We start from the raw sequence: 123750 nt of genomic DNA, 5'->3' as shown, positions 1-123750 counted from the left end.
GAAACTTTCTGCCCCGCCCCATTCATAAAAAATTGCGGGAAAACCTGTTAGGTTCGATTGTACTACATCGTTCTGCTTGAACCTGAAAAGATATAAAACAGCGCTGCTGTCGTGCCACTGCTTATTACCGCTTCGGACGGCGTGGCACTTGGTCCTGAAGCAAGCAGGACCAAGTCAGCGGATAAAAAGGTGGATCACGACGTGACCACCAAATTGGAAATTATGTATGTACCCCCTCCTCCCGAACATCTCCCCCCCCCCCCCTCCTTAACAACAACCACCCGGAAAAGACATGGTATTTATTTATTTTGTCGTCAATCAGATGTAGACCATTTTTTACAAGTTACAAGTCATGTATTAAAATTACGAATAGAATTAAAGTACTGCTTTAATCTGGTTTTCGTCATTGTTAAATCAATGGAGGGACTTCGGATGTATTTTTGTGCAAAATATGTAAAAAAGGAGGGACGTCGGATGTTAACCTAAATGCATATATGGTGCAAAATAGATAGAGAAGCTGGTTCTACGTCATACTGCGGTCGTGTCTAGGACACGACATTGACATTGTAAATGTTAAATAAATAGTGTTTATTTTTTTATTTGAGACACTTTACTACTAAAAAGTGCATTCGTATCTATAGTGTATCTTTCTAACCATTGCACAGTGGGGAAAAAAAATCGACATAAAAGGAGTAAATGCTTATGCAAATGTTTATGGAAATTTTAAATGATTATTTTCTATGATTTTCAGAAAAAAATGCTATTATGTAACTTCAAAACAGAAATTTCTCCTACCCGATGGTGTTGTTGGATTCCGTGGGCGGTTCGCACGTTAAGGGCCTAAAAATGTTGTTAACAAAAGTGTACAGGCCCTTTTATAATGTTACGCGAGCTATACACATAGAGTAAAATGATACTATTTTGACAAAATTCCACAACATTCTGAGACCCTTCGGTTCATTTTGTTCGATAGTTAAAAATAATCCCCGACATTCATTCCTGGTATACATTTAAAACCTTCATCCAATGAATTTAACCTCGAGCTCTTTTTTGACATTATGACATGCAGTAGCATAAAGCGTAAGAAATCCAATGCAATTAGCATGTTTCCCCATTTATGTGCGCTTAATGCGGTCTTGTGTATACTGTGTGACATCGGATCATATTTTACGATGTCAAACGCGACACACTTCGTTATGCGAGCGTACAGTAGCGCAGGCATGGGACCATTGAAACCAAGACAAAAAATCGACCGAGAATGGATCGTGCACATTATAAACGAAATTAACATGACATATTGCTATTTTTTATGTGTCGCTTTTCGTTGCAAAAACTGTCACTTAATATAAATGATACTCTACTGCTGACATTTTTTCCTTTTCCCATTCTCGCATGACAACTTTCTCCTCCTCTATGACACCTCGGTACATGCCTGTCAGCATCGGCGATGGCGCTGGCCTTCAACACCGGAGATGGGGTCTCCAACGATGGGTTGAGTACTCAAACCCCATCCCACCTGTGCTCTCACGGTACCCTATCACTCAGCAGCTGCCAGCTTGGAGCGAGAGGGAAAACCTGGCAAGATAACGCGTGGTGTCAGAACGTTAAGCTAGCCGGTGACATGAGTTTTCCCCTATCCTGTCACTGTTATGTGTTTTTCATTTTTGGTGTTAACGTGCATATTGGCCGAAAAATGACAAAATTGATTTAATCTTGGGCCCACCATGTAGACGTCGCAGACAGCTTTTGACTTAATTAAAAAAAAAATCGTATTTCGAGTATTGGTAAATTTACTCAACCCATTACAAAAGAATGTATGATTTTTCCGAATCCTACAACCCTCGTTTATAAAAGTAACTTGCAAACAACGAAAACAATAGACAAGCATCAAAGGGCAACCACCACTTAACCTCCTGGCCTGGCACGCTTGTAAAAATGTACAATTCCCACACCACTACCGTCCGCCTAGTGATGCTTGTTTGTGTGAATGAAACGAGGTGTAAAACCGCCAACAACAAAGAGATCCGAAGCAGCGAGCGGCCATAATAAATTTGACGTCACATACATCAACACGTTGCAATCATGGCGAACCGTGAAAGCGCATGTTCCAATCGAAACTTACCAGCTGTGAAATGATCTTCTTCTGCGAGTGGGTTTCGCTCTTTTGCTCTCCGATGGTCGTAAACAGCCCAGTGTTGAAGTTCTCTTCAGAGTGCGCCATGTGCTTCGTGGAGCGAGATCATCATAGTGCTCGGGTAGTGGAGTGGGGTTGCTACGATACCACTACATTGCCACAGCCAACTGTTTTCCTCGTGATAGCATGGAGTTCTGAGGAAGGGGGTCGTTTTTGGGTGGCTCCAGACTGTTTATGTCTCACACCCCATTTGAACGCCTTTTTCATGGAGCTCTATACCGACCAAAAGAGCAACGCGGATACCCCTCGAAAGCAAGTGTATTTGTAATATCTCGCTGGTTTTTCTCGCGGAGGCAGTGAATTCTCCGATGGCGAGAGTAAGCTTGGCGAGAGATTCCCTAAACGGCTGAGAGCGAGCGGAAAAACTAGTAGTCGAATGTTTTTGTTAGTCGCTGTCAGTTATTGTGATCGTTTAGAGGCGCACAAATGTTATTAATCACTTTTGCATGAAGCTCGCCACACCGGTCGTGGTACGTGTTTTGAACTTAATTCGCCAAACCCGTTCCGTCTGTTGAGTCGAGTTTTGACGGTTCGTTGCGAGTTCAAAGTTTGCGCGCGGACATTCGCTGTCTCTATCTCCCATTGGTCAGGTTCGCGTGACCATCGCCACCGTTGTACCCACTGGATGGTGTGAAATGAACACATGCGACGGTTGAGTGTAATCCTCGGCGGTACCACTATGGGCAATGAAGCCCTTATGATTGCTGGATTGTCTCTTGGACTATTGTTCGCACTCAAGTGTGAATGTAATGTGTAACATAGGCTCTTATGGGCTCATTTGTTGAATTTATGAGCGCACTTCCCCCTTCGAGGCAATTGGTGATGATTTGAGCTGATAGCTTTTATTGTCATCGACGGATAGCAGTTTATGGTCGCATTCATATCGCCGACTCGACGATCTGTGGAAAATTGAAACGAGTATAGTTATGAATGAATTAAGTATAAGTTATTATTGTTCGGAATCAGGCAAAGTATAGCGGCGAAAATTGTCCGGTGGAAAGAATTCAGACAAAATAAAATAATGGATAAATTTACATAACTTCAACTAAATGTGGATTTATTGCATCTAAATGGATATAAATCTAGCTCAGGGGATTATAATTCAGTGATTTATGCAGTTTTTATTCGGTGTGTTCCACTTTATTTTCGGCTACCTTACTCTCGCTCTTGCTGGATACCGACCTTTATACAATGAGAAAAAAAACCGACATCCAGTGGAAAATATTGCTCTCTGCAGTGTGAATAAAATTATGGCCGTGATTACTGCTACTTATAAATTTATGCATTTTTCCTCGGGCCAGAGAGCACCGTGATTTAATGTTTTTTTTTGTTACTGCTGCATAGCTGTGTGAAAATATTGGGCCATAAATTGGATGCGCTTCATTATAGTTGTTGTGTTCAGCAATTGATGCACTCATCATGAAGTACGAAGTCATAAAAAGCGAAGTGAAAGCAAAAGTGACAAATAAACATCAACAGAAAGGAAAGCAAATCAACGTTATTGCAGTGTGATTTATGAAAATTACTACGACTATACGAGTTGGGTGTTGTTTACGCTTGGAGTCTCTGATAAGCGGATTAATTATAATTTCTTGTCAAACAACTGTCTACAGAAAGCAAGCGATACTAATACCAAGTGAGCCGACAGATAGTGAGAAAGATCCGGTGTGTAAACCAGATCATCGTCGTAACCAAAGAAGAAAAGAAGCAGAGCAAAATCCGATCCTAAAAGTTGACTGCTAGCGCTGGCAGTTGCTCGCTGATAAACGTGGTGCTGCAACACAGAAACTACCACAATGTTGACCTCAAGTAACCAGTATATTCGGCCGGAATATCTTTCTCCGATTCCCACCACGGTGAGTAGATAAAAGTCAATGTTTGTTTCAGTGAGTGTGATTTTTAATTCACGAGAAATCGGCAACTTATTGTTTTTAAAAGCAGTTGCGCCCTAATCTCAAATAGCTCCGGAAATGCATATGCTATTTGCATTATAATTTAAATTTAGTAGTAAAATTACGTTTATTTTCCATTGATGATGATATTACATTGTTCATACATTCCGATTGATTAACGTGAAGGGCACTTCATCTTTGATTAATTACGTGTTTACGTTTTTCAACTAGTTTACAAGATACCCCTTTGGGGTGTGTTTTGCTTGAATTAAAAAATTATTTGATAACCTACCTAGCTACTAATCACTTAACCTAATTATCACGATTCCATATGATCTCGTGATTTGATCTCAGGTAGGCGTTTCCGAACCTTTCGAAGATGAGCGTACTCCGCTCCTCCAGTATCTGAAGACCAGCCAGGCGGTGGATCTCAGAATTTCGAGTTCGCGGGGACTCTTGAGGATCATCCTAAGGATCTTGTTCTGAATCCTTTGGAGTTTGAGTTGATGGCACTTAGGGGCTGTTCATTAACTACGCAGACAGTTTTTTTTTGGATTCTTGACCTCCCCTCCCCCTGCGTAGACAATACAGTCAATACATTTTTTTTTTAATTTGTATGAGGCGTGGATAATTGCCACCCCCTCCCCTCCCTAAACTGTCTACGTAGTTTATGAACAGCGCCTTAGCACAGGTCTCCCATATTAGCGTTCCGCACTCAATGGCGGGGCGGATGATTTGCTTGTGGACGGCAAGCTTGTTTTTAATGGAAAGGGTGGACTTTCTGTTGATAAGTGGATAGAACGATCTAATCAAGATGTTGCACTTGGTGGATGATTTGTCCACATGGTATCGGAACAGCAACTTGCTATCAAAGGTGAGACCAAGGTACATGACTTCACTTGTCCATTCAATGGGAGTACACTGGAGTCGCTTTTTACGCGGTTTTTTACACGGTCTTTTACGTGGTTTTTTTTTACACGGATTTTGGAATTAACGCGGATTTCGGAATTTACACGTTTTTTACGCGGATTTTGACATTCACGCGATTTATCGTTATACACTAGAGTCACTTTTTACGCGGTTTTTTTACACGTTTTTTACGCGGTTTTTTACGCAAATTTCGGAATTTACGCGGTTTTTTTTTACGCGGCACGTATCCCCGCGTAAAAAGCGACTCCAGTGTATTATCAAGGTGGACTTTTAAGTTACAAGGCGGGACAAGCCGAAGTGAATTGTAGTACGGAAATTGTATGATCTGTGTTTTAGCTGCATTGATACAAATCTTCCAGCTTTTGAAATAGTCGGACAGAACATCCAGGCCTGATTGGCGTTTTCTCGTCAGAGCACGGATCACTCGACCCTTAAAGATGATATCAGCGTCACCCGCAAACAAAATACCACGATCCGGAAGGGAAGGAACATCTGACGTGAAGATGTTGAAGAGGATAGGATCGAGGAGGCTACCCTGGGGAACTCCAGCATCAACGTTGAACGTATCAGAAGGTGAATTGTTTAAGAGGACTTGAAATGATCTGCCCGACAAGGAAGATCGGGTAGTTGTATGGATGTAGCTTGTACACGAGGCCATCATGCCAGACATTGTCGAACGCCTTTTCGACGTCCATCAATGCCATGGCAGATGTATTGGAAACGAACTTGTGATAATGTTAGTAGCCCTTGCGAGTTCGTGGATGGTAGAATGGCCTTTCCTAAACCCGAATTTCTTTTTGAGAAAGATGTTATTGTCATTTGAAAACACCAGCAGACGGCTGAGTATCAACTTTTCCAATAGCTTCGAGATGGAGGACAAGAGGCTGATGGGGCGATAGCTTTTGGCACTGGTAGGGTCTTTTCCAGGCTTGTGGATTGGAATGACTTTGGCTAACTTCCAGCATGCCGGGAAGTAACCAAGCACCAAACACTTATTGAAGACCGCTGTAAGGTGCTCGAAGAAGTCAACACTCAAGTTTTTCAACTCGAGGTTTACCACTCCATCGGCACCAGCGGCCTTCATGTTCTTGGTTGATTTATTCGCTGCTGTCATCAGCCGATATTCTACTTCCGTCCGGGACAACTACGGGGGTGACAACGACTCTAGACAATACTGCAGGCTCATAGGGACTCACCATGGCTTGGCCAAGGTTATGTGAATTCACAAAGTGTTGACCAAGAGCATTGGCCTTTTAAACTAGGGTTATGAGTAAGGATGGATCGAATTCTGATGAGGAGAGGAAAGGGGAGGGATGGGCCTTGGCTTATTTTTAAAAATCTTTGCCGTTTTCCAGAATGGCTAAGCACAATCTGGGAGACAGCGGATCTTGTTTGCAAAATCGATGAAACTTTGGCCTCAAGCAGGGTAGATCATTTTCAATAACACCTTATATTTCTCGCGTAACATTTGAAAAGGGCCTATCCTCATTGATCGATTCTCTTCATCGACATTCTCTTTAGTTTACCATGGCTACTTAAATTAATTTCTCGTTAAGCTCGCAGCATAGTTCGACAGAAAATGATGTTAGCTTGCGCCTGAAACAACACATTCAAAGAAAAATTCATTTGCAGTCAGGTTATTCGCGAAAGAGAAAATCGATGAAGCGAATCGATCAACAATGATAGGCTTTTTTCTCGTGTTGCGCGAGATTTCTTTGATTTTTATTTGGTATTCTTTGAATCAAGTTGCAAATTGAGATATTAAGATCCTAAATAGAGGTTTACATGTTTTTTTTCAGTCAAAGACTGTCTATGATACTGTAAAAAAGTCTCAGTATTTAATCTCAGTATGATACAGTAAAAATCTCAGTATGGTAATGATAAACTTATGTCTTCGAAAACATCCAATATGGTGGTCAAATTCAATATGGCCGCCAAAAATTCTGAACATACGTTTCCCGTTCGAATGGTAACCATTTTGCTTTTTCTGAAGCATATTAATAGATGTATTGATTTAAATCATCCAAGAATTGAAGAACCTAGAAACATTAGTGGGCGAGTTTCAGCGAGAACTTTTTCTATGATAGGTAGAAGATGATCCAAGCTTTTAAGCACTGCTTTAAAGTTTGTACTAGGAATGGCATGAACCAGGTTTTGAATCATATTTACTCACTTTCCTTGGAGCGTGCTGGACATGTTTTGACAGTTTTTATTTTCCTCGAATTATTCGATTGCAAAGAGTTTGAGGTTGGTATTGATAGTTTACAAAGTGGTCAACGGGATTACTATTGATGGAATGGTTATTAGTGCAATTTTGTTTTTGGTTTTTAGAAAATACAGAACATAAATACACTCAGTAGCTAATGGATATATGTCAACATAACGGATGCTTATTCAGTGAAGTTTTGGTGGTAAGTACTTCAAGATTTGTTAATATTTGAACTGTTCTCCATTTCTTGGTTTTCAGTGGGTTGAAAGACTGAATTACGAACAATGTATTTGTTTTGACCTGACAAATGTGGATTTGGCAGCAAAAACATGAACAAAATTGGGTCTTGAAACTCTTCTGGATACACAGTATCACCGTACGCTGTTTCATGTGACGTGGGTGCATCGGCAGCCATCTCCCCGGTCTTCACAGGTTGCATATTTCCTGCAATGAATTTTTTTTATCCTTGGTTCGTTTTCCGTCGATCTGGTTTTCCGTACTAAGTACCAATGCTACTGACGCCAGGGACGCAGCTAACACACCTGGATACTACTTATCGACTCATCAACACATGGACCGGGGAGCAATCGCTTTAATTCCCTTCCCACATCCGAAGGAAAGTGCGATCAGAGATTTTATGCCTCAGAAAATCCCGACGGCACCGAGTGCGATTGAACATCTTTGGAGTGAGAGGCAGTCACGCTTACCGCTACACCACCGCTTACCGCTGCACTGGATGTTGCTTGGGCATTCGATTGTTAGTTGACAGCATTATACATTTCCGGCCATGCTTTGGATTATCTACACCATACGGAGTGCTGTGAGGGCAGCCGAGCAGAGCGGTCGCATGTTCTCACGTGTGATAATTTGATTAAATTAGTTTTTCGCATATTTCGCCCCACAATTATGGATCACCCACAATTATGGATCACTTTCCATTTGATTAACACGCTAGACTGACTGATCCATAATTGTTTTTAGTAGGGTCAGTGTACGTTTTTATCTCGATTGAGTTTTTTGGTTTTGATATTGTGAACCGGTGATCGGATTTTATTAGTTCCGGGCTCAGTTCGCTGTAGTTTAATTCAGTCTAATTGATTTAGTTTTTGTTTTTTTTTTTCACATTTTTCATAATACATTCTTTCATATTAATTTAACAATAATAAATGATTAAATATCCAACGAATAAATTTTATTCTTATACAAATTGTCAATCCCTTTCTTATATTTTAAAACAGTAGTAAATAAGACGAGCTATTTCAACACATAAAATGCTTTCCACATCTCATCACTAGGTACCTACCGCTAGCAAAAATCGAACAAAACAACAATCCATCAGCTCATGGGAACGATGTCAAAGCACTTTTCTGGAGTGAATATATTATTCCATTCATTCTAATTAGCAGAAATGTAATCTATCCCCGTCCGAATGGTAGCGCAATTTTTTAATGACATATTGCGTTGCTCTTATAGTTATTATTATCATTTTTACCGCTCGTAGGTACTTGCCTCCTTTTCCCAGCGCACGAGGAGAAACGGTTGAAGAGTCGTCGACGAGAACGCGCGGTGCAACTGTCTGTCAGATGGCAGTCAGAGTGATTTATGGGATCGCTACAGCACATTTACTCCCGAGATCGTTTGTTATCATCCATCACAACGACAGGAGAATGGCGTGCAGAGTGGGCCATCGGTTTCACTTTTTCGTTTCGGGTGGGCACTAAAAGCATGGGGAAGGCAATTTTTGCTTCAGGAAATGCTGATTAAAATGTTTATTCTTATTAACAACCGCTCGCTAGTATTTGCCAAGCTTTTCGTCAATCAAGCTGGCAATGGTTTAGAATGCTTTAACTATCTCACGCCAAATATAGCAGAAACATTTAATCTTGCCCGTTGACGTTTGTTTTGAAATATTAATCAATTTGTTCCAGCAAAGTTTTTATTGTCAACGGCGACAGGCATTGCTTTGACTGCCATTGAGAAACATTCAAATAGCCTACGCAGTGAAAACACGCTAAAAACAACATTATCAAAATAAACCCTGATAAGTTTTGTTCTGAACTGTTCTGTTCGGTTGAGACCAAAAAACAAAGAAAAATAATACATATAGGTTTTGTTTTCTTTCTCCAACCAAAATTTCCAAATGTAAAGAATTTTTAAACTGTCAGTAAAGACTATACTATACTTATAACTTCAAGCTGGTTTCAGATAATGCTTAACTATAATACACTGGAGTCGCTTTTCACGCGGTTTATTTTACGCGGATTTCGGAATTTTCACGGTTTTTTTACGTGGATTTCGGAATTTACGCGTTTTTTTTTAAGCAGCACGTATCCCCCGCGTAAAAAGCGACTCCAGTGTATTCTGATCAAAGTTGAATTCCAGAATGTTTAATTCGTTTGAATAAATGTACCGATGCCGCTAATCTTTACATCATCGCTAAGATCCCATACCTGGCAGTAAACGATATTTCAATCGAGTTTGTCACTTTCTGCGTTGGTAGATGATGATTATAATTGCTCGTGTTCATTTACCGGTTGTCCAGAGCGGTACCGTACCAAAAACGGCACTCGTAGTCTTTTTCTACATTCTTCAGCGTGCCACAGATGACGCGTGGGTCGGACAGTGCTGTTAATTTCGTGGGGTATCGATTGATATAATGCAACCGCACACACAAGAAGAAGTATAGAGCAAAACGGAAAATCAATTGCGGTAACTAACATGTTAAACTAAATAGAGCCCAGCCAGTGCTGCAATTGCTTAACCGTAATGCCTGCAAATAGTTTCAGTACAATGCTATTCGCCGCACCGATTACTTGGACAACATTTATGGGGGTAGATACAATATTTTACAATGTTTCCCGAACGGATCGTTTGGAATTGTGTTCGCTCATACATGTGATAAATGCTGACATTTGTCACATTAACATATTAACATTTTAAGAGGCAAATCAACCTATAGCCTTACAACGGCTGATAAGAAATGTTGTGACAAAGCTAAATCAATTGTATACATCGCGTCAATATCTTACTACAAAGTATATTAATAAGTTATAAGAACCCATCACATTTACTATATCAACATACCCATCGTAAATCATCGAATCATCTTCATCTCATCTTATCCGTAAACAGCATTGTCATAAGGCAAGGGACTCAAAGCACCTTCATTATGTTTTCTGGTACAAAATGTTATTGGCACAAATTAGCAGTTTCAAGCCCGCCGGTTTCGGTCCGATCCCAGAAAGGGAGATCAAATCTGGCCGCCACTAAATTATGGCCCATTAGAAACGTCTTTATAGGCACTAAGAGGATTAAATAAATTTTATATTCATAATCAGCGCGCATATATACGACCCATAAATTGCTAGATTTTCTATCGACCGTTTGCCGTGCTTCAGAACTCAGATTGGTCTGCTTCAGACTCGGGATCAAAGAAATGTACGACGTATTAAAAGTAGAATACTTCTACAGTCAGTGTGAGGACATGAATCCTACTTGGTTTCCAAAGTAGAAGTGATTCTCAATACTTTAGGAGTTTAAATCTGCCGTGGAAAAGCACTAGCCTGCATGTGGATTCGCGTGTAATTAATGACTTGAGCCGACTCAGTGTCTTTTCTGCTTATTTTCCTCATTCTCCTATAGTAACTATACAGAGTGTTGTGCTCGATTAAGTCTTTGGCTTCAGTCCGACTCGAAGCGCGGATTAATTGACGTGTTGATGATGTCGGAGTCGAAGAATTAACGTCCAATCGAACACTAATCGCTGACAGTATTCGGTCACGAGCAATAAATCATGAGAAGCCGAGATATTGTGGGGTCGCCGTGGTACGCCACCTTGACTCCGTTTGTCAGACCAATTAAGTGAGTTGACATTCAACGTGCTACAGCACTGAGTCCATATAAGGGAGCGGCTCAATAATTCAATCATATTTCCCGGTGCAACTAGCGCTGCTCAAAATGTGAGAAACCGTTTCTCAATTGACTTTAAAAGTGATGATATCTTTGTTTGGATTGCGCACAACGATCATGCCGAAAGGAAGACATTCATTAAATGCTGAAAATGACATGGAACGTGCAATTTCGAGCCACGATCGGAGAAGCAACATACCATAAATAACGCAAATAAAATTAATAAATAAATAAATTCTACAAACGAGTCTCGCTCTCGACGGCGGCAGTGTTCAGTTTTTACAAGGCGCAACTAAAGGCACGAACATAATAAAGAAAAAAAAAACGGACCGAGTTTCGTCCACCGCAGGCACCAATCCTCTGTGCAATCATCAAGGTTGACTTTAAAAGAGACCATAAATTAGCAGATTACGGGGTAAAATATGTGAAAGCGTGTTTATAAATTATAATCACAATACCGAGCAGGCACAAAATGAACTCACACGACAGTCCCGTCCGGTTTGGTTGCGGCCAGAAGAAAGCGAAATGAGCTCTTGCAGGAGTGCGCACATGTAAAGGGAGAGCCAAGGGGACCAAAAATGAGCAGAACCCCATCGTGGACGCAAGCATGACAGTAGTTGCAACTTTGCTTGCTATCCGGTTGTTCTCGCGTGACGACAGGGTTCAACTCATAGGTATAATTAATAGTGCTATGATTGTTTGTTGCGGACTGCCCTAATAAAATTGGTATGGTTATTTTGCCTAACAACGTGTTCAGGGTATCATCCAAACCATTTTTGGAATTGTTCCATCATTTGTGTTAACGTTCGGTTATGGTATTTTTTTAGGATATGCTTCTTAAGCTGTGTATTCGCCATAATTAAATATAAGTATACGAGTATATATATCCTCGATCTTACGGTACATTTTAAAAAGGATTTTTTTTCTGTTATTGTGCCCGGAAAAAATATCCAATAAAAGTACAAGGATTTTCATTGTCATTGTAACCATGATATTAACTGTCAAAACATTTGTCGGTGGTTATTGTGGAGAATGATTCGGGGCCCATATGGTTTATGCAGAATGTATACATTTTGTATATTTTTGACGAGTTCCAGGTTGTTTTCTCCCATTTCTGAAACAATTGAATGAAAAGATGGTGCAATTTGAATAAATTGATGTATAGAATCCACACCATTCGGCATCGATCATGGAAAGGTTTAGTGAGTTTGTTCGAGTTGAATAACATTCTTATAAATTTATTATAATTGTTCTTGATCTCCATTTGCTCTCCTCCGGGGTAACCTCGTTTCCTCTTAATCTATTGTTCGGGTTTTTTTTTTATAGCTAAGTATGACGAGTTTAAGATTTGCTCATTAAAATAAGTACTTCGGAATTCCGGAAAGCAGTGGAGAAAGCACAGGTCTGATAATCGCAACGATCGTGGATCGAGTCCAGTCGACAACATTTTTCCTATTTTATTTCGACATAATTGATTTCTCTCACTAATACACTCAACATTTTTCAGTCTCCAATTTTCTTGCATTGGACCGCAACTAGGTATATCGCATCCTCGGTTCATGCGGTCTCCACTAAGATCCTCTGATGATGAATCCCACATAATTGTAACCAAATCTTACATCCCCCGGTGGGTGTAGTTCTAATGCAGGTTTAACTGGAGTAATTTTAACTCTTTGTGTTTTAATCCGTATCATTAGACTTATTAAAAGCAACCAACTGAATTATGCACTCAAACCATAATTTTATTAAATTATATGTTAGTTGCAATTCCTACACGCAAACAAGAGTTTTATTACAATGAATGTTAGATCCATTTCTCATCATGTTCATAAACATCGCAGCAAATGTTGGAAGTTGACCTTGCAGGCGATGTAATGGTTTTTGTCTTTTTTATTTCGTATTCTATCTATGCTTTCGACTATGCCAGTAAGCTTTTTCTTTATAACATTGTAGAACGACGCACACACATGCCTCGAATCTCTCCAGCAGAAAAAGCATACATCCCACGGTTGTGCATTGATTTAATGTGTTGTATGATGGGTTTTGTCCCTTGACAGAAACTGAAAACTACAAACGGCGGACCTGGAACATGACCAGATTTTTTTTTCCTTGATTTGTTTTCCGTCGATCTTGATTTCCGTGCTGAGCACCAATGCTACCGACGCCAGGAAGGCAGCTCCCACACCTGGACCCTACCTATCGACCCATCAACTCATGAACAGGGACCAACGGCTTTACGCCCGAAGGAAGGCGTGATCAGAGATGTTATGCCTCAGAACATCCCGGCGGCGCCGACTGGGATTGAACCCAGGCCTGCTGGGGTGAGAGGTAACCACGCTTACCACTACACCACCGGCTCCGTTAGCGAATGAAATTAGAACACCACATTACTTGACTTGTGTTTCATAGAATTTATTTTATTTAAAAGGAATAAATGATTTCAATTCAATGCATAGACACATGGAACGTGCACCAACACTAGCAGAATTTAAAAGAAATTGCATTTCACACGTTAAATCGGTCTTTTGAACAGTTATTCAGTGGTTTTTTTTATGGATTGGCAAATTTTGTATCTTGACGATGATATCTAACGGATTATTTTGCACTGTAAACATTTTTTGATTTTGCCACTACGGCGATGATGGATTTTTATATTTATATTTTATATAGTTGAACAAAAATTTGTTTTTGACGTAGGACTACGTTTTTCGGGAAGATGGGGGTACACTTTATGAAAACCGATAAATTTTTTTTTTTTTTTTTATTAATTAGTTTATTTGTACAGGCTCAATCGAATAAACTTTACAGAGCCGAGTTATCATTTTTGTTATACATTATTGATTTCTTATATTTAAAGTTAAAGGAGCTGAACCGGATACTCGCGGTTGTCTCGAGGTTAGTGGGGATTTACAAATTTTTTTTTGATGGGAAAAGGGAGAGGGAGGTTTGAAATGTGGTTTACGATACAAATATTTAATTAATCCTAAAACATGAACTAATTTCTATTCATCTTGAAAACAAACATAAAAAACCCACACGTACAAAATACAAACTAAACACAAGGTTAATAAAACTTACAATCTAATGTTAATATTCTTAAAGTAAACATATATGAGTTTCATAAACTCCAGATCGCGTCTAGCCAAAATATCCCGAACTGGAACATTAGGTTGTCTACCTCGAGCCCGAAGGGAATCGTACAGTTCAGATCTGACTCCGCGATGCTCAGCACAAGACCAAATAATGTGATCTGCGTCCTGGTAACCTTGTCCACATTCACAGAGACTGCTGTCCCTCAGCCCAACACGGAACAAGTGAGAGTTTAACGAATAGTGATTGGACATGAGGCGAGACATCATACGAATGAAGTCTCGACCCACATCCAACCCCTTGAACCAAGGACTCTTCGACACCTTAGGGATGATCGAATATAGCCATCGTCCCAAACTCCCTTCACTCCACTTATTCTGCCAGCTGACGAGTGACTGTTGACGATAAATGAAGAAAAATTCATCGTAGGCGATTTGTCGATCGTAAATATCGCCTTCCATAGCGCCCACCTTAGCAAGTGAGTCAGCCATCTCATTGCCCGGAATCGAGCAATGAGATGGGACCCATGCAAAGGTGATGACAAAAGATCTTAAAGATAAAGCACTTAAAAGCTCTCGTATTTTCATGAGAAAATACGAGGAGTGCTTTACCGGCCTCATAGAGCGAATAGCCTCGACAGAACTGAGACTATCCGTAAAAATAAAATAATGATCTGGTGCAAGTGAGGCGATCGTTTCTAGCGTATAATGTATTGCCGCCAGCTCAGCAACATATACGGAACAAGGAGCTTGAAGCATTCGAGAGGCGCTATGAAATTCGTTAAAAATACCAAAACCAGCGGACGACTCTATTAGTGATCCATCTGTGAAGAACGATCTTGCGGAATTAACTTGGCCAAACTTTGCAGCGTAAATTGACGGAACAATCATGGAACGATGATGTTCTGGGATCCCACGAATCTCCCGCGTCATAGATAAATCAAAACTAACTGAATTGCCGAAGTCGGAGAAGCATACACGATGAGGATTATGCTGTGAAGGGCTGACATCCTGTGTTATGTACACGTAGTACAATGACATAAAACGAGTTTGAGGGTTCAGCTCAAGAAGCTTTTCAAAGTTTTCGATTACCAGTGGGTTCATAACTTCGCAACGGGTGAGGAGCCTGAGGGACAATTCCAAGAACCGATCCGATAGTGGCAACATGCCCGCCAACACTTCTAGACTCATCGTATGAGTCGAGTGCATGCATCCTAACGCGATACGAAGACAACGATACTGGATACGTTCCAGTTTGATGATGTGAGTTTTAGCCGCCGACTGGAAACAAAAACTACCGTATTCTAAAACCGATAAAATCGTTGTCCGGTACAACGTTAGAAGATCTTGCGGATGGGCTCCCCACCACGTTCCGGTAATTGTTCGGAGAAAATTGATCCTTTGTTGGCATTTTCGTCTCAGATACTCAATGTGGGATCTCCAGGTGCATTTTGAATCGAACCAGACCCCAAGATATTTAAAAGACATGGAATGAGTGATCGGTTTACCCAAAAGTTGAAGCTTCGGTTGTGCTGGGCTATGCCTCCTAGAAAAAACGACCAACTCAGTTTTCTCCGTGGAGAATTCGATACCTAGCTGAATAGCCCAAGTAGACAAATTGTCTAAGGTATCCTGTAAGGGTCCTTGCAGGTCGACCCCTTTGGGCCCTGTCATAGACACTACGCCGTCATCTGCAAGTTGTCTCAACGTGCAGTTGTCACTTAGACAATTGTCAATTTCTCTGACATAGAAATTATACAAAAGGGGGCTTAAACATGAGCCCTGGGGGAGACCCATGTAACTAAATCGAGAAGCTGTAGAGTTTCCATGAGAAAAGCTCATATGTTTCTCTGACAGCAAATTGTACAAAAAGTTATTTATTAATGGAGAAAGGCCACAAGCGTGGAGTTTGTCTGAAAGGACTTCAACGGATACTGAATCAAAAGCCCCCTTGATATCCAAGAATACAGAAGCCATTTGCTCTTTTTTAGCAAAAGCCAACTGAATTTCTGTGGAAAGCAACGCGAGACAGTCGTTCGTTCCCTTGCCCCTACGGAATCCAAATTGAGTATCTGAGAGTAGGTGGTTCGTCTCAACCCATTTGTCCAAGCGAAAAAGGATCATTTTCTCCAACAATTTTCGAATGCACGATAACATCGCGATGGGACGATACGAGTTATGATCTGAAGCGGGTTTTCCAGGCTTTTTAATGGCTATAACTCTCACTTGCCTCCAATCATCCGGAACAATATTGAGCTCCAGGAACTGACAAAACAAGTTCAACATGCGCCTCTTAGCGACGTCTGGGAGGTTCTTCAACAAGTTGAACTTGATTCTATCAGCCCCCGGAGCCGAATTGCCACACGAAAGGAGCGCGAGTGAGAGCTCCAGCATTGAAAAAGGCTGGCTGATCTCGTCTACAGAATTCGTCGTTTCGCGAGGAATCATCTGTGCCGGCACGGAATCAGGACATACTTTTCGCGCGAACTTGAGAATCCAACGATCTGAGTACTCCTCGCTCTCGTTGTTCGAAGACCGGTTACGCATCCTTCGCGCCGCGTTCCAAAGCGTATTCATCGACGTTTCGCGCGATAATCCGTCCACGAATTGCCGCCAGTATCCGCGTTTCTTGGCTTTGATGAGGCTCTTGAGTTCGCGTTCAAGAGCCGAGTACGCTTCGAAATGTACGGGTGTTCCACGTTTCCGGAAAAGCTTAAACGCGTCGGACTTTTTACGATAAACCTCAGTGCATTGCTGGTCCCACCAAGGGGAAGGAGGTTTCCTACGGAAAGACGTTCCAGGAACCGGCCGAGTTTGAGCTCGAAGCGCGCTGTCCAAGATCAGATTGGAGAGGAAGTTATATTCCTCCAACGGTGGAAGCCCTTCTACCGACGACACGGCTTCCTCTATCGCGGTCTTGAACGTTGTCCAATCGATATTACGGGTGAGGTCGTACGCGACGTTAACGGATTCCGACGGATTGAACCCACTGGCAATCGAAATTTTGATCGGCAAGTGATCACTACCGTGGGGATCCTGGATCACATTCCACGTGCAATCCAACGATAATGAGTTAGAGCAAAGTGTGAGGTCTAATTTACTTCCATTCAAAGATGGTCCAGCCAAACGTGTTACTTCTCCATTGTTAAGAATTGTCATATTGAAGTTATCACAGAGGTCATATATAAAAGTAGAACGGTTGTCATCATACAGTTCCCCCCAGCCTGTACCGTGGGAATTAAAATCTCCCATAATCAACCGTGGAGCAGGAAGTACTGAACATATATCTGAAAGTTGTTTTCGATTAACAACGGCTCTAGGAGGAATATAAACAGAAGCAATACAAAGGCTCTTACCTTTAATAATAGCCTGACATGCGACAACTTCAATACCTGTACATTGTGGAAGATTCACTCTATAGAAAGAATGGCACTTTTTGATCCCCAAAAGTACCCCTCCTCCACGCGAATCCTCACGATCCAGTCGAATAATGTTAAAATCATAAAAAGGAAGATCAATATCTGAAGAGAGCCAAGTTTCACAAAGAGCAAATGCATCACAATCATTATTGTGAACTAAAAACTTAAAAGAGTCTAATTTAGGAATAAGACTTCGACAATTCCACTGTAGAATAGTGATCAAATCCCCGACCTCGTTTGGAAAATTATCCATCGAAGGAAATGATTGCTGCAATGAGGGGCCACTTCAATGTCAATTGCTTCAAGAGGGTCTTCACAGTAGGAAGCATTGCCAGAACAATGCTTTTGAGAGGATCAGAAATATTCAGGTACTTGAGAATATCGTCCACAATTTTATCAAATGAGAACAACCCAGATGAAGAAGGGGCTTCTGTTCTTAAAAATGGGACATCAGGGGTTTTGGATGTCCCCGGGAGAGGTGGAAAATCCTGGGTATAGTCAGTTCTTCTGAATCCAGGAGGAGTAGAAACTTCCTTTTTTCCACCACTCCTTGATTTGGGCAAGCTGATTTGGGGTTCTTCATTCTCAACTTTCCGCGAACGGATGCGTTTTCGTTTCCGTGCTGAAAGACAGAAAGAAGTTCCCTCCTCAGCCAAGTCAGAGTCAGTCTCGTCATCTGACAAAAGAGAAAAGGGATTTTTGTCGTTGGTCGATGGCGTGGCCGTCTTAAGCATTTCTGCAAAAGACTGCCGGGAACGTTCCTTAAGTGAGCGTTGTAATTTCTCCCCGCGTTGTTTGTACACCGGGCATGACGAGATACCATGAGGAGTTCCCTTACAGTACACACATTTTGGTGCGGTAGCTGCACAGGTGTCATCCCCATGCTTCTCTCCGCATTTGGAACAGCGTGCCTTGCTGCCACAGTGGGAGGCCGTATGTCCCAACTGCTTACAGTTTTGGCAGTTCATGACCCGGGGAACGAACAAACGCACAGGTAGTCGAAGTTTTCCCAGCTCGATGTAGTGAGGAAGGGCTGAACCAGAAAAGGTCACACGGAACGAGTCTGTGGGGGTAAAACTCTTTTTACCCTCGCTGACAGATACTGAGCCCAGTTTTTGGACATCCAGTATCTTCACCGGAGGAAGCAAACGGTTCTTGAAACGGCCAACCGCCTGCTTCTCCAAGATCTCGGGGGTCAGACTCGCTTCGGTGACCACACCTTCGATCTCCACATCACGAGCTGGGATGTAAACTCTGTACTCGAGCGTGAAGAGCTGGGAGGCAGCAATCTCGTTAGCCTGCTTCAGGTTAGAGACGGAGACACGAAGTTTATTGTGCCTAACCTTCGTGATTTCAGTCACGGCCGAGTATCGCTTCGTCAGATCATTAGTAATTTGCATTACATTCAAAGGTTTGTTTCTGGGCTGAAAGTAGACAACCCATGGGCCAGTCGAGTCATCTGGATAGGCTCGCGATCGGGGGTTTATCTGAGCCTGTCCTTTGCCAGACTGAGACGATGAACCAGGGAGAGATGACGTACGTTTTCGACCCTTCTTGCCATCGCGAGGCAAAGTGGTGTCATCTTCCGACAAAACGTCCATTTCGTCTTGCGACAAAATGTCCATTTTGCCGTACTAGTGGGAGCGAAAAACGCTCTACCACTGAAACGATAATCACTCGGACACAATACACAAAAAAAAAACTACAAACACAGAACACAAACTTAAAATTAAACTGTGGGCGAAAGAGAGAAACAAGAACAAAAACTTATCTGATAATCCTATACTACTACCACCGAGCGTTTAAACGGCAGCAGCGGAGCGACGCGCAGCGTGGATGATCTTCGATCAGCGTGTGCGGGCGGTCTTCGTTGGTGTGTGCTTATGTGAGGGTCGGCACTCAGCTGAACACACGATGATAGATGAGCGGTGTAAATGCGGAGGCAGATGCTGACACTCGATGACGATGATCCGTGTGCAGGTATGCGTTACCACGCACCGATGGTGCGCAAAATGGTTGGCGAATTGGCAATCGTAAAAACAATTTTCCTTCCGATGATGCCGAAAACACACTTTCTTCTCAGAAAAAAAACTCACTTTTAGTTAATTATTTAGCTGGGAACTCTAAGCGAGAAAAAACTGACAATTTAAATCAAGCGAATAGCGAGAAAACTTCCAAAATAGCGGAGCGCGAACTAAGTCGACCGTACTTCTTGCTAGGACGCAGTGGAATGAAAAAACCGATAAATGGAATTATGAAAGATTTTGAACGTTAATAACTTAGCTGCCCCTGGACCAATTTCAAAAAAATTATCACCAATCGATCAGAAACATTTCTACGCATCGATAACAATGCTGTTGATTTTCAAATTGAAACTATTAAAAAAGTGGTAAGCAGCGTGTACGAATAGGGAGGATGCAATTGCGGAACATTTTACTGCCAATTCAGAACCACACGCTCCCAACGACCACACAAAATGCTCTCCGTTTTTTTTCCTAGGATTTGTTTTCCGACGATCTTGTTTTCCGTGCTGAGCACCAATGCTACCCACACCTGAACCCTGTCTATCGACCCATCAACTCATGAACCGGGGACCAACGGCTTTACTTCCCTTCCCGTGATCAGAGATGTTATGCCTCAGAACATCCCAGAACATCCTGGTTGATTGAACCCAGGTAATTACGCTTATCTGAGTGAGAGGTAATCACGCTTACCACTACACCACCGGCGCCGCTGCTCTCCAGAGTTGGAATCCTGTAACCAAACTTGGAAGCAGGGGATACTCTATATAAATTCTATTCTAACTCTTTTCTGAAATGACTTCTAACTTTTCAGGGCCACCAATGTTACGTGGGTGATAAGTTTTAACCTTCAAAACCATACATAGGAGGAGTCTGTGTACTTTACCGGCGTGTTAAAAAAGAAAGGCAATCAAAATTTCATTTGTTATATGCATGAGACATGTAACAAAAAGTGTGTTGGTGAGTTCTGTGGCGTTAATATTCCCGAAAATTTCAGAATTTTGCTATAAGAAAATTCAAAACAAACAAAAAGATTGGCATATTTGGGCAAATTTTGACCTGTTTCATGCTACCAGAAGCTATGATGGTCACAAATGCCGTGCCAAACTGATTTCCTGCGCAAGTGATATGTATAAACACGAATACACACGAGGTCCAGTGATTATAGCAAAGCTTGCCATAGAGAAACCATCACAGTTCAGGGCCACCACAACTTTCTGCAAAAGAGTTGAGTTATGAAATTCACCTAATTCCAACATAATTTCAAAACCCTACGCCAACAATGCGGTCGTGTCTGGTACACCACCCTCCAACTTTTTTAGTGATTTAAAAACAAACTTCTACTACCTATTTAATCAAATTTTTCAAGCTTGGTGCCGGTTGTGACTAGTAGGCCCAAAATTAGATCTTGGTGGAGGATTATCGCTTCAGCGGCGCCGGTGGTGTAGTGGTAAACGTGATTACCTCTCATCCCAGCAGGCCTGGGTTCAATCAGTTCATGAGTTGATGGGTCGATAGGTAGGTGTGGGTGCTGCCTCCCTTGGTGTTCAGCACGGAAAACAAGATATACGGAAAACAAATTAAGGAAGAAAAAAAAGATAATCGCTTCATAAATCGATGAAAAAGTCTCTTGTGTTATTGCAAATTACAATTACAAAAATGTTGAAGAAAAAATGCCTCTTTGAAGACGACTACAACACTGGTCACCACAAGTTCAGAATAACTGTGGAAATGTCTAACCAGCTATAATATCCACAGTATATCCCGATGTTACCAGCGACCACACCGACTAACCCGAACGATAATTTTCGCAGATAAGTGAAAAGGACTAGTTCACCCCGTCGCATAAAACCACAGGACTAAGTGATTCCACTGCATGTGCCTTCCGCTACTGTCCTGGTCAAGTATTACACTACATATTTCATATTTTTGTCCACATTCGACCAACTGTAGCTTAAGCCGGCTGCAGGCAAATGCTTGAGCTAGCCTGCACCCCTGCTCCGACTACACCAGATCGTATTTTTACGAGACTAGTGCACACATACACATTGTGTGATATAGCACAAAGTAACGGTGGCATTTGGCTCTACCGATTTGCGTTCAGATTGTTTTTTTCTTGATACTTTTGCGTTTTCTACGACTCTGCCTCGCTGATTATATTAAAACCGTATATTTTATGAGCTTGTATTTTACACAGTAATGGATTTAATCTAATAAAACTTGTTCTTTACCGCTGTAAAATTAACTATTTGTTACTACGTACTGGCCAGTCTCGTGTGATCTTTTTCTTTGAATTCTGTGACCACCGACAAACCGACGTGTGACTTGTACAAGATGCAACAGGAACAAAAGACTGTAGTAGCAATACAATTTCATCGACTGCGTATCCGCCACCGAGCAGGAAACTGAAAATTATGGCTTAGCAAGGATACCTACCGGCAAACCTTTGATGCCTTTACATCGAAGATGGTTCCTTTAACGAAACGAACAAAAATAGTCTCGCAATTCGGTTCGACTGTTGGATAAACTGGACACCACACGAGCAAAAATATTATCGATACTCAAAAGTATTGACAATTATTTTGATGCAAGTATTGACGACATATTAATGTAAAATCTAAAGTTAGATTTTGTGTTTGAATCTTTCCTCTCATTTTCCCCTGCTCTTTGACAACTGCATTATTCAAGTAAAAATATTGATGGATATATTTAAAGAATTAGGCCAGCGTAGAAGCCGAAAAAAATGGTCAATTTCGCGATATTTTTTTTTTTGTCGAACAGAAAAACTTTAAAAGAATGCGGTTTTCAGCATTTTATTGAAAATATTTTTCAAGCCGGGCGGAACAACGTTTTCTTAAATTTTGTTTTTTTAAATGTGCAGCGAGGTGGCACTGCAGTAGTCTAAGTGATGGCACAATTAGAAATATGACTTTTGTTTCCGTCCGACTTGTAAAACATGGTTTCATGCCGGGAGCGCGCAGGTAGTTCCCTAGTCTCCGCCCCAAAATAATGCGAAATAAAGTGTTCCCGGGTATAAAACCAACTGTCCCGTATTCTTTAAACTCTAAACTATTATTTAAAACAAAAAAAAAGTCAATTTTTTAACCCGCTACAGTGGGTGACCCCTTAACAATACTTCTGCCGTATGGTATGCACTTGAGGGGAACTATTTCGTAGGACTAATGTGCGATTTGAGTGCCTGAGGGATGAGGTTGATCAAGGCAGAAGCTACCTGTAGGTAGTCAGCTACGAAAATTGGCTTATGATTCGCTTCTCCTTTTCTAGACCAATCAACAGCTTCAACGCATACATATTTGAACGGTGCTCCGAACTGTAAAGAATTCTGTGTTATCGTTACTTGCACATCGGTCCCGAATTTCTGAAAATACATTTTCTCAATAAATTTCACAAAACCGACCTATTCTTGCAGCTTGCCTTTGTTAAAGTTTACACATTTATTCAACAAGATGATCCATGCATGTACGTCATTGCTCGTCACTTTGTCATGATCAATTTGACATTTGCGATTACCCGACATTAAAATTTACCGTTTCATATTTTTGGTCATGGCCTGGAAACTAGTGTCACGTTGGTTTGTCGGTGCTACGACTACATTGTGTCAATTTAATCGGAAAAAGGCTAGTATAAAACAGCATGATTTCAACTAAGTAAGATGAAGTACTTAATGGTAATAAAAATAATTATTTTAAAAAATTACAAGGCTTAATATGATGTTGGTAAAGTAAGAAAGAGATACAATTGAATACAAAATTCCCTATTGTGATGTTTATAACATTGATTTAATATTTTTCATAGATCCACAAATCAAAATTTCATATGACACTGTTGAATCTAACGGAAATTTAACCCTGTATCAATTAAATCAAATTTTTTGCCCGTGTTGCTGCTTTGCTGTTGAGTCTGGCCATTGTAGAAGAACGGGCAATTACGCCGAATGTTTAAAAGTAAAACAGTGGAATGTAGATAGTGCCGTGGTCGCTTGTTTATTTTTGGACTTATGCACTGCGTGCACCTACTTGCGTATGTAAGATCAGCGAGCTTGCACTTGAAATACCCTCCTGAATGCTGAATGATAAATAATTAATAACTTTTTGCATATACAGGGTATCTCAAAATGGAGCATACAGATGTCCTTAAATTTTAGAAGAACTGCTGTAAAAGCCCAATTTTAGGAGATACGTTTCTGAATTTTTGGTTGCTGAATCATCATACATTTATCAACTACTAGCTGAGTGTGCCCGGTCTTGCTCGGGATTCAATATTAGCTTGAGTTTATGCGCCGATTTAAAAAAAAGCATGCTATATTGTACGTAGCCACCCCTCCCCTATTATCTAAGGGGCTACCCCTATGATTATCTCCTTATACCCCCACACTCGCCCCCACATGCCTAATTTGGTTCCATTTGCTTGATTAGTTCTCGAGTTATGCAGAAATTTCTGTTTCATTTGTATGGGAGCCCCCCTTACAGAAGAGGGAGGGGTCTCGAACCATCATAAGAACCTCCCACGGCCCCAAAAACCCCTGTATACAAATTTTCACGCCAATCGGTTCAGTAATTTCCGAGTCTATAAGGGTCAGACAGACAGACAGACAGACAGACAGACAGACAGACAGACAGACAGACAGACAGACAGACAGACAGACAGACAGACAGACAGACAGACAGACAGACAGACAGACAGACAGACAGACAGACAGACAGACAGACAGACAGACAGACAGACAGACAGACAGACAGACAGACAGACAGACAGACAGACAGACAGACAGACAGACAGACAGACAGACAGACAGACAGACAGACAGACAGACAGACAGACAGACAGACAGACAGACAGACAGACAGACAGACAGACAGACAGACAGACAGACAGACAGACAGACAGACAGACAGACAGACAGACAGACAGACAGACAGACAGACAGACAGACAGACAGACAGACAGACAGACAGACAGACAGACAGACAGACAGACAGACAGACAGACAGACAGACAGACAGACAGACAGACAGACAGACAGACAGACAGACAGACAGACAGACAGACAGACAGACAGACAGACAGACAGACAGACAGACAGACAGACAGACAGACAGACAGACAGACAGACAGACAGACAGACAGACAGACAGACAGACAGACAGACAGACAGACAGACAGACAGACAGACAGACAGACAGACAGACAGACAGACAGACAGACAGACAGACAGACAGACAGACAGACAGACAGACAGACAGACAGACAGACAGACAGACAGACAGACAGACAGACAGACAGACAGACAGACAGACAGACAGACAGACAGACAGACAGACAGACAGACAGACAGACAGACAGACAGACAGACAGACAGACAGACAGACAGACAGACAGACAGACAGACAGACAGACAGACAGACAGACAGACAGACAGACAGACAGACAGACAGACAGACAGACAGACAGACAGACAGACAGACAGACAGACAGACAGACAGACAGACAGACAGACAGACAGACAGACAGACAGACAGACAGACAGACAGACAGACAGACAGACAGACAGACAGACAGACAGACAGACAGACAGACAGACAGACAGACAGACAGACAGACAGACAGACAGACAGACAGACAGACAGACAGACAGACAGACAGACAGACAGACAGACAGACAGACAGACAGACAGACAGACAGACAGACAGACAGACAGACAGACAGACAGACAGACAGACAGACAGACAGACAGACAGACAGACAGACAGACAGACAGACAGACAGACAGACAGACAGACAGACAGACAGACAGACAGACAGACAGACAGACAGACAGACAGACAGACAGACAGACAGACAGACAGACAGACAGACAGACAGACAGACAGACAGAAATTCATTTTTATATATATAGATAGATTGGTACAGTACACTCAGGTTTTTTTTACACGGGGGATACGTACCGTGTAAAAAAAAAACCTACGAAATTTTGATTTTTCGCATGCTTAAATGTTTTAAAAAAATCGGATTTTGATGCCATTTGTAATTAAAGCATGATATGGTCCATATAGACATATTTTAAAAATTTCTGTATATACACCAAAAATTGTGATTTTTTTAAGTATGCCATTCGATTACCTATAGCTTGAAACGGATAATGTGATTGGAATCAAGTCGATAGGTTGTATCGTTGTCGAGAAATCGTTAAAAACGTACCGTGTAAATCGTGGAAAACCGTGTAAAAAAACCATGTAAAAAAAACCATGTAAAAAAAACCGCGTAAAAAAAAACCGCGTAAAAAAAAACCGTGTAAAAAAAGACTTCAGTGTATTGGGTTTATTTGGTTGCGTTTATTAAAAGTAATAGCTATACCTTAATATCTTAAAATACAATGAACTAAACTTCTTGAAATTTTGCTCATTTTTAGTCTTAATAAAGATCATTAATTAGCTGTTTCCCATTCAAATCTCGACATAAACATTAAAAGTTCCCCGCAGATCTAGATAGCAACCAAATTGAATAAAATTTTACATAGTTATTGGACCTCAATACAAATCTAAAAAGCAGTGGGGACCAAGGGGTTGAAATCTGCCAAACAAACATGACCCGCCTTATTATACATGCATCGATTAAGCATTAGTTTTTTTTTAAATACTGAGTTTAATTTTTTTTTTAGTAATTGAAATTTAATTTCATCTGCATTCTTATATGCCAGTTTAAAATGCAATTAAAATGTTTTTCTTTAGGAATTATCAAAAAAGCAACATATATTGTAAGTTAACATTAATGTGTACGTGTCTGCTTTCAGACATTCAATAGATAATTCAACGTGTAATTTCAAAACGTTTCAAAACGAGCACATATTTTAACTGCAAAACTTTTAAATATGTTTAACTGTGTATATGTCGAGGGCACTTATAAATTGACTTAATTAATTTACGCAACTAATGAGCAAACACAGCCATAAATTCGAACCGCCACAAAGCCGCGGCATCCGGTGCGACGTTTTTTTGGCGGAATGCCGCATACCCAGTGAAGATGAAATGTTTGACGGTCAATAAATTTTGATTAATCTTCAGCGCCGTCAGCAGAAAGCAGTTTTGTTACGCCTGCCGCGGTTGATCTGGCTGTTTCTTTGAAAATTATCTCAAATGTGACCGGACTGGGAGATCACATGTTTGTATGTAAAACGTTTGATGTGTAGCCGAAAGAGTGCCCCGCAAATGCCAGCGTAAATATAAATAATGTTAATCCTCTGCCATGCAGCAGTTAACACGTCCGAGAACGAAACACGAAACATTAGGAAAGGTTTAATTCGCCGTTAAATTAAGTCGTGTTTTTGTTGGTAATTTGAAACGCCCAGTCTCATTCAAAATTCCTCTTATACACGAAAAAATTAGATGCCTTTCAGCAGAAGCGTAACAAATGTCTCTTGAAAATGTTATCCGTAACAGTTAATCGTAAATTATTTATGAGCTCCTACAATGGGACCATTTGAGAATGGATAGAAGTTTTTGGGAGGTGGATAAACTACCTCTTTTTGATAAAGCTATAATTAAACTTACGTCTCGACTAAAGGAGTGATTATTGATAAATTTTCTACATTTTCATCCGATTCCATTAAAAACACTGCTGAGAAACACTCCCGCTCGACTGTCTTACTATGCTGCTTTTAAGTGAGCCCATTTATTTCACCACCAAATGAATATAAATGACGAATTAATGAAATAATTTATTCTTGCAGCTCATTTCTGGGTCTGGAAGTGAGCGGTAAAAATGGCTATATTTTTGTAAACACTCATAAATCATATGATTTATGATTGCTATTCATTAAAACAAATTGGTTTTGCCAAAGATAATGACAGTTGGGTCGTTTATTTTAATTCATGCCGTGGGATACACAATGAGAAATCGATAACAGTTCAAACCCTGTCCACGATGGTGGTAGCACATTTGGTCGAGTGGCTTTCATGTTCTATAAAGCGAAATAAATCATACGCTATGTGTGCTCGAGACAGAAGCACAAATATGGACTTGAACGTCAAAATCAACGGTAGAATACATTAATTTCTGCATTTACATAGTCATAGCATATCTAGCTTTGTTTCTTAAAGTTTATTTTATCGAGCCAGACAGAATGGAAACCTAAAAAAAAATAACTAAAACATTCGTAATCATTGCATTAAATGTAACAGATTTATCGAAACTGCAAAATAAATACTGTTTTCGCATGGTCCTCCAACCTTCGCTGCTAACAAGTAAAACACAATTCACAAGTTGCTCTTGAAAACATCACAGCTGCCTCAGCTCGTCACCCATCCAAACCATTTATGGTTGCTTTCCGCTTCAACGCGCGCCACTAACCGTCGGAAATGTGCGTTTCACACCGTGATACGAATCGTTAGACTTTATACCATTCTTATACCAAAGAAAGGTACAAACCAATTGATTGACTCAACGTTAGACATAAACAAATGTTTTTTTTTTATAGTACGGAGAAAACTTTCAAACGGCTGACCTGCATACGCACTCCTGGCACGGAGCAAACGGATTAAGGCCAATAATAATAAAAATTCCTGAATTTATACAACTATAATTTGTGTGCACGCAATAGTTAGCGCCGTTATGACATTTAAGATGTTTTTGAGGGAAGTTTTTTTTTTTGTATGGTAAAGCCATCCATCTATTAACTAATATGCTCTCACAACAAAGGGACTGTATGCTTTATTCTAAACGCATAGTACACCATCAACTTTCACTCACCACCATCAACTTTCACTCACAAAACAAAAACTTTCTTATATATGCTTACCAAAATGGCGCAAAGATAATGGTTCTTGGCTGATTGGAGCGAGTCGAGAAAAACTGAAGTGATGTGGAAGAAAAGTTTACTCTGCCTAATTATCATTTACATTTGGTGAGAAGAAAACATGCATAGAAGCTTCGGGAATGCGCGCCTGGAACGGAATGTGATCGGGAGACATATTGATTTGGTGAGTACGTTCCAGTTGAAATTTTTATTTCATCATGATTTTCGTTTGCTTCCCGCGCGTTGGCTTTGATCACATGTTGAGGTTTGTAAGGTTGTATATGTGTAATGTTGCGATCGCCATCATGCAGGGTGTAACGATACGGAAAAAGTAATCGGTATATTAAAAGTTGCCGTATACTTGATCCTGTTTGAAAAACATTGTTAACTGCTATCGGGGACATCATTTTATTTGAATAGCTTTTTATCCAGGCTTGATACATCGTCTGTCGTAGCTTGTTGTGCAACAGTTTTTTTCTTAATGAGCCGAAAATCATGGGCTAGCACCCAAGCTTCTTGCATTACTGAGTTGATCGATCCCGGGTCTCTATTGTAGAAAACCGCAATTGATATAATTCGATTGGAACGATACGGAAAAATAATATGCTTTGGAAAATATGACGTACGCTACAAGTGGTTTGTAAAACATTGTTAACTGTTTTTGTGGACGTAATTTGATTTGTATAACTCCTTTCATTTGGACTTAAAAGATCGTCGGTCGTAGCTTATTGTGGTGTCAGGGGCACGATAGCCCCTGATAGCGACCGTTTTTGTTTACTGAGCAGAAGACCGATTTAAAAGATCGCATCACTTTCTAATGTGAAACCAGATTTTAACCACCCTTCCCATTAACTAAAACGTACTTCCCGTAATGACTATGGAGATGCAGAGGTAAACTCGGTCTCTAGTAGCAACGGGTGTCAAACTAACAATCCTTTCCATCCCCGACAACCATAGCCGGCGCACTTATTAACCTGAAAAGTAGCAGCTACTGAATTATATGGTCGTCAATACTCATGATCATGCACATGTTGTGACCGTCGTCGTCCGTACGTAGACAATCGTTAGTGAGATAAAACTCGGTTGAAACGGCGAAAAAAATCCTTTCTCGATCAAATATGACATTCGCTTGATGCGGGACATCGTTTGAATATTTCAATAATTGGAAAAGCTTCACGTCGCCGGAGTTTTTGAGTAGCAAGTATGTAAAATATAGCATAAAAATCACTAAAGCTTCGATTATTTTTCAATTTCAGCTCATATTGAGCTACTAAGTTTAATCTTTTATAATATAACTTTAAGGAACATGTTAGAGCTGTAAAAAATAAAATAAAAATTTTGTATATAAAAATCATTTTTAGGGGCTGATCCAAAGTAAACAAGATACGAACTGGGTGTCTTGGAACTTGTTTGGAAGAGTATATTCTACAACTTTTGTCAAAAAATCAACCTTGTATTTTAAAAACAGAGCATGAGGGCATGGGACACTACCAAAAAACTGATGCCAAAGGACAGGCAGAATCCAGCTTAATAGTGGAACAAGGCACCTATTTGTCTCAGAGGCAGAAAACGCATGGGAAAATTAATTTACTTGCGCGAGCACCACAAAAACAAAATAGCCATCCTCACCTACAAAGAGACTGCCGAACGAGTGAAAATTCTTCCAACCAAGTGACTCTACATTTACACTCTGAAGTGACGGCAGTAGAAGGAATCAAGAATAAACTGGAAGGCAGCCGAACAATTGTCTCTATCCAGGGAGAACACGATTCAATGCGTAAAAACCGAACGCTAACGATTTAAATAGCCGAGTGAGATATTGGTTGGCTCAGTGATTTTTACAGTATTAGCAGTTTTACAGTATTTTTATACCAATTTAAATGTGTTAATTTATGTTTGAAGTTCGAAATTAACAAGTGATTCTTTCTGCAAAATTCTCACTCAGCTCACACCGCAAAATGCAATTGTAAAAGCTCAGCATGCACAAAATAATAAGTGAGGAATCATCCACACTACTTCGCTCAAAATCATTCATGTTCAGTGTTCACTCGGCTGTCGACAAAAGCAGGCCACTCTCGATGTGTGCTGCGCGATCGTCTGTTTTCTCGGCAGCAACCATTGTGTGGTCCTCCTCATTGTTCTTCATCAGCAGTTCTTTCGGTCGATGCGTCGTCGACTTTGGAAAGCAACCGTTTCGTGATGAGTGTGTGAGTGCTGACCACGTTTTGCGTCCATTGCTGCAATGGACGCGCTCTGACCCTCGTTGGCGTACAACAAGTTGCCATACAATGAAACCACTGGAAGCGGCTCCAGTTCTGATGGAGGAGGCTTTTTGGATAGCGGAAGATAAAGTGTTTATTGTGTTGTACCTTTTGACTATAGTTTTAAGATGTATTGTATAGTGACCAAGAATCCTCGGCTCTGTAAAGTTAATTCGGTTGAGCCTTATCAAATAAATTAATAAACAAACAAAACAAAAATCATTCATGTTACGCTTAGCTGTCTGGTTTGCTCAATTCTGAGTTCATCGAAGAACATAGAAGCAATGAGAATATGAGCGAAATCAATGCGGCTCGCACAAGCTACTGCTCATTTCAGATGTTGTATGCGTGTTGATGAATAGTAAATACAAAATGAAACGATTTTTCCCATGCTTGCAGAGAACAAGTACAGAACCAGGCAGAGTGTCCCGAGCAGCCAGGGCACTGCACTTAAGCGAGAAGAGAGATAAGCGAACCCCACACGTATCAATATATTGACGCGAAGGGGAATTATTGACAGTAATATTGATGATGTGAATACAGAATTATTGTCAATACCGATGTATTGACGTCAATATAGAATGTATTGACATTACGATTATTGTCAATTAAAGCAAACATGTAGGGTCCACTATAGAGCAGATTAAGTCAAATTGTTTTAAGGAGCTGTGCCGAGATGTTGGTGCCAACCCCTGGGGCAGCACATACCGTAACCGTGCCATGATGGCGAAGATCAGAGGTCCAACGATGCCTGCTGAAATTTGCCCAGACAAGCAGAAAGTCACCTTGGAAGGACTGCTCCCGAAGCACGACCCAACGAAGTGTCTACCTCCCGCATAAACAATAACCATAAGATGCACCTAACCACCAATTCGGGATATCATCCTAACTTTCGTCTGTGTTGAGCTGTTGCATGTTGATCGATACGAATACGTCTTGATACGATAGTTCGAATGGAAATGCGGCTACGGGTTGTTTCGTTTGGCACCAACTAAGTGATGGCTCTGTTAGGAAAGATACCTTGTGGTTACTAGTCACCTGTTTTTACTATATGCCAAAAAAATACTGAAATGGCACATTCAATGACATATTTCACATTGATGCTTTGGAGAAATATGCGTTTGAAAACATCCCCAGTTTCTGAGCAGAATTCTTTATTCATTCTAGTGATAATTTCAAAATATTTCTGTGCAAAATTCTTAGAGAACTTCGGGAGAGAATCTGAGGGTAATTTTTAGAAAGTCCATGGAAAAATTCCAAGGATGTTTATAAATCTTTAAAATGATTCAGAGAAATATTTAATGTGAAATTTGAGGCGAATTTTCAGACTTGAACAAGCCAAACGTCTTTTCAATAAAAATACTAAATAAGTAACCTCAAGTTAGGGTGAATTACATGGGAATTCGGGAAAGATTTTCAAGCGGATACTGAGATGAATTCTATGGAAAATCAAATTCTGAAGAGAGGTCCAACTCAATTCTGTAGAGAACTTCAATACATTTTTGGGAGAATTCCAAAGGAGTGTGTTTTCAAGGAAATTTTCAGGACAATTTCAGTATAATTGAGACTGCTAAGGTAATTCTGAAGAGTATACCATAGACAAACAGACACAATTATTGCATGTTTTTCATAGATCACGCATTGGCTACCGTCATGCTTGAAATACACAGATTTGGTCACGAACTGCTTATTTGCTAATAACTTTGCATGAAACATAGTTTTTTTAAGCAGTCGATAGAATAGAGTTAAAGCTTGTTGTAGGTGCGTTCAAAAAAGTAGATTTTTATTCTATTAATAAACTGTATTTGTTTTTGAGTTGAAAAAATTAAGTGAAAAATGCTCGCTGCACATCTCAGACTTTAACTATAAATGTCATACTAAAATTTTGGGAGATTGATCTGCAGAAACAGTACTTTAGAGGACTCTTAAGAAATTTTATGATTTGTAGACACCTTTTACGTAGAAAGATGGTTTTAAAGATGACTACACATTACATAAAAATTAACAAAGTTCCAAAGATGATTTTGAAGCTGCCTCCCTGGCACAGTACTACCGAGGCACATAGAATTTCGAATGTTGAGACTTTAGAACAAATGTCCAACAAAATAATTAATAATTTCAGGAAAAAATCGTTGCAATCCTCAATAGCAACGATTAATTCCTTTTATACTTAGATAAGATTTAGTTTTAGTTTTCAGTTTTAAGATGTCAATTGTTATACTGACATGCAGGCTTAGGAAACCTGTTTGAAATACTGAATTACTAAAGCAGGAACAATGTAAAAACTCTTTGATATACATCATAACAATTAAGTCTGGTAAGTTACTGTAGTAGCTGGAGCACCTAGGTTAAAATGAAATGTAATTTATGTTGAATTTGGAACTAATAAAGAGTTAAAAAAATTGAACTTATATCGAAATTTTGCAAGGTTGATCTGCAATTAAAGGGTGAGTGTTTTTAGAAACATCATGATTTTTTTTTTGATTAGGTTGAACAATAACAGCATGGCGTCTAGGGTGTCGTTAGAAACTTAATGATTTTTTTTTGATGATTTTAAATTAGTAGGTGAACATTCTAAGTGGTTATTATTCTTTTTAGAAAATTTTGAAAAAATTAATAACAATAACAGGGTAAGTGGGATGTAAATATAAATTGTATCATTGTTTGGATAACTTAAAAGTATCAGGAGGGCACATGGGGTGTGAACTCAACATCGTTGTGGGGAGAATGCCTACTCACGCGCAAAACAGTACAAAAATACAACATTTCATCAAATTTCTTTAAAAGAAGATATTACATATAAATAATGAGATGATTATCCATCAACTGGTTGGCATTGAATACAAGAGACTCATTTCCTGAGAAATATTGACAATGGATCATTTTGTTCACAGCTGTTACTAAATAGCAGGTTTTTGAAAAAAATATAGCTTTAAATTATGTCAATGTTCAAACACTTTTCATACATCATACATCATTCAATGTATTTCAATCATTTCCACATTGTGCAACTTACAATTACAAATACAACAAAAATCAAACAAAAAAATCTAAAAAAAAATGTTTCTTATTCTGGCCAGCCTTTTGTTCTAGGTCATAGGTGGATTAATCTATTTTTTTTTCTGTTGCCTTTATGTTGTTCTTGTTGTTGCGATTTATTAAAGATAATATGAATTGATTTTTGGAACGACTGCAAAACCACATTTAAATTGCACATGAGGTTTTACTAACTGATTACATATCGCCGGTTGAAGCACATGCACATTATCGCGCTTCAATAATTGCAGTCAATTAGCGGCGATTGGGTGCTAAACAACAACTGTGAACAACGGTGTTTTAGATTCCACAGTGTGGTGCAATAGGAATACATGTTAGAGTTGTTATTATATTATTTAATTGAATTATTTTTAATTTATGTGTTTAGATCACCCAACCGGTGGATGTAAGATTCGCTTACAATTATGTGGGATTCATCATCAGAGGATGTAAGTGGAGACCGCATGAACCGAGGATGCGATATACCTGGCTGCGGTCCTATGTAAGAAAATTGGAGACCGAAAAATGTGGAGTTGTATTAGTGAGTGAAATTAATTATGTCGAAAAAAATAGAAAATAGGTTGCCGACTGGACTCGAACCACGGACGTTGCGACTATCAGACCTGTGCTTTCTCCACTGCTCTCTCCATGCTTCTGAATATGTTCAGCCTAAAAGCAAACATGAAGCGCTCATTTTCTCGCATGCTCGACTTCGTATGCTTTTTCTGCTGGAGAGATTCGAGTTAAGTGTGTGCGTCGTTCTACAATGTTCTACAATGTGCGTCGTTCTACAAGCTTACTGGTATCGTCGAAAGCGTAGATTGAACCCGAAATAAAAATTCTCGACTTCGTATGCTTTTTCTGCTGGAGAGATTGGAGACAAGTGTGTGCGTCGTTCTACAATGTTCTACAATGTACGTCGTTCTACAAGCTTACTGGTATAGTCGAAAGCGTAGATGGAACACGAAATAAAAAAAGACAAAAAACCATTACATCGCCTGCATGGTCAATTTCTAACATTCGTTGCGATGTTCATGAACAGAGGATGATAGGAAACGGAACTAACATTCATTGTAATAGATTTTTGGTTTGCGTGTAAACATGTTTTACAATACCTTTTATTCTACTAAAAACCCTTGATTTGCTTTCCGTCAATCTTGTTTTCCGTGCTGAGCACCAATGCTACCGACGCCAGGAAGGCAGCTCTCACACCTGGACTCTACCTATCGACCCATCAACTCATGAACCGGGGACCAACGGCTTTACTTCCCTTCCGAAGGAAAGCGTGATCAGAGATATTATGCCTCAGAACAACCCGGCGGCGCCGACTGGGATTGAACCCAGGCCTGCTGGGGTGAGAGGTAATCACGGCCTCATCAATTTAGATGTTTTACAAATTCTGAAATCAACTGTTTGACTGCACATTTCCCTAAAGTCATTCATTTCATATCACTTTTAGAACAAACCAAATGCTGCCTTTAGATATCTGCATCAAAATTATTTGGACAAAATTACATCATAATCAAAATAAAATCATAAAAGACGCAATAACTACTCTTAAAATGATAAAAACGTACTAGAGCTAGTGGGGTTTAGCAGTGAATTTAACTATTGTAAGTGGAACATATCCTTTTTTATTACTGCTGTAAACTTTTACTCTCCTGCGAAAGAACCGATCTTTCAATGAATTAATCACATGCAAAAAATTAGCTAAATTGTTTGGAGGACAGCCAAGCAATTGCAGTGGGTAGACTAAAAATTCTGAGGGACGTGCGATGTGCATAAGGCTACCACATATAGAACTCAGTGCAGTTCGTCGATAAGCACATTCCGGTATAAAAAGCTTCAATAGTACGATATTTCATAGCTTGTAACGGTATTTCACTCCCATGCATTCAAATTCAAGGTGTTTATTTCATATCCCACACCAAGCTTGTTATGTACTTTAAGGTTCTACAAAGGGTCATTATTTTGTTTACTTCTTCTTTTTGAAATATTCTTCGATCATCATTTTCTAAATGTATTGGTAAAATTCATTGGAAGTGCATGTCCCCACGCCAAAACTGCCCATTTTTCATAAATATCAACTGGTATGGTGAGGAAAACTTAACCATCTCTTTTCTTCCTTCATTTCAATACAACAGCAAATGTGATGTCACACTATCTAGTGGATAAGAATGTAGCAGACAAAACATAAGCACTGCCAGACTGCGCTGTATGCAAGTTTGTTTACACCCCTGAGCGGGAAAGTGTATAACAGGCTACGTGCACTGCTGCCATCAACCCTGTTAGTGTTGAATTCAATCTTCTGTGACTTTTTTAATTGGACTGGTAAAATGTTTAAAATGGTCATTTATGTTTCATTTAATCAGTTTTTGATATTTATCCACCATTAAATACATCCACTCATCTATGTTAATAAGGCAGACTTCGCAATTAATTGTTTTAATAAACTTAAATTCATTGCTAGAGGCAATACATCTGGCACCGCTGTTTCAATGATACTTTCACGATTGCTAGCAAAGCAGTAAAGTAGAAATGGTTTTCTTTGTGATGAATTTTGTTCACCAAGAGTTTTGTGAAGCAGTTGTTTTGAGTTTCGTGTATTCGATTGTGTTTAATTGTGCTGTACTTCGAAGAACACAAGTAAGTAAATACAGTGAATGTGTTTTACCCAGGAAATTTTCGTGTTTTACCCACGAAATACATGTTTTAAATTTTCGTATTCATAATATATGAATGTATGTGTAAACTAATGATGATGATTTTATGATATTTAAAAAAGAAGAAGAACACAAAATTACAAACCCTTTGTAGAACCTTAAAAGTTTTATAAATGTACTCTTACTTTATATCATCACTGCGTAATGTGCCGCATGTAAAATCAAAGAGAATAGTTGATAGATTCATGTTGACTTTCATACCCAAAACTGAGCTAATCCTTCCGGCTTGTTAGGCAAACTGTTAACTGCACCTGACAAAAAGTTTTGTGAAGAAAGCCAATAAACGAGTAGGACTACGTCAATTCAAGGTTCAGAAAGCAATGAACGACAGAATAGGACAGCAAGAACGCGGGCACGTAAGCTGTACACACAAGTATTAAAAAAAAAAAACACTCTGCTGTATCATGGACGATGAAACATACGTAAAAGCGGAATTCAAACAAATTCCGGCAAACCAGTATGTGACTGCGAAAGACAAGTTCGTCGTTTCAGAGTCACTCAGGAAACAGCAAGTGCCGAAGTTCCCCAAGAAATTCATGGTTTTGCAGTAACAACTACAACCGTAAATGGCTATGTCTACATGAATGAGTGTCTGAAGAAACAACTGGTTCCGTTTCTCAAATCACACAACGTTCCTACAATGTTTTGGCCTGATATAGTCTCATGTCACTACTCCAAGGACGTTCTGGAGCGATACAAGACGAATGGGGTCAATTTCGTGCTGAATGATCTCAATCACCCAAACACACCGGAGTTGTAGCCGATACTGGGCTATAATGGGCTATAATGAACTTCGTAAGCATCCTAAAGATGTCACTACGAAGCAGGAAATGTTGAAATCATAGTTGAAAGCAGAATAAATTTCGATTCAACCATTGTACAAAACCTTATGGGTGGAATTAAGAAGAAAGTTCGGGCATTTGAATTTGGTGAAGAAATATACTGAAATAGAAATACGTAAACCAAGCTTACATATAGTATTGCATTCCCTGAAAATTTCATAACAATCGGTTGAGAGACTTATTTTGACGAATACTTGTAAAAGATGCAATTTAAGTGTGGACACCCTTTACACGCATTGTACATTACACCAAATGAGTAGGAAGCTGCTCTTATGATATTAAGCAAATGTTTTTGATTAACCCATCCGAACAACTCGGGAGATGTTAAACTGCGAAGTTATTTCAGTCTTTATCTTGCATTGAACTAATTGTGGGAGCGGAAGGGATACAATAAACTACAACTCCCATATCCAACTACGCTTCTTTGAGCATATAGTCTAGATACTGGCCCAACATTGACAGCTCAAACAGAAAGAAGAAGAAGAAGAAGAATTACGCCTATTACATGGAGCAAATGTTTTGAATACATCTGAACGTCAGATCGGAAGCACCGAAGTTATTTCAGTTTGAAGCTTTACTTCCGTTTATATGCATGAGGAGGGCGGAAATATAGAAAGCCCTCTCCCTCTTGTCTAAATATACCTATAAGATTGAGAAATTGTTTTTAAATAATTTATCTGAACATACCAAACCGATAAGATAATCAACTTCGAACCTATTTCAGTTTGGAGTCTGACTTTCATTGGTACACCGGCAGTGTTAGCAGGAAAAGGGATTTTTGGCATTTAATTAGAAACATTGATCTTTGAACGGCTATAAATTTGTTTAGAGGCATACTAGCGTCATACATCCTTACGTAAAGCTGTTAGGCTTTGCCTGGACTATACTTTTAAATAAATAAATGCATGGTTCAAGCAAAATTATGATCCCTAGAAATAGCGATGCAAAAAAGTAAGTTTTCCCATATTAATTTCTATACAAATTACGCAATACGGAAAGCCGGGTTTCAACCAATCGATGACCTCGGTCGCATCAACCATGTTCCTGGAGTTTTTACGGTTAGGTGTCTACGAATAATCCATTATGATTTTTTTTTTCATGTTGAAGCATGATTCGTTAAGAAAGCAAAGGCCCGATCGAACATGCAAGCTTGGCACTTGACCGATTAGTTTTTGTTGTGTTGTTAGGTGTGTCCTTAAGATATATACGGTAGTCACGGCGGGTTGTGTTTGATTGTGGGGTTTGGTTGTTTTGACGACGAAATATGAAGGAGAAAACAATCGTTTTAAAACGCAATATCATTCCTCGCCGATAGCTTGAAGTAGCCGGACGTAGTTTGTTCGTGTCTCCGTTGCGGGTATTGGTTTCGTAGCCAGTGGAGTTTTTTTTCCCACCATAGTGGTTTTTTTTTTATATCGCGCGTTTTACCTACCGTGGACGAAGTTCAGTGCCCAAGGAACCGCAGTCAGCAGAGGAAGTAGCCACCTTTAGCGACGCTATAGGTGGACTATCATCTCACCGTCATCATCTCATCACCACTCCAAAGCAGCAAGCAACAAAAACAAAGCAGCAAACGGAGTGGCTGCACCAGCTCACACAGCCGACACAGTGTTAAGTATACTATACAATAGTCTTCTCTAGCCCATTGCCGCGCTTTTGTTATTCAATTTTGCGCGTGGCTTTGCCCTCTCCCCTGATAGGGTTGTGAGAGCTATAGTGGTGCAACTTCTTGCAACCAATAAAAAAAAATGTGTTTTTTTTTTTTGGATAATTTGTTTATTGTTTTGTTTGGTTGTTCATACACTGGGCAACACTTATGGCGTCTTCGAATACCTACGTTGCGCGAACTAGATACTATCAACCGTGTTCGAAAGGACCATGGGTTTTCTTTTTTCGGCCTAAAAATAAACCTTTGAAAACTCTCGACATTTCAAGAGACTTGTTGCGTAAGTATCCGGGAATCTTGGTACATAATGAGAGATTCAATAAACTGCGTGTAGAAGCACCGACTTATGATGTGGCACGAGTGATCACGAGCTGTTTAGTGTTGAGTATAACATCTATATCCCTTCTCGAGATGTGGAGATAGAAGGTGTGGTCTCCGACGCGAGTCTGAGTGTCGAGGACTTAAAACTTAAGTCACTCGCAGAGGATTGCAAAATTCCCAGGGTAATGGGGATGAAAAAAATAAATCGAAGGCTCCTACTGCTCCACTTCCCGGCTGCAGTAAGGATTTTCCGCCATTACCCAACAAAGATAAGAAAAACAAAAAAGCTGCTCCTCAAACTTCTCAAAGGAAATCCAAGTTCGAACGAGGTTTGCTAGCTTTTTCGGACATTGTGGAATTCATATTAAATATGTTCAACATACAATACCTTCTTAGAAGCTTAGTTTCTGCCTTGCCTCCAACATTAGAATCATATCTTAAGCAATTGACTGTTTCATGGCCCCTCCTTGCATCAATCATATCTTTCGATGGATAATTCGTCGAACGAGGTTGAAGATATGATCACTGTGCTACAGTGGAACTCCCGTAGTCTAGTGCCTAAACTAGACTCGTTCAAATTTTTACTTCACAATTCTGATTGTGATATATTTGCTCTCTGTGAAAGATGGCTTTCTTCCGATAAAGAACTCAACTTCCACGATTTTAACATAATACGCCTGGATAGAAAAGATTCTTATGGAGGAGTACTTTTAGGGATCAAAAAGTGCTACCCTTTCTACAAAATTTCCCTTCCTGTTCTATTAGGCATCGAAATCGTCGCTTAACAATTTATGCGACGATTTCAACTTGACTATTTTGAACACTGGTGAAGCGACACGTATAGCAAAACCTCCGGCTCGAGAAAGCCAACTCGACTTATCTTTGTGTTCAAGATCGCTATCATTGGATTGTCTGTGGAAGGTTATCAATGATCCCCATGGTAGCGATCATTTGCCAATCATCATTTCAGTTAAGTGTGCCCCTCACTCTGCAGAACCATCTCGAGTTCCATTTGATCTTGCAAGGAACATAGATTGGCAGAAATAGGCAACGGCGGTGACAATCGGTACCGAATCAATAGATACGCTTCCACCATTGGAAGAATATCGATTCCTCGCCGATTTGATATACAAAAGCTCACTGGAAGCACAAAAAAGAAAAGTTCCAAGTGCGCCCTTCAAAAGGAGACCAGTCACACCTGGATGGGACGAAGAATGCACAAAATTGTATGTAGAAAAATCTGATGCTTTCAAAGTTTTTCGTAGACACAAAACTTCCACATATTTCGAGGAATATTGAAAGCTTGAGACAAAGCTAAAACAATTAGTCAAAGAAATCAAACGTGGTTATTGGCGCAATTTCGTCGAGGGACTCTCACGAGAAACCTCAATGAACACTTTGTGGAGGGTGGCTCGCAACATGCGTAACCGCTCATCTTCTAATGAGAGTGAAGAATACTCCAACCGATGGATATTCGATTTCGCAAAAAAGGTCTGTCCGGACTCTCTGGATAGACCATTCACAATGCTGGAATTTTCTATGGCTTTTCTTTCATCGAACAACTCCTCACCGGGAAGCGATATGATTAAATTCAATCTTCTGAAAAATCTCCCAGATATTGCTAAAAGACGCTTGCTAGACTTATTCAATTCTTTACAAGAAAACAACATTGTACCGCCTGAATGGAGACAGGTCAAAGTAATAGCCATTCGAAAACCTGGCAAACCAGCGTCTGACTATAACTCATACCGTCCGATTGCTATGCTTTCGTGCATTAGGAAATTGTTGGAGAAAATGATCCTTCGGAGACTCGATCAGTGGGTCGATGCAAATAACTTGCTATCAAATACACAGTTTGGGTTCCGCAAGAGCAAAGGAACAAACGATTGTCTAGCGCTGCTTTCCACAGATATTCAACTGGCTTTTACGCACAAGGAGCAATTGGCTTCAGTATTCTTGGACATTAAGGGAGCTTTTGATTCAGTTTCCATTGAAATTCTGTCAGACAATCTGCACAGATGTGGACTTTCTGGAATTTTAAATAATTTCTTGTACAATTTGTTGTCAGAAAGGCAAATGAATTTTTCCCTTGGACAACTGACAACTTCCAGAATTAGCTACATGGGCCTGCCTCAAGGTTCATATCTCAGCCCTCTTCTTTATAACTTTTATGTCAAAGATATCGACAACTGTTTGGCAAAACAATGCACGCTAAGACAACTTGCAGATGACGGTGTGGTTTCCGTAAGAGGTCCACATGCCGTGGACTTTCAAGGACCATTGCAAAGTTCCCAGCCCAAGAAGGGAATCTAGGGATCAAATTCTCGCCGTAGAAAACTTGTTTACTCGAAAGCGGTACCCAGCCCAAATGCATCTTAATCTTTTGGGCAGAAACATTACTCAATCATTGTCTTTCAAGTACCTTGGGGTCTGGTTTGATTCAAAGTGCACTTGGAATACCCATATTACGTATTTGAAGCAAAAATGTCAACAGAGGATCAACTTTCTCCGTTCAATTTGCGGCACATGGTGGGGTGCGCATCCGGGTGATCTCATAACGCTTTATAAAAACAACTATTCTCTCTGTTCTAGAGTACGGCTCTTTCTGCTTTCTCTCGGCAAGAAAATGTCACCTAATAAAATTGGAACGAATTCAATATCATTGTCTGCGTATTGCTCTTGGCTGTATGCACTCAACGCATAACATGAGTCTCGAGGTTCTGGCAGGAGTAACACCCCTCCAGAACCGTCTCTGGGTTCTGGAGGGGTGTTACTCCTCTCAGAATACTAATCAAATGCGGAGTGACAAACACACTTATAATTGCAAATTTTGAAGAAAATTTTGAGCTGAACACACAATCTCAATTATGAGAATCTACCACCACTACATATCCTCGGATATGTGTCTTCCTTGTTATACTCCAGACCGTGCTCACTTCACCAATCGCAGTTCCTCAATTGAATATGATCTGTCCTTGAAACAAGTGATTCATGGGATTCCAGATAAACTTCGAACTATTATTATCCCACGTATTTTACTGAAAAGTACCAACACGTCAATTGCGTGAACAGATATTTTACAGACGGGTCTCGTCTCAGTGGATCCACTGGCTTCGGTGTCTTCAATGAAAACTCTAGCGCCTTCCGCAAACTTCAGGAACCTTGTTCCGTTTATGTTGCTGAGCTGGCAGCAATCAACTTCGCATTGGGGATGATTTCCAACATGCCCGCAGACCATTACTTCATCTTTTCGTATAGTCTCAGTTCGATTGACGCTATTCGGTCGATGAAACCAAGTAGGCACTCATCTTATTTCCTTTCAAAGGTAAGGGAGCAGATGAGTGTACTGGTCGAAAGATCATATATGATTACCTTTGTATGGGTCCCTTCACATTGCTCAATCCCAGGCAATGAAAAAGCGGACTCTCTCGCAAAGGTGGGCACGCAGGAAGGCGAATTTTATGACAGGCACATTTTACACGATGAATTTTACCATTTTGTGCGTCAGAGTACCCTTTCGAGTTGGCAAACAACAATGGAAATCTTGCACGGTGGTTACATTCAATTATTCCTAATGTTTCTTCGAGAGCGTGGTTTAAAGGCTTGGACTTAAGTCGTGACTTCATTCGCGTGATGAGTAGACTTATGTCCAACCACTACTCGCTAGATGCGCATCTCAATAGAATAAACCTCGTGGACAGCAACATATGTCGGTGTGGAAACGGTTACGACGACATCGATCACGCAGTTTGGCAATGTACGGATAATGACGCCGCCGCGACTTTTTAATACCCTCGAGGCCCAAGGAAGACAACCCTATATCCCTATCAGAGACGTGTTGGGTACCCGCGATCTCTGCTATATGCAGTCGATTTATGTGTTTCTGCAAATGTCTGGTATAAGAATTTAATTCGTTTGTCTTTTGTATCTCTTTATTAGTTTTTGTTTGTCTTGTCCCCCGTCTCGATGAGTCTCATCGTCGCCCACTGGTCACCATAGCCGGTCGAACTCCAGACGAATCTAGAACCACACTACCAACTTCTACTAGACATAGAATTAAGGGAATTTTGTTACAAACAAAGAACAATGAATTATCGGCTCCGTAAAGCTAACGCGATTGAGCCTTACAAATAAACGAACTAGATAAAAAAAAACGCAATAGAGTTCGGTTGAGATAGCTTAAGAGATGTGCAATATTTGTACACTGGTAAAATCGTCGCGTCAGGCGTAGTTTACTTAGTAAAGTAAGGGGCACGGTAGCTAAAAAATGTGAAAGTTTTATGGGTTCTGTTCCCGTCTTACGTAAGGACCAAATCTAAACAACGAACGTCGCGTAAAAGTAGAATTCAATGACGGCATAAGCGGTTTTTCGTAGCTTTTATGTCTTCAGGTTTAAAAGATCATCGGTAGTAGAGGCTTATTCTTGTGTAAAGGGCACCACCGTGGATTTTGAGTTGGAATAAATCCCAGGTCCTATTATATTATTATTAAAACAGAATCAAATCACAACTGGAAGAAGCAACGTAACATCATTTGATTTTCTTTAATGTATGTTTAACGTTTTTGCAGAGAAAATTATATTACTTGTTGATATATTTATTTGTATACTTTTAAATACTTATTTAATCAGATTCGGATTATGAGTGATGAGGTAGCTTATTTTACTCGCGAGTAAGGCTGGATTCATTGATTAAATCTTTGTGTTTAAATATTTTCAGCGCTGCGTTGATGGAACATTTTTAGATTAATATTATAATGAGTCACTTTTTTCAGTCTTCGATCAGGAAAATACAAACATTGTAATGCATGATTACAATTGCATGAAAACTGTTAACTGTCCATGTGTGTTTTCTGACTACTGATTCAATAGTAAAGTTTACCAATATTTTTAAACGCATCCCATATTACGTTAAGCCATTCCATGGTGCATAATAAAGTGTTTGTTTCAATTCCAATAAAATATCAAAAAATTAAATCAGTTAACTTTATTTAGGTTAACTAAAATCGAGCTTATTTGTATTTTGTAACACTTGCTTTTTTATATTCTCTAAATTTTCTGTATTGCATACCTAGTAAATTACCTTTTTTGTTCACATATTTAAAATCTCATTTTATTATTACAACTTTAATTTTCATGTATTGAAAATAGTTTTCCTGCAGACCCTGATAAAGTGTATCAAATCATATCATTGTTATTTACATTTTATTTTATTATAATATAATATGATCGATGGTTTTCAGAATTTGGATTACCCAGAGAATCAATTGTATATCACCATACAGTAGAACAACGTTTTAAAATTGTTTTACCTTTGCAGAGTTTTGCTATTTCAAGAATTATTCATTGATACTTGTTTTTATAACTCTTGTATGCTCAAATAACTTCGATTATTTAGCAAATTGATTTTTTACTTACATTTTGGATTCATTAAATAGGCAAAGTTGAGTTCAATCATAGCATGCAATTAAAATATTCATATTTAGCTTAAGTTTAAATAAATTGAGTTACTAAAATCGAGGTTGTTTGTATTTTGTTATATTTTATTAATTATATACCGACGAGATGGATCCGGAACGTCTGTGTTTGAAGAAGATACCTGCGATGGGTCGAAGAAAGTCTACGAGGAGGCCAATTGCTGTTGGTGCAGCTCCACTTGGTTATTTGGGTGAGATCGTTCCTTTTTATTTATTTATACAGTAGCCCCTCCCTATCGTTCGGACATCAATTCAACTTATCGTTTACCAAAATGAACCCTGCTGCAAATCCTACCCTCTTACCCATCATCCCAGCAGGGTTACCACATACTACAGATAATTCTGTATTTCTACAGATTTTTCAATGTTTTTAAAACCAAGAATCTGTTTTTAAAGAGTACAGAATTTTAGGATTTAAACAGATTACACAGGTTTTTATCATTATTTAACGTTAAAAAAAATGAAACTTGAGATTTTCAAAAACAAAACATTATTTTTAATAATTCGACCATCATCAACTTAAATATCTAAGCATGTTTTTTTTTGCGGAATTAAAAAGGAGATGAGAACTATCAAAGGTATTCTTTTCTGCCAAACCATAGACAAGATATGATACATATATTGTTACATATTTTTTGTCTCTATCTGAAAAATGGCTCAATCACTTTTCAAATGATTTTTTTTTTTAATTATCATCACAGATATCATCACAGATTTTCTGGACAAAAACTAAGATGAAAAGATTTTTTGGGCAAAAACACAGATTTACTTTTGGCAACCCTGCATCCCAGTAACTCCTCGTGGAAGTGCAGAGTATTTCCCAGCTTCCATCAAAACGACTGTCACGTCAACACATTCCTACCCATTCCTTTCTTGTCCTGCGGTCGGGCGCGGCCGGCGCTGGTATTGCCTAGTTTAAGATCACTCGTTTTTACCCATTGAAGATGATTGCTGGTCCCAAGCATCGTCCATTGGTTCTCTGTGTAAATACAGCTAATCTGGCAATAACAGAGTAGCAACCGTGGGCGGTCATGCTCATGCTCATGCTCAATGAAGAGAGATGACTGTATGCAGATTCGCAATTTAAATTACTATAAATATAAACTACACACTACTTTCATTTATGCCACCAAGCGAAAAAACGATCACAATCTCGCGCCAAAAGATTGCTCAGCAAATACAAATATAATCACACCGAACGACGCGTAGGGTGGTCAATTTTTCATCTACTCCTCCAAATATCACACCGGTGAACCCGTGGGACTGTGCCATGCTGCTCTTCCGGAAGCCTCGTCACCAACATCGTTTATCCAATAATTTATACGACAGAGATTTCAATAAAATCTATTAATATATTGCAGTTTTCTACCGTTGAATGTGCCACATTAAAAGCTATTATCAATAAATTATGGCCATATATATTATTTAAATGCGATGTTTTATGGCTTTTGTATGCAAAGGGTCCCACGTTGCATTCTCGATCGCTGGCATTTTCAAGCTGCGCGGTAGAATGGGTGATGTGTGCTTTATGCACTGTCCGCAAGCCAGACAATATCGAGTGGTTAATGTATTGTGTATTATTGATATTGCGCTTTTGTGCGGATTATGTTTCCTCCGTTCGCCTTTGGATCGATTCCCCGTTTTTGCACAATGCTGTCGATGGTGTCTTTCGTAGAGATAATTTAAAAGCTCATTCCTACCCGTCGCAGTATCTGTGTCAGTAAGATTCGCACAGATTGTAATTCGTAATTCAGTCATTGACGAATAACATGTATAAATTGCCAGCAAACATCGCATACATCATGCAATCAGTATTGAACCCCTAATGATGAACTTGTTTGCAAACAAATAATTTTAATGATTCGAATAGATGGCAACATACTTGAACAACAGAAGCGCCTACTGGCAGGTTGATAGTTAACTTACTTTGGCTTTATATTTGAATGAACAATTGGTAGTAGCTAAACAGCAATAGCTACAATTCTTTTTTTTCTTGATTTTTGCACCAGTAGTGACTTGTTTTAGACGATAAAAAAACACAAAAAAAACATTAAAGTCAGCATTAACGGGAAAACCCCAAAAATATTTTTTTTACGTTTTTGTTTTTCACCCAAAATCCAAGAATAACATTATTATATTACTTAGATTCCTTAAAAAAAAATTACCAGTAAAAATATGTGTTAAGCACTCATTACAGAAAAATGCAACCTTTCGACACTGTTTTGAATAACATAAAAAAACTACTTTTCATCCAGTGCCGAAAAGTTATACTTTTCCATACTCTTTCGAGTGCAAAAACTGTTGCATGCAACTCGTTGCAAAATTCGATTTTTTCATCACTTGTCGTAATTTTTTCAACTTATTGCATAAATAGCTATTTTTATCCCATCATGAAAAGAAAAAAATACTCTCTGTGAAAGGTCAATGTTTTGTAGCTTTTTTTTTAGACAAACAAGATGACATGACAGTTTTTTCAAGTGGATTCTCTTAAGAAATTTAGAAAAACGTGATTCTTTTATAATTTTAGAAAAATCAAACCGTGATTCGTTTTTTTCCAGATCAGTAAACTTCTCCCTAAGGACATTGCTTGTTAAATAATATTTTTTCTTAAAAATCTTTACTTTCTGAAGCATAAAGCAATGGTTTGAAATTATTGCAGTCGTAATCTCCCATATTGCGAATATTTAGAATTTATAAATGAAATAACCTAATTTTTCATCCTCCTTCTCGCATTTATTCTTCTATTATTTCATTTTTCTTCTTCTTATTCTTCTTCTTCTTCTTCTTCTTCTCCTTCTTCTTCTTCTTCTTCTTCTTCTTCTTAATATATGGACTTTTCAAATGTCACTTTCTTCACTTAATTCTAGGCTAGGATTTCCACAGTTGTTATTTGAGAGCTTTCTTCACACTTAGTTTTATTGTCCCCGCCAAGCATAGCAGAAATTACGTTTTCATGCCACGATTCAGCGAAAAAATATCACAACTCAGGAAAGAAGCGATACTTTTGCTGAAATCTTAGTTGATTTTGCCTCACAAATTAAATTAAGTTTGAACCATGTTTGCAAAGGGAGTTCCCGCTAAACCCACTATAAAAAGAATGTCAAACCGGAAACTGTAAGTTTCTATTGTAGATTTGAATAAAAGAAGACAGAATGTGTAATGATTCTCCGCATCAACAGATTCTGATGCGATTGTCAGAAGGTTTTAGAAATAGGGGCTGTGTCATTTTGCCGAAGGACGTTTTGCCGAAGGACGTTTTGCCGAAGGACGTTTTGCCGAAGGACGTTTTGCCGAAGAACATCTTTTCTTATCTTTATTTATTAAAGAGACTTTCAGCCATCGACTGGTTCATCTCTGGACCGAAGAACATTTCGCCAAATGGGTCATTTCGCCGAAAAAAAAATCCGAAATCAGTACTATTCGAAAAAAAACTGCTCTTGTTTAAAAGAAGCAAGCATTCCTTTAAATCATAAATATAGATTACTTAGAAAATATCGAAATCATTATATTTCAAAAGAGCTGGTTATGGTTGAAAAAACGAATCATTCCTGTAAATCAAAAATATTTATTATTTAGAAAATAATGATATCAGCACACTAAAACTGGTAATGTTTAAAAGAAGGAAACATTTCTGAAAATATAATCCATTGATTTAAAAAAAAATTCAAAATCAGTATAAATCGAAAGAACTGCTTTAAAAGAAGGAACCATTCCTATAGACAAAAAATCATTTAAAAACTTCCGAAATCAGTACAAATCGAAAGAACTCCTATGTAAATCGTTAATTTATCGCATGAAGTATTCTAAACATAATAAGTTAGGAAATTTTATTCACCTTTTTTGTTTGTTTTTATTTTTCAAACATCTTTAAAACAGCAGGCTTTGGAACTTTGGCTTCTTGACAACAGTTGTTCATTTTTTAGCTCTGCCTAGCCTAGCTTATCTTAGCATAGCTTAAACTGATTGCACATATCAATGGTTGCTACTCCGTGATTGATCAGAATCAGTTAAATTGCACATTGTTACTCTAAGTAATCATAAATGGAGCAAAATTTTACAAAATCTTTGTGGAAAAACACTATTTTCAGTGTATTACGTTGTTCGCCTAGTTCTGACAATATCTGGGCACAAGCATGTGGCTTCTTTATGTTTTTCACACCATAATGGTGAATTTAAACATTTTGAGTGGAAAAACTCCTCAAAAACTGCGTTAGCGAACTTCTGTCCCATTGGTGAATCGTACTTTTGCCCCACCAGCAAGCACATCAAAGTTCTGTAACAGAAAGTTGTAAACCTTGAAATAGGGATCCTGTGTATGGGATTAGTTTGATGACAGATGCTTGGAGTTTTGAGAAATTTTGAGAAACGAATGTAATCAAAGTATCACATGCAACAACATGCGTTCGCTCTGCTCGGCTGCCCTCACAATACTCTCTTTTTGAAAAAAAATCTCATTTATTTAAAGATAAATAACAGAGTAAAAAGTTAGATTGCAATAAAAATTTCATGTTGATTCACTCATAGACCTTTTGAAGCAGCTAAAACAAATACAAATCAGCGGAACCGGTGGTGTAGTGGTAAGCGTGATTACCTCTCACCCCATCAGGCCGTGTAGTTCTGAATTGACAGCAAAATGTTCCGCAATTGCATCCTCCCTATTCGTACACGCTCGAAGATCGGATGCGAATTTTACTTCGACTTGTTTCATCTAGGAACCATTCTCTGATGACTGTGTTGGGGAAGCAGCATATGCATTTACGTAATTGGTGGATTTGTATGTTATTTCGAAGCTTTTGGACAATGCTTTACACTTTTTCAATAGTTTCAATTTGAAAATCAACAATCATTGCATTGTTATCGATGCGTAGAAATGTTTCTGATCGATTGGTGATAATTTTTTGAAATTGGTCCAGGGGCAGCTAAGTTATTAACGTTCAAAATCTTTCATAATTTCATTTATCGGTTTTCATAAAGTGTACCCCCATCTTCCCGAAAGACGTAGTCCTAAAGGGTGTCCACGATGAAATTGCCACACACAAAATTGATTCGCAAAATTCGAGTTTTCATCCGATTGCCATCAAATTTTCAGGGATTGAGAAATAACTATTAAACTTCATTTTACCATTTTACTCGTATTTTATTTACAGTCCATACGCAAATGCCCGCACCTTGGCCTTAACCCCGGCCATAAGATTCTGCACAACCTGTGAATCAACCGTTTTTTGCATGTAAACCCATACTTTCTTCAGATCCTCGACTGTCTTCACTACCTTAGGTCGTTTAAGAAGGTGCTGCTTCATAATCGCCCAGTACTTCTCGATGGGGCGGAGCTCCGGAGTGTTGGGAGGGTTGAACATTTTCGGCACGAAATTGACCTTATTGTCCGCATACCCGTTCAGCACGTCCTTGGAGTAGTGGCATGAGGCCAAATCCGGCCAGAAGATTGTTGGGACATTGTGGGCCTTCAGGAGAGGAAGCAGCCGCTTCTGGAGGCACTCTTTTATGTACACCTGTCCGTTCATCGTGTCCTGGGTCACGAAAGGTGCACTCCGCTTCCCGCACGTGCAGATGGCTTGCCAAACCAGGAATTTCTTCGCAAATTTGGACATCTTCTGAGTGCGGACATGCTCCGGAACGCTGAACTTATCCTTGGCCGTGAAAAACAGGTTGCCGGGGATCTGTTTGAAGTCGGCCTTCACATATGTTTCGTCGTCCATGATGCAGCATTCAACTATCGTCAGCATGTTGAGGTGAGCCCCTTCACTTTTGGGCTTTCGATCGGTGGTCAACCGTTCCTCGAACCGCTTAATCACTCGCGACACCGTGGATTTCGCGATTCCCAACGTTTTAGCGATGGAACGATGCGAGAGATCCTTGTTCTCGTGATGAATGCGCCAGATTTTATCACGCACGAGCTGTTCTTTCGACTCCATTTCCGCGAGTTTTGATCACAGGACTTTAAAACTTGCAGGATGTAAATAATGCACTATGAACTAAATCCACCCAAATTTTCATTAAATTCTACCCAACGGTTAAAAAGTTAGAGCAATTTCATAGTGTGGCAATTTCATCGTGGACACCCTTTACGTCAAAATACAAGGGATTCCAAAAGAAGCAATCAATGGCGGCAGACCAGCGGAACATGGTGAGACCGATATAATTATTATTTATAAATTAAACATCAAAATTAAACTATGTACGCGTTAGTTTTAAAAAGTATATTTTTTAACCTGGAAGTGTACATGTAATACTAAAATCCAATTGAAAGAGGTAAAGCTGTATTCAGATCTGAGCAATATTTCACGCGTGGAGCGAGATTTTGCGAAGGTATGCGAGGGAGAAAAGTACTAGTTGTCTCTCTCATTCCAACGCAAATTTCGCTCCGCTCCGCTAATGTACGCTCAGATATGAATACACCTTAATCCATACATGCGTGGCTTATTTTAAGTGAAAGTAGCCTCGGAATGGGCGTGACTCTCCAGACATTCTGATATGGGTTGCTGGATCTAAAAAATAGAGCTATCACCTTCTAACTTCCGGACTAAAGCTGTCTACAATGACCATGAAAGCGGCACTGTAGTGAGAGTTCTTCCATAATAACACTGCCGGCCAGTGGGGGTTAGAAGGAATACCCCCCCCCCCCCCAGAACACACACACACACACACACACACACACACACACACACACACACACACACACACACACACACACACACACACACACACACACACACACACACACACACACACACACACACACGCACACACACACACACACACACACACACACACACACACACACACACACACACACACACACACATACACATACACACATACACACACACATACACACACACACACACACACACACACACACACACACACACACACACACACACACACACACACGCTTTACAAAGCAAATAAAGCGGTATACATTATTGCTGTTTTCGGAAAAGTTAAGTATTTTAATTACGAAGTAATGAAATTGGGTTGTTAGCGGAATGCTTAAATAAAACAGCAAAAAAAGGTCATCTTTCATTTAATTCCACTTTATTAATTTTGGTAGCCATGAAAGATACGTATTTTGACTACAATGTGCAGTCTTCATCAGTGCCATTCCCCATTCCCAAACGAAAGATAACCTTTTTTGTTGTTTTATTTTAATTATATTGAAAACTTTGTACAACATGCTGAATCGATTATCCAAGATTGAAGATACAAACAAATCAAAAAGCGATTTTAACGTGATCCTGACAGAAATCCAATTCTTCAACAAAGTTTCTTAAAATTCATAGTTCAATTACTTGTTTCGTGATTACATTTTACATATTAAAATTTTAGCTGCATATTTGGAAAGATGAAGAATAATATTTCAAGAAACTTCTTTGAAGACACTTAGGCGCTAAAACATCAGAAAAGGCGAGAAAAGGGTTTTGACTGTCTTTTTAAGGTCCCACTGTGGGAGCGACTCCGGCGTAGTGGTTAGCATCCAAACCTCTCACGCCAAAGTCACGAGTTCAAATCTCATCCCAAATAAGTCACAAATGACCCAACAAAGGATGTAAGATATCCACATTTACATTTGATGTATATGTAATTTGATTTGCGTGCATAATCTGATTTATGTTTTACGCCTCGATTAGTCAACATTTTCTTTGTATCAATTGTTATCAGATATTCCTAGTCGTTTTATCCAACATAACAACAAGATGTGATTCCACAGTATCCCGTACATAATCACGTCAATCTGGTGGTATTGTAAATTATGGCTAAACGCATTACCACTTTAATACTTAGGGGCAAATTAGGGTATAAAACAAGCCGCAAGATATTATCGCCACCAGCGGTACATGCCATAAATGAGCGATACGTGTGCTACTACCTGAAAGCGGGTCCCCGAGAGTGACAAACTGTGTAGCTGGAAAATAAAGCTTGTGAAACGTGCTGTCAATCAACATTCGAACATATCTACACATAAGTTACATATAGCCTCTCTCGATTGCTTCGATGCCATTTAATGACAGGCGATCTAGGAACAAAAAGCAAAAAAACTTTATAGCTGCTAGACCGCACATTAATTGAATTACACACGAAACGTATCAATCAAAATGTGTCAATTAACGTAACTAGATTTTTATGATCATTATAAGTGGATACTGATACCCACAGCGTTTATGCTTCACTTGGTGGGCAACGAAATGCAACGCAACGCTGAATTAATTAGCATCCAATTTAAGCTACGATCACGATATGGTGCTGTGAGTCAATCCAGCTGGCCGCCGCCGCGCCGGTGGGTAGTGCAGGTATAAGTAGGTATGTACATGCAACCGAATGCATCGATACTCGAAGGAGATCGTGTCAAAGCAAGCGGGTTTTTTGGTGCCGCTCTCAGTTTCGAACCACCACATCAAGCCACGGCTACTTGCACCACATTCGCTCCCAGTTTGTATCAAGTCTCACATACTATATACACTTCAAGGTGTTTCACGACCGACGTAAATCTTTTTGGTATTATATTTTCATTTTCATAAGTCATAAATTAACTTTTACGATGACAGCTCAAAGGAGAATTTAACCGCATAACCTTTCGGCTCGTTGATGTTATTATGGATTGTTAAAGAAAACGGTGCTACCTGGTTCATGTGGAAAGATAGTGACCAGCGGGTTCTGTAGATTAATGGAATGCGGATGAATTAATCAATTTAAACAAAGTTATTGACATTTGGGATAGATTGGGGTTCACTCTGCAAAAACGTTTACAATTTTTGGCAGTATTCTTTACAGATAAAAATATAATTATCTTTCTCGAATAATATTTACTAGCTTTATTTCACACCCCATAAAATGCCTGAATGTTAGACACTCCAAAACACATATGGGTGTAAGACTTAGACTGCCCATTTCATCCCGGAATAAGTCCAAGTTAGACCAATTGGATCCTGACCGACAATCTTCTAATTGATTTCACAAGGGGTTTCGCATGATAACTCTTGACTAATTTCAAGTTCTAACCACTTTCCCGAAAATATACTAAATATTCCGGAATTTGGGTAGAACATTGTTGAATAAGTGCATTACAAGTACGATTAAATTGCCAAATATCATTGGGCTCAGACAAATGAACTCATTGCACCCAATTGAGAAGAATTATGCATATTTTCGTTAAAATTTGCTTTTCTCGAAGAATACTAATTTTTTACTAACGTGTCCTGAGTCTTGAGTTCCGTTTATTATTTTTTGAATATTTTTTTTCTTTAGAAAAATTTGTGAAACCATACTCAATTCTTGATTGACTAAAATAGCCGTACATAAGTTTCAAAAAGAAAATAGTTAGTAACATACCTTCAAGTTGCAAAATAATCTTCCTATTTAATAAAGTTTTTTTTGCTAGCGGCACCGGTGGTGTAGTGGTATGCGTGATTGCCTCTCACCTTCGAGGGCCTGGGTTCAATCCAAGTCGACACATAAAATGTCTGATCAAGGGAAGTAAAGTCGTTGGTTCCCGGTCCATGAGTTGATAGGTCAATAGGTAAGGTACAGGATGCACACTCAACTCAACAACCCACATCTTTCGCTCCGAGCCATCGGAAATATGTTGGGAATCCAACTATCCACTATTTCTCGTGTCATAAAACGTTTTGGAAAAACGTTTAACTGTCCATCGGAAGCAAGAGAGTGATTGCTGCCTTCAAACGCAAACCCAACTATTCCGTTCGGAATGTCGCGAAAAAACTGCACATGATAAAAAGTTTCGTGCAGAAAGCCAATAAACGAGCAGAACTACGGTAACTCAAGGTAGTACCAAACCGCAATGAACAACATAATAGGACAGCTAGAACGTGGGCACGTAAGCTGTACACACAAATGTATGTATGTATGTATGTAAGGTAGCCACCATCCCTTCAAAGATCTTGTCTTGTATGCAGCTCCACTTAATAGCAAGATCCATTTGAGCTACCGATCTGAATTCACTATATCGCTGTATGAAGGGCCAAAAACGGAGGGGTGGACCCGTAAGCAGAGACACTTACGCGAAATCCACGGGAATTTAAGAATCTCCTTCCAACGATACGATCCAACAAATCGAATAACACAATTCGCAATACTTATTAAGCTTCCTACAGTATGTTCCGTTCAACTGGGCGCGTCAATCTTACTGAAACTGTTGAAGTAGAATTCACACGACCACAATCGAATCGGTAGGATAAAGAAAATGATAGTGTTTATTCCCTCCTAGACTCCGGTTGTCATACCACTCCATCGTCCAGTTTCAGGTCAAATGATACCCTGATGCTCCCTCCCAACGCAATATTTATTTATATAATGAAAATATATGTAATAGAGAAATGAAATATATGAAATAGTGAATATAAATTTATATGGACAAAGTAGTTGATGTTATGCAATGAAAATAATAAATATTTTACATATAATAAGATGCAGCTCTTTGTTTCCTCAGCTCACAATATGAGATGGATGTAACACTGAAATTTCAAGGATATATTAAGCAAATTTATATTTTTATCTCTAATTATACTTGGTATTCTCTCCTTACAATAATGTAAGGATGTAAATGTAAAGTATGATGTATAACTAACAGGACTAACAATAAAATGGGAATCTCATCTAAATGAAGCCATGCTTAACGAGAAATAACCTGTATAAAAAATAAATGCATATAATGTTATGTATTGTTGTTGTTTTCACTGCTTCATCCGCTTACTTTTAATTTCGATGAGTAATGCAATACAATATAATTATATAATTGTTCCAGCTAATATTGGTTAGATAGATATTGTAGTCTGCAGAAGGTTAATTATTTTAATGTTTGTCTTTTTATGATTTATCAACGAAGAGCTGAAATAAACATCAATAACTGATATCGATGAATCCAGTATTTCAATTATGCTTTGGATTTCTTTTGAGACGTAAGCTGTACACACAAATATTAACAAAACCCCAATGCTGTATCATAATTTTTGTACGGATCTAGCCTCTTGTCACTACTCCAAGGACGTTCTGCGAAGAAAGTGAGTGAGCACTGTTACTCACAAAATATCACTTTTTTGGCCTTATCCCCGGAACCAGTTAACCGATCGGGATATATGATATAGGAAGCTCCAAACACACTCATTGGGACGTGTTTCACTCAAATCGGTTCAATAATCACCGAGAAAAGTGAGTAACGCTTATACACATACATACATCATGCACACATATTGATTTTTGAAGTGAATGCTTCCATAAGAACATATTCTGCGAACTGTGGACGGGCACGGCGTAGTGGTTATCATAAATTATTCTCATGCTTAAATCTCATTCTTAGGCAAGTCACAAATGCCCTAAAATGTATTAAGGTGACTGTAAGTATGCCAGTTTTTGGCTCTAATAGCCCTCTAATTGCTCCTATCTTTGATATCACATTTTTACAACACTTTCCCAATCAGCAAAGTCACCTAGTGCGATAAAAGCATTATAATACTAACAACTCTGGTTAAATGCACAAAGGCTTTTAAAATAAATAGTGAATATCCCAAATGTCGGCCAAAGGGTCCCTAATCTTAGGTCCATTCAAAAATTTCGAAGGTTAGCATTTTTTAACAATCTCTCACTAGCAATGAATATATAGGGAAAATGGCTCTTATGTTGGCCTATGGATCTAAGATTGGGCCCATCGCTAAAAATCTGCTATTTATCAATTTTATCTAGATGAGCGCGTCATTGGAACGGCACTAATGGATATTTTTGGCCACTTTTAGAATTTTATCGATTGCTGAATTTATGTATGGGCCCAAATTAGGAGCATTTAAGCCGACATTACATTCATTTCCCCTGTATGTATTTTTATTGTCCGGATGACGCATTGTTCTTCGACGAAAAGCAAAACAGGAAATTTTTATCGTTTTATTTTTAGATCCACAGACCAACAGACTATTAAACCTACTCCATATAATTTTCGAATACTGACATTGGCAAGTTTTCACTTGTTCATTTAAGAAAATCAAAATTGCAGCTCAGTGGTATAACACAAACTTACTTGAAATTATTTACGCGATTCTAAAATTTACATCCAACAAACTATTTCATATTTGTATGCGTACTTACAGTTCAAATTAACAAATCGTTATCATTATATATATGTTCATTGAAGGGGTAAAGGCGTAAAATGATACAGTCACAAGATTAGCCGCAGCTCTTGTGACAACCGACTTATTTCGATTTCATGCATTACCTGCACTTTGTAAAGACCACCAGGTCCATCCCACTTGGACCGGTTTTCAATCAAGTTTTCCTACTACGAGTAATGTTTTATTATAGGCGCAGCGACCATAAATTGTTCAACAGATGGTTCAAGCTTCAAGCAATATCACAAGCTTATTTCAAATCACACTGAAGGAGCGTAAAATGGAAGTCCAAAGTGAGTATGATTGATTACAGCTTTGACACCGAATTAGGAGAGGCAAGATTGAGTAGTTTTTGCCAAGTCCCAGCTTGATTGCAGTGCTGCTCGTACTGTGGAATTTAGAAATCAATCAACTCCAATCAAACGCTTTTGTTACCAAAAGTGAACCATTTGACACAGTGCTGCCGCTATAAATGGGTTGGGAGCAAATTCCAAACCATAGAAAGCGAAGCAAACATTGTATCGCAGAGATATTCCCGAAAAGTAAAGCGCGCTAAGCCGACACATAAGCTAAACAAACTCCTGCTCCATCAACACCAACATGAAATTTCTAGAACCAGCGTGAACGAGATTGTTTGTACACAAAACATACCATCAATTTGAGCTGTTCCATTCATGCCACCTCATGCAATAAACTCACTGCTACTTTCCGGCGTTCTATTTCGATGAAAGTTAATTAGTTTATGTAATTAGAACCGATAGATCAAACGACCCGCCCACGCTTGGACGGCGCTTCCCTCTTTCATCTTTCCTCGCCTCATTTGTAAAGGCAATGCACGAATCTCTCATTAACGATTATTGTACCATTTCATAAACTTTCTGCTGTTTTATGGAGAAATAAAAACGCAGAGGAACTCATGCCCAATGCTTCATTAATAAGCATAAAATTTATGACTTGTTAATTTCGAGGTGTACCTGTATTCATATGTATGTGTGATAGATGTAGAGCGGCTTCAATTCATAAGAATTTTGCAGTCGTGTAAACACAGTCACGATGATGCACCGCTGGCTTTCAATCGTTGTAGATTCACTGGAAACGGAAACCCTACATTAATAGCAAGTGAAATTGACGTGCGATAAACCAGCGTGGAAAGATCGTTTGGGTCGGCTATGTGTTTCGCAGGATAGATTAAAGGAAATCAAGCCGGTGAACCGTGAAATATCGGTTATGATTTATTCGAAAGCGAAATAAACAACTTGCACTGTCGGAGCAGCTGAACGATTTCAGCCGCTACAATTAGGTTGAAAGGAAAACATTAATCATCCATCTATCAACAAGTGATGTAATTTTTATCGCTTCTAACCTCAAGCTGTTTGTTATGAGCGAGTGTGATGTAGAACATACCGTGCCCAGTGGGATCGGAAATCGATTGCGCTTTAAGCGTATGTCTATTGAGTAGCTGAAGGCGAAGAGGTACTACTTGATTGATCCAAAACCAGTTGTTGTTCAACGTAAGTGCGAACATCAAAGATCATTTGATCCATGCTATACCATTGTTTGGAGCAATGCGGATTACTTGCATAAATCTCACGGTTCAATGAAAAAACACACAAATTTTATTAGACAAGGTATACATAGGGTAGGTGTTCCAGTAATAGTGGTGTACCTTTAGATATGATATGAGGTTTATGCCGGAATAATGGTGGAAAATAAGACCATTTTATTTGTTATCGGTAATTCCCCTAAAATAAAGTAGATTAGCGTATTTCAAACTTTATATTAGATCAAAAATGAAGGAAACAATTAATTGTCCTTAAGATGTTGAACCATTTGCACCTACAGGGTAGTGTTCATATAAAAGTGGAATCCATAAGAAATCAAAGCGTTCCACTATTATAGGAACCAAAGATAGCAACAACCATTACTACTGGAACAATGTTCCTATTAATGGAGGACTAGTTTTAAAAAATGTATACAATTTAATCACAATATACACAGCAAAAAAATAATTTTGATATCGCATCAAAGTGGATGCACTACAATCATGTCGAAAATTTCATGTAATTTTTATGACCACATAAATAAACAAATGCAGTAAAAGCAGCGTAATGTCAGTTCATGCATTGTATTAATGATAATGTTGTCCTTTTTAGCAAGTAATATTACACCATATTTTCGACATGATTGTAGTGCATCCACTTTGACGTGATATCAAAATTATTTTTTTGCTGTGTACATAATATTTTTTTTTTTGCAAAATAGAGGTTGAAAGCTGAAAATTTACGTAGGTTAGATAAGGTTAGATTAGGCTAGATAATTTCTGAATAATTTGTTGATTATATGAATCACGGCAGATTTTCGCCACTTGCCATTTAGCACTTGGAACATGCCTGCAATTCGACTTCTAGCATGACCGCCAATGACCATATACTTGAAGTTTGATGCGGCTTATGTGATCTTATTTCACGTCAGATTTTGTTTATTTTTCCAGTACCCTGTATCCGGAGCATGTTCTGTTACTCTGGGCGTTCAATATTCTTGATATTGAACTTTCGTGTCGTATGTTGCGTAGTATGATAAATTGAGTCTCATCTTGATGAATATGGGCGTCTTAGTGGAATACCTGTATAATGAGAGAGAGAAGGATTAGTAATTTCCATTTCATTCCACTACCTTATTTGCTTATCCTTGACAGATACGCGTATTTCGTCTACAATGTGCAGACTTTTTCAGTGTCTTGTTCTAATACTACGAGTATGACTACTACGACTACTACGAGTTCAGTTAATGAAATCATCATTTTGATCAATAATTTGGAACCCTGTAGTGACTGTAGGTGACTTTTTGAGAAAGAACATTTTTGAGAAAGATCATCATAACATTTCGTACCGTTATTAACCGAAGTCTTTAATGAAATTATAACAACCGGAAACTATCAGAACTGCCTAAAATGTACCGCGTTGTTCCGATTTTCAAATCTGGTCACCTGAAAGAGCTGAAAAACTACCGCCCGATCTCATGCGATCTCCTCGAGAACATTATTGAAAAACTGCTTGTTAAAAGGATCAACGACTTGTGCACCGTTACAATCTACTATACGCTCATCAGTACGGTTTGCACGAAGGCTCCCCTAGCAGCACACTTATTGCAAAACGGTTCAGGCTACTTTTATGTGGTTTAATTCAGTCACAATTAAGTTGCTACAACTTTATGACACGCTTTATGCTGCTCGGGTCCAACACATTCAGTGCTACCTGAGACCTTGTGGATACGATTCGTTGGATTACAGTAACACAACTGGTACCCCGTTTATCGATCTTAAAAAAGCCTTTCGACACAATTGATCATAGTCTTTTGATAAGAAAACTGGAGTTACCTGGAATTCGATATGAAGCGAAAGCTTTTTTGGCGAGTTCTGAACAGGGAATCAAGAAACTGCTATCTTCCGATGCTTACTGACGATAAAAATACTAGTTAGCGGAATCATGATCAGTGTACAGTAAGATCATGGATTATCATTTGTGTTACACATCATGATCAGCAACAAAAACGATAATCTACTCATATGATAACAATCACTTTGTAATGTATCTCAAAATCTAGGAACTTGCTGTCTTCGGAAAAGTTGTTCTAGAGGTCAAATACCCTACAATACGGATATTTTTGGAATCGGGATGACACATATATTTTGAAAATTAATGTAGGTCGCGATTTTGAAATCCGTCATCTCGGCCGTTGGTTTCGGAAAAAAAAAACTGTCAAATACCCTACAATATGGGTATTTGTGGAACTGGAATAATGTGTAGATGTTGAAAATCGATGTCAACCGCCATTTTGAAATCCAATTTGGAGGCCTTTGGTTTTAAATATAACTGACAAATACACTAGTCAACATGGCGGCCGACATCAATTTTAGACATCTACACGTCATCCCGGTTTCAAAAATGCCCACATTGTAGGGAAAAGTTGTTTCTAAAATCAATAGCCGCCATCTTGGATTCCCAAATAGCGGCAGATATTAATTTTCTACATCTGCATGCTATCCCTGTTCCGAAAATATCCACATTGCAGGGTAATCTTGCATTTCCAAATGATGGCGGACATCAATTTTCGACAGTTTTTCTTAAATCAATGGTCACCATCTTGGATTTCATAATGGCGGCAAACATCGATTTTCGATCTCTATACGTCATTCTCATTCCGAAAATTCACATATTATAGGGTATTTGATTAGCCTTGTCTTAAATGGGGAATTTTCAGTGACGAGAGCTGATGATGATGATCTGAGATTATCGCTATTTCATATGATCATGATCTGTTACACAAATGATAATCGTATTATCGTTTCCAGAACTGTTCATTGTGATTTCTGGATTTGCACTAATCATGAGTGTAACCAAAATGAGAAGGCCATTATCTTTATCTGAATCGTTCATTTTGATTCCCTGGTTCTGAATAACCGTCAAAAGTATGATGCAATTGGATAAGCAATCCAATCAATGACGATCTGCACAATCTCCTTCGAGATTTCTTCAGCTCTTACTTAGTTTCCTTAAACTTGGGAGCTCGAATTTCACCTCATTCAACTATGAAAATACATGGGCAAGTCATAGATGACCATGGGGCTTACTTTAGACTCAACGATAGGCGGGTCCGCACACATCAGCCAACTCAAAGGCAAACTGAGTTCTTTGTGTGGACTGCTGATAAAAATCTCATCAGTTATCCTGAGCAGCTGGCTGATGAAACTGTACTTCTCTCTGATCCATTCAAGGTTCCAATATCTGGTAGTAATTTGGGATACAGTCAGTAAGTAACGATTGAAGGAAACTTTACAATGCCCTGCCAACCGCACACAAAGCCACAAAAAAAAACAGTTTCATACAACTGATGAAAGAATCCATTGAGCAAATTATTTCACGATTCCTTATTTAGCCGCACTGTCATCCACTTCCGCACAATACATCGCAGCACACTTTCTTAAAAGAGTATCGTTCACTGGAACCTGTCACAATTATTGTAATTTTTGAGTTTTGAGTTTTTATGCCTATTGAATATGTTACTCAAAATGGCTTTTAAATAATAATAAAAATAAAAAATTTAGCTAAGGCAAATTAAATGTGAAAATCACAAATGCATACCGAGTAAACGAAAAAATTAAGTTGGAGCGCAAACCATCATATTTTTGATCCTATACAATCTCATTTTGGGAAAAAATAACATCATTCTATTTCTGTTACCTTCTTTTCAATGAAGTTAGGGGGTTTTGATTAAGGCGTTGTCAAAAACCTTTCCTGCCGAAAAATAATACCAAATGTTTTTATTTTATTTCTACCCTCCAAAAGCAACGGATATGCATAAAAAAAATATTTATATATAGTGGAAATGAACGTTATGTCGGCCTAAATGCCCCTAATTTGGGCCCATACATAAATTCAGCAATCGACAATAGCGACCAAAAATATCCATTAGTACCGTCTCAATGACGCGTTCATCTAGATAAAATTGATAAATAGCTGATATTTTGCGATGGGCCCAATCATAGATCCATAGGCCAACATTAGAGCCATTTCCCCTACATTTGGGAAGTGCACGTTAAAAAGTCTTCATTGTGCCCTCAGGTTACGGTACTTTCTTTAGAAGTTTCTCTTAGTAGCTTACAAATACTTAAATTGTATCGATTGCCCGTCGCCACGCTACTCTAATTACAGAAATACTGGCACGCAGCAAAACAAAACAACCATTATATCTAAAGGTCATCCGTTAACTGTATCATTATTAAGTATGTTAGGTAGTGCCAGACCTGTTACACTTGTCATAATTGGAACATATACCCTACATTTAATTAACACCAAATTGAAAAATCATTAAAACGCAAATCTTTCATCATTCAACAAACATTTGAGATACACCGAACCAGTGTTTTATCACGGCAAATACTCGTGCCACACCCTTGTCTCTGACAAATGTGGCTCATTTTTCCATTCGTTCGTCAGCTTCGAATTTATCTTACTCTCACAGGCGTTCAGAGGAAAACTGAAAGGAAATCAACGGTAGCTGTCATGTTTGTATTACGATGTTTATAGAGCGCATATCAATCGCACCGTTTGGCGGCAAAGGGTTAATCGGCGTTGAAAGTGAAATGCCCGATGCGTACTGCGATGACAGTAGACCATGGTGGCGGCAGTGGCGGCGCTTTTATGCTCCCGGGCGGTCCGTCTGAGCTTTGGGAGTGCGGCATTTTCCTTTTCTTCATCACTCATCATTCCGTTTGCATACTCACTCAAACATCCATACACATCACACATATTGAGAGGGAGATCGGGAATGGTTCGTACCCGCCCAACCATCACATCGATCAGCAGCTTTTTAGTAAATGAAAGAGTCAGTTCGAGGTTGGAAGTCGAAAGTGCGGATGAATCGCATTTGTTTACTCGCCCAGTCAGCCTTTGATCATCCGCCACCAGTTCAACTTGCCTTTTTACGCTTCCATCTTCGACCCGTCCTCTGACAGTCGCCCTCATTCTCTTCAGGAGATCTACTGCGCGTTGTTATGTGTATATATTAAGCCAAAAGACAGCCGCATAATGTGAGATGAAATGAACCGAAAAACTGAAATGAAATATAGGTATCTGTTTCGAATGATTTGTGTTTACATTGAAAAACTAACATTGCTACTTGCTCTCATAATTAGAAGACTGGCAAATTTTAAATTGTTGAATTTGAAATAAAAGTGGCTTTTAGTATATTAGTGAAATTTCATTTGAGCAAATTTTCAACATATTTGACACACAAATAAAATATAATGAAAAGAGGAAATTTTCAATTGTAAAGTTAGTAACCTAAATGATACAAGAATATTTTGAGTATACCATGCTTTACAGCCTATCTCCGCGTATCCCTACAGGTGTAATAAGAAATAACTAATTGTACACGTGACGCAATATATCTACGTGTCAAGTATAATTAAATGCTCCGAGCCTGAAAATTTCATTACTCGAAGAAAAGTACGTTTGATTGAACTATATTTCAGGTATGTTATAACTTAAATTTATGTTGAAATTGACGCTCGTATATGTCACGCTCAGTGCACCTAAATTTACATGAACTTTTCTAAGTGTTTAGGTAAACAACTTCAACAGAGTATGCTCATTTTACCCCTAATCATCTAAAAAGTCACAACGCGATCTTTTACCGATTGAAGTAACAAAACAAAATTTCAATTGGTGTTAAAACTGATGATCGTAAATTGAAGGTGGACTCTTCTTCCCCACTCATTGGGAAATCCCCTCGTGCGATGGCTTGTACATTACCGGGTTGTAGGATTTTATTGATGGAAGGAGATTCTCTTTGATCCCGCAGACTAAGCGTAAGTGTCTCTGCTTACAGGTTCACTCTCCGTTTTTGGCGCTTCATACAATGGTAAATTGAATACAATCAGGTGTTGTACTTGATAAAGTCGTACGAGGTGGACATTCCATTGTATAATGGTTGAGCCATACAAAATGCATTTTTTTTTGCCGCTGTACAACATTTTTAGGACATTAATTTGTTTTCTTGATCTAAACTCAAGTTAAAGCTCATATTTGAATCATTATTTATTACTCTCTAATGCATCTTCTTTGGGAATTTATAGTAATTTGGTATACTAGTAGAAAAGTTACAGCTATTCATGTGTGTGTCATTTTCAATGAATAATATTATTGTTAATATGTAATATAAATAATATTGACTTGTGCAATAATATATATATATAATATAAATATTATTGACTTGTGCACCCAGGAATGCAAGAATGTGTTCAAAACGAAATGCGGTGACAGTTAATTAAATCAATATGCAAGTTGTGCGTAGAACAGTCAAACAATGCTACTAAGCAAACTTTAAATTGGGTTTTCTCGAGATAAAAAATAAGCACTTAAGAGCCACTCACAATCGATGCGTTTGCGATCCGTTGACGTAAGCTTGACAGATAACCCAGTTAACTGTCCAATGCAAGCTAACGCCAACGGACCCTAGGGTAACCAACTGATTTTGGACCCCTAGAGGAAGTGAGATCACGTTTATGTCAAAATAATATTATTTGTTTATTATTATTATGCAATTTACATGCGGTTGTGTTCGAAAGCTACTCATCTTGTAAGTAAAATGTAACTAGATGTTTTATTTATTGATATATACTCGAAAAATAATTCTTTTCACATCATGATATTCACATATTTTGGACCCTTCCACTTGATTTTGGACAGTGTCCATAATATATTTTGGACACACTGAATGGGAACGAATATACTTTGGACATGCTGAAGTTCTTTCAACCTATGAGCCTAAAATTAATTACGACGGTCACTTCTTCCTATCTCGCATTAGTTAGGTCCGTCTAGGTGGGAAAATTTTCAAAGAAGGTGCCGTAAAACGGGGTGAAATTGATCAGCGGGGTGAATTTGATCGCTGAGTATACCCAATATTGTACTTATGCATAATATTTTTACAATGTATACAAAGATACATTCGTACGCTTAGTAACGAAAAACATGTTACACATGAAAAAATATCACGAGAAATTTCAGCGATCAATTTTGCCCCGCTGATCAATTACACCCCGTTTTACGGTATGCATAAAAGTTAACTCCCCGTTACTCGCGCTGTTGTACTTTGTACAACACATATGAGTTTTCCATTGCCATTTTGTTGCTGCCAATCGATCTGAAACCAACTTGTATTCCTCAAAAAACTTGTTTTGAACTAAAAAAGCTAAACTTTGATTACAATTAACCCCCAAAATGCGGATAATAGAGAAAATGTAAATGGAAACCGCGTAAACGGTGTCCATACTACGTGGGATTGACTTAATTGGTTACAACATGGAATATCTCGAGATCCTGACCAGATAGAAAGTTACTGTCTTCGGCAAAGTTGTTCAGGAGGTTAAATCCTATTTCTTAGTGTAAAATAGTTCAGAATTATCTCACTTCGTGGTGCTAGCATACATGTGAAATTCTTGTGTATAAAATATCTCTAGATCCTGACCAGATAGAAAGTAAATGTCTTCAGCAAAGTTGTTCAGGAAGTCAAGCTCTTTTCGTTGGTGGAGTAGTTCAGAAATTTCACACTACGAGGCGCTAGTATATACGTGTAATTCTCGCATATACAATAGCTCGAGTTCTTGATCAGTTAGAAAGTTACTGTATTGGGCAAACTTGTTCAGGGGGTCAAGACTTTTCGACTGGTAGACAGTAGTTCAGAATTTTCTCACCACGTGGCGTTTGTATACATATACACTTCTCGCATATGCTATATCTCGAGATCCTGACCAAATAGAAAGTTACTGTCTTTAAAAAAGTTGTTCAGGAGATCAAAGCCTATTGCTTGGTGTAGAATAGTTCAGAATTTTCTCACTATGTAGTTCTAGTATACACGTTAAATTCTTTCATATAAAATATCTAGAGAGCATGACAAGATAGAATGTTACTGTCTTGGGCAAAGTTGTTCAGGGGATCAAGGCCTTTTGGCTAGTGGACGGTAGTTCAGAATATTTCACTTCATGGTACTAGTATATACGTGCAATTCTCGCATATGATATATCTCAAGACCTGCTAAAAATGTACTGTAATCGGCAAAGTTGTCCAGGAGATCAAACCCTATCGTTGGTGGAAAGTACATAATTTTCTCACTAGGTGACGTTGAAAGACACGTGAAATCCTAGCATATAAAATATCTCTGAATGACCCGCATACTAGTGCCACGTAAAGGGAAAATTCTGAATAACTGTACACCAACGAAAAGATCCTAACATCCTGAACAACTTTGCCGAAAACAGTATCTTTCTGTCTGGTCAGGATCTAGAGATATTTTATATGCGTGAATTCCTCATGTATACTAGCGTTGCAAAGTGAGAAATCTCTGAACTTAAGTCCATAAGCAAAAAGGCCTTGACTTCCTGAACAACTTTGCCGAAGACAGTAACTTTTTATATGATCAGGATTTCGAGATATTTTATATGAGAATTTCACGTATATACTAGCACCATATAGTGAAAAAATTCTGAACTATAGGCTTTGAACTCCTGAACAACTTTTTCGAAGACAGTAACTTTCTATCTGGTCAAGATTTCGAGATATATCACATGCGAGAACTTCACATGTATACTAGCGCTATGTAGTGAGTAAATTTTGAACTACTGTCCACCAGCAAAAAGGTTATGATCTCTAGAACTACTTTGGCAAAGACAGTAACTTTCTATCTGGTCAGGATCTCGAGATATTCCATGTTGTAACCAATTAAGTCAGAACCCTCGTAGTATGGACACCATTTACGCGGTTTCCATTTACATTTTCTCTATTATCCGCATATTTTGGGGGTTAACTGTAATAAATATTTAGCTTGTTTAGTTAAAAGCAAGTTTTTTGAGGAATACTCGTTGATTTCAGATCGATTGGTAGCTCGGCTGCAAAATGGAAATGGAAAACTCACACTGTTGTACAAAGTACAACGCGTGAGTACTCGTGTTACAAAAGTTGGCGCGAGTAAAGGTGGAAATATAATATAACATAAGGAAACAACTGATCATACTATAAAAAAAAATCATTCAGAAGTAAATCTTAATACGGAGACCTGACTCTATGCTTGCAGTACATATTATTTTTTGTATGGGCTGTTCATAAACTACGTAGACGGTTTTTGAGAGATTTCAACCCCCCCCCTTCCGTAGAAGACAGTCTCAAACACAACATTTAAAAAATTGTATGGACCGTAGACATCTGCCAAGCGCTCCCACCCCCCTAAAGCGTCTACGTAGTTTATGAACAGCCCCTTAGTTAAATGCGTTTGGGAGATAAGAAAACTTTTGTGGAAAACTAGGAACTAGGAAAACTAGGAAAACTCAGAGTGGACCACTCTACGTGTTTTGCCGTTTTTCCCATTTTGAATCGCCTGATAAACAAGAAATATATTTAAAAACAATGAATTCATATAATTTTGATTGATTTACTTACCAATTTAATCAGAAATCTGAGATAATAGCACGATCGACCAACCGGAATTTTTTTTGTCGCTCTTTTGATGATTCTTATTTGATAAGTGTCCAAAATAAGTTGGTAACATTTTTTTACGATCTTTTTTGGACACTTTTTATTTAATACTTTTTAAGTAAAATCTTAAGGTGAAATCTTTATAGACACGTGAAATACATCTTCCAAAGTCAGATAAACTGATTTGATAAAAAAAAATCATTGAATTGTATATTTTAGACCAAATTTAAAACAAGTACACTAACGCCGATTCCTCTTGACAAACGTCGAAACATGAAACTTTTTCGATAACATTTTCTAAAACTGCATAAATTGAGCAATTGTAAGCAATTTGAGGTGAACTAATGATCTTGAGACATAGCAAGTAATTGAAAGAATGTAATTACAACATCAACCCAGATGAATTTGAAGAAACTAGACAGTAAGCGAGGAAAATATATGAAAAGGGTCCAAAATATGTAGGGGTCCAATTCAAGTTGGTTACCCTATCCATTGTGGATGACCATTCCAGCTGGTCTGACTTATCACCAACCATATACCCCCGATTCTTTTTTTTTTGCACGGTTACATTTCTTAAAATTTCTTGTTCTGGGCTCTATATGTTTCTATAAGTAAATTACGATGTTTTGAAACTAGTTGCATTCAGTTTTGGTATCATTGGGAAAAAATACAACCGTGCTAAAACAAAATATTCCGGTGTATCTGTACATTTGTTTATGGTTTCCCTGAGGACGGCATCGGCGAAATTGTTAATATTCATACCTATCTCGCCAAAGTCATCAATTCAAATCTCACCACTGGACAAGCCACGAAAGACAAAAGAGTGTTAAAGTGACTATTATAAAAAAAAAATGGATACTACTTCTGGATTCACGCCATATGTTTTGTGTAAAATTACCCGAACTTTCAATTAGGGTAATTTTCCAAATGTTGCACACCACCTAATTGTTGCACTCTTCACATTGTTTACTGTACAGCATCTATCGATGGCCATGAAGATTACCGATCATGGTGACATGTTCATCAGTCATCAATTGTTGAATAATAAAACATATGTGTACTCCTATCCAACAATGTAAAAATTACTGAAAACATGTTAATAATTGGATCTCATTTGGACTCTTGGTGCTGGATTATTGTCCATGGGCAAAACACCTAAAGGTATCAAACAGTTCGGAAAAAACAGCTGTTGCGTATATTTTCCGTTTTTTTGTTTTTGTGATATAAAACTGCATATATTTTCCTCCCATTGGTGACCGGTTCAATAAAATCAATCAAATAACTGATACCAAGAGTACAGTTTTCAATGAAAGTTACTTTCAATCATCTAACAAAATTACTGATTCTTCTTGCTGAAAATTTCATTCCAAGATGCATCTAGTCAAATTTTATGGGTGTACATAATTAGATGCAAAGTGTACAATACTATAATTTCAAGGCAAATGATGCTTCCAACAAATGGGCTCTGAGACATATTCAAACGTTTTATTATACGGTGTTTTTTTACCAATATACATTTTTGATGAGCTCTGGAAATGCTTCATAAAACTAATTCGAAATTTATTGAGGAAATCCTTTTTCAAAAACATTTTCAATCTAGTTATAACTCAAAAAAACACGTGCTTCGCTGGGAAACAATTGCAAATTACTCTAATATAAACGAACCATGTATTTTGAGTCTTAATCACACAACACATAACACAACACATAGAAATTAAAAATAAACCAAGAATTAAATTCATTTCACTCATAGCCCATCTTCCACACGATAACCTAAATTTGAGTAACCCAGTTTAAAGTAGTTTGTATTTAACTACGGCAAAAAAAAATACTCACTAGCTTAGTTTTGCTACACAAAATTAAGTTCAATTCACTTAAATTTGGGTTTATATTACATTACTCAATTTTGGTTTCTTGTACAGAACAAGATGGTTGATCCGAATCTTTCGTTGTATTTTTGACAACAATAGTGAGAGAGAATGAAACGAAGAAAGGTGGCTAAACACAAATTTGTATTTAAAAAACCCAAACTATGGGTAGTTTTATTTTTCTGTGCACGCTGCCAAAAACATGTCATAATGCAATAGTGACGGCAGGTTTAGACAGCATGCTTGTCTGAGGCCTTGTTTTTCCCTGCTGTCCAATTTAATTTCACGCCTTCACGAACCGACCGTCATTCGTCAGCTGTCCAAACTGTCGGCGCTCTGTTTGCAAAGCCGAGAGTGAAGATTGCGCAAAAATCACCGTCACACTCTGGCTTACAGTTTCCGCTACAAGCCCGCGTCCCAGAAATCGTTTTTTACCTTCATCTTTCTTCTTGTGGTAAAAAAGCGAGAATAAAATGGAAATAACTTTATTTGTCTCTGGTCTGCCTGCGCTTTAATCCTCCCTCTGATGGAGTGGTCATTAGGCGCGGTACATAAATTACGTAACACACAAAATCAAGATTTTGGACACTCTCCCCTACTATGTAACAATAAGTAACGAATCCTAAAAAATAATTTGTATGGATATTTTATCTAACGAGTATCCTTCAAATCATTTGTGTAAATCGTTCGTTATCGTTCAGGAATGGTATTCTTCTATTATTGTGGATAAGACCTCCCTCCCCCTTTAGAAGGTTAATAACCACAGTAAACCGTTCAATTTTTATTATAATAGTAAGCTTTCATACAAGGAGCACGTGGATTTATTTATCAACACATTTTGTATTCGCATTTTATTTATTTTTTAACTTTGGTCAATCTGCAACCCATCTGCAGGCATTACGTAATTTGTGCACGAAGCCTTATGTGGCCGTCTCTAATGTGATGAAATAAAAGAAAGGCTGCCGCCGCCGCAATCAAGGCGGAAAATGATCAAAAGTCAAATTATCGCCTCACTTAACCCCATATCACTAGAAACGTCAGTTTGCAGACGGACACGCCACATCAACCGAGTTGACAAGGTTTATTTTAACGGTGGATGGTTATCGGTTCAACTCTATAGCTATAGGACTTTACTGAATTTATGTTTTGTGTATACATGTACGTTTAACACTATTCTTTTTTTTTCCTTACAGTTTGACTCCAAGACAAGCCCGTTGGCATTGCTGGCACAGACATGTAGCGCAATTGGTTCCGATTCACCGAATCCAAAACTTCTGGCCAACATAGAAAAGAGTACAAAAAACAACCGGGACAAACTGTCACCTGGTACACTATCCAGTGGGTCTTCAAATGATACTCCAAAATCGAGTTTCAAGCCATACGAGCCATCTACGGTGAATCATGACCGAACTAAGTCACCAGATGACAGTCATCATTCAAGTGCGAAAAATAAATCTCCTAAACGGTCCATCAGCGCATCTAATATACAACCCCAAAATGGTCGCTGTGAATCAAACCAAAGTGCTGCTTCATCTCGATCTTCTCCCTCGAATCACAACCGAAGAACTCCTGGCAGCTCGCACCAACAACAAGAGCGCAACAATAGTCCAAATCGTGCCTCATCCAAAGATTCACCGAATACGTTGAGCAGTTCTATGGAACCCGCAACCTTAAAAACACTTACGGAATCTGCAAGCAAGGATCCCAGCAGTAACGGTGAAAGCAATGTGAGAGCATCCACTTCAGCTCCAGCCTCTACTACAGTTGGACCACCGTACTATTCCGGATACGGAAGCTATCCAATGGATCTTATGACTGCTAGTGCACTGATGTCACCGCACCACCAAATGTTCAAAGCAGCGACTATGAACCCTTACTTCAATTACTCCAAAATGAAAATGCCAGGAGCACCTGACTCGATGATCCCAGTGTGTCGTGATCCCTACTGTACTGGTTGTGCCTTAAGCTCTCATATGCTGGGAAAACTCGGATCGTCCGGTTGTCCAGCGGGCTGTACTCAATGTGACCATCCAGGAAGCAAATCTTATTCACAAGCTGCAGCAGCAGCATCCTTAGCCGCTAGTCAATCATCCGCTGCTATGTATGCTCATGCTCAACTTGCCGCACTGGCGGCAGCTTCTCAGTTACCTTACGTATGCAACTGGATAGGCAGTGATTCATCCTATTGTGGAAAGCGATTCGCAGCTTCCGAAGAACTGTTTCAACATCTGCGAACGCAACACGCTGCCGGTCTTTCAATGTCAGAAGCTCTGCTTAACCCTGCCACAGCAGCTGCAGCCGCGGCAGGATTACCTCCATCCCATCCACTGTTCCAAAGAACTTATCCAACACCACCCTTAAGTCCCATGTCAACTGCCCGCTATCATCCCTACGGAAAACCATCTCTACTCCCTCCTTCCATGTCTCCGGCCTCTTTAGTCGGTATTCAGATGCCACCACATCCTTCACTAGCGCAGTACTTTCCTCCGTATTCGTTCTATGGAGCGCGATTAAACGGGTCAAATAATATGCATCCCTAAACGTTTTGTTCGGTTTGTAAATAATTTATCGTTTTCTTATGAAATGTTAGTCATCGGAAAGGAAATTTTAATGTAATAAAACGATACTTTGTCGAACTCTAGGCACTCTATTGCAATATTTCAGAGAAGGAAAAAATAAAATATTTTCTTGGAACAAACTCACTTCTTCACATGAACAGAAATATCACCGCCTCATTGAGATTTTTTTACAACTGCATATCACATAGATTCTAAGGCACTGATAATGGAGATGAAAGACGGTCTGAGCCGTCAAGAGAGAGAGAGAGAAGAAACGACGCATTAAAAGTAATCAAAAGATTCAAGTAATAAAAAGCGCTGTCTTTTGCCTTCATGAAGTGTCATCGGACTGAAAAACCTACGTCTGGTTGGGTGATAAATCTTGTGTTACGCCATTTCTCTTGACGCGCACTAATTGCGATACTAAAAAGCTCACCAGCGGCGACGTGGCGTTGGCCATAAATTATCCACCCTGACCGAAAAGCAAGAATTATCATCATCGCTGCTGCTGCAGCAGGCAACATGAGACTAATACCGTTGGAGTTGGCGGCTGAGATGGCACAAGATCACAAGATGTTTGCCTGCTGTATACTGGTGGTGATAGAGTGGCTGTATCCAACAAAGATTGCATTTGAAATCATTTATTGAGTTGAAGGTAACCAAAATGCTCAAGGTGAAAGTAATCTAGTGATTAAATAAAAATTTCATAAAGGGTTTCTCTGCGACATCACTTCAGATTGCAAAAAGCTCTTGTCGTTTTGTGCGAAATAATAAAATGAAAACATTGACGAGAGCTTTTTGCAAACTGATGTGATGTCTCAGAGAAAACAATTTTTGAAATTTTTATTTACTCACTAGGTCACTTTCACCTTAATACAAAAGACTGCTAGGCAATACTTCAATAATGAACATGTCCAAAACAGTTCGAAAAAGTAGTGTAAATTTCTGTTCAATATGATGCACATAAATGGAGCGTCACTTGTCATATAAGTTTACATTATAAATAATGTAAAGTTCTGAGACATTTCATGCAATGTAGCAAATATTGTATACAAAAGCCCATCTTTGTTAACAACATTGTTTACAAGTTGTTCGGTTGCATGAATCAAATACAAGTTTACGAGAATGAATGCTTACATCACAATTAAAATTCAGAATTTTTATCTGTGCAGGCAAAATTGACGCTCGTATATGTCAGTCTCAGAGCACCAAAATTTACATGATTTGTTCTAAGTGTGCATATATGTAAATAACTAAATTTACACTTAGTAATAAATAAATTTACACGTGACGGAATCCATCTTTGACATAAAAGACGAGACGTAAACAACCATGTCATGTTGACTACGAGACTAAAAAGATCGTTGCACTACGAAAAGTACGTTTGATTGAACCATATTTCGCGTCTGTTATGGCTCAAATTTATGTCGAAATTGACGCTCGTATGTCACCCTCAGAGCACCTAAATTTACATGAACTTTTCTAAGTGTGTATGTCACTCTCAGAGCACTGAAATTTACATGATTCCAATTCTGTATATATCAGGCATAACATTTGATAACGGCACAAAAGCATTTGTAAACAAACTTTCTAAGGCCCTTTACACGCGAACCAAAATACGCACACGCAAACCAACAACATCATCGGATAGGAGAAACTATCACCTTTCCGGTATTGGTTTGCGTGTGCGTACTTTGGTTCGCGTGTAAAGGGCCTTAGAAAGTTTGTTTACAAATGCTTTTGTGCCGTTTTCAAATGTTATGCCTGATATGTTTGCGCATTAGGAAATTCGAATGAATAATATAAAAATGAATGTTATGTTCGCGGAACTATCAATCGCGCAGATTTCATGGTAAATTAAATAAATCAAGACGGCGACTTCGTAATCTGGTACTCCAAGAAAGCAAGCAGCCGACCAAACCACTTCCTCGTTGAACGCTCAAGCTGGTATATCTCAGGATTAGTTTCAACAGAATCATTGCTAATCCGCCTCTAAACTAGTTAACCTGATTCCCACAATAAAAATAGCAAAAAATCTTACATATTTTATTTCTTATTCATTATTGTTTATTCATCAACATGCGAAACAAAATAAAAAAAATCAGCATAAAATGTAAGCAAATAAATTACTAAAACATTCGGTAACTAGTTATTTTTCCATTAACAGAGTATTCAGTTAACAAAGAGACCCAGTAAAATTTTACCGACTTTGGCAATCTAAGCTCTATGTGTGGAAATGCAACGTATCGAAATGCATGTAAATGATTTGTCATGCCCAGGTGAGTGTTGGTAGCCTTTTTTCATCGGCAATCTTTCCATTTGAACTGAGTGTACACCAGCTGTTGAATTATTGGCAACTTGAAATCAGCCGCATGTTGTAGTGCATCAATCTGAGGAGCATTTATGAAAGGTTTAAGAAGCATTTAATCGTTTTAATTTTACGATTAATATTTTCATCATCGTTATATACATTTCATTATGTTTTAATTCCTAAGCAACGCTCGGCATCTGCACTAGTTTTAAATAAAAATACAAATAAGTAGTAATTGAGTTTATGCACTGAAGAAAATCTAACAGGAGAGCGCACAGTGGGGTGATTCCATCCAAAAACCGGTCGGTATGATTTTTTTTACAAACGTAACCATAATACATTTTTAAGTAATTTGATGCTCCAGAATCCATATTTTGCGATCAACTTATTTTTTTTATTGGGTATCAAGCTGGAGCTGCGTGACAGCTTAGTTTTCAAGACTTGACCCATTTGAATAAATTTTGCTTCTATCTTTGACAATACAGCAAAAGGACTAGCCTATGTTGGCCGCTTGAACACTGGATTCCGTGTGTATTGTTTCAAGATAGTGATAGAAAAAATGCTGTGACGTCTGCGCGTAGATACAACCGCGTAGTAAACCGATTGAATAAGTAAATCCGTTTCAAACTAAATATCTAAACTATGTAAGTTACGAAAACCGCGCGAATTCCGAAAGCCGTGCGAGACAACCGAAGCGAGAAAAAAAGGCTTATTATCATTTAAAGAGTGCCACCAAAAGAAATGCCTATGTTGCCAAGTTGATTAATTTTGGTTTCCTCCTTAGATATTCTACTTATTAACTACTGAGCTTTGTATCAAATTAGTTAACTTAAAGAACGTGTCAATCATTTCAAGATTTCGCGATCGCACCGAACAAATTCTATACTACATAAGCTCAAAAGCGTTTGACAAGCTTTACCGAATTGCCTATCACTTCTGCGTAACCTCCGTAGACGTAGGCGCGTTGAATCCGATAGTCGGCAAAGGTTTAACCTGTACCAACACCACTTAAGGAACAACCTCGAGTCAGTAAAACCGTTTAGAGCTAAACATCTAAATTACGTAAGATACGAAAATCGCGCAAACAACCGTATTATCACTTAAAAAGTGCCACCAAAATAAATGTGATAGCCTATGTTGGCAAGTTGATTAATTTTGGTTTCCTCCCTAAATATCTACTTATTTTACTGTTGAGCTTTGTTTCAATTTAGTTATTTTACCGCACGTATCAATCATTTCAAGATTTCGAGACCGTACCGAACAAATACTACAGAAGCTCAAAAACACTTTTGGTGAGCTCTACCGCATTGCGAATCACTTCAGCGTTGGCGCGTTGATTCCGACAGCCGCGAAAAGTTAAACATGCATCAATACAACATAAGTGAAGATCGATTTTACGTAGGATTTAGTTCATAGATTAACATTGACTGCTGTTTACAAATGTAAGTTCTTGAACACTAATAAATAAGTTAACTCAAATGCTTTAACCACATATATAAGAGATTTCGCGTATTGAGAGAATAATATAGTAATCGAGTGCAACAAACTCAGGGGAATACAATACCATAAAAAGTTTAAAAGTTATTAATTGTCACATACCTCTACTTTTACTTATTTCCTAAACTATTCTTCTCCTTGTTAATCTGCTTAATGCTATTGGTCTGCTTTTGTTTTCTTATTAAAGTTCAAGACTAAATAAGAAGATTTATTCTACAACTTTAAAGGTTAGTTACCTCCCTAAGCGGACCCCCCGCATCCTAATTCTTTTGTTAATCTACTTAATGTCATTAGACTTTCTGAAGTTTCTTATTTAGGTTCATTTGATGATTATGATATCTCATTAGTCTAATTTAATAAATTATTAAAAGCTCTAATTCACCTAATCAATCATAACCCATGCTTTATTAAGTATCTGCACTTGTGCTTGTAATCAAAAATTAAACGTGTTTCAAGTACTTTTGATTTTGGCCTATACCTATTTATTTTATCTTAGTTCGACCCAGGTAACACCTTCATGTGACTAAAATGCACCATTTTGAAGTTAGTTTCCTAGCTGATTTTTAAATTATATAGGGTATATGCTCCAACTATGCTCACACGCTTCCACTATGTCGCACCACAAAAATACGTATGGGTATGTCATAATAGAAGCACGCCACAGTGGAAATCCCGAACCATAGTTCAAACACTTATCCCAAATCAAAATGAAGCACATATAAGATTAGTTACAAAACCATGTACAATAATGATGTTTAACATTGTTTCCTGAGTAATACTTCAATTAAAACAACAATGAAAGCTTGTCACGCAAATAGAAGGAGCACCGTTGAGCACTTTCTGAAATATTTCAACAGTATAAATCCCTTGCAAACCCAAATAAATCTATCTGCGTAAAAATAAATAAAATAAGAGTGATTTGCGGCAAAACCCGCCAGTATCACACCCAACGTCAGTGCCTATACGTAAGCGTACTACAACGCGCCTCTCAAACAAAGGAGTATCAAGTGTGATACTATCACTGCTAGACTAGATCTTTGGTTCTATCATGCAGTGGTTTAACAGAGAGGGGAAGCTTAGTAATCCCCATTGCCTGCCCATGGCGTCATTCTATCGCGGCATGAGCAACGGCAACGCCGGCCATAGCAAGGTGCAAAAACTAGCCAAAGGGAGGGATATTTTGCGATCAACTTATTAAAAATTTATTATTCAAGGGTGGCTCCAAAATGTTTTTTTTTTTTATTTGTTATTGTAAAATTGAACATTATTAGGCAATAATAAATATCCGTAAACATTTTTAACGCTCTAGATCAAGTAAAAATCTGTACCCTATTAACCCTTTTTCTAATAATACTTTTTTGATTAACATCAGGTAAATTTATAATCTGTTAATGAAAAAGTTTTAATTGAATGAAAAAAAAAACAAATTTTCAGCAATTTATCATATCTTCACCAATTTGTTTTTATATTTTCCAAATAATTTGGGAATAGTAATCTGAGGTATTTTGACAGCTTCAGAAGCGTTGATCAATTTTTCAAGATAAGCAATTTTTCCAACTTCTCAATGTAAAAAATTAGCTTTGGCGTTATCTATGTGGATGAGATCTGTTTATGCAGCAATTCCATAGAAAAAAGTTAGTCTCAGAATTTTGTAAAATTTGTATAGTTCTTCCTTATTAAAAAATATTATTTTTTTTTTTAACTAGTTCGTTTATTTACTAGGCTCAGTCGTGTGTGACACTTTGCGGAGCCAAAATCAGTAATGTTTGATTTCCTTTTTAAATAGCAGTATTTCTATGTTAGTATTGGGTACCAATTACTCGTGGCGGGCTCGAGGTTAATAGGTAACAATTTCAATTGGAAGGATATAGGTAGGAAACTGGTTTCTGAAGCCTCCTTCAGATACTACTCTCGGACGGTTGACCAAATCCTGGCTGGCAGGGGCAAGTAGCACAGGAACAGGAGGATAATAAGACTGGGACACAATGACTGGAAATTGTTTGGAAAGGAGGGGATAGTCACATCAAACTCTAACATCAGACAAACAAAGGAATTCGTAGATCGCTTGCATGTAGGGAAGATCACGTGTTCCCAATACATCTCTTACTTCACGGAAGGGTTGTCTACCTCGGGCCACTAGGGTATCCAATAGTCGTGCTCTGGAGGCGTCATTACCCGGGCAATACCAAACTGCGTGATCGATGTCATCATAACCGGTTCTGCACCTACATATATTGCTGTCAACGAGGTTTATTCTATAGAGATGTGCGTCTAGCGAGTAGTGGTTGGACATAAGTCTTGACATCACTCGAATGAATCCCCGACTTACATCCAGACCTTTGAACCACGCTCTCGAAGAAACATTTGGAATAATGGAATGTAACCACCGCCCAAGAGAATTATTTGTCCAATCGTTTTGCCAACTTAAAAGAGAACTCTGACGTACTAATGGGAAAAATTCATCATGTGAAATTCTTCTATCATAAATCTCGCCTTGTTGTGCGCCCACCTTTGCGAGAGAGTCTGCCTTCTCATTGCCTGGGATTGAGCAATGTGAGGGGACCCATACAAAGGTAATCATATATGATCTTTCGACCAGCAAACTCATCTGTTCCCTTACCTTTGAAAGGAAATAAGATGAGTGCCTACCTTGTTTCATCGACCGAATAGCCTCAATCGAACTGAGACTATCCGAGAAGATGAAGTAATGGTCTATGGGCATATCGGAAATCATCCCCAATGCGAAGTTGATTGCTGCTAGCTCAGCAACATAAACGGAACAAGGTTCCTGAAGTTTCCGAAAGGCGGTTGAGTATTCATTGAAGACGCCGAAGCCAGTGGATCCATCAATGCGTGATCCATCAGTGAAAAATCTTCTATTGCAATTGACTTGTTGGTACTTTTCAGCAAAAATGCGGGGAATTGAGATAGGTCGAAGTTGATCTGGAACTCCTTGAATAGCCTGTTTCATGGAGAGATCATAGCCAATGGGGGAACTGTAGTTAGTAAAGCATACACGAGAGGGGTTATAGCAAGGAAGGCTAATATCCGATGACATATAATTAAGATAGTGTGATCTTGACTTTTATACCTAGGGGATGAGTACTTAAGGGGGTTAGATTTTGATAAGTTCTTTAGTGGGAATGACACTGATGAAGACTGCATATTGTAGTCGAAATACGTATCTGTCATGGATACCAAAATTAATTAAGTGGAATTAAATGGAAGATAACCTTTTTTTGCTGTTTTATTAAAGCATTCCGCTAACAACCCAATTTCATTACTTCATTAATTAAGATAGATTCGCACGAATCTAGACTGGATGCTCAATTCGAGCATTTCTTCGAAGTTTTCAATCACAAGGTTGTTACTGACACTACATTTAATCAATATTCTTAATGAGAGCTCCCAGAAACGGTTCTGCAGGGGTTTTACGCCCGCTAGTACCTCTAGGCTCATATTGTGTGTTGAATGCATACAGCCAAGGGCAATACGTAAACAACGATATTGAATGCGTTCCATTTTAATTAGGTGGGTTTTTCTTGCCGAGAGGAAGCAAAAAGAGCCATACTCAAGAACTGAAAGAATAGTCGTTTTATATAGTTTAATGAGGTCTTCCGGGTGAGCACCCCACCATGTCCCGGAAATTGATCGTAGAAAGTTGATCCTTTGTTGACACTTTTGTTTCAAATACGTAATGTGGGTACCCCAAGTGCATTTTGAATCAAACCAGACTCCAAGGTATTTGAAGGTTAAAGATTGGGTAATGTCTCTGCCCAAAAGATTGAGACGCAGTTGGGCTGGGAACCGCTTCCTTGTAAACACTACCAATTCAGTTTTTTGCGGTGAAAACTCGATCCCTAAATTTCTTGCCCAGAGAGACAGATTATTTAGGGAATTTTGCAATAGTCTTTGCAAGATTTCTGCACGTGGACCTCTCGTGGAAACCACGGCATCGTCTGCAAGCTGTCTAAGCGTGCATAGATTATCTAAGCAGTTATCAATATCTTTGACATAGAAATTATAAAGTAAGGGACATAAACATGAACCTTGGGGCAAGCCCATGTAGCTTATTCTAGAAGTTGTCAGTTGACCTAGTTTGAAGGTCATTTGTTTTTCTGACAGCAAATTATACAAGAAATTATTCAAAATACCGGGTAATCCACTACTGTGCAAATTGTCTGACAGTATGTCTATGGAAACCGAATCAAATGCGCCCTTAATATCCAAAAAGACTGAAGCCAATTGCTCCTTGTGCGCAAAGGCCAGTTGAATATCAGATGAAAGCATCGCTAGACAATCGTTTGTTCCTTTACTCTTCCGGAAACCAAATTGCGTATTTGAAAGTAGATTGTTTGATTCAACCCAATGGTCAAGTCTTAATAGGATCATTTTTTCTAATAATTTCCTCAGGCATGATAACATAGAGATCGGACGGTAAGAATTGTGATCAGACGCTGGTTTCCCAGGCTTTTGAATAGCTATTACTTTAACCTGTCTCCATGCTGGTGGAACTATATTGAATTCCATAAATGAATTATATAGGTTAAGTAATCGTCTTTTAGCGATATCGGGGAGGTTTTTTAGAAGGTCGAATTTGATCATATCGCTTCCCGGAGCAGAGTTATTCGATGAAAGAAGTGCCATTGAAAATTCCAGTATTGTGAATGGTTCATCCAGAGAAACGTTACTTCGGACTGTATCCCGTAAAGTTGGTTGTGCTGGAACAGAATCTGGACAAACCTTTTTAGCGAAGTCGAATATCCATTGGGAGGAGTATTCTTCACTCTCATTGGAAGATGAGCGGTTTCGCATATAGCGAGCCTTTTTCCAAAGCGTTGTCATCGAGGTTTCTCTAGAAAGTCCCTCGATAAAAGTACGCCAGTAGTTTCGTTTCTTTGCTTTTAGTAAGTTTTTAAGCTTTTTTTCAAGCTTTAGATACTTTTCAAAAAGCTCAGATCTTTCATGTCTACGATAATCTTTAAAGGCATTGGATTTCTCAAGATACAACTTTGTGCATTCGTCATCCCAGCCAGGGGTGGCGGGTCTTCTTTTGAGGGATGCACTTGGAACACGTCGTTTCTGAGCTTCTAATGCGCTTTTGTAGATTAGCTCGGTAAAGAAACGATACTCTTCCAGTGGTGGTAGAGGATCGGTAGAATCAATACCAAGAGTTACCGCCGATACAAATTTTTGCCAATCAATGTTCCTCGTGAGGTCAAAAGGAACTTGAATTGACTGATCTGTTTTTAGACGACCACTTTTGATTGAAATAATAATTGGCAAGTGATCACTACCATGGGGATCATTGATAACCTTCCACAGACAATCTAATGATAGTGAGTTAGAGCACAAGGAAATGTCAAGACGGCTCTCTCGAGCAGGAGGGTTTGCTATACGTGTTGCTTCACCAGTGTTCAAGATAGTCAAGTTGAAATCGTCGCACAAATCATAGAAAATACCCGCTCTATTGTCATCGTATGATTCGCCCCAACCAGTACCGTGTGAGTTCATATCGCCCAGTATTAGAACTGGAGATGGAAGGATATCAACTGAACTCCAAAGCTGACGGCGGCTTATGGACGTCCTTGGAGGGACATATACAGAAGCTATGCAAAGATCTTTGTTCTTCACATTTATTTGGCAAGCGACAATTTCAATGCCTGAAATTATTGGGATTGAGATTTTATAGAAGGAGTAGCACTTTTTGATCCCCAAAAGTACACCACCATATGAATCATCTCGGTCCAGGCGGATAATGTTAAAATCGTGGAAGTTTAGTTCATCTTCAGAAGAAAGCCAAGTTTCACAGAGTGCAAATATATCACAATCAGAATTGTGAATCAAATACTTGAACGAGTCTAATTTAGGTATTAAACTACGACAGTTCCATTGTAATAAAGTGATCATATCTTGATCCTCACTCGACGAATTATCCATCGAAAGATATGAATTCACCAATGAGGCGCCGATGCAGTCAATTGCTTGAAGTAGTTTCCGACTATAGGAACAAGCAGGTCAATAAGCCCTCGAAGTGGTGATTCGTCGAGAAAGCCGAGGGCATTCAAAATGTTATCCACAATGTCCTTAAATTTAATCTTTCCTCGCTTGGACGGGAGAGTTTTCTTTGAATTGCGAGTAGACGTGGTGTTTATTTTTGGTAATCTCTTACGATTACCTTTATTAGGTAGCGGCGGGGTGGAAAAGCTGCAGCAAGAATCAGATGGAGCAGCAATTACCGATTTGTTCGGCTTTTACAATGAATCCCCGCTACCTTCAGATTTTTGCATGCTTTTGAGAGTGGTTTTATTTTTTCCGGCGCACTCCCGGGGAGCTAGTCGGCTTCCTTTTACCAGGGGCGTGTACCTCCGGAGACTCACTCTCATCTGCTATGTCAGAGTCCAGTTCATCGGAAGACAAAATCTCAAAAGTGTTTTCATTTTGAGCGGCTGATGCCAACGAAGCAGAGGTTCCATTTTGCAACTTAACCATTTCTGCAAACGTCAGCTTGGAGCGTTCTTTTATTGAACGCTTCACATTATTGGTACGCTTCTTGTACGCGGGGCAGTCCTGCAAAGCATGAAGAGGTTCTTTGCCACAGTAAGCACATTTAGTTGCTTCCTGTTGGCAAGCACCCTCCATGTGGTCTTGGCTACATTTGCCACAACGGGGCTTGTTGTCACAAAAAGCAGCTGTGTGTCCCAACTTTTTGCAGTTGGTACAATTGTATACCCTTGGTACAAAAAGTCGCACCGGGAAAAAAACATTTTCAATTTCTAAAAACTTTGGGAGAACCGATCCAGCGAAAGACACCTGTAGTGAGCCTGAAGGGGAATAAGTCTTTTGACCATCTACCGTGGTCGCTGAATACAATATCCTGCAACCCAGAACGTCCACGGTAGATGTTGCAGCATTTTGAAGGCGCCCCATACCTTCCATGACGTCATCACACGTCAGGCTCACTGCAGAGACCACGCCGTCTATCTCCACATTTCGAGATGGGATGTAGACGTAATACTCTTCATTATAACCCTTGTCGTCAGCAATGTCATTTGCGACTTTATATGTGAGTGCAGTTATACGCAGTTTGTTCCGATTGACCTGATGAAATTCGGTCCCCGGAAAACGACGCGTCAACGTTCTTTTAATCCCTAAGAAGTTTAGGGCTTTCTCTTTCTGCCGAAAGTAGACAACCCAAGGCGAAGCAGAAGGCGCCTGGTAATGACGCTTTCTAACTTTATCATTGGGAGGCTTGACGCCCCCCTGTGCATCATCCATACGAAATTTAAAACTTTCGTTAGGAAGTAATTAATTTTATTTTAACTTTTTTTGATTTGCGAACCACCCTATGTGGAATCGTTTACTGGGGGAGAGACAGACGATTCACAAGCAAACAGTCAGAGGAATAATAAAATTTATGTTTTTTTTTTATTTGTTATTGTAAAATTGAACATTATTAGGCAATAATAAATATCCGTAAACATTTTTAACGCTCTAGATCAAGTAAAAATCTGTACCCTATTAACCCTTTTTCTAATAATACTTTTTTGATTAACATCAGGTAAATTTATAATCTGTTAATGAAAAAGTTTTAATTGAATGAAAAAAAAACAAATTTTCAGCAATTTATCATATCTTCACCAATTTGTTTTTATATTTTCCAAATAATTTGGGAATAGTAATCTGAGGTATTTTGACAGCTTCAGAAGCGTTGATCAATTTTTCAAGATAAGCAATTTTTCCAACTTCTCAATGTAAAAAATTAGACTTTGGCGTTATCTATGTGGATGAGATCTGTTTATGCAGCAATTCCATAGAAAAAAGTTAGTCTCAGAATTTTGTAAAATTTGTATAGTTCTTCCTTATTAAAAAATATAAGACTCATATTTTTTTACCCCGCCATTAGGGTAACCATTTCCGTGTTATGGACTCCGAAATTTTTTTTAATGCCTTCATTCATAACTTCTGAACCTCTTGACCGATTTTCACGGCTGACCATTTAAATGAAAGGAGTTTTAATTTAATTTTAAGGAAAATTATGCAACACTCAGAGATATTTGATTTTGTATGTAAAAAAAATACATATGCTTTTTCTTGATTTTCACTGCGAGGGTCTTCAACAACTTCTTATATTAGTATTTTTAATTGAAAAATCATTTAATTTTACACAACATATAGAAATTAGCAATGTCGAAAAAGTCGTTTTGAACATTTATTTTTAAATAAAAAAAAATCATTATTCCGCAATATATACACCACTTATGCATGGAAACGATGAAGACGCAAGGTAGTTATCAACCCAAGTAACACATAAAACAACTTTTTGAAAATTAATTAGAACGGTTTGTTATACAAAGGTATTATAAGTGATGCAGAAAACATCCCATTCCATATGAGGTTTATAGATGTTTTCTTCATACTTCCTAGATTTCAACATTTTTCAAAATAGTTTTCTTTTGTTTTTATCAATAAATGTTATTTAAACGTGCATCTTACTGTTTTAATACCACTATAAAACACGTCATATACAAAAACAATCATAGTTGAATTTATAAAGTTCTTGAAGAGATTCTGTACTTTCCATTGACTGGCGTGGGCATTGACGGCGCCATTGGCTCGGACTGTCTCTTCACGCAGTGATTGACAGTTTCTTATGAGGTTTTCGGAGGTTCGTTATAAAGAAAGTGGAAAACACTTTTTTATGTCATCTTACAATTAATACAACTGAAAAGGTGCAGGTTCTAATAAGGAGATTAAAATACTTTGAAAATTACACTCTGGCAATTGAATGTACGGTTTGCTGTTTACAAAACGTCTTTATGACGGATCCAAGGCGTGTTGCATTGGCAAGAACATGATACGTACTAATAATAAAACTTTTGTCAAGCGGAGTTGATCTAGTTAGGATGTAATTAATTCCTTGGTGTGGTAACAGTATTCGAATCCCATGCTCAAACTTTTTTTTATTTATTTTTTTTCCGTTGGTTTATATGATGTTTCCAAAACATGTTATGAGACCAGTATTTAGTTTTATAAGCTCCACGTCTTGCGCTTTCTAGGTTGTATGAATTTATTAAATCTAGATAAACATTTCAATAGGTCCTATCTGCATTGATCTATTCTCTTCATCGACTTTCTCTTTCGCCAATAACTCAGCTGCAAAACCTTTCCCTGTTGTATTTGACGTTTTGGACTTTAGATAAGAACCTCCTTTATCAAACTATGTGGTAGAATTAGCGCGAAATCTGCACAGCAGTAGTTATAAAAAGAGAAAGTCAATGAAGAGAATCGATCAAAGCAGATAGGACCATTTGAAATGTTCATCGAGAAATGATGTATATTAAAGTATTATTGATTCTTTAAGCAAGTAATTGAATTTTCAACATCTTAATGACAAGCCGTGTTGCTTAGGAATGCGTCTCCATCGAGTCACAGCAGCTGTGACTATCGAAATCTATGAGTAACTTACAAGTTGGGTGCAACATTCCGTTCAGCCTGGGGGCTGTCCATAAACCACGTAGACCAAGTTTTAGACATTGAAGATCCTACCTTCCCCCTCCTATACATTACTAAATTTTTTAAATATTTTTACCAACCGTATACTTTGGCTGGACTCCCCACCCCCATTAAAGTCTACGTGGCTTTAAAACAGGCCAGTTTGGCATTATTCATTTTGGTATTAAAATTCTGGGAGAAGTACTTTAATGCTACAGAAAATGACGAGAACGAAGAAAAATAAGTAAAACATCAAGCATTTATTTTCTTTATTAACAATTTCACACATTTTTCTTCCGTTGAAAATCAATACCGTTTGACAGTAATACATATACTTTTCGTTTTAAGGCTTAAAACTATGGAATGACTGTGTCACCGGAATTTGGTTCACACGTGAATAACGATTTTTTTAAATTTTCTCCTGTATGTCAATTAATGGTTTTTAGAATCTAGATCTCAATCCTCGAAAATGCTCCGTATCAATTGCATTTCTGGACAGTTATTTGACAATCACTGATGGTGCTGGCCCCATTCACATTTTGAAGTCATTTAAAAAATTGGATAATGTCAAGAAGCGAGTTTTCATCGAACAGAATCCATATGATCTAACCTAAGATTGTATGCAAACGCAAACCAACTAGAATGATTGACAGTCACACTGGTCAGCTAATCTCGAAATTATTTACTATTCTTAGTGAAGGTTATGGATATATTTTGCCCACCTGGCTATATTTTGCACATTTGATCACATAAAGTTAGTAAAATTTTAGAATATTGTAAAAGTTACATGAACATTATTAAATTACTTAGCGTCTTCCATTTCTGTTTTCAGCGAAATATTTCATTTAATGGTAGTAAATAGAAAATATGCGCATGCAATTCACACTCGTATTGAATCGGCCCACAATCAATAGGAGATGCCATAATTTAACCTAATTTTAAAGTGTTATTATTTCTAAAATGTATACATCTTGAACAAGTGAATATGGTTATTGTGTCAATTAAATCAGAATCAAGCCGCTCTAAGAAGCGATACAATGTGTACAATAGTGATCTGAGGCATGGCGAAAATATGTTCGTTATTATCTAGAGAAAACATATTTTCATAATACCCGCTAACCAGCACATTCAGGTAGTTGAAATATGCTACAAGCCTGGTCCAAAATATGTTTCCACAAGCGGCGTGAAGTAGAAAAGGTTGTTGGCCCCAACATATGTTTTGTTGGTGGTCCAAAATCAAATTTAGTGATCCATAATAAAATACAAAGCGTCTTCAGTGATATTTTCTGCATACTTAGAAAATATCATGTACATTTAGGTGATCTGAGACTGACATATGTGAGCGTCAAATTTGACATAAATTTTAGTCATAACAGACGCGAAATATAGCTTAATCAAACGTACTTTTCATCGAACAACGAAGTTTTCAGTCTCGGAGCATTTAAAATTACAAGACACGTTTGTTTACGTTTCATATTTTATGTCATAGATGGATTCCGTCACGTGTAAAATTAGTTTTTTCGAAGTGTGTGCTTAATTGTTTGTCAAATTGCTTTGTACATAGATTTGATTGGATAAAAACATTCAGCTTTTTGTAATGACGAGATTAATTAACCACTTATTGTAACAAAACCATAGTTTTTTTTTTTTGAGAAATTGTATAATAACTTCTTAAAGTGGTTCAAATATCTCCGTTGCCCTACCCATCGCATTTTATTTGTAATCTATTAAACTAAAATAATAACGTGAAGCAAAATCTTACCGACCGATGCGGTGTGAAAATATCAAATTAATGTGATCCATTCTGTTTAAAGCTTTTAATTTATGATGATATTTGAACTTCTAAATCAGAAGCAGATATATTTCTTCTTGCGTACAAAGCACCTGCAATTTGAAGGCAAACGTCACGGAATGAAGTGAACAATGCCATAAACTTTGACCTTAATTCTGAACATTTGCACACTGTCATAAATTCATTAAGAAATCCACAGTGTCTTGCCTTTTCTTTCGCTAGATGTTACTGTTCATAATCGTCGTTTTTAGCTCACAGAAAAAAAACAATAGAAATATGTTAACGCAATGCTGTTTCATCGCGTAAAAGTCTCTGCATGGTGTTCAACAAAATGCTCTTTCTAGTGGATTCAAGCTTGGTCCACCATGAATTCAAGAGTAGAAACCAATTCCATTTCAATAATACGCCAATAAATTATACGCATCTACTTAATTTTCATAACAAACATTAGTTTAAAATTTGTATGGAAACACTTTATATACGTTTTATATCGAATGAAAAAGCCATTCCGTCTGCATTTCGGATAACAGCTTTAATTTATCGTGATAATTTATACGCCTTTTTAGTGGCTGTGTGCGCCTTCTACCAAGGCCGGGCCACAGTCTTCCGCCGAGGTCAGGATTCAGAAAGCACCCCAAACACTGACACTTTTAGAGGAGAGAGCTGAAATAGCAGCATGAGAAGCAACAAGAGAGCAAAGATATTATGCCGGTCGTCGGTAAACTTGAGAAAGAGTGAAAATCACCAGCTCGTTCGGTAGTAGGAGATATGGCTTCCTTTTAACGACGACATTTCGGTTACAAACGATCACAAAAACGAGCAAGACGGCGACAAAATTAAGTATCTTTATTACGAAACTAATTTAAATTTCAGGGTGTCATAAATAAGATGATTCTGCTTTAAGAGGTTTTTTTTTTTAAATTAATAAATATATTTCTACATCATTTAACTTACGTTAATGGTGTCGCTGAAACCCCAAAGCAGAGAAAATAGTGTAAGATCTTATTTTTAATTAACCTTTCCAAGCATGCCCTCGACAGGTTACAGGGGTATAAGATTAATTGAGCTCCGGAACGACCACGACTGAGAAGTCATGCAATGTTTGCACACAGTAAATAAGTGAGAAAGAGAACACGTAAACTAATTTGCATTCGATGATCACCTTTTGAATTATCGAAGTAGCACATAATGTGAATTAACTTATCGTTTGCGGCTTCTTTTGTTTTACTGTCATCAATTTTCTGCTTTTACTTATACCATAAATCTTTTCCGGTATCAAGCACAACGGTTGTAAAATTAAAAAAAAATAAACCGTGATATATAACTGCGGTATTTCATTCATGCTCTGATTTTGCATGTCTTGTTCATCGGTTACATTATCTGGGTATTTGAAATGTACTGTTTTATATGTATTCTTCCCACAGACATAATCCAAATTAATCAGGCAAGAGTACATACATAAAAAATGGACAGTTCATAGACTACGTAGACCAGTTTTTAGAGGTTTTAGACCTACCACTCCCCCACGTATACAATCGTCCAAACACATTTTTGGAAATGTGTATGGACCGTAGATGCTCACCAACATCGGTTTACGAACAACCTCACAACATATAATTGTTCGTGTTGCCTCGAGAAGCACTATTGCGTATGAGACAATATCACAATATAGTTGGATATCGATTTTGGCTGCACGGAATTTACAACACACATATTTTAATCTTATGAAATTATTGTAAAATAGCATTTTTTTTCAATAGCAAAGTCCATTTGACTAGATATTATTTGAAGGCCCTTTTCGTGGTACTTTCCGGGATTTAAGATCTACCACCGATTCATAGTCCTGACTACTTCAAACTAGGGGCAAGGTCGCAAATATTATTATTATTTATCTTTATTAGGAAGGCTTTCAGCCTTGGGCTGGTTCGCCTCCAAAAAGGTCGCTAATACTCATTTCAGCTAAAATAATGTTTTTCGGAATAATAAAACCAAAAGATGGTATGATGACATGTTTTACTTGTAACTTACAACAAGAGGTTACAAAGTATGCGTTTGAAACATAAAACCTGTAAATTTTGCTTTCTATGAGTCACAATCAGCGATTTGCTGATCGCTGAGTGAGTGAGTGAGTGAGTGTGTAAAAATCTCATGAAGCGAAATAAACAGGTTTAATATGTCAAACATATTCTTTGCAACCTCTTCTTGTATCTTACCTATTCAAAATATGATCAAAGAATCTAATTATTTCATAATTAAAAAAAAAAACATTGTTTTAGCTGAAATGAGTATTTGCAAACTTGACTAGGGGAACACTACTAATTATGTCGCGAAGCTTACCTCCACGAAAATATTGTGAAAATTTTGAGACCCATACATAAATTACGAAGGAAAACATTTTTTTGCCAATTTTTCTCTAGCCAACAAAAATATCAATTTGTATTGTTTACATAACACATTGTTCTAAGAAAAATTAATGAACAGGATATTTTTATTTCCGAGCCCAATCTTTAGATCCATAGAAAAACATTGGAGAAATTTCCCCTATGTGTTTCTAAGATAATATCAATTTCACCTTAATGTACCTTACGGCAGTTTTGTTGCGAGAGAAATCGGCCTTGATTCAAAACCTATTTGGTATAGATATTATGCTTCAGAATCCTACAAGACTAATCAGAAACGATGAAAACTAAAACTTGTAGAGTTAGTGAAAAGTAACTGATGTATGCCAATGCCTGGCAATTTAATGAATAGCACTCAAAAACCTTTTCCCAAAATTGACGTCATCATCTCTCCCTCAGCCGTTAGCGTCATGTCGCTCATTGTCAGCATGTACATTTCGTTTACGCTACTTCCTGTGTCCTTGTCACTCTCAACATGAACATACACATAATAGCATACTTTCTTTTTGGATTACGACGAAATGCTGCTATTTTTGCTGTTATCGCTGCTGCTTCTATGCTCGCTGGTGCTGGTGCTCGAGCTGATGCGTTGTGCTGTCTTGCATGTCAGCGGCGACATCAGCCAGGCAAAAGCGTTGGCAAATGTTGTGACAACTGACAGCCCATTTCCCTTGTTAAGAGTGACAGGAAAATGACATGTTTTATAATACAGACACGAATTAGTTGCATGCTGCGATTATACACACATCTACCATTGCCACTGTTTCTGCTTGATGTTAAAGAAGTCAGACGCGTTGCGACGCCACGATCTAAATATTTAACGAATGTCACGTTGATGCTGATGTGTTGTAATTAAGCTTACAACAGGTTTTTGATGCCTGTCGGTGTCTGATAAACTTAACTCTTGGTCCGTTGATCAGTGGTGACAGTTTTGACTTTATATACCGATTTTATATGCACCAAATTCAATTAACTGACACTTAAACAATGTTCTGTAATCTAAGGCAACTGTTCCAAAAAGGTCAAAATTGCTTACATTTTTGCCCTTCAAATAAAAATTCAATACACATGCTCATGAAGTTCAATAACATTCATCAGGGGGTCCCTTGAACGAGTAAGCATGTGGAATTGAAAAATACTACTTTACGATGCTCATGAAGTTCTGCTGAAACATTCAGTTCAATCGTCACCGCATCAACTACAAACATACAACAGAAGCACAGCACTACAAGAGGATGGTATGTTTGAGCTCAACAGAATTCTATAAATTATATTTGGTAGTTTAAATGCAAACTCGTATGCGACATATATTATATATTGACAGCTTTATTTCAGTAGCTACAGACAAACATTGCTTATCGAATGGGAAGACATCTATCATTTTTGAGTGGGACGGGGAAAACTACATCGATGAGACCGATCACGTCTCATATTTCTCGTGAAAACAAAACGATGGACGACAAGCACCGACGGCAGAACTTTATTTGACATTCGTGCAGTTGAGACAAGGGGTTTGGTACTCAGCTGAGCTATGAATATTGTATGCAAAGTATGAACAGCAAATTTATCAAGGTTTGAGGTAGCTACAGTAGTAACAGGTATTTTGTATATTTATTAGAAACATGCTTTTTAATATATTTTAATGGCGCTGTAGGTGTACCGAAAGGCTATAATATCACTTGAAAAAAAAAATGTTTGATTAAAACACAGAAAGTCAAGCTTCAGAGTGGGCTCAAAAAGTCATATAAAGTTCCCTGGTTATTCCCGGTTATTAAAGGGAACCACAATTAAAATTTCCAGGTTCATGTTCTATGCTAGTTTCCAAAGGCTCATATTATTTGCTAGTACACATTTACTGAACATAAAAGGAAGAAAAATACATTTGAAATTATGTTAAGGACTACTTTCTAGTAACTAAATCATCGAGTACAGAACATTAAAATTGTCTGTGATATCACCATAGACAAATAAATACCATAATACTTCTTATACAGGAGAAATGGATCTAATGTTGGCATATGAATCTAAAATTTGGGCCCATCTTTAAAAAAACGTGGGGGCCCAATATTAGGGACACTCAGGCTGACATTAGGGATACTAATCCTGATATAGTTTTAAAAAAACTACTTATTTGGGGTAGCTCTTCATCTTCCTTCCAAAGCCATGGTTCATCTGATTTTTGTTATCATTCACATAATTTTCTATTCTTGGTTGTGTCCTTAAATTGTTGTTATTATTACTTCGATTACAATTGTTGTTATTTTGTCTTGAGTCATATGACCTGCTGGAGTTATTCATGTCTAAATATCTGATTTTTGTTTATTGAAGGCCCTGATGACGTTGTATTTTGAAGTCTGGAATGTATATCTCGGAACTCATCTCCTTCTTTACATTCCCTTTTTAACCATTCAGTAGCTCGGGGAAAGTTTTTTCTCGTTGTGATTTGCCTGCTTGAGATAGTCCCGTATTCTTAAGACCACCTAAGAAATGACGTCTTAACGCACAGTGGGACCATTCTGAAAAAAGACGGTCAATACCTTTTTCTCCCCTTTATCGTCGTTTTAAAGACTTGGTGTCTTGGAAGAAGTTTCTCGTAATAATGGTCCGAGTCTTTTGAATTAATTACCTAAATATTTATTAAGGTGGTATTACACTTGCAAAAACTATTTGTTTTTACTGGTTCGAGTTAATAGCTTTATGTCTTGAGCAATGTTGTAGAAAAACAAATTTTATGAAACTTTGCTCAAGACACCAAGCTTCTATATCTTTATCTTTACAAGATTTAAGTGAGTTCTTGACAGGAGCACCTTAAAATCGCTTTTTTTTTGTCATTTTTTGTATTATAATCTCAAATAAACGGGGTGATATGTTCCACAAAGTTTTCAATATTTTCAAAATACACAATTTTGCACAAGACAACGTTAGTCTATATAGATTTTTTTGGATTATAAACCGGTTTACAGGCAAAACATTACATTCTTTTCAATTTAAATTTCTTTTGAGTTTGCAGGTTTTAGCAGCCAAATTTAACATGGTTTGATCAGTCATGATGTGAAGTATAAACGAGCCTAAAATCTCAATCGGGTCTGGTCAGGCAATTAGGTTTTGTCAGTAATTTGTTTCTATGCATTTGTTAGTAAATCATATTTGTATTTTCATTTTCCAATGTTAAAAGGCCAAAAACAATAAAAAAAATGAACAGTTGCCAACATAATATAAAGCATTCAAAGTGCTTTTTTCTGTTTGTTACGCAGGAGAGGGGAGGAGGAGACTTCTGAATTAGAAACATTGGTTCCGGATTGTAGCTTAGGGTATGTCCGTTGATATGGTATATCCCATAAATTTGACATTTATAATGAATAACTATTTTAACATGAACACATAGATACCGATACTTCATAATTATCATGGTATCTTAATATGAAGCTTTTCTATTAATTAACTGATATTTATATAAAATCAGCCAAGATATTTGCATTTGTTTTTTTTTTTAAGGCAAAATATTAGATAAGAAAGAATAATTTGCTTTGTTTTACTTACCCTTCAAAAAAATAGCCTCATTCTGGTGAGTGAGCTGATTGATGTGTCCCTGATGGACTTTTTTGAATTCCTTGAATCAGCTCGCACAGCCAATCCGTTCCTCGTTCTTGATGTCTCCCGTTCGTATGTAATGATGTCCTCTTGTATTCGCGGCGTTCCTGTACTGTTTCCGCTGTTACCACTGAAGTTTTCCGGTTGGCTAAGGCTATTTCGGATATGAAGATTACACTACACTTACACTGTTTCTTCTACTGTAACTTTATTTTTTATTTCCTTGGTCAACCTTAAACTTTGTTTCTAATTAACTAATTCGGGACTCCCAATCACGACTCACTCTTGACTCTTCTTGACTAACCAGTCACCACTCAACACTTGACTACCTCAGTCACCACACGAGCAAAGTCGGATATCAAAATAATATCAAAACGATATTAAATTATGTTTTTTTTTTTAAATCATATTGATAACATATTATTATATACTATTTTTTAATTTCAGTTGAATGTATATTTTGATATTATTTTGATATTTCTGAAAAATATAATTAAAACAAAATTTGATATTTTATGAAAAGGGCATCCTCATTTATCACTGAAATCTACATTTTAATTTATTTTTATTTTATTTTTTCTTACACTGAGGAAATAATTCGTTCGAATTTCATACGAAATGTTTATGGAATTTAACCAAAAGAATTTATTTTGAATTTCATACGATAGAAACACGAACGCACACCTCTGTATCATTTATGTTTTTTGCAATAGACAAATAAGGATTTCATAGATGTGTCGTATGAAAATGATACGTTATGAGTATGAAATTTACGTTTCATTCGTATGAATAATACACGAGAGGAATACGAAAAGCAACTATGAAATTCATTTAAGTTATTGGTCGTTTTTTTTCTTGCAAATTAATTACATAGTACATGTAATCAAACATACGTATACGAGTCAATCAGCATGCTTGCTATTTTCTTTATAAATATTACAAAGACAATTTAAGCTGAACATTGCATTAGGTCCTAAGTAACATTGATCGATTCTCTTCGTCGACATTCTCTTTCGTTAATAACTTGATCAAAAAACCGTTTCTTGTTGTGTTTGTCGTATTAGATGCTAAATAAAAGCTTATTTTATAGATCTGTGTGCTGAAAATTCCTGGGACTACAAAGAAAAAGTCGACGAAGAGAATCTGTCAACGTTACTTAGGATGTTCAGGTTGAATTATGATTTTTACAGTTATATTTTACAACATGTTTTTATATTAAAGGGTGATACGGTCAAAATTTGGTCAATATCAACTTGACGTATTTCTTTCAATTTTGCATTTAAAAAACCTGAACACCCCTCATTTTGAAGGTGTGTGTGTGTGTAGAATGTTGCTCCTATTTTGATTTTGGAATTCACTCTTCAGTTGTCAAAATGCCGTCCAAGCAAGAAGAGCAACGTATCAAAATTTTGCTCGCGCATCGCGAAAATCCGAGCTACTCGCACGCAAAGTTGGCAAAATCGCTAAAAGTTGCCAAATCAACCGTTACAAATGTAATTAAAGTGTTTGGGGAACGTTTGTCGACAGCCAGGAAGTCTGGATCGGGGGGAAATCGAAAACCGGAAGCCGCTGAGACGACAAAGAGAGTTGCCGGTAGTTTCAAGCGAAACCCTAACCTCTCTCTCCGAGATGCCGCAAATAAGCTGGGTGTATCGTCTACAACCGTGCATCGAGCCAAAAAACGAGCCGGACTATCGACTTACAAGAAGGTAGTGACTCCAAATCGCGATGATAAACAAAATACGACGGCCAAAGCGCGATCCCGGAGGCTGTACACGACGATGCTGACGAAGTTTGACTGCGTGGTAATGGACGACGAAACCTACGTCAAAGCCGACTACAAGCAGCTTCCGGGACAGGAGTTTTATACGGCAAAAGGAAGGGGAAAGGTAGCAGATGTTTTCAAGCACATGAAACTGTCAAAGTTCGCAAAGAAATATCTGGTTTGGCAAGCCATCTGTACCTGTGGCTTGAAAAGCAGCATTTTCATAGCTTCCGGGACTGTCAACCAAGAAATTTACGTGAAAGAGTGTTTGAATAAACGTCTGCTGCCTTTCCTAAAGAAACACGGTTGTTCCGTACTGTTTTGGCCGGATTTGGCATCTTGCCATTACGGTAAAAAGGCCATGGAGTGGTACGCCGCCAACAACGTGCAGGTGGTTCCCAAGGACAAGAACCCTCCCAACACGCCAGAGCTCCGCTCAATTGAGAAATACTGGGCTATTGTCAAGCGGAACCTAAAGAAGACCAAAAAAACTGCTAAGGGCGAGCAGCAGTTCAAGGCAAACTGGCTTTCTGCGGCGAAGAAGGTGGACAAGGTGGCTGTACAAAATCTGATGGCAGGGGTCAAACGTAAGGCCCGGCAATTCGGATTTGGAAAAGCGGAAGCCTAACTGAATATTTTTCCTGAATTTTATACTAATTGAACTTGAAAAAGAAATTTAATTTGATTTTTTAAATAAACGATTTCACCGATTTTCACGCGTTTTCCCTTGACCAAATTTTGACCGTATCACCCTTTAAACTACCTCCAAATTTAATTTACTAATCGATATAAGAAAGATATCGATAGAACTGATTGAAATAAAGGTTTGTGTTTATTTTGAATAAATGAAAGCTCATTGATAGCATTATCTGATTTTGAATCTTGATATCAACCAATAGATTTCAAAACATTCAGATTACTAAAATTGATATCATGATATCAAAATAATAACTAATTTAGTATTTTTTAATTTTTTTGTTTTCCATATTGATTACCTATTTTGTTTATTATTAACGAAATCACTGATATCAAAGCGCATACATAGATTTGTTATCAAGAAAACATGATTTGTTGTTAAGATTTGTTATCTTTTTAATATCCTTAATATACCATTTAGATATCATTTTGTTATGATTACTGTTAACTCGACCACACGGTAGGCAAAATATGTTATCACGAACACTTATATCAAAATATCAAATTAAGTTTTTACTTTGTTTTCAATCTCTGCTCGGGCACTCACTCCTGACTAATCTGTCACGGCTCACTCCTGACTAATCGTCACACCCCAACTCCCCTGAACTCCGCCGACCTAACTCCTAAGACTGCTACCCTCTGACTGACGACTGCCCTACTTACTAACCACTTTTTCACACCCCTTATAGAGTATTTATAATATGTCTTAAGTACAAATTTTAGTTCTAGTTCGGGTTGTCGTTACATCGCTTGACTCGTAGTTCGTTCTCTCTTTCCAAATCTAACCGAGTGCATTTCTCCCGAATATCATTTGATTGCTTAATTTCTATGGTCTGCCGAGCAGAGTTCCTTATTTTGAATAACATTGCACTACGTAGACCTTCTTCCTATTGTAACAATGAGCTCGTTTAATAACATGATTAATCGCTTCTAGAGATTTTCGTATGACGTATTTTCGCTACTATATGACCTTGACTCGTTTACACACCAGCCTTCCGTATTTGTTTTACTTTGTTTCCTTTCCATGAGAAAAACCTCGCACAGCGATAGAACTGCTTCCAATACATTTCTACTAAGTACAACTGTCGCTAGGCAACTCATTCCATTAGTGTGTGACGTAGCTTATTTTCATGTACATTATGCAACATACATATTGTCTGTACTAAGTCACCTGTACCCACCTATTACCGAGCCTACTAGATTAAATAAGTAAAAAGCTTGACCTACTACAGCTAACGAATCGAAGGCGTTGCATTTACTACTCACTCACACTCATCCAAAATCAGTCATTACATACCAAGTGAGGGCTTAATCATGTTTTGCCGTGGAGTATTGTGATTTTGAGATGCTCGATAACCCTAGAGGGATCGGTTTTGCTTAATGAGCAGAATATCATGGGTTTAATCCCAAGCTCTCCCACAACATAACACAACACAAAAATATCAAATATCATACGAGCTAAAAATATTTATTTGCATAATATAACCTGAAAATTTCAGGTTTACATCTTCCTTATATTGGGAGCTGAGGAGATATACACACTTAGATTTTTTGCCGAAATTGGCACCACCGAGCAGACTCGGGATTTATTTTTACTGATGTCTCAGGTTTGTTAGACGAGATCTCGGCAAAATTCCCGTTTGTTAACTGATAAAGTTATCTCTAACGGATTATTTTGTATGGAGACTGTCATAAAGACATTTTAGTAATTGGCGTAGCGTATACAAAAAACTACATTGTTTGCCTCAATAGTGATGATGGATTTTTAGTTTTTTGATTTTGTAGTTGTAATAGTAAAAATAGCTTTGAGTAGTCTACAATGGTTTGAGCCACGCGCGCGGAATACAGGTATAAATGACTAATACGTGGAAATTGTGTCAAAAGCCTTGAATTAGTAAAGAGTTGGCTGGAAGTCGTTTCCTTGGATATAGTCCTGGCACTGCGGAAGCTTAAACGTGTAAATCCCAAGTCACGTGTAAATGGAATTATTTTCGAGGACCATACTTGGACTCTTGATAACTAGTTACACCTTTGAATGTTTTTGGTTGATGCCTATAGCATATTTAACAGGACATTTATATCTGTAATTGTAACCAGCTCGGTTTTGTTTGCAAACCTGGTTAAAATGTTTATATTTAATTATCTTAAAGATAACTCGTCCAGCTCAAACCTTTGTAGGGGTAAGAGGTGGGACCATCATCATCATCATCATCATCTCGGCAAATTTTTCCCTGAGATCCAGCAAAATAGATTGCCGAGCTGCTCGGTGGTGCCCATCTCGGCAAAAAATCTAAGTGGGTAGAGCTGCATTATATTGTATGTAAAATAATTATTATTTTCATTGTAGAATACCAGTTTTTTATCCATATAAATGTATTTGCACTATTACGTATTTTAATGTGCTGATATATTTCATTTCTTCATTACATAAATTTACTATATATTTAAATAAATACTGGGTTGGGAGGGAACATCAGGGTATCATTTGACCTGTAACTGGACAATTGGAGTGGTATGACAACCGGAGTCTAGGAGGGAATAAACACTATAATTTTCTTTATCCTACCGATTCGATTGTGATGGTGTGAATTCTACTCCAACAGTTTCAGGGAGATTGACGCGCCCTTCTTAACAAACCATACTGTAGGAAGCTTAATAAGTATTGCGAATTGCGTTATTAGATTTGTTGCGTCGTATCGTTGGAAGGAGATTCTTAAATTCCCGTAGATTTCACGTAAGTGCCTCTCCTTACGGGTCAACCCCTCCGTTTTGGCCCTTTACACAGCGATATTGTGAATTCAGATCGGTAGCCCAACTTGATCTTGCTATTAAGTGCAGCTGCATACAGAACAAGATCTTCGAAGGGATGGTGGCTACCTTACATACATACATACTCACACTCATCCAACATCAGAAACGAACAGTAGCTTGTGCCAGTCCGCATCGTGCTCTCTTGCCGTGCGGATCTATTTGCTTTTTGCTGAAGGAAGTGTTACTACTACCTAAAGCTACAACAAATTTAAACAGCACTTTTCAGTGCTCAACCTGTAAAAATTTTCTACCTTGTTCAACTCTTATTCCTCTTCGATCCTTGTTTGGACCCTACCCGAGGTAATCCTTCTTGGATATCGATTTGGAAAATTCCTCTTCGATCCTTCAGATTCTTATAGTAATCTGCTTGGAAGTCGATCTGGATAAAAATTTACTGCCGCCATGGCACCTAAACGCAAAAGAAAGGGGCAAACTCTTGACCCCCCTTCTGATGAAATTAATTTGAGTAATCAATTTGATTTGCTCACGGATGATGAGAATGATCCATCATCCAAGAAAAATTCTAGTAAACTTTCCCGGCTTAATGCCAAGAAGGAAAAGATTCCCCCTATTGTGATAACCACTACCGATTTCCATGCTCTTCGCATGGAACTTTTGAATTTCGTGAAAGTTAAGTTTTCACTACAAATTGGACGTCGGGGTGAATGCCGTGTATTGGCTGAAACCTTGGACGGATTTAAATGTCTGCTCAAGTATCTTACTGTGAAGAAGCACAAATTTTTTACTTACGACACCAAAACTGAACGTGTGTTCAAGGTTGTCATGAAAGGACTGCCCAGTGGTGAATCCCTGGATCAGATCAAAGATGAACTGGCAAAATTACTTGGAGTTGTGCCACTCCAAGTAATCAAAATGAAAATGAAATCCCGTCCTGGCGATTCGCGCAACGGGATTTCTAATGATTTTTATTTAGTTCACTTCAAGTCTAGTGAACTAAACAACCTTAAGGCCTTAGAAAAAGCTAGCCTTATGCTCCATGTCCGAGTGAAGTGGGAACACTTCAGGAAGACTGGAGGAAATTTCCAAAACCTCACCCAGTGCCGTAAGTGCCAGGGATGGGGTCACGGAACTAAAAATTGCTACATGCCAGCTAAATGCATGAATTGTGGTGATTCCTCTCACGCAAAGGACGACTGTCCTGTGAAGGAAGATCCTAAGAAATTTAAATGTTCAAATTGTGGTGAAAACCACAAATCCAATTTTTGGGAATGTAACACTCGCAAAGCGATCCTACAATCTCGTTCTAACCGTCAGGTAGGAAACGCTCCATGTTTCCGACCAGGTACAAATTCCTCTGCTGTTAACAACGGTCAGCTAGGAACAAATTCTACATTCGTACCCGTAGGTACAAATATCTCCCCTGCTTCAAATGTTTCATCTGTACCTACTCCCCTCGCTGCTAACAATGTTCAGCGAGTTAATGGAGCTACCTATGCTGCTATTGCAGCGGGTAGAAATCAAAATACTAACCAACGTTCTAACGGAAATTTTGACAATTTTGACTTAGGAAGCATTACTGCCCCTAAAATGGAATTTTTACAGAATTCATTAATTGACATGATTTCTGATATGCTTAAATCTAACTCCATGTTTGATGCTATTCAAACTGGAGTAAAATTTGCAAATAATATTGTCATGACTTTAAAATTCAGTAATGGATTTTAAAGCTTTAAACATTTTAAATTGGAACGCTCGATCTCTTAAAGATAATGAAGACGAGCTATTTAATTTTTTGAGAGTTCATAACGTGCATATTGCCGTTATAACTGAAACGTTCCTTAAACCTGCCCATAAGGTTAAGAAGGACGCAAATTACTTGATTTATAGAAATGATCGTCTTGATGGACCCTGTGGTGGCGTTGCCATCATTATTCATAGACGAATCAAACATAAAATTCTTTCTTCATTTGAAACCAAAGTTTTTGAAACTTTGGGAGTTTCTGTTGAAACAAAATTTGGACAACTTACGTTTATAGCTGCCTATTTGCCATTCCAATGCGTAGGCCAGCAAAAGAATTTTCTCAAGGGTGACCTCCAGAAACTTACCCGTCATAGGTCTAAATTCTTCATTATTGGTGATTTTAATGCAAAACACCGCTCATGGAATAATGCTCAAAGCAATTCCAATGGTAATATTCTGTTTGATGATTGTTCTGCAGGTTATTACACTATTCAATATCCAAACAGCCCAACATGCTTTTCTTCTGCAAGAAATCCCTCCACTATTGATTTGGTCTTAACTGATTCATGTCATCTTTGTAGCCAATTGGTTACCCATGCTGACTTCGGCTCTGATCACCTTCCAGTAACTTTTGAAATATCCCAAGAAATTATTTCTAATCCCAACAGCTTTACTTTCAATTACCATAGGGCTGATTGGGAGCAATATCGAACATTTATGGAATATAACTTCGATCCAAACATTCCTTTGCAAACCAAAGATGAAATTAATTATGCTCTTGAATCTCTGACTACTTCTATAGTTGAAGCAAGAGCTGCCTCAGTACCAAAATGCGAGGTTAAATTCGATTCAATTATAATAGACGATGATCTTCAGCTCTTGATCCGTCTTAAAAATGTCCGTAGGAGACAATATCAAAGAACACGCGATCCTGCCATGAAAGTTATCTGGCGGGATTTGCAAAAACAAATTAAAAAGCGATTCTCTGCCCTGAGGAACAAAACTTTTGAAAATAATATTTCTAAATTAGACCCGAGTTCCAAACCCTTTTGGAAACTCACAAAAATTTTGAAAAAACCTCAAAAGCCTATTCCAGCGCTTAAAGAAGGTGGTAAAATTTTGATCACAAATTTGGAAAAAGCTCAGAAACTTGCTAAGCAATTCGAGAGTTCCCATAATTTCAGTTTGGGTCTTACTAGTCCTATTGAGAATCAGGTTGCTCGGGATTTTCTGAATATTTTCTCTCGGGAAAATATTTTTGATGATTCCTGGGGGACTGATTTGGATGAAGTAAGGTCTATAACTAAAAATTTTCAAAATATGAAAGCTCCTGGTGATGATGGAATTTTCTATATCCTCATCAAAAAACTCCCAGAGAGTACCTTGTCTTTCTTGGTAAAATTATTTAACAGATGTTTCCATTTGGCATACTTTCCTGATAAATGGAAAAATGCAAAAGTTGTTCCAATTTTGAAGCCGGATAAAAATCCAGCTGAAGCTTCTAGCTACCGTCCAATAAATTTGCTTTCTTCAATAAGTAAACTTTTTGAAAAGATAATTTTAAATAGAATGATGCTTCACATCAATACGAACTCAATTTTTGCAGATGAGCAGTTTGGATTTCGCCATGGGCATTCAACTACTCATCAACTCTTAAGAGTTAACAATTTAATTCGTTCAAACAAATCTGAAGGCCACTCAACTGGAGTTGCTCTTCTAGACATAGAAAAAGCATTCGACAGTGTTTGGCATGAAGGTTTGATTGCAAAATTGAAAAAGTTTAATTTTCCACTTTACATTATGAAATTAGTTCAGAATTATTTAACTGACAGAACTCTGCAGGTAAATTACCAAAATTCCAAATCCAATCGACTACCTGTTAGTGCAGGAGTTCCTCAGGGTAGCATTCTTGGGCCTATATTGTATAACATTTTCACTTCGGACCTCCCTGATTTGCCTCAGGGTTGCCACAAATCTTTGTTCGCTGATGACACAGGCATTTCCGCTAAAGGAAGAAGTCTTCGTGTTATTTGCAGCAGACTGCAGAAAAGTTTAGATATTTTCTCTTCTTATTTACAAAAATGGAAGATTTCTCCCAACGCTTCCAAAACTCAACTTATAATATTTCCACATAAGCCTAGAGCTTCGTTTTTGAAACCTAGTAGTAGTCACATAGTCACTATGAACGGAGTTCCAATTTCCTGGTCAAACCAAGTGAAATATCTTGGATTAATACTTGACCAAAAATTAACTTTTAAAGATCACATTGAGGGCATTCAAGCCAAATGTAACAAATATATAAAATGTTTCTATCCTCTTATAAACAGGAAATCCAAACTTTGCCTGACGAATAAACTTCTAATATTTAAACAAGTTTTTAGACCGGCCATGCTTTACGCTGTGCCAATATGGTCTAGTTGCTGCACTACCAGGAAAAAAGCACTTCAAAGGATTCAGAACAAAATTCTGAAAATGATTTTGAAGTTGCCTCCCTGGTACAGTACAACCGAAGTACATAGAATTTCGAATGTTGAGACTTTAGCACAAATGTCCAACAAAATAATTAATAATTTCAGGCAAAAATCGTTGCAATCCTCAATTGCAACGATTAATTCCCTTTATACTTAGATAAGATTTAGTTTTAGTTTTTAGTTTTAAGATATCAATTGTTATACTGACATGCAGGTTAAAAAAAACCTGTTTAAAATACTGAATTGCCAAGACATGAACAATGTAAAAACACTTAGATATATCATAACAATTAAGGCTGGTACGTTACTGCAGTAACTGGAGCACCTAGGTTAAAATGAAATGTAATTTATTTTGAATTTGGAACAAATAAAGAGTTAAAAAAAAAAAAAAAAAAAAAAGCAGTAGCTTGTGCGAGCCGCACTGATTTCGCTCATAATCCCATTGCTTCTATTTTCTTTGATGAACACAGAATTGAGCAAAACAGACAGCTGAGCGTAACATGAATGAGTTTAAGTGGAGTATAAATGATTCTGAGCCTTTTACGATTAAATTCTGCTGAGTGAAATGAGTGAGAACTTTGCAGAAAGAATAACTCTTTATTTTCTAGCTTTAAGCATAAATTGACGCATAAATTGAGGTCCATTTGGATTTGGCCGAATATCGTGCAAACTTTGCGAATTTTTTTGGGAAAACGAAAAGACATACAAAGTTGTGCTATTGAGTTTTAATGCGTTATACATTGATGACTACAAAATGTTTTTTGGTTTTGAAAAATTCAAAATGGTGGATCTCGTTGGCCTCTGCGCACGAAACAATGTCCCCTGCTGTCAATTGTAGGGCCTTCCGCGGTAAACTGAAATGAGTAATTGTCATATATTATGAAAATATATAAAATCTCCTACGGCTTTTACCTAACCTAAACCAATTTTTAACAAAAAAAAACCTTACTTTTTGGAAATTAAAAAAAAAAAAGTTAATTTTTTCTCTCGTCGAAAAATATAAAAAAAAAGAATTTTTCAAGCCAATAATAGTTATAAGCCGTAAAAAAAAGTATTCACTTTAAAACTATGTTTGAATGAAGCGAATCGGATGAATAGAACAAGACTTATCATTGACAAGAGTTCTCAAAACATGGTTCCGAGAAAAACGCGTTTAAAGTTTTTGGCGTGACATGGGTCCGTTCGTGACGCTCTACCTCGAAAAATACGTATTATATCGGAATATCCTTTGACACATATATTCTACACATGTGTAGTTTTCATTTATGTAAAAAAAAAGATTTTTCGACAAAATCTAAATGAATCTCCCCTTAAATTGGTTTTAACATGGAGAAAAATCTTATGCTGTTGTAACACACAAACGTTAGCGGCACGCAAATACTGTAAAACTGCTGTGGCCAATTCAACTTATTTAAATCAATGAGCCAAAAACTATCTCACTCGGTTATTTAAATCGTTAGCGTTCGGTTTTTACGCATTCAATCGGGTTCTCCCTCGGTAGAAAAAATGTTCGGCTGCCTTTCAGTTTATCCTTCATTCCTTCTATTGCTGTCAGTTCCGAGTCTACCTGTTTTACACTCGTTTCGGCAATCTGTTTATAGGTGAAGATGGTTATTTTCATTCTGAGATGCTCGCGCGAGTGAATGAATTTTCCCATACTTGAGTGAGAGGCAATCACGCTTACCACTACTTACAAGTTCTATGGAATTAGGAAAACTGCTCATGATTGAAAGAAGGAATAATTTCCTAAGTAATAAAATGTTGAGGCAATAATTTTTTTTTAAATAAACTACTTTTGAAATAAGGTATACAAATCTTATCAATTTTTCTAAATAATCCCGGTTCTCAAAGGTGTCTCCAAGATTAGTAAATCTAAAAATAGCAGCACAAGTGCAATTTAGTTTGATGCCTTTTCCGAAACTTCATTTCAGATTGCAAAAATTTGCCTAATTAGCTTTCTCGTGTCTATTCACATAACTTAACGATTGATTTTTGCAATCCGTAAAAATGCGTCGAGAAATATTGGATTTGAAGTTTTGGAAAACGCATCAAAGTAATAAAAAAGCTTTTTCACATTTATTTGAAGCAACTCTAGAGGTTAATTATATCTGTAACTGCTACCAGTTCGTTTTTGTTTGCAAATATGGTTAAAATATTCAATTTGATTATCTTTAAGATAAATCGTGAAGCACAAACCTTTGTAGTGGTAAGAGGTGAGACTATAATCATCATCATCAAAAGCACCCTTCTCAAGCTGGCTTATCTCGGTCACTAATAACCTCAAAAGTATTAAAGTGACTTTAATAATAGTTTTAAAAACCAGTGAAACGTGCCTTTTTCGTATAATATTAAATAACTTTAGGGAAACCCGGAACATACCTGAGTGTTACCAATGTTAGGCACTCCATATGAGTACAGGGGTATCCAAAACATGTCCGGGTCTGAGGGAATGAATAAATAGGAATATATGTGAGAAACTTGGAGGAAAATTAGATCAAGAAAAGAATGTCAAACAGCCATACCTGCTTTTGAAAACACTAACTTCAAAACTCAAATTGTCGCAATTGTTAGCTCGCCCACACAAAGTACCATCAGCAGGTAGGAATTCTCACGATAAAGTCTGCCCAAATAATGTTTTATTTTTTTCACACACATACCTCACGATTAACTGTGTCTAAACCTTTGGGATCAAGTCTTCTCAAACTGAGTTTTCAACTTCAATCAAACAGATCAAAATATCAAAAGATACAAAACCAATTCAATGATTATATTGTATTGTTTTTTTGATTTGTTTTTCTTTTCATTTAGCTTTGTGCTGTGAAAATTTGGTACGTTTAGAATGAATACCCAAAAAGTTACACAACATTTTCATGTTGGCTAAAAAAGTCTTCGAGAGTGAAAACTTGAAAACTGCTGTCAGAAAGATAAATGTTCAACAAACTGACGCGAATTTCACCATAATATAATTACCTTAGTCGATAAACTCTGTGGCAATTTGGCCAAACAAAATCTATTTTGAATTCGTTGAAAACAGGGATATCAAGTGTCCTCAACTCCTCAGGGATCACGTGTGGCCAGTTTTCCTACTAGAAACATTAACTGTTTTATACAAATGTCATAAAAATAGATAAACGGGTTGTGTTATGGAAATAACATCAAAGCTCTAATAACGTAAATATTTTTTTTTTTTTTGAGATGCCGGTGATTGAAACCCAGGACTTCTCATATGCGAAACGAGCGCTCTACCACTGAGCTACATCTCCCGGTAATACAAATCCAAGTATAAGTAAACATATTCAAGCGTATCATCAACCTACTCGTTTTGTTGAATGAACACACCGACGAAAAATAATCCAAAGGGAAGGCTCATATAAAATTGACGTTGATACAAGTGATCTCTGCTGCGAAAGGTTACCTTCTCGATTCACTTTGAGTGATTGCGACACAATAATTTTCCGCTGCTGCGGTTTATCAAAACCAACGACAGCACAAAAAGGGTCAGTCAATCACGAAACGCCACTTTTCGCCACCGCAATACAATAACGGAGCACGAGTTAATAAATTAAAACCCATTGTAGCGCCTAACGAGCTGCGTGACTAAAAAATTCAAAATCTCATTCGCTGCCTGACCTCAATAATTACGGTTCTCACACCATGCCAACACCCAGTCGCGGCGTAAAAAGAGGGTTGTTTGACGAAAACCAAACAGCGGCGTTGGCTGTCTTCTCTATCAACGACAACAACAACCGCTCATGAAACCTGTTAAAATTCAAGTTTCGTTTCACGCTCTATGGCCACTGTCCGAAAAATCAAAATACTTATATGGATTTAATTATAACGATCGCTGATAGCCATTAACGAGCTTCCCCGATTGCCTCAAATATATAAATTATTAATTAGCCATCATCGCTGCGGTTCGGTCCGAGCCAATAACCGCTGTCGGGACGACAACCAAGTAGTACACAATGCCATTCCATGCCATGCCATTCCATGCCATGCCATTCCATTACCATGTATTTTATCGACAAGTGCGCTCTGTTCAAAATTCGGACAGTCGCTGCTGGCGATGGTACTGGCAAAGCCATCAACATATTTGAAATGCATGTCTACACCCGACACGCCGTCAGCGCTGCTGTTGAATCATAATTAACTCGTTTTCGGTTGAATCGTTTTGATTGAAAGAGTTTTCGGCTACCGTCCGTTTTCGTGTGGGTGCGATTTCGCTCTGCGTGGTTTTGTCATCAGGTATGTATGCTGTTTAGGGTGGTTCAAAATATCGATTTCACTCCACCAAGCTCAATCGATTCCAAATCGGGTTCTGATCATTATCTCAAAATTTGAGCTCGTTTGGAAACGAACTCATACTGTACTTGCCCTTTGAAATTTATATTGGAATTACTATGGGAATAGTGAACTTGTTCTTCTCATCGTCCTAGGCCTTCGCCATAATAATTTATGGGTTTGCATGCAATGTTTTCTTGTGTGAAATTTTATCAGCTATTACTTTGCTAAAAACATTTTTTTTATAACTTTCTGATATGATTAATCAACTGCATTCTGGGGAACACTGCATCTTGCACTTATGACATAGTACCACTTGTGCAGCAAGGGGTTGGTGTTCAATCCAAATTCTCCAACAAAAAATCCTAAATATCCCCGATTTCTTCTAACTTTCATCAGAAATTTCTTCTAAGCACCTCCGAAAGTCTCCTCTGATATCCTTTTAAAGATTTTTCAGATATCCCTCGGAAGATTTTTTTTTTCAACTTTCTTCGGAAGATTCTTCCAATTTTTCCAGATAGTTTATTTTGTATATTCTAAAATAATCTTAAGGTATCAGCACCTTGAATTTTTTTTCTAGTTTTCTGGGAATGTTTACCTCACCTTTCTTCCATCTTTCCGCGTAAGCTTCTTCCTGTTTTATAAGGATGTTTTTACGACTTCCTTCGAATGAGTCCTGTAACTTCTTCTGGAAGTTGATTCCGATTTTTTTATACTTGATCTGAAAGTTGCTCTGGAAACTGTTTCCAACCTCTCCGAAAAGTTTCCATCGATTCGAAATTTATTTTAATTTATCGAAAGTTCTTCACAGAGTTAATTTCCCGGGAATGTTGTATTTAGAATTTGTCTAGAAAGAATGTATATTTAGCATGATTTTTTACTGTTTTCTATCTAAATCAAAATAGGGTCTATAGAATTTGGTGAAATTAGTGGAAATTGATTCCCGGGATGCCACTGGTACTTCAATTAAAATAGCTTTTTTTAAAACGTCATTTTTACAAACCCTTGACAGAAATCCTGGTTGTGCCACTGCATAGTAGCCGGGATTTTTTTTGCCCTATTCTTCGCGCCAACTACACAAATTTTGCGTGCTAAGCAGTTGATGCATGCCCGAAGAATATTATCCTCGAAATCAATAAATAACTAATTATCCTGACGACCAAATAAAATGTGATACTGAGTAATGCTGTAGCTGTGAAAATTTCACATTAGTGCAGAGAACAAACTTTTCCGCATATCATTACGGCGTAGGGCTTGAACAATACGAACAAGTTCTCTTTTCCATAGTAATTCCCATGTAAACTCCAAACTTAGATTTTGGGAAAATTATCAGGACCCGATTTTAAATCGAGTGAGCTTGGTGGAACAAAAACGTATTTTGAACCACCCTAATGCTGCTGCTCACATTTGAGAGTGGTAAAATGGTCAAAACCAATGTTCCCCTGCCATCGTTCTGGCACGACCAGCAAAGTGGCAACCACCATGATTACGGTCGATTGTGCATTTAACATATTGATTAGATGGCGTGATTGCGGAATAGCGACTATGCGGTCGTTAAACACTGGTGGACATCAATTTTCAATCGCTAATGTACGAGCATATACATGAAATTGAAGTGAATTAGGCATAACAACACGTATACGCTTTGTTGGTACCGGACCGGTCGGGATTTTTTGCAGAACAGTGGAGCCAGGACAGAAGCTTAAAACATACACCTGCTTAAAATTATTGTTTTTTCCTTGATTTGTTTTCCGTGCTGAGCACCAATGCTACCGACGCCAGGTAACCAGCTCCTACACCTGGATCATACTTATCGACCCATCAAACTCATGAACCGGGGACCAACGCGTTTACTTCCCTTCCGGAGGAAGGCTTGATCAGAGATGTTATGCCTCTGAACATCCCGGCGGCGCCGACTGGGATTGAGCCCAGGCTTGCTGAGGTGAGAGATAATCACGCATACCAATACACCACCGGCGCCGCTAAGCAAAAATATTGACAGCTACAACCAAAAAGACGCTGAAAGAAGAAATAACATAAGTTCAATGCGATACAAAAACTCAAAACAGAAATTAGGATGTTTAAAATTAAACCATTTTCAAAAGAAACAGAAAAGTTTTGAATATGTGTCCATCACATCTAAACCATGGAAAAATTTCTTAAAGTTTTATATGTCATGGTCTGTGATGATAATGCAAATTTTATAAAGTAGCCATTCAACAATCAATTTTTGCTACAGACTAGCTTATACAAGCATAACTTAGCTGCATAAGCCAACTTTTGCCTGTATAAGCTAATCTGAAGTTAAAATGTTTAATTAGGAATAGCATAACAATACTTAAGCGACTTTTATGTCTTCTGGAATCATGAAAATTTGTTCAGAATAGAAAATAGTTATTTATGCAAAAAGTTGCAAAATGAAGATATTTTCAGAACGAGTCATACATTTATCCAACGTCTGCTTGTCAAGTTGGATATTTACGAAAAGTGCTGAAAAAATTGAATTTTGTAAGGAGTTGCATAAAACATTTTTTGCACTCAATAGTGTGTCGAAAAGTAGCACTTTTCGGCACGAATATTTTAATGAGAAAAGGTAGTCCATTATATTATTCTAAAGTGTGTCGAAAAGTTGATGTTTATGATATAGTGTGACAAAAAATATTCTGCTGCAAATAACACGAAGTTTTTCCTTTAGCGGAAATGTCGGAGATTTGGAATTCTGATAATTAACCAGCAGAGTTCTGTCCGTTTAATAACCCTGAACTAATTTTATAATATACAGTAGAAAATTAAACTTTTTCAATTTAGCAATCAAACCTTCTTGCCAAAACCCATCGAATGCTTTTTCTGTGTCTAGAAGAGCAACTTCTGTTGAGCATCAATAAGATTTGTTTTTACTAATTAAATTGGCAACTCTTAAGAGTTCTTATTCTTCTTATTCGCACTTAAAGCTCATTGTTAATCAAGGTTGCAAATACTCATTTCAGCTAAACAATGTTTTTTTTTTAAATTATGAAATAATTGATGCCATGATCATATTTTGAATTGGTAGGATACAAGAAGAGGTTGCAAAGAATGTGTTTGACATATTAAACCTGTTTATTTCACTTCATAAGGGGCTGTTCATAAACTACGTAGACAGTTTAGGGGGGGGGGGGGGTTGAGAATTATCCACGTCCCATACAAATTTTAAATTTTTTGTATGAACAATTGTCTACGCAGGGGGAGGGGGGGGGGCTCAAAAATCCCAAAAAACTGTCTACGTAGTTTATGAACAGACCCTAAGAGTCACAATCAGCGATTTTTCACACACTCACTCACTCACTCACTCAGCGATCAGCAAATCGCTGATTGTGACTCATAGAAGGAAAATTTACATGTTTTTTTTCAAACGCATACTTTTAATCCTTTTCTTGTAAGTTACAAGTAAAACATGCCATCATACCATCTTTTGGTTTTATTATTCCGAAAAACATTATTTTAGCTTAAATGAGTATTTGCAACCTTGTTGTTAATCACATATTAGCTTATTGTGTGGCAAGTAAATCAAAATGCCCAGGAAAGTCGATAAATTTTCAAACCCGAAAAATTCCTATACCGGACCGGGATGATTAACGTCTATTATAATTAAATCGAATTTAACTGAGTCAGCTCTTGTTTCGACTATGCAGAGATATTTTAGTTTCAAAGTTATATTCCATAAATTTTCGATATTTTTTTTCCTTGATTTGTTTTCTGTCGATGTTCTGAGCGCACTCACGCATGACCATGAGCCGGGACTTACTATTCAGTTTCCTAAGATTCTGCTTAGTTTCCAGCGCTGCAACCAGGCTGGATCTCCGTACCTCAGTATCGCCGTTGATACACTAGCTAGGTTGGTCCAGAGTTGTTCGGCGTGATTCTAGCTACCTCGTTGATGGCCGTAGTTGACCTGGCTGATGAAGTTTAGCCGGTCGTCTATCATCACTTCCAGGCATTGCAGTAAGCGCTTCGAGGCTATGGCATGCTCTCCGACAGTGATTTCTGCCCGCTGCACCGCTTTGCAGTCATTGAACAATAAAACTTCCGTTTTATGGTGGGTTATCTGAAGCTTCGCTGCTTGCATACGGTTTCCATTCATGTCGATCACCTCGGTCGTCAACATTTCCACCTCCACTGTCAAGACGACGTCGTTCGCAAAGGCAATAATCTTGACTTCTTCATGATATCATGAGCTATGTTTGCGTAACGTAGCCAAGATTTCCGAAATCATGAATCATCTGAGTTGAAATCATGAGCTAAATTAATGAATTTAACTATAAGATTTTAATCCAAATGATGTAAAAAATAAAATAAAGCAACAGACTGGAGTCGAACCAAGAACCTTACGATCATAAAATCCATACTTTGACCACTAGAATATCTCTACTTGTATAAGATGAACGGCAAAAGGCGTATAACAGATACCTATGTAGTGCGTACCTAGGTAACGCTTATAGAGGTCATGATTTCGCTGCTTTATGAAATCGTGAATTTCCATCACGAAATCATGAAAAATTGTTATCATTATTATGATTTCATGGCATGGCAAGTTTTTTCATTTAATGATTTTTTATTCATGAAAATGGAATTGGCTTTGTTCCCGTGTAATCTTACACGTGACGGAATCCATCTTTGGCATAAAGGATGAGACATAAACAAACATGTCATGTAAAATTAAGAGCTCGGAGACTGAAAAGTTCGAAAGTACGTTTGATTGAGCTGAATGTCACGTCTAATATTAAAGGGTGATACGGTCAAAATTTGGTCAAGGGAAAACGCGTGTAAATCGGTGAAATCGTTTATTTAAAAAATCAAATTAAATTTCTTTTTCAAGTTCAATTAGTATCCGAATTGCCGGGCCTTACGCTTGACCCCTGCCATCAGATTTTGTACAGCCACCTTGTCCACCTTCTTCGTCGCAGAAAGCCAGTTTGCCTTGAACTGCTGCTCGTTGTTGGCGGCGTACCACTCCATGGCCTTTTTACCGTAATGGCAAGATGCCAAATCCGGCCAAAACAGTACGGAACAACCGTGTTTCTTCAGGAAAGGCAGCAGACGTTTATTCAAACACTCTTTCACGTAAATTTCTTGTTTGACAGTCCCGGAAGCTATGAAAATGCTGCTTTTCAAGCCACAGGTACAGATGGCTTGCCAAACCAGATATTTCTTTGCGAACTTTGACAGTTTCATGTGCTTGAAAACATCTGCTACCTTTCCCCTTCCTTTTGCCGTATAAAACTCCTGTCCCGGAAGCTGCTTGTAGTCGGCTTTGACGTAGGTTTCGTCGTCCATTACCACGCAGTCAAACTTCGTCAGCATCGTCGTGTACAGCCTCCGGGATCGCGCTTTGGCCGTCGTATTTTGTTTATCATCGCGATTTGGAGTCACTACCTTCTTGTAAGTCGATAGTCCGGCTCGTTTTTTGGCTCGATGCACGGTTGTAGACGATACACCCAGCTTATTTGCGGCATCTCGGAGAGAGAGGTTAGGGTTTCGCTTGAAACTACCGGCAACTCTCTTTGTCGTCTCAGCGGCTTCCGGTTTTCGATTTCCCCCCGATCCAGACTTCCTGGCTGTCGACAAACGCCCAAACACTTTAATTACATTTGTAACGGATTTGGCAACTTTTAGCGATTTTGCCAACTTTGCGTGCGAGTAGCTCGGATTTTCGCGATGCGCGAGCAAAATTTTGATACGCTGCTCTTCTTGCTTGGACGGCATTTTGAAAACTGAAGAGTGAATTCCAAAATCAAAATAGGAGCAACATTCTACACACACACACCTTCAAAATGAGGGGTGTTCAGGTTTTTTAAATGCAGAATTGAAAGAAATACGTCAAGTTGATATTGACCAAATTTTGACCGTATCACCCTTTATTCAATTTTATGTCAAAATTTACGCTCGTATATGTCAGTCTCAGAGCACCTAAATTTACATTAATTTTTCTAAGTGTGTGGTCTTACATAATAAATGTTATACATGTTAACAACAGCAGGAGCTTGTGTTTTGAGTAGGAATAGGTATTTGATCGGGGTTCTCTCTGTTTATACTCTTTAGTATGACTATAATTGCCCTAAAAAGAACCTTTGATATGAATTTTAGTTGGGACATGTTCAGAAATTTAACTCTCTTGGTGGCCCTGATAGTACAGACTTAAAGCCTTTGGAAGATGACGATGACGTGTAGGCAGCTGGTTCAGTAAATCGGACCGGACAATCTTATATTATTCGATTCAATTATTGGGCACGCGCAAGAGTCTCGGCCCGTTTGCTTAATTGACATGGTCATGTGATGTTCAGTCATTGCGAAAAAATGTATGTACCACTTCGATACTTGACGCATTTTACCACAAAAGTATGATTGCTGGGTGCGTTATCAAAGAGCTTTGGGGGTGATGTGACGAGCCTCAGCGGTAGAGGACAGTTTTGATAGCTTGCTGCTTGCGGGGAGCCTTTTGTTGTGTACCACCACGCACCACGCGGTGATTGAATAAACACCGTTTGGGGTCTCACCATGGATGGAATTCAACTTATAAATCTGTGTTAGGGAAATCGCTTTTCGCAGGCAATCGGTGATAAATTTAATTATCATAGCAACAGTTTTACATTCACGCAATTTTTAATAGTGACATTTTGTAAAATTATAAAGCCTGAATTTAAACAGATGCGTAGAAATATTTCTGATGAATTGGGTATAAAATTATTGAAATTGGTCCAGGGACAGCTGAGTTATTAACGTTCAAAATCCTTCATAATTTCGTTACATGTTCCATTTTCGGTTTTCACAAAGTGTACCCCCATATATCTAATTTAATATATTTGAAACATATAATTCAAAATTATGATTTCAAAAAACGTGCCGTAGTTTCCGTAATTATATTAGTTACTATTAATGCCGTCGACAATATTCTTATTTTGATTCAATCAATTTTTTAAATAAATTCAAAAAATTGTTGGATTTAGTACATTCTGCCAACACGGGCATTGCGCATAATAAAGCACTTAAAACCAAAATTTCGAAACCGTTGGATCTGACGCGCGAGGTAACTCGCACAGGTAGGTCTAAACATTTGACAAACTATATATAGCGACCAACGAATTAGTGATTCCCATCATGGTACCATCTATTCCACGTATATCTGGCATATGTAACAAAATGAATATAAATCGCAGAAGGCATAGGAAAATAAAATCTTCCACAAGAGCTACACCATTCTAGTTGAATAAATTGACCGCTACTTTATTGGCTTTGATGTTTTATATATCAATGGCGCATGTTCGACATTTAAATTGATTGATTAACATTTTAACTATCAATTACTGCATGATTTACGTGTCCGAAGTCAATGGGAACGGGTAGCATCAATTCAGTGCGTAAATATTCTGTACGAGTCCCCATTGTGTGGTATTTGAATGGGAAAATGACAATCAAAATGATGAACACGACATGAGTAAAATATACCGATATTCCGACCCTGTGATTCGCAAATTATTCATTGGATGCTGAAAGATACAATCAATCTATTTGATAGATACAACGCTATGGAAAAACAGTGGACTAAAATGAAAGAATTTATTTTTTTATGTTTGCCATTCATACTTACTTACCTTACCATTCAAGATGTTTATTGCTGTACACAGAAATCGTCTACATCTCACTACTTTTTTTTTACTCTTTATTAGTTCCAAATTCAAAATAAATTGCATTTCATTTTAACCTAGGTGCATCAGCTACTACAGTAACTTATCACCCTTATTTGTTATGATATATATCTTAGTGTTTTTACATTGTTCCTGCCTTAGCAATTCAGTATTTTAAACAGGTTTTTCTAAGCCTCCATGTCAGTATAACAATTGACAGCTGGATCCTCTGAAAACTAAAACTAAATAATGGGAATTCATCGTTGCTATAGAGGATTGCAACGATTTTTGCCTGAAACTAGTAGTAATTTTGTTGGACATTTGTTCTAAAATGTCAACATTCAAAATTCTATGTATGTACCTCGGTTTATTCGAAGTTTATTCTTCAGGCAAAGTTTGGATTTCCTGTTTATATGAAATTACAATTTTTTTATATATTTGCAAAATATCTGTTTGTAAGCTGTTGCAAAATGTTATTTGTTAACTGAGCCTCGGCAATTGTTTTACTGAATCTCAGCTAAATACATTGCAGAACTACTCGACTGTTGGAATCTTTGCGAAAAAAAATTAACTGTGTACATTTGGCTTGAATGCCTTCAATGTGATCTTTAAAAGTTAATTTTTGGTCTAGTACTAATCCAAGATATTTCACTTGGTTTGACCAGGAAATTAGAACTCCGTTCATAGTGACTATGTGACCTAGTAGTTTCAAAAAGTAAGCTCTAGGCGTATGTAGAAATATTACAAGATGAGTTTTGGAAGCGCTGGGAGGAATCTTCCGTTTTTGTAAATAAGAAGAGAAAATATCTACACTTTTCTGCAGTCTGCTGCAAATAACACGAAGACTTCTTCCTTTAGCAGAAATGCCTGTGTCATCGGCGAACAAAGATTTATGGCAACCCTGAGACAAATCAGGGCGGTCCGAAATGAAAATGTTATATAATATAGGCCCAAAGGTCAACGGCGCCGGTGGTGTAGTGGTAAGCGTGATTACCTCTCACCCCAGCAGGCCTGGGTTCAATCCCAGTCGGTGCCGCCGGGATGTTCTGAGGCATAACATCTCTGATCACGCCTTCCTTCGGATGGGAAGTAAAGCCGTTGTTCCCCGGTTCATGAGTTGATGGGTCGATAGGTAGGGTCCAGGTGTGGGAGCTGCCTTCCTGGTACGTCGGTAGCATTGGTGCTCAGCACGGAAAACAAGATCGACGGAAAAAACAAACCAAAGGAAAAAAATATAGGCCCAAGAATGCTACCCTGATGAACTCCTGCTCTAACAGGTAGTCGTTCAGATTTGGAATTTTGATAATTTACCTGCAAATTTCTGTCAGTTAAATAATTTTGAACTAATTTCATAATATAGACCCTTGATGACAAACACTGTCAAATGCTTTTTCTATGTCTAGAAGAGCAACTCCAGATGAGCAGCCTTGAGATTTGCTTGAACTAATTAAATTGGCAACTCTTAAGAGTTGATGAGTAGTTGAATGCCTATGGTGGAATCAAAACTGCTCATCTGCAAAAATTGAGCTTGTATTGATGTGAAACATCATACAATTTAAAATTGTCTATTCAAAAAGCTAACTTATTGAAGAAAGCAAACTTATTGGACGGTAGCTAGAAGCTTCAGCTGGATTTTTATCCGGCTTCAAAATTCGAATAACTTTGCATTTGTCCATTTATCAGGAAAGTATGCCAAATGGAAACATCTGTTAAATTTTTTTGATAGGAGCTTTCATATTTTGAATTTTTTTAGCTATAAATCTTAATTCGCCCAAATCAGTCCCCCAGGAATCTTCAAAAATATTTTCCTGAGAGAAAATATTCAGATAATCCCGAGCAACCTGATTCTCAATAGGACTAGTAAGACTCAAACTGAAATTATGGGAATTCTCGAATTGCTTAGCAAGTTTCTGACCTTTTTCCGAATTTGTGATCAAAATTTGACCACCTTCTTTAAGCGCTGGAATAGGCTTTTGAGTTTTTTTTTTCAGAATTGTTGTGAGCTTCCAAAAGGGTTTGGAACTCGGGTCTAATTTCAAAACATTATTTTCAAAAATTTGGATCCTCAAGGCAGAGAATCGCACATCCCGCCTGTTATTTTTCATGGCAGGAACGCGTGTTCCTTGATATTGCCTCCTACAGACATTTTTCAGAAGGATCAAGAGCTGAAGAGCATCCTCTATTAAAATTGAATCGAATTTAACCTCGCATTTTGGTTCTGAGGCAGCTCTTGCTTCATCTATAAAAGTATTCAGAGATTCAAGAAAATAAGTAACATTATCTTTGGTTTGCAAAGGAATATTTGGATAAAAGTTATATTCCATAAATGTTTGATAATGCACCCAATCCGTTCTATGGTAATTAATTGACTAGAAATTATTTTTTGTGATATTTCTTAGGCCTTGTACCTATTTCTTAGGTCTAAATAAGAATAAGAATAAGGACCAAGGAAATCGATACCTGTTACCGATACCGATTAAATCGATAGACTATTACCTAAAACATGGAGACAACCAGCCCAAACGACAAATTACGTTTCTCAATAAACAAAACAAGCTTACCCGTACTATGTTCTACTGGTTACCTACATAAAATCCCTAACAACAAACACCATACCAGAAAACATAAGACACTACCTATACACTTTATAAGGAATAGAAGCAATGCTTTTTCTTTAAGTCTATAACTAGACACTGAAGAAGTTTGCAAGTGATAAACGAAAAACGTATCTGTTATAGTTCAACGTGATAGTGTAAGTAGAGAGTGAAAGTGAATTAGTGAAAGTAAAGTGATACAAAAGTAGTAGAACTAAAAGGAGAAATCGACGAAAAAGATATACTAAATGTCCAATTATTCGATTAATGATTAATCGTAAATATTTTTCTTGATATTCGATGAAATATTAATCGGATTTTCAATTATTCAAGCGTGTAACTGACATCCCTTCTTATTTATACTCGTTTGATATAGCACAGTAGATAAAACATATAAAAGTACTAATTTATGTGAACAGGCATAGTCATGACGTGAAAAGGATCATACATTCGTTGAAAAAAATGTTTAGCGTCTTTCTGCTAAAGGCTACGATTTGCCAACTTGTTTAGAGAAGGAGTTAAACGAGAAAAATTAAAAAGGGGTGGAGCTGGGTGGACACTGATATTCTGCGGCCTTCCAACCTGTCACAGACCCCGTGTGAAAAATATGGTGTAATATTACTTGCCAAAAAGGACAAAATTATCATTATTATAGTGCATGAACTGACATTACGCTGCTTTTACTGCATTTGTTTATTTTTGTGACCTTAAAAATTACATGAGATTTTCGACATGATTGAAGTGCATCCTCTTGGATGTAATGTAAAAATTATTTTTTTGCTGTCGTGTTAGCTTGATGATTTCTCTTCGGAGGTCTGCGGCCGACCCGTCCCTAATGTTGGTTTGCGCGATGATGGTGATTGGACCAAGCGATGTGCTCACCTCAACTCCGATGGCTTCAATAGTTTTCAGCTGGAATGTTGGTAGTAGCCAGCAGCTGATGTTTCGTCTCGCAGCGATGGCCACTCCCGCTTCTCCGAAGCTGGTGCGGTCAATCCTTACGAGCCGAAAGTCGGGAAGGAAGACGTTCAGCTCGGGCTTCAAGTGAGTCTTGGAGATGTCGATGAGCCGTTCGTTGAGAAAGTCAACAAACTCGATGTTTTTGCTCTTCTAGGAGCAAGCATTCAAATTTAAGATCTTGATGGCTTCACGGACCATACTTAGTCATAAGGGACAGGGCAGCATGTAGCTGTTCAGATCAGATCTTGCAGGTGTGCATGATGATGATGACCTCGGCAAGTTCCTCCGAGGTCAACGGAGAATCGGCGACAGGCTCACCTGAGACAGCACCAGTGCATGATAAACCAGGGGCGGTGGAGGATCCTGGAATAGGCTGGGCCGCAGCAGCAGACAGACGTTAATAACTTGAGCACATAACCGTGTCTTGTTGTATTTGTCGTATTAGACGCTAGATAAAAGCTTCTTTTATCGATCTGAGTGCTAAAAATACCTGGGAATGTATTTACATGGTCGTAGGGATACAAAGAGAAAGTCGACGAAGAGAATCTGTCTATGTTACTTAGGACCTAACGCAATGTTCAGCTTGATTTCACTTCGTTTCAAACATACAGCATCAATAATATTGACAGCACTTTTGAGCTGGGAAGTAGAAGCAGATAGCACACAAATAGGCGTAGCAAAATAGCCTGTTTTGCTTTCAGTAAGAAAATGTACTTTTATGTTTTGTATTTTATTATGCAGCTAAATAATTTGACAAAACCCTGGTTAATGGTATCTCTCAATATTGATTTGAGTATATTAAATAAATGAATCGTCTATGTGATGTTTTGCTGTACCTGTTGTGGACATCTAGTACATCCTGTTCCCTTAACTTGTTGAGGACACCCTGTCTTGCCTCAACATAAAGGGCGGAGCCATTACGGAGCATGAAATGTGATCAAATTATTCGCAGTTCTACTTGTCAAACGCCGGATGACACACACACACACACAGCTGGGAGGCCATCGCCGAAGCACTGCATGGAATGAGGGTTCTTGATAACCTGTGTAGCATTATAAGGAGTTACTTCCAGAACCGGGTTCTAGTCTACGAGACGGACATGGGAGAGAAATCAATCCGGATCATGGCGGGTGTGCCACAAGGCTCTATCCTTGGCCCAACGCTTTGGAACGCGATGTACAACGGCGTGCTAACGCTGAAGCTGCCCAAAGGAGTCGAGATCGTAGGATTTGCGGTCGACATCGTGTTGGCGGTAGTAGGCGAGACGTTGGAAGAGGTGGAAATGCTGGCAACCGAGGCGATCGACACGGTTTCCAACTGGATGCGAGGAGCGAAGCTGCAGATAGGCCACCACAAAACGGAAGTGCTATTGGTCAGTAACTGTAAAGCTGTTCAGCGAGCAGAAATTACCGTCGGGGAGAACGCCATAGCATCAAAGCGCGTGCTGAAGTATCTTGGAGTGATACTCGATGACCGGATAAGCTTCAATAGCCACGTCGACTACGCACGTGAGAAGGTGGCAAAGGCCATCAATGCGATAGTTAGAATCATGCCCAACAACTCTGGACCAAGCAGCAGCAAGAGGCGTCTTCTGGCTAGTGTATCGTCGTCGATACTGAGGTATGGAGGTCCAGCCTGGGATGCAGCGCTGAAAACGAAGAAGAACCAAAGAAAATTGAACAGTACGTTCCGCCTCATGGCCATGCGAGTCGTGAGTGCGTACAGAACAATTTCGACGGAAGCAGTATGCGTTATTGCCGGTATGATACCCATCGTCATCACCTTGGCGGAGGACACCGAATGCTATATGCGAAGAGATACAAGAAGAGTACGAAAAGTTGTGAGAACGGAGTCGATGGCTAAGTGGCAACAGGAGGTGGGACGCAGCGGAGAACGGTAGATGGACACACAGGCTAATACCGATTCTTTCGACCTGGGTGAACAGGAAGCATGGAGAAGTCAACTTCCACTTGACACAGTTCCTATCTGGTCAGGCTGCTTTAGGAAGTACCTGCATCGCATTGGACACACAACGTCACCCCTCTGTCCAGAGTGTGGCAACGTGGACGAAACGCCGGAGCACGTGGTTTTCGACTGCCCAAGATTTGAGGCAGTGCGAGTGGAGATGCCGGCCCTTAGCGCGAGAAATGTCGTCAGTGAAATGTGCCGGAATGAGAGGACGTGGAGCGTCGTTAGCAGGGCAAAGACGCAAATTTTGTCAGAGCTGTAGCGAAAATGGAGAGATGATCAGCGAGTTAGCAACGCCGGCTAGCTGAGCTAAAGAGAAGTGCTTCAGAACAGGCTCCCCCCCCTGACGAAATACTCCAGGGGAGTTCCGGGGGGATAGTGGCTAGAGGCGAGTAAGGTTTTAGTGGTTAAGAGTCCCACACTGTGCCAGAAGGAGAACAAACACGCAACACAGTGACAGGCCGGGATTTTGAAGCTTTCCTTATCATAACAAAAAAAAAAACACACACACACACACACACACACACACACACACACACACACACACGCACACACACACACACACACACACACACACACACACATTTTTTCGAATCTGCTCCTTCCTCCCCGGTTTTGGGTATTGACAATGTTTTTTTCAATATATTGACGCAATGGGGAATTTTTGACAATAATGTTGATGATGTCAATACAGAAATATTTTCATTTATTGACGTCAATATAGAATATATTGATAATACGGTTATTGTCAATAAAAGCAATCGGGTACACGGTAATCAGCGTAAACACATTAATGTGTAAAATTTCACACATTTCGTGAAAAAGGGACCTACTCATAAAATGTGTAAACTGCGTTTACACATTTATGTGTAAACCCAGCAAACGTCAAAAGAAGTGTATTTTTTACACATTTTTCAAGCATGGTTTTTATTGCAAAATGTGTAACAAGTAACCATTTCTAGAACTTGAATATAATGGAGACGCATGGTTTCTTTTTTATTAATTTCGGGGTTTTCTTATTTGTGTCAATGATAAAATAAAAATTTCTCAGATTCAAAACTATTTTATTAAAAAAAAGAAATAACATCAACAAAAATCAGTTATGAAACAAGCGTAAATAATAAATGAAAAATTAAATATCATTGTCTGAGTCACTCTGTTCAGCAATTAATGATTCAGAAAAAGATGCCACAAGTTTGTTCACAGCTACTGCAGTGCTGTGGGACTTTGTTTTATATAGAAGGATTTCAAAAAAATCAATCAATTTCTTCATAGAAGAAGGAACTTTCATTCCGAAAACAGAAAATACTTTAATCAGCACATCGAGCGCCTGGAGCGATGATTTTCCGCAGTCGATTAATTCTCCTTGTAGATACACGTAGTAATTTTCATTATTGGTAATAATATGATGCTCAACCGTTTGCTCTAGATTGAACACGACGTACTGAGCAAGTTGCTCTGCAAGTGCAGTTGCGTGATTCTACAAATAAATGAATACGATTAAATTAAAACATAATTACTTCTTTTTTTACTAATGTACCGGAATCCATCGAACTAGTGGTGCGGCAATCTGTTCATGAATTTGGAGGTTACCGACTCCAGTAAGATTTTTTAATCCTTTTTTCCCCAGAGCTACAAAAATTCTTATGCATCCTCGTAAGGTATCTATGGCAGAATAATTAAGAAAAAAGTAGTAATTAAATAATAATATTAATAATAATAAAAATAATAAAAATAATAATAATAATAATAATAACTGGAAAACCTACCATCATGGACGTCTGTGAACGTTTCATTTTCGATCATCAATCCTCTTGCAATTACATGCTTTAGGTTGGCCTCTTTATTATAACCCACATGCAACCGCTCGTAGGTCTTTTGAATCTGTAAAATTTGTAAATTTAAAATCAATTATTAAATGCTACATATTTTCGAACCGCAACTATTACCATCGCTCCATTATAAGATTTGAGATGCGGAAAAACAGAAACGATTTCCCTTACGTTTCTTTTTTCGTGCAATATCATCAGATGTAGGCAGTGTGTCTCAGTCATGATCTTTGAAATGGCATTAAAATTCGAAGAGATAGGATCTTTACATGCACAGTCCTGTGCTATTTGTAATGTTTCGGACGAAACATCCGTAATCAGTTGAGCTTTAGGTTTATGGGTAAACTTTCTTTTCTCTGGTACCACGTGTCTACATGCATTTCGAATGTGAGATTGTATTAACCCGGTATGCTCTTGCCCAGGACCTCGTCCTCCGTTTTCCCAAAAAAGCATAGACTGAAATATAATAAAGCAAATAGTTATTTAGTGATATCAACCAAATGGAATACTTTTTCAAAATGTAGACATGCATATATATGAACATTCTAATGTTGCGGATACACTTGGATGGCAAACTATGAGCATGAGCATTATTTGTATAATAAATTATGTATACATCACACTTGTATTATAATAGTTTGTGTATAGCTGTTGTATAGGGCTTATAATTATTATACATATAATGCTCATGCTCATAGTAGGTCATACAAGTGTATCCGTGGCATAAATGATCCTATTTACAGACCGATTTTCGTACAAACAAGCCTACTTTGACTTGTTGTAACTTTGCTCTATTTGAATCAAGTGAGATGGACCAGAAGTACAAAATAATGTGCTGAATTTTGCGTTTACATAATATCAATTTTTTTGAAGCACCTACCGATTGATGAATGATGTGGTTAATTTGTTTTCAAAATGATAGCAATGAAATACGAAGTGCTATTGTTTTGAAAATGTTTAACCATGTTGTCATTTCCCGGCCAGTTCATGAAAAATTTGGTACTTCGTACGCGAAAAAAAATCTGTACATTTGTAGCCTCAAAATCTCAAATCATTGGATCAAATAGAGTAAAGTTACAAGTAGTTTATAATCTTTTTCACTATTTTCAAACCATTCACTCACATAATGAGGGACAGTAGTTGTTCGTAATATTGGAAATTCTTCAATGATTTTCAGTGCCATCTCTTTTTTGTCCTGCAATGTTGGATACCTACACGAGTAAATTGCATATCATTAGTGTAAGTAATCACATTTGCATAAACATTAGTTAAAATCAATGTTAAGTATACATACACCTGGTTGTTTATTAAATTTGCAACGATGTCATTGCACAGAATTCGAATCATTAATAGCATCTCCTTGCGCGCTGGAACAATGTTTGCATCCAGTTCAGAATACAAAATGCTTCGAAACTTTGCATTCTTCTCCAGAATTTCTCGCAGCTATGAATTACAGAAAAAAAAACATCATTATTTATTTAAACTCAAATTTTTTTTGTGAATCGTTGTAAAAAGGGCCGATCAATTTTTGTAAACAAAA

At 38.1% G+C, this 123750-nt stretch overlaps 2 protein-coding genes across 2 annotated transcripts; both read left to right on the top strand.

Moving 5' to 3' along the window:
* The first annotated feature begins 3498 nt into the window (after positions 1–3498).
* On the top strand, positions 3499–72525 carry LOC135715939 (zinc finger protein Elbow-like). The gene is made up of 2 exons (XM_065238871.1): positions 3499–4050; positions 71023–72525. Exons 1-2 carry the CDS (start codon positions 3991–3993, stop codon positions 72367–72369), a joined length of 1407 nt encoding a protein of 468 aa, XP_065094943.1. The 5' UTR covers positions 3499–3990; the 3' UTR covers positions 72370–72525.
* Positions 72526–119587: 47062 nt separating this feature from the next.
* Positions 119588–120313, top strand: LOC135715941 (uncharacterized). Its single transcript, XM_065238872.1, has 3 exons — positions 119588–119722; positions 119810–120033; positions 120139–120313. The coding sequence occupies exons 1-3, from the start codon at positions 119588–119590 to the stop codon at positions 120311–120313; spliced, it is 534 nt and encodes a 177-aa protein (XP_065094944.1).
* The last annotated feature ends 3437 nt before the right edge of the window (positions 120314–123750 follow it).

Source organism: Ochlerotatus camptorhynchus, unplaced genomic scaffold, assembly GCF_037179485.1.
Source record: "Ochlerotatus camptorhynchus isolate MF236.1 unplaced genomic scaffold, CSIRO-AGI_Acam_v1.1 ptg001045l, whole genome shotgun sequence".
NCBI classification, from domain to species: Eukaryota; Metazoa; Arthropoda; class Insecta; order Diptera; family Culicidae; genus Ochlerotatus; species Ochlerotatus camptorhynchus.
This window is presented reverse-complemented; position numbering and strand designations above follow the sequence as displayed.

Excerpts from the sequence above, each read along its gene's own strand:
- LOC135715939 (XM_065238871.1), top strand. The coding sequence starts at position 3,991 with ATGTTGACCTCAAGTAACCAGTATATTCGGCCGGAATATCTTTCTCCG. Across the intron at positions 4,051-71,022 it reads TTTCTCCGATTCCCACCACG|TTTGACTCCAAGACAAGCCC; the intron begins GTGAGTAGATAA and ends TTTTCCTTACAG.
- LOC135715941 (XM_065238872.1), top strand. The coding sequence starts at position 119,588 with ATGTACAACGGCGTGCTAACGCTGAAGCTGCCCAAAGGAGTCGAGATC. Across the intron at positions 119,723-119,809 it reads CAACCGAGGCGATCGACACG|CGAGCAGAAATTACCGTCGG; the intron begins GTTTCCAACTGG and ends AAAGCTGTTCAG. Across the intron at positions 120,034-120,138 it reads GTATCGTCGTCGATACTGAG|AACAATTTCGACGGAAGCAG; the intron begins GTATGGAGGTCC and ends GAGTGCGTACAG.